The sequence below is a fragment of the Hoplias malabaricus genome, chromosome Y, assembly GCF_029633855.1.
Source record: "Hoplias malabaricus isolate fHopMal1 chromosome Y, fHopMal1.hap1, whole genome shotgun sequence".
NCBI lineage: Eukaryota > Metazoa > Chordata > Actinopteri > Characiformes > Erythrinidae > Hoplias > Hoplias malabaricus.
In genome coordinates this window covers 84,558,455-84,687,074 of record NC_089820.1, presented here as the reverse complement: position 1 = coordinate 84,687,074, position 128,620 = coordinate 84,558,455, and the positions used below count along the sequence as shown (strand labels likewise).

General features: G+C 42.4%; 6 protein-coding genes across 6 annotated transcripts in view; 3 read left to right on the top strand and 3 right to left on the bottom strand.

Moving 5' to 3' along the window:
- Window positions 1-7,223: 7,223 nt before the first annotated feature.
- LOC136678574 (uncharacterized) lies at window positions 7,224-22,562 on the bottom strand. The gene is made up of 3 exons (XM_066656616.1): window positions 22,192-22,562; window positions 9,102-14,605; window positions 7,224-7,376 (listed from the first exon to the last, which is right to left on the bottom strand). The coding sequence occupies exons 1-3, from the start codon at window positions 22,560-22,562 to the stop codon at window positions 7,342-7,344; spliced, it is 5,910 nt and encodes a 1,969-aa protein (XP_066512713.1). The 3' UTR covers window positions 7,224-7,341.
- A 15,441-nt stretch (window positions 22,563-38,003) lies between these two features.
- LOC136678023 (G protein-activated inward rectifier potassium channel 3-like) lies at window positions 38,004-67,055 on the bottom strand. Its single transcript, XM_066655778.1, has 8 exons — window positions 66,478-67,055; window positions 56,624-57,077; window positions 55,401-55,614; window positions 52,626-52,827; window positions 48,247-48,439; window positions 46,815-47,012; window positions 45,875-46,005; window positions 38,004-44,728 (listed from the first exon to the last, which is right to left on the bottom strand). Exons 2-8 carry the CDS (start codon window positions 56,916-56,918, stop codon window positions 44,447-44,449), a joined length of 1,515 nt encoding a protein of 504 aa, XP_066511875.1. The 5' UTR covers window positions 56,919-57,077; window positions 66,478-67,055; the 3' UTR covers window positions 38,004-44,446.
- Window positions 67,056-70,976: 3,921 nt separating this feature from the next.
- Window positions 70,977-84,489, top strand: LOC136678195 (mitochondrial adenyl nucleotide antiporter SLC25A24-like). Its single transcript, XM_066656143.1, has 11 exons — window positions 70,977-71,151; window positions 72,018-72,144; window positions 73,215-73,302; window positions 75,139-75,250; window positions 75,565-75,723; window positions 77,289-77,441; window positions 77,803-77,910; window positions 78,243-78,410; window positions 79,727-79,877; window positions 80,559-80,715; window positions 80,957-84,489. The coding sequence occupies exons 1-11, from the start codon at window positions 70,990-70,992 to the stop codon at window positions 81,066-81,068; spliced, it is 1,497 nt and encodes a 498-aa protein (XP_066512240.1). The 5' UTR covers window positions 70,977-70,989; the 3' UTR covers window positions 81,069-84,489.
- A 2,095-nt stretch (window positions 84,490-86,584) lies between these two features.
- On the bottom strand, window positions 86,585-96,035 carry LOC136679270 (ubiquitin-conjugating enzyme E2 R2-like). The gene is made up of 5 exons (XM_066657705.1): window positions 95,237-96,035; window positions 92,638-92,724; window positions 90,488-90,585; window positions 89,664-89,798; window positions 86,585-88,756 (listed from the first exon to the last, which is right to left on the bottom strand). The coding sequence occupies exons 1-5, from the start codon at window positions 95,420-95,422 to the stop codon at window positions 88,543-88,545; spliced, it is 720 nt and encodes a 239-aa protein (XP_066513802.1). The 5' UTR covers window positions 95,423-96,035; the 3' UTR covers window positions 86,585-88,542.
- A 3,194-nt stretch (window positions 96,036-99,229) lies between these two features.
- On the top strand, window positions 99,230-108,553 carry LOC136679744 (alpha/beta hydrolase domain-containing protein 17A-like). The gene is made up of 5 exons (XM_066658411.1): window positions 99,230-99,402; window positions 102,010-102,406; window positions 102,789-102,983; window positions 103,371-103,550; window positions 105,901-108,553. The coding sequence occupies exons 2-5, from the start codon at window positions 102,045-102,047 to the stop codon at window positions 106,124-106,126; spliced, it is 963 nt and encodes a 320-aa protein (XP_066514508.1). The 5' UTR covers window positions 99,230-99,402; window positions 102,010-102,044; the 3' UTR covers window positions 106,127-108,553.
- Window positions 108,554-121,015: 12,462 nt separating this feature from the next.
- The window catches only part of sema6ba (sema domain, transmembrane domain (TM), and cytoplasmic domain, (semaphorin) 6Ba), a 240,161-nt gene continuing 232,556 nt past the window's right edge, over window positions 121,016-128,620 (top strand). The window contains exon 1 of the mRNA XM_066656615.1: window positions 121,016-121,106. The gene's annotated coding sequence lies outside the window, so the exon portion shown is untranslated. The remainder of the gene's footprint in view (window positions 121,107-128,620) is intronic.

Genomic DNA, 128,620 nt, shown 5'->3' with positions numbered 1-128,620 from the left:
GAGGAGTGTAGTGTGTTCTCTCTGTGTCTGTGTGGGTTTCCTCCGGGTGACTGTCTGTGAGGAGTGTGGTGTGTTCTCTCTGTGTCTGCGTGGGTTTCCTCCGGGTGACTGTCTGTGAGGAGTGTGGTGTGTTCTCCCTGTGTCTGCGTGGGTTTCCTCCGAGTGACTGTCTGTGAGGAGTGTGGTGTGTTCTCCCTGTGTCTGCGTGGGTTTCCGCTGGGTCCTTCGGTTTCCTCCCACGCTCCAAAAGTACACGTTGGTAGGTGGATTGGCGACTCAAAAGTGTCCGTAGGTGTGTGTGTGAGTGAATGTGTGTGTTGGGACTGTGCCCCCCCCCCCCCCCCAGGGTGTGTTCCCGCCTTGCGCCCAATGATTCCAGGTAGGCTCTGGACCCACCGCAACCCTGAACTGGATAAGAGGTTACAGACAATGAATGAATTCAGAGAATGTTTCCTAACCATTTGCTTACTCTCCAGTCTGTTGTGTAGTGGAAAAAGTTCCGATGTTAGTCTGCAGCACTGACTCTGTAAATAGGAAGTTTGTTGGTTCAGACTGGCTCAGGGGCTTCCTCCTGCTTGACACCGGTGAGACCTATGAACGCTCTATTTCTGCTCCTTAGGTGAATAACTTATTTTTGCTGTTACATTACTTAAGGAGGGACTGACCCAGTTTCACAATAGCTGTGTAAAAGTAAGCCTATGCAGAAAGTGCTAAAACCAAAAAACACTAAACAGCACAAGTTACAGTTTCTGTGGTAATTCAAATAGCAAATAAAACCTTACAGATTTGGCACAATGCCATCAAATACTGACAGAAATGTTTCAACATCTAGTCCAAAGCCTTCCCAGAGCATAGTGGGCAGACTCCATGTTAATACCACTGATTTCAGAGAATTGTTGTTTGATTTGGGTATCCACAATTTTTTGTACATATAAGACATACATGTTTGTTGTCTGTAAAAGAGCACTGTGACAACTGGGAGAAATTGTGATGTGCCCTTTCCATCCAGAGTCACACTAGTGACCAATATCTGGATGAAATGTAAAATATAGACTGTGTTTAACTTTAGTTCAACAAAGGTTTAATTAGCAGATAATGGTCTGAGTATGTCTTTGTTTCCATGGCTGTGTGGAAGAGAGAGAGAGAGAGAGAGAGAGAGAGAGAGAGAGAGAAAGAAAGAAAGAGAGAGAGAGAGAGAGAGAGAGATTGAGAGAGAATATTTGCTTGTGATTTTGACACTTTTCTTTCGCCAGACTGCCATACGGAGTTCAGCCATTTGGACTTGAATGTTGGCAGAATTCTTTATCAATGGATTACAGCATTGGCACAATGTTTCATGAATGAATCAGAGGAGCGAAGTGTTTTCTGAATGAAGGCTAACATCCTCCCAGCATGCTCTGAGAAATTTGGAGGGCATCCATCCATCCAACCTGCTAAAAACTAGCTATGCCAAATCTCTCGCCACTAGTGCTAGCAAGCACACAAACACACACAAACACACACACACACTGTATTTTAACAACACATGATAGTAGTTACAAACTAGTACTTTCCAGAATTTACAGTTTTAAAGTTTTTATGTGTAAAATATTCCTATAGAATAAAGGAAAAACAAGGAGGCACTGAAATTAATGTTTATATATTAATGGAAAGTCGAGAGAGAAACTGGGACTCCAATAAATCGTGCAGTACAATAAAGACCACCAACACACTTTAACTGAGAGATGAGAGAAAACCATGCTTTACTTCAGCTCTGAAAAAATCACTCTGTCCACTCTGATCACTTTCAAGTTCTTTCTTGAGTTGTATATATATATATATATATATTTTTTTTTTTTTTTTTTCTCAAAGAAATTAAACTAAAGACCTTCTAAACTATTGAGGTGTGGAAAAATGTCTGTCAGAAAAACCAATAAATCATTTTGAAGCTGCATTAATGGCTACATCAGTTTTAAAAAAATCTGATTTTGTCTTTTGTTGTTGATACTTTCCCTGGAGCAGAAAAACAAAGAATGTTTTCGAAGCCTGCTTTAACTGAAAATGTAATAAAAGTTCAAATGTCCAAATAATTTGTTTTATAGTTTAATTAGAAATCATTCTCAAGATGCATATCGCCCTAAAACTGTTCTAAAATATCAAATGACTTAGAAATTCAAATGAACAAAAAAAATAAGACAATATATTTGCATAAATGTATAAAAATCAGTCACAAAAGCAATGCTCAGTCAAACTCAACCCTTTAAATATCAGTAATACATTTTCAACAGTTTCAGAATTAAAAATTCAAACATTTAACCACAGAGTTAAATTGTAGAAAATGTTTATTAAATTTGACTTTTTTTTTTTTACTTATTTAACATATTTACATTTCAATGCCTAACCATTTACAAACATGAAACCAAAAGTCAGTAATGTTTGCTAAATGAATAATGGTCCAGGTATCTCAAAGATATGGAAAATTAGCATCAAAATGTAAATCATGTCACTCTTGGCACCCCTTTAGCATGTAGCAAAATGTAAAGAGCAGTTTATGCTTTAAAGGTATACACTGCATTACTGTTATGAATTCCATAAAGTCACAACTTCCAAAAAAAGAATGATGAATTTCATCTACTGTTTTTTTTTTCTTTTCTACAATGAGCGTCCTCCGAATGCTACAATGGCAAAAAATGCTACATCGTTCATGAATACAGGTCAAAATAATAACAGTTATGGGCCTGCTGAATGAGGGGGGAGAACAGTTCCAGTCCATGTGCTACAAATGTTCCTTTCAGTTCAGATTTAGCTTATCGTACTTGCAAATTAACAATAAATATTTGGCTGCATGAATGAAAGAATAAAAAAAAGTTGGTATGAATGAATGAAAAACATCACGAGATTCAGTTCAATGACATACAAAAACGCTCAAATAAAAATAAGGCCACATTTAGCTTTTATAAAACAAAGGAAAGTCAAAGAAATGAATTACTAATGCTGCAGTTGTTTGCTTGATCATATACATTTTAGGCTACTGTATGAACTTTGGCCAGGTTTTCAGGTTCGGCTCAGGTTTCTCGAGGGAATAATGGGTTAAGTCTTGCTTTAGATCAAATCCAAGCTTAAAGGAAGATTCCACCGATTCATTTAAATGTTAAAGTATAAGAGTTTCACTGAGTTTTAATGAGAAATGCATCATTTCACAGAAGTAGGGTCAGGATTACCTCATAGAAAGTTAATCAATGGCATGGTTTCAAATACTTTGGCTAATTTTGGAGCTGTTTTATCACTAATTGGGGCCTAATTTTTAATCCCATCTTGGTGGAGAGGTAGGAAGCTACATTGCAAGACACTTTTAAACCGTCAGCAAGATGTGTAGGTTCACTGGTCATTTTGAATGGTGGTTTTTTAATACACCCTCACACTGTAGTTTGGCATCAAAATGCTCTGAATGCAGTGGTTTTCATCTCCAAGAGTTCTACACATATTCTGAAATCTCTGTGGAATTCCCCTTTTGGCTTTAGCCTTGACATGATCTAAAACGTCAATTGGGATTCTTGGTTTCGTAGACCATTACTTTGATCACTCAGGTTCAGTCCTTGCCTGGAAAAAGCTGGCCCCTGATAAGTGTGTGTAAGCCGGCTGTAGACGACTGGACGGCCAACTCACTAAACGTTAATGTAATGTGGACTCGTTTCGACAGAGTGCCAAATATCGACTGAGGTTCTCAGATGAATGACTGCAGCGGCGCGATACATACTCCAAGCACAAGCCGAAATCCACATCCTATCGAGTTACACGACGACGACCGTTATCGTTCACAAATTTCAGAGCAAGAGCAAGGCATACCGCAGGTGTCTGAACAGAGAGATTCGTAGCTCAGCTAAACCGACCTATTCTCTTACGTTAAAGCACTAGAAAATTATATACTCTTCCTCCCACGCGATACAGCACATAAGATACTGCCAACTGGACCCAAGAGCGAAGAAATAAAATATCATGGTAAATACAAAATATTTCTTAAAATAGTTAAAATATACTTTTTTTATTTTGTACATTATGCGGACTGGTTAACAATTTCAATGATAACAAAAATAAATATTCGGTGAAATGCAGGTTTCTTTTGTAAATACACATGGATGGCATGGAGGGCGATGATGGGGCGGTGGGGGAAAGCAAGCCGACACTCATGCACACGCACACACATGAAATCTGAAACACGTTCTCGCTGAGAGACATTTAGACAGATGACACTTTTACACATGAGTCTATCCTGGTTCTCACATATTCTACAGCCACTGAGCTTCATGTTGGACGATATTGCTCTAGCTATCATACACTATCATAATATCATACCATACCTTAACGTACCATACACTATCGTGCCGTATGCTATCAAACTTTAAACATTTGCTGTCTCTGGGACTACTATTAGCAAAATGGTATGAACTGTAATGTCATCACATTATGTTATCATGTTTTGTATCTTTTCAAATTATGTCCTATCGACTTTTTTTCCCCTACGTAAAATGCTAAAAATCTGTACACGTTTATCTGTTTCATCGCAAACACTTGTTAGCATTTATTGCTCTTGGGAGGTACCGAAAGGGGAACGGAGACACCATGTTGAAATAGGGAATTAATAGATGTGTTCATATCTGGACCCTGTTTTTAAAATCTTTGCCTGAAAAAAATTCCCCAAACCTGGGTCAATCAATGGCATTTAAGATATTTGACATATCGTATAAACATTCATAAACACTTTGATATTGGACATATCAAACATTGTGTTGGTGGCTCCACTTAGGCTTATCATTACTGGTGTGTTTCAAAAAAAGGCCACTCTGAGCTCTAATTATCTTTGATTTTAGCAAAATAAAATTTATAATACAACCTCCCATTCACAAGGTGCTTCTCGAAGTGGATTCATCAAATACGAAAATGCTCATCCTACCCAGGCCTCTATTTAATCTATAATACATTAACACTTTAATCACCACAGCATGTACTGCAGCTCTCTATGTTCATGGACGTATGTTACAATGTGCTGAAAAGGTCTGGAGTTAGGGCACTGTGGATTAAATAAAAAAACAAAACAAAACAAAAAAAAGCAATGACGTTTAATCGGTAAAGACAAAAACAGTTCTTGAGCCACTGATCTTCACTTGCTACTATAGTTCCAGCTGCCCATCTGAGATGGAGCTCTTGTTTTGGAGTTAAACAGCTCAGGCAATGTTTTAAAAAAAAATGCAAACAGTCCTGTAAAGTCTGCAAATACGTCTTTAGAAAAATAAAATAAATAAATAAAAGATAAAAAAATGAACATGTAAAAGTGCAGACAGAACATTCATGTCCAGACAGACGAACTGAATCACACTGGACTACGAAGAGGACCACGGGTTCCGACAACTGACAAAGGTTCCAAGTGAGCAGAAGAGAAGCATATGGGACGGAGAGAAAACAGGCGCCGCTACAACACACTCCCAATTTAACCTGGAGGGGCGGGTAAGGGAGGCTTCGCCTTGTGGATGGGACCAAAGACGTTTTAGAAGAACGTTGTGGAGATTGTTAAGAGACACAGGAGTCTAGGACGGTTTGGACACAGTAGACGTGACGAGGTTAGATGCTCGAGGTAAAGGTACAGTTTACAGGGTATAGGTTCAGTTTGTGGGAAGGCCATGGGTTGTTTTGTGTAGACAATGTGTTTTGGTTGTTAGTATCCAATTTGATTTAAAGGGATAAATCAAGTAAAGAGGGCTAATGTGGCAAAAAGAAAAGGCATAAAAGCTAAGCTTGTTTTCATTAAAGGTAAAAGTCTATTACTTTTCAATATTTCTGAATAATTTAAGGTTTAAGATGTAAACAGCCATTGAGAGTGGTTTGATATGAAATGCACTGGTAGAATTGAGTTAGAATACTTCAGAATAAGTGTCTTAACTACATCCCAAAAAGGTAATGCAAATGGGTATAAGGACATTCCAGACGGTTACAAAGCCATTAGCCTGGTAACGTTTCTTTTACCACTGCTAAACCATGAGCAAGACGTGCATGCCGTCTCTTAATAATGTGAGTTATCATGCTAAACACACGGGGACCAATGGTTGCTTAGGATTGTTTTTCTTACTTCTTTTCTGTGTGCAAAGTAACACTGACAATGCTAGGGCTAGGGTTAGGGTTAGCAAAAAGACGGTGGCAAGAACATGGGGCTAATCTGCGAACCCTTGCAAGTCATGTGGCCAGCAGGAGGATTTGGATCGTCAAAGAATGTTACAGCTACTAACACTTCATATAATACACAATTTCAGAAAGCAGTAAAAGGCTTTAGGAGCCAATCAGCGGATCCCTATGTCATTTAAGCCCTTCTAGAGAACAGTTCTGTGGCCCTGAGTATGATTAGCTAAGTACTTTGTAAGCTTTCGTGGGCCGAACCATGTCTGTGTGGAAAATCCACTGGAACGGTTTTTCCCCCTCCCACATTTAACACTATTTTACCATCAACACTAGTTTTATAAACTCAGAGTACACATGTAAAACTCACTGGTGGCTTTGGATAGTATATGAAATTGTTATGATTGTATGGTTCCTGTCACCACACCTCTACTGAAACCCTGTATTTTTTTTACTACAATGCACCAGTTCACATCAAACAACTCGTAATGACGTTGTTTCCATCAAAATATAAATGATTCAAAATGTTTTGAAAATTCCATTTAAAAGATCTGCCCCATATGAACATGGAATATATAGCTCTATGGTGCACATTACAAAATCAGAATTGATAATATTGTAATGTACTAGCAATAAATTACATTTCATATAGAGGACACTGATCAGAGCATTGGGAACGCGTGACTCTAACATGCCGAGGGATTGAAAGAAAAACAACTGTGTGCGGGAGGATGTAGAAGGTAGGAACGGTCGGGATTTGCCTCCTTCTGGCAGTGGAGCAGCAACATTAAGAAATCCAGTAGCGCTGGATCAGAGCGGAGGTGGGGTGGATTTGATACACAATGCTCTTGTCGGAGAAGGCCATTTCATATGTGTGTGTGTTTGTATTTGGATGCTCATGTAAGAATGTGCATACATGATGATGAATTCATGTATATGTGTGTGTGTGTGTGTGTGTGTGTGTGTGCGCGTAGGTGTGTGTGAGAGACTTTGTTTACATTTTAACGTGTCTGCATATGTAATCTTTCAGTGCATGAACTGTGTCTGTCAGTGTATGTGTCTGTCTTTGTATTCTTAAGTGAGCGGCATATGAAAAATGAAGGCATTTAACAGACAGCCAGGTCACAGTGTTGGAAGCTGGCCCTTAGTGGCAATGGATGACCCCTGACCCAGTGACCCTTGACTTCTGGGGTTCGGCTATGACTTCTCCACGTCGGTGGGCTCCTGCGACTCTGAAATGCAACAGTAAAGTTATTACCATAGGCCTTTGAGGGACGTCCTGAAGTGTAAATCTGCTTTAAACCTAATAATACGATGTCTGTCTGGGAACTGTCTGACATCAAAACATCAGGAAACTATAGCAAATCCCTTACAAAATATCAATGTATAAAATTCTGCTCCCTCTAGTGGTCTCAGACACAATTTTAGAGCCATTTAATACTAAACACACACCATTCTAGAGAAACTGCAAAGCCAGGCATTGTTCTGAGGCATTGTTAAAACATAAAACACATCACAGATTTAATTTATTTTTATTTATTATCTTATTTGAACAGTGGTTTTGGCTTAAAACTTTTTTAAATACAAAACAGTTTTTAGATTTACTCATTAACCTTTGGATTTATGAACATTATAAAGCTCTGTAAAGACCTCAGAAATGGTAGGTTTTCCTACAGTGCTCCATCACACATCAAATACGTCAGAATGGCTTTGTTTAAATCACAAAAACTATGTATTTCATGGAGATAAATTCCTGGAAGTCCCATTTCCTGATACTAAGCAATATATTGACATTAAATTGGAGGTATCTTAACCATTACAATCAAAATGTTATTGTTCTTTAATAGTTAAACATTTGTTTTTTCATGTTGTACTTTAAAACATCTCTTTACAATAAATATTTCAGACTAAAGTCATTAAAGTAGTGGCAACTGTATTGAAAAGCCATGTAAAACAACTCATTTTTAATCTAATTTAATGATTAATGCACATTGTTTGTACTTTTTTAGTAAACACTGAATGGTGTCACGAGGAAGACGTGGTGAAAAATAGCTTGTCATGAGAAATAAGATTAAAATATGAATACCAAAAGAAGGGTGTTGTGCATGAATTAACCCAGCAGCCTCAACACTTAGTGACTCAAGTGTGTAAATATTTTAGCATTCAAGATGTTTGAAAAATCTTTCATAGGGGTTGTATCATCAAAAACATTGTTTAAATCCGTCAATGGAATGAGAAATGTAGCATCTATAGCAGAGTTAGACCAATTAGAAGCAACCGAACACTTCAGTGTGTGTCACAACAAATAAATGACATTGTGGCACACTATTAAACCAAGATGGTCTTAGTTATAAATACAGGCCTGGACCATTAATTTATAGAAAGTGACATGTTAAAATGACATTAAAATTCAATAGTTAGAATTTGTACAAATTTGTAAAAGTCACAAGAAGAAAAACTGTTAAACAAAAAGTGTAAAAAATGTGTAATTTGAAAGTATTAGATTCACAAGTTTGTCTTAAAGTGTTTTTGTTTTGTTTTGTTTTATTTGGGTAATTTTTGTGTGTGAAAAACTGTAATTCAAATTTCAAACATTCTTCTGCTCTTTTGTCATTTGCATAGTATTAATAATGGCATTTGTCATTGTATTCAACAAAATTAACCTATAATTTAAAAGTTGGAAAATGGCAATGAAAAAGAAGTTATTCATTACTGCACTCGTGTTGGGCTCCAACAAAGCAGTGCAAATGCATGTGCATCAATTTGCTCTATTCTTGGGGATAATATTGTATCCAAAGTGTTATTTTTAATACCACACAAGTTACCACACAGTGACAAAAGACCAGAAGAATGTAATTAATGTGGTTTTACAATCACACAAAAACTCTTTAAAATATATACACTTTTAGCATCCCCTCAATTTAGAAATTGGGCAAAATAAAAATAAAAAGATGTACCTGTTGGGATTGGCTGGTTATCCTGTGTTTCACCAGGCTCACTGCTGTCTGTACAGGACGCACTGCTTTCTCTCTCCACTATCTCTGCTGTGTTTGGAAGCTCCAGGGAGGAAGGAAGGGAATGTTCAACCCTGTCCACCTCTTCAGCTCTAGTCACAAAGCTCACCCCGTATAGTCCGTCCCACGAGTCTGTGCTACGGAGGCTAAGACGTCTCATGCGAGAGACAGTGTCCACCTCCCTCATACGGGCGAGTCTCTCCTCTGACCCATGTCCAGGCGGGGCCATAAAACGATCATGCAGAGCTTCAATTCGCTGAGAAATTCCACGGCCCCGTCTCCCTAAACTCGACACCTGCACCACCTCTCTGACACCTGAAAGGAATTCAGCACCTCGAATCTGTCCCTTATCTGGAGCAGTATGTTTGTCCCCTTCTAATTGTTTCTTAGATGGAGCGCTAGTTTTATCTTCACTTTGCTCCTGTGTTTCCTTAACATTCTCTTGCTTCTCCTCCACATCCAACCCTTGATCACTTATGTCCTTCAGTTGCTTTTCAGCATCTAAATCCCAGGCTGAATCATCAGCACCCTGCCTGTCAATGTCACACCCTCTCCAACCCCCTAGACCCCGCTTTTCACCACTAGGTTGCTGTCTGTCCCCATCTAAACCCCATCTGTCCCCATCTAAATCCTCCCTTTCTGCATCAAGGGATCGCCTCTCTCTTGCCCAACCACCCCCATTGCTCCAACTTTCTCCATCCCAGCTTGCTCTTTCACAATCCAACCCTAAAGATAACCTACGATTTGAATACGCTAGCACAGACAAGGGTAAGTGATCAGGAGGAAACTCTGGCAGTTGCCCTGGGTCCACTCCTGTATGTGTCCACATCACAGCCTTATTTGATCTTGTAAGACTGGGTTCTATCTTGGGCTCATGAGTTTCCTCACCCTCCTGGATTTGCTCACCCACATCTGTCCTTGTCATGGAGTCATCTTGCTCGCTCTTTTCTGAATCTAACTGGATCTTCTCTTCTGTATTAGCGCTATCAGACTCTACTTCTACAGGCAGCTGACTTTCAGCACCTTGTGTCGGTTCATTATCTTGCAGCTCTATTTGTGTATCCTTTTCTTTACAAGCGGCATTATCCTCATCTTTCCCTGTCTTGTGTGTTTCGTCTTCTTTTTCCTCGCTGGCAGGAAAACCTTCTGCGTCCTCAACCTTACTCGTTTCATCCAAGTTTTCAGCTGAACCATGTTTGGACCCTTCCCCTGTGATGAGAGTAGCAATATGCTTCTCAGCTAAAGACAGCTGCATCTGCCAATCCGCTGGTACTTCAAGGTTCGCTTCTAAGCCTGCTTTGTCTCCTGTTGGCTTGCCAGTTGCCATACTACAGAGTACACCCCTGTTACCAAGGAATTTGGTACTCTGGCTCATTACCCGTCTAAAGCCTGAGCTTCTCTCTTCCCTGAATAAAGAGATGGGCTCCTGTCTCGCCTGTTTTTCATTATCTAATGCTAAGGAGCAGCAAGGCTGCTCGGAATCTACTGCAGATCCACCAGGCATGGCCACGTGGTGTGGGGTGTCGACGCTCATGGCGCTACCCGGTTTGGATTTTACAGAAGCCCCTCGGCTGATGGCCCCAGAATCCCGGGCCATTTGGAGCGTTTGACAAATGTGCTCGTAGTCAGGGGGGCTGGTTAGAGTGGAGGCATCCTGCATGGGCTGCCTGTCTGCCCAAGGGATCTCAGCTCCCATGGACGACGAGGAGGCAGTTAGTGCAGCCAAGGTTTCATCTTTGAATGAAGTGTCCCTAGAAAGCAGGAGGTCCAGCTTCACTGATCTACAGGCTTTGCGGTGAGTTATCTGGGACATTACTGTTTTGTAATCTCGGAAACCTGTTTCTGGAGGAGGAGGCGCAGGGCAAATTTCCTCCCTTAGCTGTTTGCTGAAGCTAACACTCTTCCCAGTTGATGGTCGGGAAAAGGCACTCTTAACCTCCCTGTATTCTGGGTCGCTCCCTGGGACCAGGCTGGGTCGAAGTGTAGTTGCAGGCATTCCCAGGGGATCAGCAGACAGTCTAGCTTTGATGCGGTCAGGGATTTGCATGGAGGAGCGGCTGGAGAGGTTATTGCTGGCAGTGCTGAGCTCCAGGATGTCTTTGTAGGCCTCGTTAAGATCTTCAATGCATTGGTCCACCGTAGGACGCTTACTCGCTTGCTCCTGCAGTTCTTTCTGAATAGATTCCAGCTCCTCTACGGCATCCCAGGACCTTCGGCTCACTGGCTTCATTAGGCATTGACCAGGGCCAGCATCTTCAGCCTGGTCCAAAGGGGGTGACTTGGGGGGCTGTGTTGGGGGCGGTGGTGGAGGCTGGGATGGAGGCTGGGTTGGAGGTGGGGGTGGAGGGTGTGGAGGAGGGTGTAGTGGAGGTCTGTGGGAACCTGTGCTCTTGAAAGTACCTGTCCTTGAAAAGGCGCTGTTGCTGGATGGTTTCAAGCTCTTCTGACCTTTCATGGGATAGCCATAGGGAGTACTTGGGTCTGAAACCCCAGGGGCACCTGTAGCCCCTGTGGTCCCTGTAGTCCCCGTAGGCCCAGTAGGCCCTGGTGCCCCTGAACCACCTGGAGGTCCTGTGCCCCCTGTCGACCCTGTAGCTCCAGCAGCACTTGGAGCTCCTGCTCCAGTTTCCGCAGGTACCTCGGCTTCTGGGACAGCAGGCAAGGGTTGTGCTTCCATTCTATCAGGACCCGGATGTTGAGCACTCTTGGCGAGTTCAGGGCTAGTCTGGGTTTCCTGGTCACGATACTGGTCTCCAGGCCAAGCCCCAGAATATCGTCTCAACTCATCATGTGGATTTGGTTTAATGATCCTAGTGCGAGAGTTCCTCCTGCGATGAGCTCTTCTCGTGATAATGCTACTGGACGCGCTGCCGAGTGTGAGTGCTTGTAGTTCCAAGTCGGTGGAGGTGGTTGATGTGCTTTTGAGGCTTTGGTTTGGCAGGGAGCCAAGGGTGTTGCTGTTCTCACTGGAGGAGCTTGGTGGAGGTGGAGGAGGAATTGGAGGGGATTCCGGTTCTTTTTCTTCATTGTTGTTTTGATCTCTGGACTTTCCACTAGACTGGGAAAGGGGGACAGACACCAAACAGAAAATGGTCTCACTTAATTTCTTCTTCACGCTCTTTTTCTCTGGCTCCTGGGCTGGTTCCGTCTTTACTGTGGAAACACTCTCTGAAGAACCTTTGTCAATGGACTTGTCCGCTTTTGTCTGTTTGTCAGCGACTTTATCGCTTTTTATTTGGTCCATATTTAGATCTGATTTTGTCTGCTTCTCTGATTTAATCAGCTTTTCTGTTAATTTATCTGTTTTACTTTGTTTTTCTGCCATTTTGTCAGATTTGGATTTTTCTGGAATTCTGTCTGCTTTGAGTTGCTTTTCTGGAACTCTCTCCACTTTACTTGGCTTGTCTAAAATTCTGTCAACTTTAAGTGGTTTGTCTGGAATTCTTTCTATTTTAACATCCACTTTAATTTGTTTTTCAGAGTATCTATCAGTTTTAACCTGGTCAGGAATTCTGTCTATCTTAGTCTGTTCTGGCATTCTCTCTGGTTTAATCTGCTTGTCTGTAAATCTGTCTGGCTTGACTTCTGCAACTCTTTCAACTTTGACTTGTTCTGCAACTCTGTCCGGCTTTGCTTGCTCTGTGACTTTGTCTGCTTTTCCCTGTTCTGCAGCTCTGTCCACTTTAACCTGTTCTGTTACCCTCTCTGCCTTGACTTGAGCCTGGTCTGGAAGCCTGTCTACCCTCACCTGCTGGTCTGCAGCTCTATCAACTTTGACGACCGATGGTGCGGGCCTGGCCTGAAAGGATGTGTGAATCTTCGAAAAGCTCTGCTCTGGTCCTACACTTTCACTGCCTTTGTTCAACCCCCTGTGCCATCGACTCGCATTCTCATGTTCACTGAGAGCTGGTTTGTGAGTGTCCGTGCTCGGCCCTTGGGCAGGGAGGAAGGCACTATCATGTGTGGATTGTCCTAAAGCTGCAGCGCAGGGAAGCTCTTTGTTGACGTGACGGATCTTGTCCGCGTCTGTGAGCGAGTTTCCACCTGGCCCCCCTGAGATGTGCCTGACGCGCGGGTCATCAAATGGGACATACTGCACGTGCCCTGGCCGATTTGGTACAACAGGTCCTGGATGCGTTGGCCTTCTGGGGACTACCGCCATGCTCCTGTCTTCCCGACGTTCTGACCATGACATTCCTGCTGTTCTAGAAAACCACTCACCCATCTCGGCACTTACTGGTTCTCGCTTCCATCGGACGAGGGCAGAGTCTGCACGAAAAATCTGTCCACCCCTGGGAGGCATAAATCTCCTGTAAGATGGGGGTGGGATGTATCCAGGTGGCTCCATACCAGTCAATTCCTGATAAAGCAGGTCTGCCCTGTATGCCTCTGGTCTCAGTAGCTCTGCACTCTGTGAGTAACATATGGACCTGTCTCTGAGTAGTTCTGAGCTCTGAGAATAACAAAGTGATCTGTCCCTTAACAGGTCAGCACTGTGAGAATGGGTTATAAAGCGATCTCTTAACAAGTCTGCACTTTGTGAGTGACTAATGAATCGATCTCGTAGTGGTTCCGCACTCTGGGAGTGGCTCACTATACGATCCCTTAGAGGTTCTGCACTCTGTGAAAAGCAAATGGATCGATCTCTTAAGGGTTCTGCACTCTGAGAATAACATCCAGACCTGTCTCTTAATGGTTCAAAGCTCTGAGAATAGCAAAGGGACCGGTCTCTCGGTTTGGACACTGGTTCAGAGGAGAGTGTTTCCCAGCTGCCCCGGTTTTGCTGGTGAGTCTCATAAGAAGGGGGCTTTACAGGGCGACTGAACCGTGGCTTTGGCACAAGTGCAACAGGACCTTGACCATGAGTCTGACCACTCCACCGCTCTCCCATTTGCCATTCACTTTGATAACGACCATACGGCACAGAGCTGGTATTCCTTTGTACGATGGCCTGGCTTGGGGCACCTGTTTGGGGATGTTCTCTGTATTGTGGATCTTCTGGAGAGAGAACACGAGGCAGTGACTGAGATTTCATCCTGACCGTGGCAGGCACACTGCCCTCTGCAGGCCGCAGACGATGCTGCTGTTCCTGAGACCAGCGTTCAGCCTCCCCATCAGACAGCTGTCGACCAAGACCCACTGCAGGGCGCCACTCCTCTGTACCTAGGCTCTGGCATTTCCTCTCCCCAGTCACTCGCAAAGTCTCTGGGCCTGAGTCTATGGGCTCTCGGATCCATGACCCATCCTCCCATCGTGCCAATGGCCTTTCTGCCCTCAGTTCCTCAGCCGCCAGCAATGGACCTCTCCATAGCCCTCCAGACACTCGCAACTCTCTCGGATCACCATAATCCAACAGGGCGCTGAAATCCTGTCCTCTCCTTCTCCAGTAGGCGACATCTCGTTCTTCTGTATGCTCAGAAAATGTCAAGCTGGGGGCATCATAAAACCTGCATAGGAAAAAAAAGGTAAAATTATTTTTAGGGTACATCAAAAAATTTGAAATTTTCCAGTTTCAATTACCACCTTGAACGTCATCTTTGAGAAGTTTGCAAACCTAGTCCTGGAACAGCCGTGTCTTGCCTATTTAAGAGTTTTCTCCAAACCTCAGCTCAATCCAGTAAGGGCTTGTTCACCAGCTCTCTAATCATTTATGGTGGAGCATGAAAAACAACAAAATTATGCAGGACTTTTTTCAGGAATAAGACAGAAATCTACCCTAGCTTTGGAAGCTTGATATTTTTCTTAGTTGAATACACATTAATACTCTGGCAAACTGAGATACACTTGAGTTCAATGGAGATGGTTGCATATGTGCAAAAAAGCAATAAACATTAACACTGGTACACAGTAAAACTGAACATATGCTAGGGGCGTGCGATATGGCCCTAAAATAATATCACAATATTTCAGGGTATTTTGGCAATAACAATATTGTTGGTGATATGACAAAACACTGAAAAATTATTTGATTTATTTCAAGAACACACTATTGCAACAAAATCAATGTTATATAAATATTAATTATATTCAATTAAACATGTTCAATATAGTTTGGTAATAGTAAAGACTTCTTTCAATTCTAACAAAATAACAATATTTATTGTGCATCCGCGTCCACACGACTGTCACTCCCTTTTTTTGGAGCAAATTCCTCCACCTCTGAGCCACTTTCCACCATACTTCACGATGTCTAAATGACTCATGTAAAGAACATATACTGTATTAAATCAGAATATCACTATTACCACAATATAAATATTTTATATTTATAAGAACACACTATTGCAACAAAATAAATGTTATTTTAATATTCATTTTATTAAATGTATTACATTTTATTTTACTACAAATGTAAGTTTCTAAAATTTAGAAGAAGCAACAAAACCATCTGTAAACTTTGGCTTATATTGTAAACAACAGTGACTTCCCAAGATTCTGATTTTGTAAATAATTATAGTAAATAATGGAGCATATAAATCTACCACACAACCAAAATGCAGAAAATGTTGAGTGTTGCGTATGAACAGCAGTCTTCTTTCATCTTACAATACAGTGGTTTGTTGTACATCTGATATTTTGTAACCAAATGAACTCCAAACGACTGAAATCACTGCACTTTTGAGGCAAATACCTCCACCGCAGAGTAACATTCCACCATTCGCCACGTAATGAACATACGCCACTATTATTTAACCCTTCATTATGTAAACAAGTCAGAATATCTCTACTACCACGATATATGTTTTTTTTTTTATTGTTTTCAAAATGATATCAATATTATTGCAAACAATATGGTACAACCCTCATAGAGAATGTATTTACAGGTTAAAAAAACTCAGACATAACCAAACAAACTAAGATACTTTAATTCTGTTACAGGCTACACATTACATTCAGAGTTTCTGTACATTCAAATGATTGCTTTGCAATGGACATCAGTAAAACACATGGTCCTGAGATGGACTGGCGTCCCGTACAGGGTGTGTTCCTGCCCTGCACTCAGTGACTGCGTGTAGGCTCTGGACCCACCGCGACCCTGAACTAAATAAGGTGTTACAAACAATGAATGAATGAATGAATGAATGAAAACATTGACAACAAACAGGCAAAATGACTACATCCAGATATTGTCAAATATTTATTACCTCGAGTGCGCAATCTTTTTCACAGTGATGTGACTCCATCAAATTCAGAAATGTTATAGTGACTGTCTTTTAAAAGCCTAAGGTAAAGCAGGAACTCCAGATACAATTTGATGACTATTAAATATGTGTTTTTTAGTTAATTGTTAGTTTTGGGAGTGTTCAAGTATTTTTTCACGCACACCTGAAGACCTATCCCATTTACTCTTTACAGTGCACTTTTATGTAGATACTAATATCTTCCCACTTCAGTTTATTTAGGAATATTTATCCACTGTAAGTTATTTGAACTAATGACTAACAGCTCCATTCTGTTTTAACTAGCCATTATTATGTAGTAAATGCTGTGAGGGGTGTTCCCTTAACACAACCCTCTTTTTGTTGTCTCACAGTAAAGGAATGCCCACATATAAAGCTTCTGTCTACAGTATATGTTGATTTGATATAGCTGATATATGAGCCAGCTTGGTTGGGTACACGAGCCTCCCCTGGTGCGATTAAAACTCGGTTTGTGGGCGGCCCCAGTGTAAATGAATCTTGCTCCAGGAGCAACCCGAATGTTATTAAAACTCAGCATTCAAGCCACTCCTGTTTGATAAATATTCACCCTGTGATCCGCCCTGGTGCAATTAAATATCAACTGAACACCTCATAAACGCAAAGGATTGTTCTAGTTAAAGCATTTTATTGGGACTAGTCATTAAAACATTAAAACAGTGATCCGGTTTTCATATTTTGAATTAAGATAATTCATTTAGGAATTAGAAACCATTAGAAACTATGTTAGAACAGATGCTTCTCTGAAGCCAAAGGCCAGTCATTTCATCTAAGACAGAAAGTAGCAACACCACCTGTCACATATCTTAGAGTCACTGTCCCAAAGAGGACGTAATATGAACAAATCACTTGTACAGTGCATGTGCACATTAATGTGAATATCTGGAGCCAGTCGGCTAAAATGTGTGGAATAAAACAACCCACTGACTAAGGGGTACCTTTGCCTTACTCAGAAGTCTGTGAGATAACACCACCACCGGTTCTGATTTTGTGCTGCATCTTATTTAAAAAGCAGACACTTTAAGTTTTGTCCCACCTCCTTGTCTGAGCCTCTCCAATCACAGCACTGCATCTAACTTTATGCAGAGCGCAAAGACAAAGTTAAACAGAGAGTAAAAAAATAAATAAATAGAACAATAAGGGGAGAAATAAATGTACTAGTTAAATATGGCAAAAAAAATCAGAATAAAGAAGAAAGAGAAAGAAGCAAAAATGACTTAAAGACCGGGGCTTTTTCTCCGTGTTCCTCACTACTGGACACTCACTCTGAATTCAGCTGTGGCTCATTACTATTTAAAGGAACAGGAGCTGAAATCAGCCTTTCTGAAGATGGCTGCTTAAACAGCGGGAGAACTGTGCTGTGTTGTTTGATCCTTTTGATATTTTGACCAAAGCACATCACAGACATTTTAGTAATGTGTGTTAACTTGTGGAAATGTGTTTTTTTTTTTTTTTGAGGGAAAACATGTATTTATAAATTATGATTTTATTTATATAACTACTGTAGTCGGGTGGCCCAGTGGCGCAGCAGGTTAGTGTCGCAGTCACACAGCTTCAGGGGCCTGGAGGTTATGGGTACGATTCCCGCTCCAGGTGACTGTCTGTGAGGAGTGTGGTGTCTTCTCCCTGTGTCTGCGTGGGTTTCCTCCGGGTGACTGTCTGTGAGGAGTGTGGTGTGTTCTCTCTGTGTCTGCGTGGGTTTCCTCCGGGTGACTGTCTGTGAGGAGTATGGTGTGTTCTCCCTGTGTCTGTGTGGGTTTCCTCCGGGTGACTGTCTGTGAGGAGTGTGGTGTGTTTTCCCTGTGTCTGCGTGGGTTTCCTCTGGGTGACTGTCTGTGAGGAGTGTGGTGTCTTTTCCCTGTGTCTGCGTGGGTTTCCTCCGGGTGACTGTCTGTGAGGAGTGTGGTGTGTTCTCTCTGTGTCTGCGTGGGTTTCCTCCGGGTGACTGTCTGTGAGGAGTGTGGTGTGTTTTCCCTGTGTCTGCGTGGGTTTCCTCTGGGTGACTGTCTGTGAGGAGTGTGGTGTCTTCTCCCTGTGTCTGCGTGGGTTTCCTCCGGGTGACTGTCTGTGAGGAGTGTGGTGTCTTCTCACTGTGTCTGCGTGGGTTTCCTCCGGGTGACTGTCTGTGAGGAGTGTGGTGTGTTCTCTCTGTGTTTGCGTGGGTTTCCTCCGGGGGACTGTCTGTGAGGAGTGTGGTGTCTTCTCACTGTGTCTGCGTGGGTTTCCTCCGGGGGACTGTCTGTGAGGAGTGTGGTGTGTTCTCCCTGAACTGGATAAGCGGTTACAGATAATGAATGTATGAATGAATGAACTACTGTAGTTGTACTGGTTTCAATTGATTTTATTTTGACCCCGCCCACCACACAATATGTAGTATCTTGGTAGATATAGCCAAGCTAGCTCTCCCATTATTTAGACATTGAGGTGCTGGTCAGAAAGCCTAATATATTTCATTTAACGACAAACATAATTAGAAACTAAGAGTGGAATGAACAAATTATATGTTACATTATAATATGTGGGGCCAAATTAGTAAAAAAAGACACACTAGGCCTTCTGAAAAGTCTGGATATATCACTGACTGTGTGTATGTCATAGTCATAATGTTTAGCTGTTAGAATCGGAAAAATCAAGCTTTAAATATCAATGTTTAATCGAGGATAGCCAAAAACCTTCATGTGCCATAGACAAGCTTAATGTACGCATAGTCCCTGTTCTTCCTTATCTTTTGGCTCTTCCCGTTAGGGGTCGACACAAGAGGTCATTATGATTCACATATTCCACTTGGCAGAGGTTTCACATGGGGTGCCCTTCCTGACATAACTCCCATTCATCCGAGCTTGGGACTGGCACTACGACTACCCTGGCATGTGTGTCCCAAATGACTGGGACACTCACACTCACACTAGAGGGCAATTTGTGGTGGAATGTGGTTAGAAAATCACAGTTTGGCTCCTACCTTCCAGCTGCATGACAGCCATCACATAGATGTGTTCAATTCTGTCAGCAGCATGTGATTTAATTTAATATCAGACTGGTTCTCTGTAGACACTCATACGTCAAACTGCACTTCATTGTTTATGTGGAATTTACTTCATTATTTTTATTGTTAAACTAATGCTTACCATTCTTTACATAAACATTTGCCCAGCACTGCACATGTTCAGAGTTTTGAAGATAAAGAAAAAGCTAAGGGTTCTTGTTTGGCTGTTACTTATAAAAATAGGTGGCAAATTCACGTCCAGATTTAGTTTAAAATGCTCTGACATTTCTAAAGCTATTTTAAGTTCATTAGAGAAGCCAGGAAGGTGGAATTAAATTCATTTTTACTTTGGCCACCACTGCTTATAAATGTCTTTCTCTTAAAGTGCTTTGGTGGAGTTTACACTGCACTACAACGTCAGAAAATGTGTCTCTGTGGTGGTACCCTTAAGGGTACATATTTGTAGCTTTAATTAGGGAACATAATTGTACCTTATTCTATTATAATTGTAGATATTTCATATTTCATACGCCCCGTTTCATCTCCAACTTATCTCTTGTACCTTTAAAGATACACTACACTGTTTTCTATCTTTAAAGATACACTACACTGTCTGTACCTTTAAAGATACACTACACTGCCGTACCTTTAAAGATACACTACACTGCCGTACCTTTAAAGATACACTACACTGTCTGTGCCTTTAAAGATACACTACACTGTTTGTACCTTTAAAGATACACTACACTGTCTGTACCTTTAAAGATACACTACACTGTCTGTAACTTTAAAGATACACTACACTGCCGTACCTTTAAAGATACACTACACTGTCTGTGCCTTTAAAGATACACTACACTGTCTGTACCTTTAAAGATACACTACACTGCCGTACCTTTAAAGATACACTACACTGTCTGTACCTTTAAAGATACACTACACTGCCGTACCTTTAAAGATACACTACACTGTCTGTACCTTTAAAGATACACTACACTGTCTGTACCTTTAAAGATACACTACACTGCCGTACCTTTAAAGATACACTACACTGCTGTACCTTTAAAGATACACTACACTGTCTGTACCTTTAAAGATACACTACACTGCTGTACCTTTAAAGATACACTAAACTGTCTGTACCTTTAAAGATACACTACACTGTCTGTACCTTTAAAGATACACTACACTGTCTGTACCTTTAAAGATACACTACACTGTCTGTACCTTTAAAGATACACTACACTGTCTGTGCCTTTAAAGATACACTACACTGTCTGTACCTTTAAAGATACACTACACTGTCTGTACCTTTAAAGATACACTACACTGTCTGTGCCTTTAAAGATACACTACACTGTCTGTGCCTTTAAAGATACACTACACTGCTGTACCTTTAAAGATACACTACACTGTCTGTACCTTTAAAGATACACTACACTGTCTGTACCTTTAAAGATACACTACACTGCCGTACCTTTAAAGATACACTACACTGTCTGTGCCTTTAAAGATACACTACACTCCCGTACCTTTAAAGATACACTACACTGTCGTGCCTTTAAAGATACACTACACTGTTTGTACCTTTAAAGATACACTACACTGTCTGTACCTTTAAAGATACACTACACTGTCTGTAACTTTAAAGATACACTACACTGTCTGTACTTTTAAAGATACACTACACTGTCTGTACCTTTAAAGATACACTACACTGTCTGTACCTTTAAAGATACACTACACTGTCTGTACCTTTAAAGATACACTACACTGCTGTACCTTTAAAGATACACTACACTGTCTGTACCTTTAAAGATACACTACACTGTCTGTACCTTTAAAGATACACTACACTGTCTGTACTTTTAAAGATACACTACACTGTCTGTACCTTTAAAGATACACTACACTGTCTGTACCTTTAAAGATACACTACACTGTCTGTACCTTTAAAGATACACTACACTGTCTGTACCTTTAAAGATACACTACACTGCCGTACCTTTAAAGATACACTACACTGCCGTACCTTTAAAGATACACTACACTGTCTGTACCTTTAAAGATACACTACACTGTCTGTACCTTTAAAGATACACTACACTGCTGTACCTTTAAAGATACACTACACTGTCTGTACCTTTAAAGATACACTACACTGTCTGTACCTTTAAAGATACACTACACTGTCTGTACCTTTAAAGATACACTACACTGTCTGTGCCTTTAAAGATACACTACACTGTCTGTACCTTTAAAGATACACTACACTGCTGTACCTTTAAAGATACACTACACTGTCTGTACCTTTAAAGATACACTACACTGTCTGTACCTTTAAAGATACACTACACTGTCTGTACCTTTAAAGATACACTACACTGTCTGTACCTTTAAAGATACACTACACTGTCTGTACCTTTAAAGATACACTACACTGTCTGTGCCTTTAAAGATACACTACACTGTCTGTGCCTTTAAAGATACACTACCCTGTCTGTACCTTTAAAGATACACTACACTGTCTGTGCCTTTAAAGATACACTACACTGCTGTACCTTTAAAGATACACTACACTGTCTGTACCTTTAAAGATACACTACACTGTTTTCTACCTTTAAAGATACACTACACTGTTTTCTACCTTTAAAGATACACTACACTGTCTGTACTTTTAAAGATACACTACACTGTTTGTACCTTTAAAGATACACTACACTGTTTGTAGCTTTAGTGACAGTAACGTTCCTCTACCGTACCTTTTTTTTTCTGAGAGTGTACAGGTCCGGAAATGGAATGACCAGTGATATTGTAACCATTATTACAGACAAATGCATGACCCACTCACCCACTGTCAGTAGCAAGAGAGTCTCCCAGAGGCTGCAGGTCCCCAAGGAAACCAACAGGAACTTCCAGCCTCCTCTGGATTCGTTCATGTCCCTCGTTAATGTTATTGTTGTTTTCGGGGTACGCTTTTACAGTCTGAGCCGGTCTGTACGCTCCCGTCCCTGTTTCTGTCCTTCCGTCCGCTCCCCCCTCCGCCGTCCCAAAACCATTCAGGGCCCCACCCCCTCCACCAGCAGCGGGACGGTTCTCCACGTTGTCACGGCGACACTCGTTGTTGCGATTGTCGTAAGGCGCCGATGAGGAGGAGGAGGCGGGGCCACTCCTGGGCAGTTTGTATCCATGAGAGATCAGCAGGTCCTCCACACTGTACATCGTGCGTGCTCGCGTCTGGGTGTGTGTGAAGGCGTACCTGAAGGGGTGTGTTACAGGAGTGCGCGTCCGTACGTGTGTGTGTGTGTGTGTGTTTTTAAGTGTGTGTGTGTGTGTGTGTGTGTGTGTCTGGCCTAGGAGTGGTGCTGGTGAAGGCAGGAAAGCAGCTGCTCAGCAGAGGCCATCACTGAAAACAGAAAGAGAGAGAAAAGGAAAAACAATTTTACAATTTTAAAACAATTTTAATTTTTAAAAATGTTAATACTCAACTACAACAGAATGATATATATATAATATATAATAGATACAGCCACATGCTACATGTCATAGGACCCTAATGTTAGGTTACAGATTCCCCAAGTGTCTTTTCTAAAAGCATGCAGCTAGCGTCTACACCATTTAACCCCTTAACATTCATAACACAACATAATTAACATACACATCAACATACGTATATACATATCAAATATATTAACATAAAACTACACTTACAAAGGTCTTTAATATCTTAATTAAATGTAATTTATTAGGTTGTAAATACCTTAAAAGCAATTAATAATCATTTGTAACACAGAGACAGAAAGAGCGACAGTGACCTCTTTTTTGTCTAAAAGTAAAAATGTCAGATAACTTACCGAAAATGTCGAGGTAAAGAATAAGCTGAGACTTTAAAATGTGAATTTAGTCATTTCACATGTTTCAGTACACAACACGTTACTGTTAATGTCTAACAAAATCAGTGGTGAAATCGATAACCTGGGAGTTAAATGGTTAAAGTAATTAACAAATATGTGCTGAAGCTGATAGGGTTAATGTCGACTGATGGAGAAGGAAAGTAGGGTCGGTATCTGGCGAGATCTGAGGTTTGACAGTGTGGATGGATGGGAGCTCACTATTTGGCAAACAACAGGTCACTGTTACACTTTCTATCTGTGTTTTAAATGGTAATTAATTACTTTTAATGTGTTTACAACCTAATTAACGTTAACACAAGATAAATACATGGTGCAAAGGCACGGACAGCCACAGGTGGCATGAGAGAATGTATAGGAAGCAGAAGATGTCCATGTCAGACGCCAAGAGACCAGTGTTTCTTTGCTTATCTCATTATAAACAGTGAATACGCCACAGCAGATCAAGGCCAGTTCTGTTATATTTTGTGACCGGACTGAATCATCCCTGATTCTAGCTTTCAGCTAAAAAAGCTCACATTAACATGCTATTATCAAGCTAACATGAATGAATGAATGAATGAATGAATGAATGAATAATGTGTTTCGCACTGTATGAATATTGCAACATGCAATTATTGCTAGCATAAGTTTTAAACGTATGACATAATTTTTAAACATTCACAGGTTTAATGGACGAATCATTAACACCCACCACCAACTGGGACACTTTTCAACCAACAGCAGTCGTCTCTCAGTGTTACTTTCTTCATCAAATCAAAGAAAACCTCAGCTTTATTGTCTACCCCCACTTTTACCTCCCAATTTTCAAGACAAACTTAACTGGACAGTTTAGTGCATCAGGTGAGAAGGCAAACTGTGCAGATCTGTCACATAAGCTGAATTCAGACCTGTGATCTCCTTGTTGTTGCTTGTTTAGGACCAACACTTTGACCTCCCTTTCATGCTGGAGACTATTACATTTTCTTTTTAAACACAGATATAGGCTGTCCCCATGCTAATATGATAGTAATGCTAACATGCTTTTCTATTGGCTTATTTAATGGGCGTATGTGATGGCAGAAGAATAAAAAAAACCTCTTAGTCAATGGCCCATATTTATCCAACTTTTCAGATTTATTTATTGCAGTCTTGAAGAAGGCTCTATGCTGATCTCAGATCAGTTGTCTTACTTGCTGCATTACATGAGCTTTTCTTTGTACTTTGATGAACTATGCTTTCAAGAATAAAGCAGGACCGACCCTGTCAGACCTAGCCCTGCCTTTTGATGTATGGTTTATGATATATGAAACTTGATGATGAACCAATGGGTACAAAACATTATAACATTCGTCATTTCTTACGAGCAGTAATATGTAATGTGCTGAAAAGGCATAAATGCAGTTGGGGGTGGGGGGTCTTGGCAGCTGCTGAAAACTGGGCGTCAGATTCAGAGCTGCATTGCCTGCCGCTGCTGCGTTGAACTGCAGGAGTTTTGCTCTAGCTGAGTTTCCATGGTTACCTTCAATAACACAACAACACCCTAATCCCGTGTCTGTTCCAGTGGTAACCTCCGAGCCTGGCAATGACCTTAACGTGACCTTGAACTTGGCCGAGAGGGCGTTAATGACAATGACCTTGCCTCGCACCTCACAAACACTTTGCATCCGACTGCGTGTTTACACGTGTCCTTCCTTTCCTCGCTGAATTTATTCCCTTTCTTTTTTTCCACAGCTATTCTCCTGGATGATTTGATGACTGCTATGCAGTGAGGCTGAAATTGCAGCGTAGGGTGAAATACCGGAAGCTATGCTGGGGGCTTCAGCTGGGACTTACATTAACTAAGCAGGAACCAGCATAATGCCTCTGCACATTGCAGTCCACCGACAGACACACACTCTCACACAAGCATACACACACAACCTCTGTGTGACCTCTGCACAGACTCTCATTCTGTTTGTGATTTCTTCTCAAAGCCAGATGTTCGTCTCTGAAAATAGTGTACAGTTCATAGTCCGGAATGCTGCAGCCCGGCTGATGCCCGAGCAGAGACTGAAACCCACACGCACCGCATCGTTTATAAACGGTGTCTCTTTTGTTGAAAGGCTATTTAAATGAATACATATTTAAAGAGGCTTTAAGTTGCTGTAAAAACAACACCATGTCAGATTCAGCTAGAATTAAAGTAGCATTAAAATCACAAAAAAACACACAACTACACACACCAGAGTGATGTAAAATGAGAAATTCTTAAAACTGATTCACATCCTCCCACTTAATCTGGTCTGCCCTGGCTTCATGCAAAAAGCTGCAAATTGGTTTGCTTATATTAGACATGTAACACTATTCAGCAACACCCCCCTGTTCTGCCTAGCAACACTGATGTATGGACAGAGGGAGGCCTATACTGTGATATCGGCTCACAGCATTTACACTACGGATAATACCACCAGCACATCTTTTAGGTCACAGGCCCATTTGCAGTTTCATTTGTTTATGTACACTGCCAAAAGTTTGTGGACACTGTCATCAAGGGTGTTAAGAAGCGGTTTTGCTGCAGTGACAGCCGTTACTTTTCTGAGTGGGCTTTGGACGAGACGTACAACCATTTATTACTGAAATGTACAGAAGCATAAAGCCACAAATGATGTCAGGATGTTGGATGATTGATTTCAGACCACGGACATCGCACCAGCCTATTCCAAACGTACTGGATGAAGTTAGATCACACGCTTAAAGGGCTTTCTGCTCTGGACATTGAGCATGGGGAACTTAGCCTGTGTTTCCATGGGATTATACAAGCTGTGTCCACACATGGTGCACGTTTACGGAGTGAAATTCACTCGTTTTAAAGGGTATTTACAAACTTTTGAATGTACAGTGTAACAGATTTAATAAATACAGAGAGGGAGACCTTTATCTGATGTTATAATGTGGATTTAATTTGGTAACGTTAACAGTATCAGTGCTATGATTTCCGTAATTCTGTTCAGAGCCGAAAATGCATCACCACAAATGCATTAATGCAATTTAAAATGCTCAGACCCCTACATGTGCAGGTAATGTATTACACACAGTGTTTACGCTGTCCTCATACAACACAGTAAAGCCCTAAACTGTTGTTATTATGGATTTTTCTGTTGGTACATGCCCAGGATATAAACAATAATATGCCAAAGTAGATAAAGAAAACAATGTTTTTATAAAAATACACGTTAAAAATAGCTAGAATTATTAACAACTAACAAAAGGTGAACAACACGAATGCCACATCACGTAAATAAATGTTTTGTTTATTATTTTAAATTAAAGAATTAGTTGCTGTATGAAAAATGTTTGACAGCACACCATTCACTCCTCAGACTTTTTATTTAAAAAAATGAAAATGCAACTCATTTTTAAATCACATTTAAACGTCATGTTCCCTGGTGCACTAATTCACCCTACACAAGTTCAGCCCTGGCTTTTCATGGTGTAGTTACAGCTTTCGGAGAGGAGAGTTCATTTAAATACATCAGTTCTAATGGAACAGGCGCAAAACAGAGAGATAAAGAGATGCTGGAAATGGCCCATAAATACAGTATGGAACTTACAAAATACCAAAATCATGAATGGACATGAGCGCTCACAATTAAACAGATAAAAGCTAGGCTACAGGCCCTGCATGGTTTGCTTATGCAGCACATTTTGGGTATGATTAACGTTAACCTAATTTATACTAAACATATTATCAGACTATTTCAGCTGCTTCTTTAACAACAACAAAGAAAAAGAATATTCAGAGCACATTTCACCTTAAACCATCATTCATTTAAAACCCATTTACACTAACCTATGAAAAGAAGCTCTCACCTAGAAGACAGAGTTGATATTATGGGCAAAACGTGTCCCACTTTACCGGAAGTCACCTAATAAATCATGATGTGACTGTGTTAGTGATAAATATAGCATACGTGCCAGGCATGGTCAGAAAGACCAGGGAACGTATGAGCTCCTATGACGTTAGGCCAAGCCTCATTCAGATGCTTGTGAAGCAATGTTTGAACACTCTGATTGGCTACAAGGTGAGGCGCTGTAGCCGGTCGACGGACCCTCGGCCCGACCGTCAGAGGCGTCCGCGTTTAACGGTAACAGTAAAAAGGCAGAGACGAGCACGGTCCGAGTATGATACGGCCATGACAGCTGCTGTCAATGATATCACGTCGGTGTTGCTAGGTAGAAAAAGGGGGTGTTGCTGCCTCATCTTGATGGAATATGAGAGTGCAGAAGCATCACTGCAGAAACAAACGTTACGGTATCGAGCGAGCGGACACAGGACACGGCGCAGAGGGCTCTTCCCCCACCCGCCCCCCGCCGAAACGACTTCACTCCCACAGGCCGTTAATGGCTCACTATTGTGCCGGTCCGTAACAAGCTGCATAAGTGGTCTCTGACATGTGGGACGTGCGCTGCTAGATTGTATGCTTGTCTCTTGTCTAAAAAACTTCAGCGCTGATTGCAACCTCTCACTGCAATAACTTGGAAGGTGTGGCAGTGAATAAATGAGTATGAATGATTATGAAGTGAAACATCGCTGCTTATGACTGAACCTTTGGCACGCTGAGCTTCATTATGAAAAACTGTACAGGACGAGCTAGGAACACGGCAACGGCAGCAATCACTTCACCACAAACACACGCGGAGAGACAGAGAGACATGCGCTTTAATGCAGATCACAGTCGCCCTGCTGTTACCTAAACATCTGGCTGCAGTTTTAACATTGGTTTGACATAAGGTCAAACATCTGCAAATAAATATCAAATAAAATATCATCTAAACAATGCTTTTTGGATTCCCCTCCGCTGCCCGCAACAGCTCTGAAGGTGCGAGGAGGAATGAATCATTTGAACTGAAACATCACAACAACACTCCAACCTGTGGCATCTGATGCATTATTAACTAAAGGGAGCTGGCAACGTTGCCTCATCAGACATTTATTTTAAGACATGCACAATCAGCCTTGGAGGAGATGGATGATGTCTGATATTCCCTATGTCCATATCTGCTGGTCCTCATAGGGATGAATGGGGATACATGTTTATAACTGATGGAAATTGGCAACAATCAGCCCAGCAGCCCTTCACTGCTAAACAATGTTTTCTGAAACACATATAAATACACGTACAACTATCAGCCAGAACACATCTAACGCTGGTGTATTAACTTTAAAAACTAGCCATTCATCACAGTAACTTCTGAAAGAGCGGCAGTGAATAAACGGAACATGAATGGGTTTGAACTTCAAATGAAACACTGCTTACGCTGACGTATAGCTTTCAGAACGGTAGAAGACCTATGACCAGGTGTGGTGTGATTGGGCCGCCTCTCCGTGGAGCAACTTTTAAAGGTGTGGTGATTAAGACATGGATGGAACAAGAGGAACATACTGTGGACCATCTGCAAGTTTCATGCTAAAGACTGCATTATATTTATATTTACATCATTTAAATACTACAGACTGGCGCCCCCTCCAGGGTGTGTTCCCTCCTTGCGCCCAATGATTCCAGGTAGGCTCTGGACCCACCGCAACAAATCAATTGAATGAATCATTTAAATACTGTTATACGTGAATCATTATAAAATTTTAATTGTTTGTTGATTGACCAGAGGAGGATGGGTCCTCTTTTGTGAGTCTTGGTTCCTTCCTTCCTCAAGATTCGAGGGAATGTTTCCTTTACACTGTCACCTGGGGTTATTTATATACATCTTGTTTGTGTCAGAATTGGGAGTCTAGTCCAGGGTGTAGTGTAGTGCGTATCCACAGGCAGGGCATTGGACTCTACAATGTTACACCAATCAACATAATTCATGTTTAATTAAGTATGGTATATTATGAGAATGTCTACCGGTATCGTGATACGATATTTCTGCCATATCGCACACCCCTAGGAATGATGATGACAAACTTTATCTGCAACACTCCTCCGATGACTGCACTTCTTCAAGCTGCTGAACGATGCTTTAGCTCCCAGTTTGCAAAACTGCATAGCTTATGGTTAGCTGGAAGCATGACAACAGCTGCCCAGGCGTTCGTTTAAAGACAAACAGCTTCTAAGGAGAAGGCCCAGATGCAGGGAGCAGGTAGCTTTCTTCTTGTCAGAAAGAGCAGGTGAGTGAAAGCAAATAAGAGAGGGGTATACATCTATAACCCCACAACAACACCCCTGCTAAACAACACCAGCTTTCTTCACTGACCCATCACACACACACACACACACACACCTCTTCGAAACCTGCACTGTGTCCAAGTTAAATGTCCACCTCTCACTTCTTCTCGTTTTATCGCGCACACAAGCCCCTCCACTGCGCCACACACGAATACACGCGCGCTTGTATTACTATCTTCGTGGGGACTTCTAAACGACTCGTGGGGGCTGCTGTTGCTGAAAAAAACATGAGCTGACGTTAACGTTAAGGTTGTTTCCGTGTTTAAAAAAAAAAAACAAGTTTCACTCGTGACGAGAGCGAAAAGGTGTTGTTTACTAGTGAGGAGCAAATTCAGCAAAAATTCAGAATTGGCTTTGCTTATACGCCTGGTCCCCGTACAGCGCTAAATACAAGGGCTACACAGACACACACACGGCTTGCGGAGGGAAAAAAGGTGCGTACGGAGAGCATGCTATGACCTACGCCGCTCTGCTGCAGTGGGCTACGGTGCACCTACATTAAAATAGGCCGCATACACACACACACACACACACATGTAACGGGGCTTGGGCGAAGTGAGCGATGCGCTTTGCACGTACCGTAACGCCACGCCGCAGGTGCAGCAGGGGCCAAGAAAGCAAGCAAAGCCAGCAAGGTGGTGGGATTGGCTGGTGGGGCTGGATAGGGAGGGGGCTAACCATGCTGCTATTTCAGCTTTTTTTTCCCCTCCTCTCTCCTCCTCCCCCCCCCCCCCAATATTGCCCACGTCGAGCGCGAACATAAACACGTACTTGGCCTAGACGCCTCAATGTACGAACTCCAACTACATTAGCGCTTATTTTCTAATCCCCCCCCTCCCTTTTCTTCGTCCATACCCCCCCTAACAACCGACCCCTCCTCTGCTCACAAGTTGAAGCCCCCCACGAAAAAAAAAAAAAAATCTGCAGATGCAGATGCCTCGCTCGCGCGTGCGGTGTGTCGAGCAGCACGCACACACACACACACGCGAGCTGGTTTCGCGAGACTTGTGGGGACTTGAATATTTACCACCTCTTCTGCATCACTGTAAACAAGTCATATTTAACCCTTCACGTAAATCTACACCGTTAAGTGTTTGAAGCTAATTCAATTTTAAGTGGGTCCTTTATCGACCACAAAAACAAGAAAAGTCGTTTCTGAGGTGAAATCCGTAGATTAATAAATGTCCTCACTGAGGCGAAAATAGCACGCTGTTTTGAGGAGGTTTGGTCCTCAAAGAGGTGGTTAGACTAGTACACACACACACACACACACACACACACACACACGCGCTAACACCACCAGCAGCACCGCTCCCTAGTAAGCGAAAAAAAAAAAAACTGGCTTCTTATTCGAATTTCCCATTCCACCTTAAAAGCTGCAGCAGTTCCGTTCTAGCGCCAGCGACAACAGAATGGAAAAGCTGCACCGTTTAAGGTGGACCGCAGGATTGGAATAAGAAGCTTGACGAATGAGAAGACAACTTCGCCTCAGTATCCAGTCTTACCTGCTGCCTCGGTGTGCGCGGCCAGTGGCGCTCGGTGTCCGCCGCGGCATCGTCGCTGCTGCTGCGGGCGAGCAGGCGGCTGCCACTGCAACACACAGGCGCGGAGCATGCCTCCAACGGGGCCGGTAACGGCGAACCAACGGGAGAACGAGCGAACGAGGGCTCTGCTAAGCACGCGCTGCGCTCGTCATTCCGGTGGGGTGGGAATGGAGGGAGGGTGGAAGGGAAGGGGTGGGTGGGGGGGTGAGGAGGGAGGGGGGGTGGGAGGGTTGAGTTCAGGTAAAATGGGACATATTCATGCGGTCCACCACTACACTCACCTCAGTCAAACAATACTAGTGTCTGTTTAATGCATATCTGTTTCTATGGAGTCCCGATGTGTGCCTCTTCACCTGAAACCCACCCTTTAGAAGAATGGTGTATTCCAGTTCAGGTTACAGAAGTGGACTTGGAAATATTCCTAGTTTTTTCTACTTGACTGAAATATAATGTGGGTTTAGTAAAGGAACAGCACTTTCTCCTCCTTCAACATCCATGCCTGAACTGCACTTGACCAAGTCATCTTACACACACCTGCTCCGCTGCCCACAGCTCTGTGTGTGTGTGTGTGTTAAATGTCACTAACCACTTGTGTGTTTACGTGTTTACTCCCCATGCTGAAATAAATGCAGAATACAAATGGTGTTGTAATCTTATTCGTTATTGTGCACAAGATATATTCCACTTCACTAACCTTTAGGTTACGGGGCCGCAATGGCCTTAAGTTTAGAAAAACTGACTTGGAACCAGAAGGTTGGTCCTTGCAGAATGACAGAAAATTGAGGGCAGGTGAGTAAAGGAAGAGCTCTGTCTGCTCCCTCAGCATCCGCCCTTCACACTGTGGTACGACTTCATGATGAATGGACCAATTAAAATACTCCAAAATGACTTGGATTAAAAATCCTTTTACAATGACTTTCTTTGAAATTTGGGAAGGGTTTCCCTCTTCTCCTGTAAACTTACTGGTTTGGGAGATACATGTTTTTAAGCGGGTGGCACGGTGGTGCAGCAGGTAGTGTCGCAGTCACACAGCTCCAGGGACCTGTGCAGTGTGGTGTGTTCTCCCTGTGTCTGCGTGGGTTTCCTCCGGGTGACTGTCTGTGAGGAGTGTGGTGTGTTCTCCCTGTGTCTGCGTGGGTTTCCTCCGGGTGACTGTCTGTGAGGAGTGTGGTGTGTTCTCCCTGTGTCTGCGTGGGTTTCCTCCGGGTGACTGTCTGTGAGGAGTGTGGTGTGTTCTCCCTGTGTCTGCGTGGGTTTCCTCCGGGTGACTGTCTGTGAGGAGTGTGGTGTGTTCTCCCTGTGTCTGCGTGGGTTTCCTCCGGGTGACTGTCTGTGAGGAGTGTGGTGTGTTCTCCCTGTGTCTGCGTGGGTTTCCTCCGGGTGACTGTCTGTGAGGAGTGTGGTGTGTTCTCCCTGTGTCTGCGTGGGTTTCCTCCGGGTGACTGTCTGTGAGGAGTGTGGTGTGTTCTCCCTGTGTCTGCGTGGGTTTCCTCCGGGTGACTGTCTGTGAGGAGTGTGGTGTGTTCTCCCTGTGTCTGCGTGGGTTTCCTCCGGGTGACTGTCTGTGAGGAGTGTGGTGTGTTCTCCCTGTGTCTGCGTGGGTTTCCTCCGGGTGACTGTCTGTGAGGAGTGTGGTGTGTTCTCCCTGTGTCTGCGTGGGTTTCCTCCGGGTGACTGTCTGTGAGGAGTGTGGTGTGTTCTCCCTGTGTCTGCGTGGGTTTCCTCCGGGTGACTGTCTGTGAGGAGTGTGGTGTGTTCTCCCTGTGTCTGCGTGGGTTTCCTCCGGGTGACTGTCTGTGAGGAGTGTGGTGTGTTCTCCCTGTGTCTGCGTGGGTTTCCTCCGGGTGACTGTCTGTGAGGAGTGTGGTGTGTTCTCCCTGTGTCTGCGTGGGTTTCCTCCGGGTGACTGTCTGTGAGGAGTGTGGTGTGTTCTCCCTGTGTCTGCGTGGGTTTCCTCCGGGTGACTGTCTGTGAGGAGTGTGGTGTGTTCTCCCTGTGTCTGCGTGGGTTTCCTCCGGGTGATTGTCTGTGAGGAGTGTGGTGCGTTCTCCCTGTGTCCGCGTGGGTTTCCTCCGGGTGACTGTCTGTGAGGAGTGTGGTGTGTTCTCTCTGTGTCTGCGTGGGTTTCCTCCGGGTGACTGTCTGTGAGGAGTGTGGTGCGTTCTCTCTCTGTCTGCGTGGGTTTCCTCCGGGTGACTGTCTGTGAGGAGTGTGGTGTGTTCTCCCTGTGTCTGAGTGGGTTTCCTCCGGGTGATTGTCTGTGAGGAGTGTGGTGTGTTCTCCCTGTGTCTGAGTGGGTTTCCTCCGGGTGACTGTCTGTGAGGAGTGTGGTGTGTTCTCCCTGTGTCTGAGTGGGTTTCCTCCGGGTGACTGTCTGTGAGGAGTGTGGTGTGTTCTCCCTGTGTCTGAGTGGGTTTCCTCCGGGTGATTGTCTGTGAGGAGTGTGGTGTGTTCTCCCTGTGTCTGCGTGGGTTTCCTCCGGGTGCTCCGGTAGGTGGACTGGCGTAGGGTAGGTGTGTTTCTGCCTTGCATCTAGTGATTCCGGGTAGGCTCCGGACACACCATGACCCTGAATTAGATAAGCGCTTACAGAAAATCAATGAATGTTTTTAATTGGATAGTGATGAATGTAAGTGCAGTGTATTGTCACTAAATGTACAAAGATTGTAAATATACCTTTAAAAATATAACAGTGGTTTTAAAGTCAGTTCAATTCCCTAAAAGTTCATTACACCCTCTTCTCCAGAATTTTGAAAAGCTTTCGTTCTTGAACTGAGTGAAATAATATAAAACCATAAAAGTCCTGGAGGTAAAACGGGGCGTGTGAAATCAGCACAACTTCAAAACATACAATTAATAGAGAACATGGTACATTTATGTTCCTCAACTAAAAGAACTGTGTTCTCTGTAGAAGACTCATTAACTTACACTCACTCAGGACATTCTTTTAAAATAGATGCAGGGTGGTCTCTGAATTTTGCACAGCACTGTACCTCTCTAAGGCATAACACATACACACATATATACCTCAGCAGCATGGAACACTGACCCAGAATTCCTGGTGCTCCCAGTCGGATCAGAATGGCATGAGCGTTATCTGCTGTGACATTCCTTACAGATACGCTAGAGGTGGCACGGATGAGAGAGAGAGAGAGAGAGAGAGAGAGAGAGAGGCAGCTGCAGTGAAGTTTCTGCCTTAAAATCAGAGTCAGTCCTCCCTCATGCAGCTGTATGTATTCACACCGTGTGGGGATTAGTTTTGTTTATGAGCAATGTGTTGGTTTAAATGTAAAATCCCTAAACTAAGACACAGTCTGAAGCGTTATATAACACACATATATCTACCTTATCTCTGTGTTTATCCACATCCCTGTAAACGAAATAAGAAGATTATATTCTTATGTGTTTACACTATACTGGTTTAGCGCATAGGTCACTGCATTGTAGGTCATTTCTCTCATCTCTAAGAAGAAGAAGAGATATTTAACATTGTCTGAGCTTGACATTACACTCCACATCAGGTTCTATATCACATTTCCATTCCCCACAGAATGGACCTGCCCATGGTTGCTCTAAGGGAGAGCGGAAACAGAGAGAAAGAAAAACAACAGCCTTCTCCAAGTCCACAGAACATAATTCACTGCAATTCCGTCTCCCATTTATCACTGCACACCTTCTAAGTGATGTCATTTCTCTAAATATTTCATCAGGCCGTAGTGGGAAGCACGTGTTATTGTTCCTTTAAGTTGAGAGATGCTCAGTTGGTGAGTGGACCTGTAGAGACCTATGACCTGTATCTGTTACTAGGTAAAACAGCCGAGTGGAGGCAGAGCCGCCGAAACACTGCCCTCTAGCAGCGCTCTGCGGGATTACACATCACCTACAGCATGCTCTGCTGCTGCTCATAAAGCTGTAGCTCAGAGAAAATGCTGAATTGGAGTCTTCTTCGTTCTCATATATACACTATATATCAGAGGATTTGGGGGACACTCCTTGTAAGGAGTCCATTCAGCAACTTTAACGTGGCCCCTGTGCTGACGCTGTACAACTGGACACACAGCGTTTATAATGTCCACAGATGTGTATTGACCTATGGAACTGCATGGCATTTAGAGCCTAAGGACACCCAATGCCAAGCGTGAGTTAGATGGGTTTAAACCGCCTCAGCATTGTCATGTTCTCAGCTGTGGTTTCAGGAACGATGGAGCTCCATCAAATACCAGTGGGCGGAGTTGGAGTGGTCACTGTGATCAAGAACTAATCGTCCACCTCCATTTTTTTTCAACACTAATTGTCCATTGTCTCAGCTCCACTTACCATAGAGATGTACATCTCACCTTGTTCTTCTATAGTCAGGACAGCCACAGGACCACCACAGGGCATATACTGACGTGGTGGTGGTGTGTTAGTGTGTGTTGTGCTGGTGTAGAGTGGATCAGACACAGCAGTGCTGCTGGAGTTTTTAAACCCCTCAGTGTCTGGACTGAGAACAGTCCACCGACCAAAAACATCCAGCCGACAGCGTCCTGTGTCACTGATGAAGGACTAGAGGAGGGGCGACACACACTGTGCAGCGACAGATGAGCTACTGTTTCTGACTCTACATCTACAAGGTGGACCAACGAGGGAGGAGTGTCTCACAGAGTGGACAGAGAGTGGACACAGGGTTTAAAAACTCCAGCAGCACTGCTGTGTCTGATCCACTCTACACCAGCACAACACACACTAACACACCACCACCACGTCAGTGTCACTGCAGCGCTACAATCGTTCCATCACTCAAATAGTAAGGTGGTATTTTAAGGTGTGTTGGTTTACTATGAAAGCAGTAGGAATATTTATGTGTAAATCTTCCATGACTTTTGACACATAGCATCTTTTTATAGGTCTTTAAGGATTCTGACCAATATAAAGTCCACAGTAGTGTTTTGTACTTTGAGCTACAATGAAACACACACACACACACACACACACACACACACATGCATTAGATGGCTTCAAGAATATATAGCAGAAGAAATGTATATAATTATAAAGAGGGAGTTTAAGATTTTCCTATATTTTAATTTTCCAAATAATTAACAAACAAGGTACAAACAAGGTACACACTACAAATCACCCTGCTTTGAATGACCATATTGGTTTTAGACGGTCTTCTAAATGTATTTCAGAAATCATACTTATATAAGATGATAATGGCGCCATCTAGAGTCCATTTCAAGGAACTGCTTTTCCCCTTTTTTGCACCATTTTGAATGGGACGTTTTAAAGTTTTGCCTTTCACATTTTCTTTTGATAATGTCTTATTTATTCATGCCTCTTCTGTTTGTGGTGGGTCTGGAGTCACAGCTCAAACAGGGCTCCAGTCCTTCACTGGGCACTGACACAACACACATGAGTTAGAAACATGACAGTGGTTTTAATGTGATGTCCGAGTGTACAGTGGATGCAGTTATGAAATATTAACACGTGTATTACTGATAAAATGTTCTGTAAAATGGTGCATTGTACGACTTTGAAGCCCTTTGTTTACATCTCAATTATTGAATTATTCAGGAATTTTGAAAAATCAGTGGACTTCCCCTTCAAGGCTTTTTACATAGTAACTAGTATAAATTATTCAGTGTCTACACTCTTTGACTTTAATGTTAGATTGTGTGGTGGTGGAAGTGTGGGCCGACAGAGAATAGCAGGATACACTCTTAGGGAAAAAAATGAGGCCTACAAAGAAGGGAGAGAAATGAACGTCATGTGGACGACTGCTCATAGGGAGACTGCCCCGCTGTGCTGCAGTAACAACCTCTACTGTCCTTGGAAGGCTTCACGCTACAACATTGTTTGGATCACTTGATGGCACTCAGCCACATTAATATTACTAATCAGTTATTGATGTTGCTCCACTGTCCCAGAGGAATTGTATGGTGCTCAAACACTCTCGATAAAAGGCCTCACATTCCAACGCTGCAGGGGTTTTATACCCATTTATATGACCTATGGCTCATATGCAGCTGCTCCAGTTTATTCCATTTCATTACAGGTTATAAAAAGACAAGCGTATGATGGGAGAAAAGGGTGGGTAGAGAAAAAAATGGAGAGAAATCAGTGGTGGAAAAAGGGACAGGGGAGTCAGAAGGTCAGAGAGCAGTCGATAACTTAACATTTACCCATAACACCCCCACAGACAGAGTGGGAAACGGTGATGCATGCAAAGTACACAGGATCTCCCTTCGGCATCACAGGAAGAGACGATGAATGTGAACTCTGTCCGACGCGTCGAGATGTGGATTTCAGTGACCAAGGCTCATGGTTGTGTCCTGTCTGATGGAGCTTCATGCTTCGGTTAGAAAAGTACAGAACACAATAGAACTGAACACAGTAGGCCCAGAGACGGTCGCGAGTCCAGTGTCTCAGCATCAGAGGAGAGTGTCCCACAACACTCAGAACCATAAAAGCCCATTGCTGCCATGTTTCATGGCATTAAGGATCCCACTGTGTTGCAAATGAGGAGAAAAGGACTGTTATCCTCTGTTAGCCTTATTAGCATTTTTAGAATAGGATCTAAAGGAAAATGGTTAGAATCCAATGCATTTCTCTGCTCATGTGTATTTGTGATTCATTCATTCATTCATTGGGCGCAAGGCGGGAACACACCCTGGAGGGGGCGCCAGTCCTTCACAGGGTGACACACACTCACTCACACACTCACACCTACGGACACTTTTGAGTCGCCAATCCACCTAACAACGTGTGTTTTTGGAGCGTGGGAGGAAACGGTCCAAAAACAGGAAAGTCTCCCTGTTGAATTAGTACCTAATTACTGTCTGAGTGTAGTATTTTCAGTTTAATTATCAGTGACATTCACGATGCAGGGAGTATGGTGTTATTTGGGACACATTTAAGCAATGACAAATTACCCAATATACTAACCACCAGCAGGGAACAGATAACAGATATATATTTTACTGTGTATTTCACAATATTCCTGTTTGCATCCATAGAAAACATTCCAGATGTTAAGGTTCAATAGTTTTATTGTCATTTCTAACACAGGTCGTCGTACAGAATAAAAACACTGATTTTAAAAATGCCTAGAGCAGCAAAAGCAAGAGGAAAAAAGTCCCAGGGACCAGTGTAGGGTTTGTGCTTTTCATACTTTATCTGCAAGAGAGATCTGCATGTGCTACACACCGCATACAAGACAACACACACCACGATTTCAAAGAGAGAGAGAGAGAGAGAGAGAGAGAGCAAACCCTGAGCCTTTTCTCATCGATAAAGGCCTTCTCTCCGCAGGGTGTGTTCAAAGAGGGCGACGTCTCTGAATTCCAATCAGCACATGGACATGACGTAGAGGGCGGTATAGAAAGACTTCGTTAATAAGAGACACGTATTGCAACTTTTTAAACGGTAAATGGTTTGCAGAATACCAAAGCAAACGTACAAATTCCTAAACACCAAAATGGTGCATAAAGACAACAACATTCCTTCTATATAAAGGAATACGGTTTTGTGTGACGACGCTGACTGGAGAATTGTCTAAAAACTAAGACTAGTACTGTACCCTGCTGTGCATGGAAATGTGCAGCAAATGATTTTAAGCTAAGTCTTGCATAACGTCCAGTGTGTGTGTGTGTGTGTGTGTGTGTGTGTGCAGTCCACTCTTTCTGTGGTAAAGTTATAGCTGTCACAATAAATTACGTCCAGCTTTTCTGGGCATCGTCAGAACTGTTATCAACTGCACGTTGAATAAAGAAACCTGAAGTGCCACGACTGTAAATCGCAGTGTGTATCATGTGCTGCAAAAATGTCTTCATCGAAATATGTAAATAAACAAATAAATGAATATTTAATAGTTATATAAAAACATATCATTCATGTGTTCTAATAAATTCAGCAGGACTTCTGTGTGGCTTCGCTTCAACTGAGAATTAAAGAGTAACTACACCTCTGCAGCATCCCTCAGGTCCAACACTGCTATAGGGGCAGAAGAAGTGTCTCATTAGGGAACCAGTGTTCCTACCCTCCGATGATGCCCTTCTCGTGCTGTAAGATCCACGTTCAACCACAGAGCACAGGTGTCATGGGCATGTGTCTGTATTTACATAAATGAAACAAACAACTGAGCAGAGACCTGTGGATTACATGTGGCAAAATATAATGCCATGGCACTTGAAGACATTTTCACAACGCACAATACGTATCTCAATATGAGACCTGTAAACAAGCTGCAGCAGAAATGTACTAATCAATGCACATTATAAAAGGAACACCATCAACACAGTCAGCTGTTACTAGGCAGTTTGTGTCATTATTATAAACTGCTTGTCGTTGTTGTTTACAGGCTCTGTGTGATTGGTCTTTTCAGATTTGAAGAACCCCATAGACTTGTGACTCACTCACTCACTGATTCACTCTTCACCACACGTTTAAATCAGCACTCACCAAGGGGCTCATACTATACTCAGAAAAGCATAATGTGACGTCAGTTATCGTGGCAGCTACACAATATTCCCTTACTATCCTCAACTCCATCCCACCCGGAGTCATGGAGGGGATGGAAGTCTATGGGAACTACACAGACCCAGTATCTGGATATTGCACTATATCCGTCTTCTAAAGTAATGGATTTAAGCAGTGGTTTGGTGTTATTTTACACTGGTGATTCAGTCCTACCTTAAGGTTAGCTTTAATTCCTCAAAAGTCATTTTTCAACATGAGCGCGACACACTGGCATGGAATTCGATGTATGTGGCTTTAAGCAATCAACATTCATTAAAGTCTGTTACCTGAAGGGACACTAGCATTTGGCACAAAAAATTCCAAGGTTGTTTCTGTCGAAAGAAACACAATTTACCACCTGCAGCAAGTTAATTAAGCAAATGTATCCCATTATATCATGCCATATCACTTAAGTATAACTAAGTTAGCATTCCTAATTAAAGGGAAAACAAATACAGTAATACTCAGCTCACTTCTGGCTAAATGTGGAGGTCAGGGGTCTCTACAGATCTCTATAAGAACAACTCAATGGCTCTAGACCTAGCATACAACCTTATCCTGAGTATGTATCTGAATACAGCTGCCTCAGGTCCTAATATCTAAGTTGATCAAAAAAGGCAAATAAATAAAGTAAATCTACAAATTATAACATTTTGGTGGATCTTCAAGATTTGTGGATTCATTCATTATCTGTAAGCGCGTATCCAGTTCTGGGTCACTGTGGGTCCAGCGCCTACACAAGGCGGGAATACACCCTGGAGGGGGTGCCAGTCCTTCACGGGTCAACACCTACGGACAATCTTGGGTCTTCAATCCACCTACCAATGTGTTTTTTTTTGGAGCGTAGGAGGAAACTAGAGCACCCGGAGGAAACCCACGCAAAAATAGAGAGAACACACCACACTCCTCACAGACAGTCACCCGGAGGAAACCCATGCAGACACAGAGAGAACACACCACACTCCTAACAGACAGTCACCCGGAGGAAACCCACGCAGACACAGGGAGAACACACCACACTCCTCACAGACAGTCACCCGGAGGAAACCCACACAGACACAGAGAGAACACACCACACTCCTCACAGACAGTCACCCGGAGGAAACCCACGCAGACACAGGGAGAACACACCACACTCCTCACAGACAGTCACCCGGAGGAAACCCACACAGACACAGAGAGAAGACACCACACTCCTCACAGACAGTCACCCGGAGGAAACCCACGCAGACACAGGGAGAACACACCACACTTCTCACAGACAGTCGCCCGGAGGAAACCCACACAGACACAGGGAGAACACACCACACTCCTCACAGACAGTCACCTGGAGGAAACCCACGCAGACACAGGGAGAACACACCACACTCCTCACAGACAGTCACCCGGAGCAGGAACCCACAACCCTGGTCCCTGGAGTTGTGTGGCAGAGACACTACCTGCTGCACCACCGTGCCGCCCCGATTTGTGGATACTGGTCCTAAATACTAAAATGCTGTAAAAAGTGTATGGTGCTCCAGACTACATTTTAATCACCATGCCTTAATGCTTTATCTAAGCAACCTCAAGGAACATATTTTTACTGTCACCTGATGGTCTGGCAGTGCATGAATAATGTTTCCAGACAAGACCTAGTGGGTGGGCAGGAGCAATATATAGCCAGCTAATTATAGCACTGTCTGGTTTCCAAGTTAGAGATCTATAAACGGTGAATCGGAACGTGGTGTTAAAAACCAGAACGCAATGTCGCCATAGTAACACGCTAACAAGTACTTTGTTTTGTACATCAAGTTGCTTTTTGTGTTTTCAGCTTCAGTTTCAGCACTGAATCCCATCAGCAGCTAAACAAAAACGGTCCGATATTGCAACAGGCGTCCTTAATGGAATCTACCTTAAAAGCATATTTCATAATAAACCAAGAGGAATCTTGGGACATAAGTGTTCATACATCAGCCTTGTTATTATTAGAATATAGATAAATCAACAAGCATTGCACTGAATTTACTTGATTCAACAAGAACATCGTTTCCACCTAAATCCATCACATGAATTATAAGAGTGATATAATACAATAAAGTAAAGTCTGCTGACGTAATATATTCATATGTGGATCTGATGTATGGACTTGAATCAAGTGATCTGGATGCATAACGTTTGCTGTGTTTACCGCTCAGCCTCTAAATCAGGGTCTCATTAGCACAAACCGGTTATGCTCCGCCTCTCCAATCCTGCGAATGAGCTTTCGTTGTTATTTCATGGTTAGTACACATTATGGCTCTAGAATCATATCTAACCCAAAGGGGTTAAGTCCCTCTGAGTCCAAGAAATTCTAAAAAGGCACCAGCAACACCACACAACAATAAGGCTCTATTTATAGCCCGCTATATTTGAGAGCAAATGTCCGTTCCGCAGGATGCTGCGGGAACAATTAAGCTGTGCAATAGTTCCTTTGGCAGGTCCCTTGATTGCAAAATATCAAAGTTTGACACCTGTAGTGTGGCCCATGGCAGTAGGGCTTCCTCGCTCATAGACGCAGGAGCCTCCCAACATCAGTACTGTGCAAAAGTCAGAGACCACCCTTTCGTTTCTATCAAAAAAAAGCAACTAAGGACAGGTTTGCATTTTTTTATCAGCACCAAAAATGAGCTAAAAACAGAAGATTACAGATAAGCCTCAACAATGAATTATAACATCACAATGTTCAGCGTTTACTTTGTCCCCCACTTGGTCTCGACAACAGCGTCCATCTCTTGTTCTTCTCAGAAATGTGTTTTGGTTGTAGCAGCGCACACAGTATATGTTTAAATTAGGGGTGGGACTTTAACGCGTTAATTTTGATTAATTAATTACGAGGAAAATAACGAAATAAAAAATTTAACGCATTTTAACTGCACTTTGCACCATGGAAAGTTTCTCAGTGCATGAGTTCCAGGCGTACAGATTATAACGACACACAGTGTGATGAACATGATGGAGATGACGGAAGAGACTACGCTGGTGGAAGGGAAATTTAAATACAAGAAACTTCCAGATGGAAGTACAAACAAAAATGTTGTTATTTGCACTTTCAGCAGGAAGGAGTTTGTTTATCACAGGAGCACTTCCACCGTTCGTTACCAACTCAACGCAAAACATGTTGGGGCTAGTGCGCGGGTCAGTGATGTTAACAGTACAGTGATCCCTCGCTTTTGGCGGGGGATGCGTTCCAAGACCACCCGCAATTAACGAATTTCCGCAAAGTAGAGGAAAGATACTTTTTATGTATTTAACGAGTATTTGGACTTTTAAACCCCTCCCTGTTACTGTTAACACCCCACCCTTTCCATTAAACAGTCGTTCTATAATGTTTTTCAGCTGGAACTACATGTGATATCCTACCAGTTTCTATAATAGAGTCATTCCTAAGCTGTGATTCAGCGTCAGTAAATTTCACTCGGATGTGGACGTGAACAACACGTGTACTGTACGTAAGAAACACTTGTAAATGATATATTGTGTCACCCACAGGCCCAGTCTAATAAAAAAAAACGCGAAGTAGCGAGGGATGACTGTAACGTAAACAGTGTCGCCACTCAACACTCGACCACATGTCGGGGCTCACATTCAGAAACAAAATGTCAAAGTCCACGTCAGACAAACTGACCAAGTCACTGGGAGTAGACTGGTGGGAAAATAAACAAGATTTAGAATTTAAGCTTATGTTCGTTGATTCATTCATCAACCAAACTTCAATCAATAATTCTCATGCTGAATATTGAAATGTGATTAAAATGTGATTAATTTCGATTTATTAATTACAAAGCTTCTAATTAATTAGATTCATTATTTTAATCAAGTCCCACCCGTAGTTTAAATGCGCTCATACTTGTCTTCAAACAACTCCTGCTGCTGTTATTCATTCCCAAATCTGCACTGACCCTAACCCATGTTCATCTAATCCTCGTTGACATGTTTCAAAAAGAGTCTTTAATTTCGCTGACGGGGTCCGTTCACATATGTTCTAATGAAAGCGAAGAGTGTACAAATACAGAAAGACATAGTATACGAAGTGTTGGAGGCATTGGTGTAGTATCTATAAATAATTACATACATTAAGACACTGAAAAATGATTAATGACCAAACCGACCGACAACCAATCAAATTAAAGGGTGGTGGTCTCCGCTCGGGACAGTGATGCATAATTCTATTTGGTCAAACAATGCTTTCAGACATGAAACTCAAACGTTTATCCCGTATCAGCCCTCACTTTAAAAGGTTTTTTACCGTCCCTGGTGTGTGTACACACAATTAAACCGTTTCTGCTGAAAGTTAAGTCATAAAACACTTTAACATTGGAAAAAGTCAACGTTGTGTAAGGCTGACTTATGCTGACACAGAGACAATTACAGTACAGTTCATACTACTGAACAAGGGTGCTTTTACATACGCCTGTTTGATCCATTTCCATATGAGACCCTGTACTGAGAAATGCGTGGCTTTAACAAACAAACCCCAAAAAAATGCTGGTAAAAGCCAGTGGCACTGATTTAGACATGCACCAGTGAACCAAGGTTTATGAAGCTGCAGTAACTGAAGATGCATGGAACTTCCCACTTCTAGAAAAGAAAAAGAAATGCAAACCTTATGGATAACGGAAACACAATGTACCGTGTGTATTCTCTGTGTATAATGAGTGTAGTGAACGGCACCAGGGAAGTGAAACTTCATATGTGAAAACACCCTACCAGAATTTGAAGGCAGTATCATTGCAGATGTCTGTTATCAAATTCAATAAACAAAAAGAGCAATAAGAGACTAAAATTTCCCCGTTGGGGAAAAGTAATCTATGCTATACATTAGCGTCTAAACGACTAAACTTGAAGAAGAAGGCATGGATTGTTTCACAATCGAATCTAAATGTAATATATTATTATAATCCCTTTGTAACCCTAAAAAAAAAGCAATTCCATTCTCACTTTCTTTCCTTTTAAGCCTCAGACTCAGACTGGTCTGTGGTGACACTCCCATTCTGTTCCCCTACAACTGACTGGTCCTGGGTATCTGTGACTCCACCCACAATAAACGTCGGCCCACCTCCTTCTTTCCCACTAACGGATTCAGAATCTGTCGGCTTTTTTGATTGCTCTGTAAGGTTAGGCCCCTCCCACTTCTCTTCGTCTAGTCGACTGGAGATTGACCAGTAGAGGTGAGCTTCCAGGCGAGCGGCAGCCAAAGCCAGTTCTCGTGCTGAGCAGGAAGGTGTGTCCACCTGAGAGAGAGAGAGAGAGAGAGAGAATGAGAAGGCACTTGATTTTTGCCCTTTAATCACAGGGCCTAAAATACACTACACATTTTTTATATTTTTGCAAGAAACATGCACTGTGATGTTTTCTTATTTTTCATCACTTTTTCATAGTTTTTTCCTTCATTACACTTTTTACTGCATGGACAATTTGGCTTTAGGTGCAAAAACTAAGGGCAGCTGTGAAGGAGTTTTCAGAAACAGCTGAAAGGTCTAGTCCGTGGTTGTGCATAAAGACAACACAGATTACTTGGGGAAATGCACTGTAGAGGTAGCACTTAAAGCACATAAAGTTCACATGGAACTGGTGGCACTGAGCATGCATTAACGGTGCCAGTGGGGCTTAGTACAGCCTTAGTCACCAGGGAGGCCAATGTGGATTTACGGTTGTTGATGCATAAGGGTGGACTGTAAAGCTTGGATGTGGTGGGACTGGGACACTAGACTTCACTGTTGAGCCTTCTGGAGGTGTTGTGGGTTTAATTCAGCAAAACACTGATGCCTACCTGATGACCCCTGTGAATAGCTAATGATGCAGTGGGTGGACTGGGTGCTCATGGGCTGGACTCAATGACTATCCATGAGTGGTAAGGACAGCTAGCGGCTGATCGAATCATTAACAGCCACAGCAACATGAGAGGTTAGGTGTAGGATTTAAACAACAGAAATTTTGTGTATGTCATGAGTATTTTCTTTTCAATGGAATTGACTTCAAGAATCACAACAAACCAAGAATAAATGTATTAAAAAGTTATAGAGAGATAGGGACAATGAATGTATTTTAACTCAGTTTTTAAGTCACACAAATACAATTTCAGGATGAATTTTATGTGAATTATTGCATTAGTTCATATCATCACTGTCCAAAACATGTATCTCCATTTTTGCAGATTTTTAGTTTACTGCATCATCCAGCACCTGTCCTTAACATCAAAATCAAAATGCTCCAAAATAATATATATATAATTTTTTTACATTAACTTTAATACATTGATAAGTTCTGAAGGTTTATTCCTTCTTCTATAAAGTTGCTATTTTGGGAGATACATGTGATTTTGGGAGATACATGTGATGACAGTGATGATGCGTACAGTGAAATATCTGTTTTTTTACCTCAAAGGTGTGATGGAAGGCTCCATAGTCTACATCAAAGAACCCCTCAGCCAAGGACATCATTGGGCTGAACCTGTGACCCCACATCACTTCTTCTGCCAAGTAAGAGCTTCGTGCTTGGCATGTCATACCTGTTTATTAGACAAAAAAACAGACAAAAAATAGATGGGGAGACAAAACTGATCAGTGTTTTTCTTTAATTCATCTGAAGCTTTAATATGTGAGACACCTTTCAAAATACTGTCATTTGATTAAAAGTAGATTAACTGCTGGCAAAGTCAAACTTAAGAGAATACATTCATTCATTCATTCATTATCTGTAACCCTTGTCCAGTTCAGGGTCGCGGTGGGTCCGGAGTCTACCTGGAATCATTGGGGGCAAGGTGAGGACACACCCTGTAGGGGGCGCTAGTCCTTCACAGGGCAACACACACACACACACACATTCACTCACACACTCACACCTACGGACACTTTTGAGTCTCCAATCCACCTACCAACGTGTGTTTTTGGACAGTGGGAGGAAACCGGAGCACCCGGAGGAAACCCACGCAGACACAAGGAAAACACACCATACTCCTCACGGACAGTCACCTGGAGTGAGGCGCTAAGAGAATACAGTACTGTGCAAAAGTCTTAGGCACTTAAGATTATTGTTATTACTTAAAGTCGTTTATCTTCTCAATAAATGTGGTGCTTGTATAAAATTATAAATGATTACAGTAAGAAAAAAACAAATATATTAAAAGTAAACGGATATTTTTTTCTAAAATATAGTAGATATGTGGTGAGCGAGAGTAAAGAACAAAGTTTGTTTCCAGATAGTTTGTTTGACCAAATGGAGTTTGAAATCAGCTAAAATTCAGATAAAATAACTCTTTAAATCTCTTTTTCAGAGGTGTCTAAAACCTTCACACAGTACTGAATGTGTTTGTCTCACCTGTAGCTTCCACCATGCCCTCCAGAATAACAACTATCTCAAAGTCTTCTTTCTCCAACTGCGACTGAGACATGTCCCAGAACGGGGAGCGAGAATCAATCTCGTGAGAGATGACCAGCGGCGAGACCAGAAACAGACGATCATCCCCCGTCTCAAAGCCCACACTGATATCTGTCTGATCCAGAGGAATAAACTCACCTAAGGAGAAATAAAGAGAGGAAACAACAGAACATTTAATAAGGACCTAGTAGGACAAGATGTCCTATCATTCTTTCAAAAAGGTATAAGAATGGCAGAAAATGTGAGGAGTGTGGTGTGTTAACCCTGTGTCTGCGTGGGTTTCCTCCGGGTGACTGTCTGTGAGGAGTGTGGTGTGTTCTCCCTGTGTCTGCGTGGGTTTCCTCCGGGTGACTGTCTGTGAGGAGTGTGGTGTGTTCTCCCTGTGTCTGCGTGGGTTTCCTCTGGGTGACTGTCTGTGAGGAGTGTGGTGTGTTCTCTCTGTGTCTGCGTAGGTTTCCTCCGGGTGACTGTCTGTGAGGAGTGTGGTGTGTTCTCCCTGTGTCTGCGTGGGTTTCCTCCGGGTGACTGTCTGTGAGGAGTGTGGTGTGTTCTCCCTGTGTCTGTGTGGGTTTCCTCCGGGTGACTTTCTGTGAGGAGTGTGGTGTGTTCTCCCTGTGTCTGTGTGTGTTTCCTCCGGGTGACTGTCTGTGAGGAGTGTGGTGTGTTCTCTCTGTGTCTGCGTGGGTTTCCTCCGGGTGACTGTCTGTGAGGAGTGTGGTGTGTTCTCCCTGTGTCTGTGTGTGTTTCCTCCGGGTGACTGTCTGTGAGGAGTGTGGTGTGTTCTCTCTGTGTCTGCGTGGGTTTCCTCCGGGTGACTGTCTGTGAGGAGTGTGGTGTGTTCTCCCTGTGTCTGTGTGGGTTTCCTCCGGGTGACTGTCTGTGAGGAGTGTGGTGTGTTCTCCCTGTGTCTGTGTGGGTTTCCTCCGGGTGACTGTCTGTGAGGAGTGTGGTGTGTTCTCCCTGTGTCTGCGTGGGTTTCCTCCGGGTGAGAACACAGTGAGAACACACCACACTCCTCACAGACAGTCACCCAGAGCGGGAATCAAATCCATAATGTCCAGGTCCCTGGAGCTGTGTGACTAACGTGCTGCGCCACCGTTAAATATTTACATTATAATAAATTATAATGAATTCTAATATTTCAAAATCAAAGCAAGTATCCTGTCACTGTCAGATCAAGTATCACTACAGATATTCACACCCATCTGACTTACACTACTATTTGAGTTAAAAACAAAGAGTAGATAACAGAATACTCCAGCAGGTGGCTCCATTGTATTCTGAACTTTTTGCTCGTGAGCCATTGCAGTTGATGCCTTTGATTTGATGTTAATGTTTTGTAGTCTAGATGATGTTATAGCTGATTTCTCACCCTCTTGGGTCTGTTTGGATTTGATGAGTTTGGCTCTCATGTTTGCTCCTACAATGTGTGAAGATCTTAAATCCCCGACTCTGAACATCAGACACAGCTTATCGTCCCGCAGAGAGATGACCGCGTTCCGGGAAAACACAAGTGTCTCTGCCCGCTTGTTTGGCTGAGAGATCTTCACAAACATGCATCCCACCTGAGAGAGAGAGAGAGAGAGAGGGGGAGAGAGAGAGAGAGAGAGAGAGAGAGAGGGACAGATTACAACAAAGAGATACATACAGAGATGTTCACTTAGATGTCTGTCTAGTCAGGTGCAACATTACAACAATGAAAATGCCAAAAAAAGCAGGCTTCTGAACTGAAATTCATTCATAAGCAGCGTGAATGGCTGTTCAAAACGTAAACAGCTTTTATATATCGTCGCTGCCAAAAGAGAATACAGCACCTCAAAAAAAATAACATTTAAATAAATAAAATTAGAAAAAAAAAACCACACAATTTTCAGTGGAAGTCACTGTAAAAACCTGAATTCCAATTCATTCTGGAGCATTCCTATTGATCAAATCTGCTGCCATTTAGATGCATGTTTTTCCTCGGACAGCATCTATATCATCTTTGAGGCTTTTATAAACTTGTTATATGTTTTCAGTTAAAAAAGTTAAAGGTGATGTTCATGATGTTAATGAAAAACACTTTTTTATATAAATCTCAAGGATGTTTCCTCACCATTCTCCAGCTCTGCAGTCTGTCTCCGAGTTCAAAACTGGTCTAATGTGGATACAAATCCCCATTGTCAGTAAACTGCTAAAAACATCCTGCCTGTGTCTGGTTTGCGAGGCTTTCTCTGTCTGCTGTCCGTCAGAAAGGAGGAATCTGGACAACGAATACATCTCCAAACTTTGAAAAGCGTGAACCAAGACGAAGATACGGCTCTATTCCTGCTCCACGGGTGGGTGATACTGATTTATTTCTGCAGTTTGGAAATGTTTTCGAATTTGGAATCACTCAGCTAACTGAGTTACAGGAGGTGACAAAACAAAACAAATGAGTTTCCGTGGTAACTCAAAGAGTGAATAAAAATAAAAACTTACAGATAAATTAAACATCAGCCATGAAAACACAACAGTCATATTTCCCTCAAACACACTGCTCCACATTAAAAGACGCAGAGCTTCTGAACTTAAACAAACCACAGAGAGCAGCATTTCCTCACAACCCCCTTTTAATCAGCTCATAGACAGTCACCCGGAGGAAACACACACAGACACAGAGAGAACACACCACACTCCTCACAGACAGTCACCCGGAGGAAACCCACGCAGACACAGGGAGAACACACCACACTCCTCACAGACAGTCACCCGGAGGAAACCCACACAGACACAGAGAGAACACACCACACTCCTCACAGACAGTCACCCGGAGCGGGAATCGAACCCACAACCTCCAGGTCCCTGGAGCTGTGTGACTGCGACACCTACCTGCTGTGCCACCATGCCGCCCAAATTATTATTATTATTTTATATTTTATTTTGTGCTGTTTGTTGCAATGATGGAATCCACAGTTGTAGCTTTTATTCAAATATAGTCTTTAAATTTAATGCAGTCTTCAAACACATTTCTGTCAGCAGAAAAGACAGGGATGTCATGCAAATGGAAAGATACGTTTACCCTTGAGAGCCCAGTACAAACAGACCCAGGATCCATACGCTGTGTGAACAAAAAGAGGCTGAGAGTGATATGATTATATTCAGTTGTGTGCAAATAGTGCAACTCCCATGGTCTTTTTTCATTACCAGCAGAGTTCTTCACATGGAAATCAGGTTATTTTTAGGTTGAGGGTCTGTGAATGCTGTGTTCGCGATTAATTTTATTTAATAACTGAGTGTAATACACACATTCTGATGAAATGTTTTGGTCTATTTTTATAAATCAATAACAAAACATGCTGCTTTTAAATGGAAATCATTCTTTTGATTTATTTAAGCAAAGTAAACAATTAAAGTTAAATATAATAACCTTTATTTTTAACTTTAATTCTTTGAAAACTCCAACACTGTCCTTTAATGGAAAATGCATGCCTCTTTCAATCAAGTGATTTCAAAGCATTACTTATTTCTGTGTTTCTGAAGTGTGTGTGTGTGTCTGAAGTGTGTGTGGGTGTGTGTTCTAGATTACATGGGTGAAATACAGCCTCAGGAAAAGACATTAAACCAGGACAAGACAAATTAACTAAATTCACACACACACACACACAAACACACACACACACACACACCTTTGGTCACAAACTCATTATAACCTCAGATCAGGTACAGAGACTGAATGATGTTGTAAAATATTAAATTAAGTTTAGAGAAAAAAATGAAGGACAGAGATAATGGGATAGAGATTATAAGAAAAGAAGAGGTATAAACAAGAGGAGAGGCAGAATGAGAAATCCCCTCGTTTTAAAATGTATGACTCATTTGGCTCGTCTGAAATAACTCTCTCGCTCTCTCTCTCTCACACACACACACACACACACACAATTTGTTGCCACTTTGGAGAATCTGAAGATGAAAGAGAATCGAGTGAGATGAAAAACAGAACCTATTCTCTCACCCACAGCGCAGAAAATTAATCCAATATGAAAAATTATACAGCCGTATTTACAGAACGAGAGGGAGAGAGGTGGAGAAAACAGAGAGAAATAGAAGTGCATCTGGTGCAGGGATATGGTGTGAAGTTGAAGTGTTAACTGTCAAATTAATATTAATGCTTTCACCCTGAATACTACGCAACTCCACTCCAATATGTTAATCACTGCGCTGATGAGTATTTATGAGGCGTCCCTGTAGATTCATGCAGCAGGTGAATTCCAATATGGAAAATACTGCATTTTGCCACAATTTACAATTTAAATACACAGTCGTCTGTCAGAGGTTTTGTGGCAGGCTTCACGAGCGCAGAGTGTGTGTGAGACAAGGCCATACAAATAATTTATGAAGTGGAAAAAAAAGGGCTAGTCTCCATCAGCCTTTGGCCCAGCAACTTTCCTTGGGATCAATAAACCCTTGGATTTGTTTTATTTAAATCCATTCATTATCTGTAACCCTTATCCAGTTCAGGGCTGTGGTGGGTCCAGAGCCTAGCTGGAATCATTGGGCGCAAGGTGGGAACACACCCTGGAGGGGGCGCCAGTCCTTCACAGGGCAAAACAGACACACACACACATTCGCTCACACACTCACACCTACGGTCACTTTTGAGTCGCCAACCAACCTACTGACGTGTGTTTTTGGACTGTGGGAGGAAACCGGAGCACACGGAGGAAACCCACGCAGACACAGAGAGAACACACCACACTCCTCATAGACAGTCACCCGGAGGAAACCCACGCAGACACAGAGAGAACACACCACACTCCTCACAGACAGACACCCGGAGCAAACCCATGCAGACACAGCGAGAACACACCACACTCCTCACAGACAGACACCCGGAGGAAACCCACGCAGACACAGAGAGAACACACCACACTCCTCATAGACAGTCACCCGGAGGAAACCCACGCAGACACAGAGAGAACACACCACACTCCTCACAGACAGACACCCGGAGCAAACCCATGCAGACACAGGGAGAACACACCACACTCCTCACAGACAGACACCCGGAGGAAACCCACGCAGACACAGAGAGAACACACCACACTCCTCACAGACAGTCACCCGGAGGAAACCCACACAGACACAGGGAGAACACACCACACTCCTCACAGACAGTCACCCGGAGGAAACCCACGCAGACACAGAGAGAACACACCACACTCCTCACAGACAGTCACCCGGAGCGGGAACCAGCCCACAACCTCCAGGCCCCTGGAGCTGTGTGACTGCGACACCTACCTGCTGCACCAGTCTTACTTAAATGTAAAATTGTATTTTCCTGTAAATTTTACAGCCCAATTTCCATTTAGTGAAGTTATATTTAAGGTTTTCTTATCCACTTTTGCAAGTGCAACACACACTAATGCCCAACCACACAGATGAGGATTCAAACACTCATTTTAAAACAATCTAAAAGCCTGTAAAAAGCAGTTTGGGACAGCTCTAATATGAACCAATCAAGCTTCATGAGTCCCTCATCCCCAGTGTTGGGTCGTGACTCTGTTTGTAACCACTTCTTTTTCATTGCATTTATCTGTGTAAATGATTACATTCATTTTATAAGAATGTGTGCACTAAAAACTAAAGTTATACATAATATACATCATTTCCACATGAAGAAGTGGGATCATTTTGAGAGACAAGTTTGTGTCAATGTTTAATATTCTTGTGGAATTATGTACATCTTTCATTTAATGCGTTTTCAGTGTATGAGTGTCTGTGTCTTCTTACCATAAAGGCATTGACCATAGAGCCGAGTATGGCTTGCAGTAACAGAAGCATGGTGCCCACTGGACACTGGTCAGTGATGACGCGATGGCCATAGCCAATGGTGGTCTCGGTCTCGATGGAGAAGAGGAAAGCAGAGATGAAGCCGTTAACATTATTCACACATGGGGTCCATGTCTCATCTTCCAAATGATCCAGATCCCCCCTTGAGAGAGAGAGAGAGAGAGAGAGAGAGAGAGAGAAAGGACAGGGAGAGAGAGAGAGAGAAAGGAGAAAGAGATAGAGAGGGAGAGAGAGAGAGAAAGGAGAGAGAGAAAGAGAGAGAGGGGGGAGAGAGAGAGAGAGAGAGAGAGAGAGGACAGGGAGAGAGGGAGAGAGAAAGGAGAAAGAGATAGAGAGGGAGAGAGAGAGAGAAAGGAGAGAGAGAAAGAGAGAGAGGGGGGAGAGAGAGAGAGAGAGAGAGAGAGAGAGAGATAAAGGGGGAGAGAGAGAGAGAAAGGGGGAGAGAAAGATAGAGAGGGGGAGAGAGAGAAAGGACAGGGAGAGAGAGAGAGAGAAAGGAGAAAGAGATAGAGAGGGAGAGAGAGAGAGAAAAAAGAGAGAGAAAGAGAGAGAGGGGGGAGAGAGAGAGAGAGAGAGAGAGGACAGGGAGAGAGGGAGAGAGAAAGGAGAAAGAGATAGAGAGGGAGAGAGAGAGAGAAAGGAGAGAGAGAAAGAGAGAGAGGGGGGAGAGAGAGAGAGAGAGAGAGAGAGAGAGAGAGAGAAAGGGGGAGAGAAAGATAGAGAGGGGGAGAGAGAGGGGGGAGAGAGAGAGAGAGAGAGAGAGAGAGAGAGAGAGAAAGGACAGGGAGAGAGAGAGAGAGAGAAAGGAGAAAGAGAAAGAGAGAGAGAGAGAGAGAGAGAGAGAGAGAGAGAGAGAGAGAGATATTTCGGTTTGTGAATATGTGATAGAACCAAAATATCATAGTCAAGGTTAAGGATATAAAATACGGCAGAAATATGTGAAAATACACAATAGCACCCCCATAAGGAGCAGTGACTAAATGTGAGTATTTGACAAATTGTGCCCCTTGTGGTCCAATTCCTAACCATGATTGAGTATGTGTGTACATGGGCGAGCGAGTGAGTGAGTTACAGTCCAGTTCCATGTTGTGCTTCACACTTAAAAAACAGCTATAACTACACATGCAAATATTTTTTATAGCGAGTAGCCTATTTTATATCATGTACGACACGTTCAAATTTACTTTAATTCTACGGTTGGACCCGGTTTCTAATGTACAATCTATCAACAATATGTCACTCAGGAGCCCTAGATCCAGTCTCTGGCCTTGACCAGTTGATCCATAAACACTGAATTAATGCTAATACCCTTCCAGTGTAAGAGATCAGTGCATCACTAATACACTCAGAATAACAGATAACTCCGGTTATATGTTATTTATTCAGCAGCCAATCAGCACTGTTTATACTAGGGTTCTCTTGGCTGTGGAACACAGAAAACGGGACTGAAATCCTCTGACATTATGTTTTATATATTCTGCTGAACAGTAAGTTAATAATACAATAAAGAGTTTGTTTTAATGGGGCTTTTAAAGAGGAGATAACAGAGAGAGAGAGAGAGAGAGAGAGCAAAAGTAGGAGTGTGTTGTGTTGCTGTTCTCTGGATCTCACCCACTCAGATGACTGCAGGTTAATCTCAGGTGGTTAGGCGCATGTGTGTATGCTTTACGTGTTTGTGCATGATATTAGCTCTGTGTCCATGTGCACGTGTAATTGTTTGTTTGTGTCCTCCATACCTGAGGAAAACCCTGAGGAATACACTGACTCAAATCCAACTATGATACACTCACAGCTACACATATGTTAGTGTCCATCTGCTGTGCCTGAGATATATACTGCTCTGTCTGCATGTAAACTAAGCAGCGGAGTTAGGCAGGAGGCCTGGGAAATGTTTAAAAACAACAACCGCTATATTATCTTCTTACAGAAAAACATTATAAATTACACTGGCCACCCGTAGGCACCCTCCCACATGTGAGACCTACTTTCTATTCTATCTTTAGCTTCTATGATTTTCACCTGATACAATGCGCTAAAGCATGGAATAATACGGTAAATATTTAATGACAAATATGTAGTAAATAATGTACAATGGAGTAAGCGAACACCTTTTTGTAATAAACTATTCCATCCAGTTTTAAAGTGTTGACCATAAACAGGCCACGTTTTATTTCTTAATTCTTCCCATCTGTTAAAAAACACCAGATAAGATTTGATCTTTTTGCTCCTGAGCTCCCCCTACAGTTTAACAGTGCAATGCACTGTCCTGAAATCAAAGGGAAAGGGGGGGGGGGTGTTCCCTGTTACATAGTGGAGTTTCTGCAGTTCTGAGCCAAGGGGAACAAAGACAGAGGCTCTATTCTTCCTTTTACAGGTCAATGAAGCATCACAACAATTTTAAAACTGCCTTTAAATCATGCAAAGGCAATTCTGCACACAAAGTCCATATCTGAGACTTTTTGTTTTTAAGTGGCACCCCCTCTAGGGGGAGTACCTGCCTTGCACCCAGTGATTCCGGGTAGGATTCGGACCCACCATGTCCGGGATAAGCAGTTCCAGACAGTGAATGAATGAATGAATGAATACATAATTAGAAACTTAAAAGCTAATGTAGTTTAGTCATCGTTATCCAAAGTAATTTATAAAATACAGACAATAGGCTATAAACTAAGTGTCCTCTCTGTGAGCATGTACGCTCTGGGCCCATTTACACACCTGCAGTATGCGATAAGGTACCAGATCGCTCCAAAGAAGAGCCAGGTGACAGCGTACGCCATGACAAACACAAAGAGTGAGCATCGCCAGTTCAGGTCCACCAGCGTGGTGAAGATGTCTGTCAGGTAGCGGTACGTTTCCCGCATGTTCCCATGCTGCACGTTACAGCGGCCATTCTTCTCCACATAGCGCTGCCGCTTACGCTTACTGCGACCTACAAAAGAGAGAGAGGGGAGGGATGTAAATACAGAGAAAAGGAGAGAGCCAGAGCCAAAAAGAGAAAAATAGAAGCGGTCAGAAAGAGAAATCATAATGGATGTCAAGCGTAAGAGAAGAGAGTCAGTGGGAGAAAACAGAGCGAATGGTAGAGAATGTGGATGAAGAAAGACATAAAGCACAGTTACATCACACTGATTTTTCGTCACATTACATACACATGGTGACAGAGCAGCAGAAAAGGCCCCAAGTCCACGTCCTAAATGATCTGATTCTGCAGTGGGGAGGAAGCAGCAGCTGCAATTTTTGAAAATATGGTGCAGGTTTAATTCTGGTTATGCATCATATCGCTGTCATGAGCTCATCTCTGAATAATAATAACTTTATACAAGAAGGAGGAGGCTGATTCTTCATGAGAATAACTACGTCTGTACAAATCTGTTTTGTAGGGAACATAGGGGTTTGCAAAATAAACAGAGATGCATTGGACAGTGTATTATACCATTTGTACAATAAAGTTATGATAAAACAAAAATTCATGGTATGACATAATTATAAAAACATTTCATTCATTCATTCATTATCTGTAACCCTTATCCAGTTCAGGGTCGCGGTGGGTCCAGAGCCTACCTGGAATCATTGGGCGCAAGGCGGGAATACACCCTGGAGGGGGCGCCAGTCCTTCACAGGGCGACACACACTCACACATTCACTCACACCTACGGACACTTTTTAAGTCGCCAATCCACCTCCCAACGTGTGTTTTTGGAGCTGTGTGACTGCGACACTACCTGCTGCGCCCTTATAAAAATTATTTTTTTATAAATTATTACATTAATAATAAAAACAATATAAAGTAATAAAAACTAACACACATCGTAGAAGTGTTTTCTTTAGACTTGAATACAAAATTAAGTTCACTCCTCCAGCTGTTACGTGTATTTTACCTTTACATGGAGAACACACCACAAAATTGTGTACAAAATCAGGAGGTTCAAATCTCTTACCCCAGCCAAACCTTCCCCGTTCCTGCACCACCACCTGAATCTTTTTCCGCGGCTGATTGGCTTGTGCCTCTCTTGCAGCCATTTTGTCTTGGAAGGACATGTTGTTATTTGTGGACGGCTGTGGTGGTGGGGACGTCTCCGTGGTAACCACATGTCCGAGCTCCTCCGATACGTTAAAGACGCCGGTGGTGGGGGCATCTTCTTTGGCCTCCTGTGCAGGCTCCTCCCCCTTCTCTGGGACCGGCAGAGAAAGGGACTCTGGGCGGGAAGCGAAGGTGGAGTCTTCTAGTGCCATCTGTATGTGTGTGTGTGTATCTGCACGTGTGTATATGTGAGGCTGGGTGTTGGCGCGTGTGTGTGTTGGTGGGCGGACAGCTATGCGTGTGTCCCAACGTGTTAATGATCTCTCTCGGTTATTCTCAGTTGCAGAGGCTCGTCCGCGCCAATTTGCCTCCTGCATAGAAACAGAATGGAAAAGAAACACATCAAAGAAAACTGATTAGTCAGATAGGAGAGTTTCCACAAAGCACTGAGCACAGTGTTTCCTTGAGCAGCTTGTCGTTGTTCAGAACATATTTATAGCAGGCCATTAAAATGAGCCACGGTGTCATCGGCCCTAAAAAGAGCCTTGCTCCAAAGCCGTAGATGGTAATGGTTGCTGTGATCGTGTAGAAGGTGAGTGGAAAGCATTGCAAAGAATGATCGGCGCTGACAAAACATGATCTTATCTTTTCTTCCTGCAGTGGAGCTGGATGTTTGGTTTAACTAAATGTTGTGGATAATGGTAGGTAAATGTAGTTGATCTCATTTCTGCCAAAGAGCAGCTGTATACCACTGCTGACAGAGCTGTAAATTATCACCACAGGGCTCGGTCATATGTCGAAACATTCTCTCTCGTTTTCATTACTTAGTTTCTTTATTTATTTACATTTGTCTAAGGTTTTTGAAGTTGGAACTGAAAGAAATACAATGTTTATCTTAAACTGCAATAACATTGTATCTGTTCACTGAGTCACTGTGAATAATTAAGTGAAACAGCTCATTCTACAACTGCCACAACAACCCTTTAATGTTTTCTTTTCCTGTACTCGTAAAACTTTGAAAATTAGCCAATAATGAACTAGGCATCAACGAACTACTAAGCTGTTTTTAATTAAAGATTAAGAGGAGCATACTACCAAGCTCAAGCTATTCAAACACTCAACTGCACTTAATAAATACAGAGCGAAACATATGGCACCACACAAGGTGTGAATGGGCTATTTCAGGATTGATTTGTTACAGGATTCTTCTTTTAAGATACGATCCGGCATTTACTGTAGGGGGAGTCACGGCGGAACAGCAGGTCGTGTCTCTGTCACAGCTCCAGGGACTGTCTGTGAGGGGTGTGGTGTGTTCTCCCTGTGTCTGCGTGGGTTTCCTCCGGGTGACTGTCTGTGAGGAGTGTGGTGTGTTCTCTCTGTGTCTGCGTGGGTTTCCTCCGGGTGACTGTCTGTGAGGAGTGTGGTGTGTTCTCCCTGTGTCTGCGTGGGTTTCTTCCGGGTGACTGTCTGTGAGGAGTGTGGTGTGTTCTCTCTGTGTCTGCGTGGGTTTCCTCCAGGTGACTGTCTGTGAGGAGTGTGGTGTGTTCTCTCTGTGTCTGCGTGGGTTTCCTCCGGGTGACTGTCTGTGAGGAGTGTGGTGTGTTCTCTCTGTGTCTGCGTGGGTTTCCTCCGGGTGACTGTCTGTGAGGAGTGTGGTGTGTTCTCCCTGTGTCTGCGTGGGTTTCCTCCGGGTGACTGTCCGTGAGGAGTGTGGTGTGTTCTCCCTGTGTCTGCGTGGGTTTCCTCTGGGTGACTGTGTCGCACTGTGAAGGATGTATTCCTGCCTTGCGCCCAATGATTCCAGGTAGGCTCTGGACCCACCACGACCCTGAACTGGATAAAGGTCACAGACAATGAATGAATTGTTGAACAGCTGTCAATACCACAATGGCGTTTCTAAAAATAATTAAGGAAGCTTTGGGAATATCTGTCACTGAAATATTTTTGTGTTTCTTTGCTCACTACAGATATTTTCTAACAATTTGATCAGCAGCAGACTCCACTAACTTATTTACAATTTCTACATTATATTAGATGAACAATTTCTGATAGCATTTCATGTTAAGTATCAAGGGAGGTGGGGGCGAGGGGGTGGGGTGAAAAACCCAAGACCTCAATTGCAGGTGTGATACATCGATCGAAAAGGCAATATCCAATAATAATAATAATACAAAGAACAGAAAAAAAAGCAGAAGCGGAAAGAAAATCTCTGCTAGAGACTTTTAAAGAAACTTTTAAAAATGACATCACAACAATAGAAGATAAATCTAAAAGATGTAATTTACTGACTTCGCTGAACAAACATTCTCTGTTTTTGTGGGTTTTGGGTTTCTACACTATTTCATAGTTGTACTTTTATTTTATTTACAACGTTTTGTTTACTGACAGTTTGTTGTTTGTTTGTTTTTCAGAACATTGCCAGTGCCCTGAATTTCATTATCAGTGAGCTCTCTCATTTTGGTGCATCACATTCTCTTTGTAATACGTGTAGATGGTGTGTGTTCTGTGTGCTCTATGATAACTAGAGATTTTGCAGGATTTTGACCAATTTCTGGAGCGTCCAGTACAGTGCACCTGTCTCCATGTGTGTGCTTTATGGTCTATTCATGATACAGAACAAACATATTCATGTGAATAACGCAGGCTGGTCTTTAACTCACATTACAGATCTACCAGTGTGTTTTCATTATATCGCAATTAGTCTCACCATCACATGTATAATATCGGTGCTAATATTTGTCCATATTTTATGGCATGTGTACAACTGAGGATGAGGAAATGAAACGGACATTTCGCAGTCTCTCTTTAAAATGCTCCCTCTGTTTATCTCTCTCTCTGTGATAAATCGGCTCTGTTTATCTCTCTGTGTCCACCTCTTTGTGTCTGAGACCTTTATCATCATAAGAGGAAGTTAGAGCGGCCAGAGGCTGTGTCTCTCTCTCTCTTCGTCTCTTTTCATGAGCTCCCACACACCAGTTACTCCCCGAGATGCTCTTATTATATCAATATTGATTATTCTATAATCTGCACCATGGAACACTATGGCACTGTAGCTTTCTGTCTGCGTATTTCACTCTATATCTATGTGCGATCATGCTCCTCACTGTGTGTGTGTGTGTGTGTGTGTGTGTGAGCGTGTTTATTTTAGGGACAAAACAATGTGATGTCCAGCTTGCTTCTATATATAGCACAGATGTTTTAGCTGGCGTAATTGCGCCTACTCATGCATCGACCACAGTCCCGATGCCAGTGTGCTCATGTGTGTGTGCTTGTGCATCTGTGTACACACTAGTCTAAGGTCAATAGCAAACATTACTGAATATTAGCTTCATTTAATTTCTGACATTTTGAGAATTGTGATGTGTGTGTGTTAGATTCTGTTAATTATTTTTTTCTCACCTTCTATTGCTTTGCGTTCCTATAAAGGGGACATTCATTCATTCATTTATTCATTTATTCATTTATTCATTGTCTGTAACCCTTATCCAGTTCAGGGTTGCGGTGGGTCCAGAGCCTACCTGGAATCATTGGGCGCAAGGCGGAAATACACCCTGGAGGGGGCGCCAGTCCTTCACAGGGCAACACAGAGAAACACACATATTCACTCACACACTCACACCTACGGACACTTTTGAGTCTCCAATCCACCGACCAACGTGTGTTTTTGGACTGTGAGCACCCAGAGGAAGCACACCCGGAGGAAACCCACGCAGACACAGAGAAAACACACCACACTCCTCACAGACAGTCACCCGGAGGAAACCCACACAGACACAGAGAGAACACACCACACTCCTCACAGACAGTCACCCGGAGGAAACCCACACAGACACAGGGAGAACACACCACACTCCTCACAGACAGTCACCCGGAGGAAACCCACACAGACACAGAGAGAACACACCACACTCCTCACAGACAGTCACCCGGAGGAAACCCATGCAGACACAGGGATAAAGGGGACATAATAATAATAATAATAATAATAATTCTGTACATTAGCACATTGATGTGGGGCTCTGGTGCTTTGAAGTAAAACCATTTCCATTTATTGTGGTCGGTCTACTTCTGAAAACATGAAATAAAATCAGTCATTGATTATGTCTGACTGTTACACAGAGTGTTGAGGCTTTAGAGTTTCCCCACCTCCTTGTCTGAGTCTGTCCAATCACGGCGCTGGATGTGCTTTTTCATGTTAGAGCACGAAGATTAGAATAAACTGAGCCAAATATTAAATATTGTGAAAAAAGAGAACAAAGAGAACCGAGCAAAACTGTATAAAAAGCAGAGCTCCTGCACAAAACAATGCCCAAGACATTTAATTAAGAACCTTGAAAAACTGGAAAAGGGGTTACATACGTCCTTAATTCTTACATACAGCTTAATTCTGTGCACGACACTAATACCACTTTAACTCCTCCATCAATCCAATCTTAAACCAACAGGTCACAGCTGTGTCCTCCAACAAACGCTGCTCCCAAAGGAGCCACTGACATTATGTTCCCATGCTTTCACACAAACAACTAGCACTTTAGCTGTCTCTGTAATTAATTTTCAACCGTCCACTCCACTAAGGAAGGTATATTCAGAGGAACGCAACTGAGAAAGACTTGTTCTTTAACTGAAATTCCAAGAAATATATAAATAAATAAAAATACGACTAGATATCAATAAACTACAACAATAAAATACAACTAGACTTAATAAAAATCAGTCGACGTCTGGTAGAGAACCTTCAAATAAAGGTCTTTGACAAAGAAGAGAAAATACAGCCCTTTTCTTGCGTCAGATCTGAAAAAAATAACGTGCTTATGTTCATCCGTCCACTGTGAGAAGATACCTCCACAGTATGGGTCTGAAAGGCTGAAGAGCTGTGAAGACGCTGTTATTAAGGAAATAAAACAGGGCTGTCGCAATAACCGCTACACGCTAACATGTTATTGACCAATCAGCTGCAAGGAACCGCAAGACACTGTCACCTTCACGATGTATACGTGTTTTTCTTTTTTTCCCAGCTTCCAGTTTCCCAACTGCTGGCATCTGAACTACCGTGGACCAGTCTTTGTTTTATAAACGGACGCAAACTTAGTTGCAAAACCAAATTCAGCTTGGCTAGTTACGTATCGTCCAGCTATCGAAGCCCAACTGCCTCCAGCACAGAGTCATGGAGCCGGCCGAATACAGGAGATTCCTTCACTGAGACCGCCCTAAAATAAAATACAAACAATTCTTCCAAACCCCCAACGCCGGAGCTGAGAATGTGTCAAATGCATTTGGTGTTATATGGATAGCCAGGAGATAAAAATGCCACACTCTATGAATCTATCCTTGCATTGTTTTCTTTTTTAAACATTGTGCAAGACTCTTGGAAAGAAAGGAAGCTGTAATAAAGGTAAAGAAAGAATAATGTAAGGGCTTGTTTAAATCTGCGACACTGAAAAATGAGGAACTGAATGGCCATTTTGAGCAGAAATAGAATAAATGAAACATCACCTTCAAGATCACAACTAAATTATTGATTTTGTTATAAATTAGTTAGTAAAAGCCTATTAGAAATCATCACACAAGCTTTGTACAGCGATGCTGAGTTAATGTCCAGCTCGGAAAACGCAGGCAGACGTTGAGATGAGCTGAAATCTCTTCCCGTTGTCCCTTCTGGAGGTTCTAAATTTGGGTTGTCAACTGATGAACACATGTGCCCTTGCACACACACCCACAACAACACACACACTCGCACAGAGATGCACACACACACACACACGGCCATAAGGGCAAACCAACACTGAGGGACTCTGAATATGAAACTTACCCAATGGGCTTAATCAGACTTGCCCCAATTATAGTATTAAATTTAGACAATTCCAATAATGGTGTGTGTGTGTGTGTGTCTGTGTGTGAGAGAGTGTCTGTTTAGGGGATGTAGCAATGTGCAGTGTCCTGAAAGCATTTTAAATAAAAAAAAAAAATAATTAAATGTCAGAATGTAAGAAAAGACCCTAATAATGTGTAAAAACTCTCCTGGAAGGTGAAGGGGAAGGAGAAAGAGAAAGAGAAGTTATTGCCTGTGGCAGTGTTCAAGGCAGCAATTATAAAAATTTTGACTTCTTGTCCTGAAAGTAGCTCCGAAAATCATCTTGAACCAATGTCTCAGAATACTGACTCAATGTTTCAGATTACTGACTCAATGTCTCAGATTACTGACTCAATGTCTCAGATTACTGACACAATGTCTCAGATTAATGACCCAATGTTTCAGAATACTGACTCAATGTCTCAGATTACGGACTCAATGTCTCAGATTACGGACTCAATGTCTCAGATTACTGACTCAATGTCTCAGATTACTGACTCAATGTCTCAGATTACTGACCCAATGTTTCAGAATACTGACTCAATGTCTCAGATTACGGACTCAATGTCTCAGATTACTGACTCAATGTCTCAGATTACTGACTCAATGTCTCAGATTACTGACCCAATGTTTCAGAATACTGACTCTGTCTCAGATTACTGACTCAATGTCTCAGATTACTGACTCAATGTCTCAGATTACTGACCCAATGTCTCAGATTACTGACCCAATGTTTCAGAATACTGACTCAATGTCTCAGATTACGGACTCAATGTCTCAGATTACTGACTCAATGTCTCAGATTACTGACTCAATGTCTCAGATTACTGACCCAATGTTTCAGAATACTGACTCTGTCTCAGATTACTGACTCAATGTCTCAGATTACTGACCCAATGTCTCAGATTACTGACCCAATGTTTCAGAATACTGACTCAATGTCTCAGATTACGGACTCAATGTCTCAGATTACGGACTCAATGTTTCAGATTACTGACTCAATGTCTCAGATTACTGACCCAATGTCTCAGATTACTGACCCAATGTTTCAGAATACTGACTCAATGTCTCAGATTACGGACTCAATGTCTCAGATTACTGACTCAATGTCTCAGATTACTGACTCAATGTCTCAGATTACTGACCCAATGTTTCAGAATACTGACTCTGTCTCAGATTACTGACTCAATGTCTCAGATTACTGACCCAATGTCTCAGATTACTGACCCAATGTCTCAGATTACTGACCCAATGTTTCAGAATACTGACTCAATGTCTCAGATTACGGACTCAATGTCTCAGATTACGGACTCAATGTTTCAGATTACTGACTCAATGTCTCAGATTACTGACTCAATGTCTCAGATTACTGACCCAATGTTTCAGAATACTGACTCAATGTCTCAGATTACGGACTCAATGTCTCAGATTACTGACTCAATGTCTCAGATTACTGACTCAATGTCTCAGATTACTGACCCAATGTTTCAGAATACTGACTCTGTCTCAGATTACTGACTCAATGTCTCAGATTACTGACTCAATGTCTCAGAATACTGACCCAATGTTTCAGATTACTGACCCAATGTCTCAGATTACTGACTCAATGTCTTAGATTACTGACTCAATGTTTCAGAATACTGACTCAATGTTTCAGAATACTGACTCAATGTCTCAGAATACTGACTCAATGTCTCAGATTACTGACTCAATGTCTCAGATTACTGACCCAATGTCTCAGATTACTGACTCAATGTCTCAGAATACTGACTCAATGTCTCAGAATACTGACCCAATGTCTCAGATTACTGACTCAATGTCTCAGATTACTGACTCAATGTCTCAGAATACTGACCCAATGTCTCAGAATACTGACCCAATGTCTCAGAATACTGACTCAATGTCTCAGAATACTGACCCAATGTCTCAGAATACTGACTCAATGTCTCAGAATACTGACCCAATGTCTCAGAATACTGACTCAATGTCTCAGAATACTGACCCAATGTCTCAGATTACTGACCCAATGTCTCAGATTACTGACCCAATGTCTCAGATTACTGACTCAATGTCTTAGATTACTGACTCAATGTTTCAGAATACTGACTCAATGTTTCAGAATACTGACTCAATGTCTCAGAATACTGACTCAATGTCTCAGAATACTGACTCAATGTCTCAGATTACTGACCCAATGTCTCAGATTACTGACTCAATGTCTCAGAATACTGACTCAATGTCTCAGAATACTGACCCAATGTCTCAGAATACTGACTCAATGTCTCAGAATACTGACCCAATGTCTCAGAATACTGACTCAATGTCTCAGAATACTGACTCAATGTCTCAGATTACTGACTCAATGTCTCAGAATACTGACCCAATGTCTCAGAATACTGACCCAATGTCTCAGAATACTGACTCAATGTCTCAGAATACTGACCCAATGTCTCAGATTACTGACTCAATGTCTCAGAATACTGACTCAATGTCTCAGAATACTGACCCAATGTCTCAGATTACTGACTCAGTGTCTCAGATTACTGACTCAATGTCTCAGAATACTGACCCAATGTCTCAGAATACTGACCCAATGTCTCAGAATACTGACTCAATGTCTCAGAATACTGACCCAATGTCTCAGAATACTGACTCAATGTCTCAGAATACTGACTCAATGTCTCAGATTACTGACTCAATGTCTCAGAATACTGACTCAATGTCTCAGAATACTGACCCAATGTCTCAGATTACTGACTCAATGTCTCAGATTACTGACTCAATGTCTCAGAATACTGACCCAATGTCTCAGAATACTGACCCAATGTCTCAGAATACTGACTCAATGTCTCAGAATACTGACCCAATGTCTCAGAATACTGACTCAATGTCTCAGAATACTGACCCAATGTCTCAGAATACTGACTCAATGTCTCAGAATACTGACCCAATGTCTCAGAATACTGACTCAATGTCTCAGAATACTGACCCAATGTCTCAGATAGCACATGAATATGCAGAATGTTAGTTCTCTTCCATCTTTTGTTGGTTCTTTCATTTTAAGAGTGTATATATATTTTTCTTGAGCTAGTAATAATATATTCTGAGAATAAGGCGATGTGTCGAGCTACTTGTTTTAAATGTCAGTGAATCTGTCAGGTTAATAACCAATATTCTGAGAATATGTGTCATTTCAGCGTGCATACTCCAGCATTCTAAACACAGAGGAATAAAAAACAAGAACCCAGTGGTAAACAACATGATTTATTACGATGTTACACACAACAAATAGTCTGAGGAATGTGTAGGTGTGTGTTTACGTGTGTGTGTGACTGAGAGAGAGAGAGAGAGAGAGAGAGAGAGAGAGAGAGAGAGAGCATTTACTTAGCCTAATTTGTTTATTTGGTTTCTATGTGTAATTATTTTCCAGCCTCATTCATAAAAGATTAATGCAGCAGTTCGGCTGTAAATGGAAGCAGAACGCATTGCTTAAAGCTGAGAGAAGATTGTGCACACCTTCGGGAAGCTGGAACCCAAGAGGAAGCTGATACACCTGCAAACACACACGTTGGTTTATCGTGCATTGAGGCCATTTCCATCCATTTGGTGGAGTTACTTTTACTAATATCAGCTACTAACCTGATCTCCACCATAACCTTAACTTAAATATGCCTTCACCTTAACATGTAATCATTATGTTGTGGGGACCTGTCCCCACAAAGTGTGTGTGTAAATAGGTTTAGACCCTATAAAGTGAGATATATTCAAGGTATACACACATATATGCACTGTACACACACACACACACACACACAGAGCACAAAAGAGCAGAGGGGCCGGTCACACAGCTGCACCATCATCTCCTACTGAACCTGTCCTCACACCACAACAATAACCAAAACAACGAGGGCCTTCCTCACCTCTGTGTTCCTCAGACCGTTATAATCCAGTTCTGAACGCCTTTTCCTCTGTTTTCAGCCGCGTTTAACCCTGGCCTTCCCCGGTTCACGTCGTACTGACGGACCCCGTCATGTCGCCGCTGTCCGCGGAGACCGAGCCTTCGCCGTGAACAGAACCCCGCTGCCGCCGCCTCCTCCTCCTCCTTCTTTTCTCCGAGAGCCGGCGCCGAGCTGAAACTTGTCGAGTGCCGCGGCTCCGAATCCGAGCGCTGTTTAAAATGGAGGCGCTGCGCCGCTGCCTCACACCGGAGTGAAGTGAAGGAGCTCGAGCTGATTCACCGGCGCGAGAGCTGTGTGCGCGCGCGCAGGTGGCGGCGTGTGTGTGTGTGTGTGTTTCGCTTTTTGTGCGGATCAGATGTCCTCATGATGATGGGAAAAATACTGACGTCGTGGCAACGTTTTGACATTCTAGGGACTGTTCGCTACCATTTACAACCGCTGTCTGAAACGTAAACAACAAAAATATTTTTAGGTCGATGTTAAACTACAAAATCCTCTGTAAACACAAGCAACCTAGTTTACGTTTACATTAATGGAAGAGGTCCTTGTACAGCGTTTTTAGGCTACGCTCTTAAAGCAGTGTTGGGAGTCTTGCCCATGGAACCGGTCACGTGATATACTTACCCAAGAATTACACCTAGCCCAGTAAACAATTAGCCGTTGATTCAACGTTGAAATAATTAAAGACTGCCGTCTAATCAACGTTTTCTTAAGGTTGAAAATGAAAGTTGAAAAGACGTCCAAACACAGACATTAAAAAAAGACGACTATTAGACGTCTTTTGGACATTCACTGACGTTATTAATTGGTCCCGAAATAAATTACTTGTATAAAACGCGTTTTGGACGTCCACTGACGTTATCGATTGGTCACCACTTGATAACTAACTTATTAAGATGGATTTTGGACGTCCATTGACGTTTAAAATATGTCATTGACGGACAGACTACTTTAGACCTATTTTGAACGTCCAGGGACGTTCCTTGTTTATTTACTGGGAGTCTACTTCTGTCTAGAAAGCAGCAGTATTATCCACTATAACACAATATTAGTAAATATAAATTAATAAGATGATATTATGTGAATAGTGATGAGATTTGTTGTTTATTTTATACATGTGTATTTTTAAAGCCCAGAGGGTGTGGTGGCGCTACACAAACACACCTTGAACCTTCTCTGCCACACAGCTGCAGGACCTCGGGGTCCATTATGTACTCTGTTGTGTTTAGTGTCCTCTCCCAGTGTCTGCATGGGTTTCCTTCAGGTGCTCTGTGTTTGTCCAACAATTCATTAACACATGCTGTTAGGAGGTCTGGCTATGTGAAATTCCCCACAGGTCGGGGTGTTTGTGTGTGTGTGTGTGTGTGTGTGATGCCCTGTCCAGGGTGTGTAGGCCCCAGATCCATTGCAGCCCAGATCAGGATGAAATGGCTGCAGTAGATCAATGAATAAAAAATGAATGTGTAAAGCCCATTACCAACAATGAAAGAAAATGACTTCTACTGTGGATGTGGTGAGGATGGAGTTATTAATTATTAAAGGGCAAAGGACTATTAATAGTGTTACCCTTAAGAAAAATGTACTGGTGAAATGCACTGAGCAATTTATGAACATTCACAACAAGTTCTTACCTTCCTTAAGGAGAATCAGAACGATCAGTGCATGTATACAGTACAGTGTGTAAGTCCTTAAAAGCATTGCCTCTAATGCTGTGTGTTAGTGTTTAGAAAGTAAATGGGTATAGAATAGCGTTTGTAGCAATGTTTGCATAGACTATTGTTCTTATTTATTGTCTTTGTTATCTATTTGCACCACTGTCTGCTCTCATGAGTTCATGTAACACCGATGTAAATAAAAAGCATTGACGTGCAACATGTCTTCACTCAATACTCAATACCTCTCAATACAATGGTAATACATCATCACAGCGTTCGGTCCTGCCCTGAGATCAGGGGAGCGCACAGGCTTTAGCCAATGATTACTATCATTTTCACACTGACCTGTCCATTTAGAGATCTCTTGGCCCCTCTTCTCTTGGTATATGTCACACACACACACACACACACACACACACACTTATTTGAGTACATTTATGGTGGTAGATGCCTTCTATGTCCATGTCATTTTTTTCCACATCTCTGTAGATCAGTGCCTATTTTTAGCCAGCAACATTTATCATTTAACATTTGCTGATATTTATCCTGTAGCTCTAAATGACCATCACAAAGACCTTTCATTGTTATTTATTATAGAAAGAACAGGTTAGTGTCGCAGTCACACAGCTCCAGGGACCTGGAGGTTGTGGGTTCGAGTCCCGCTCCGGGTGACTGTCTGTGAGGAGTGTGGTGTGTTCTCTCTGTGTCTGCATGGGTTTCCTCCGGGTGACTGTCTGTGAGGAGTGTGGTGTGTTCTCCCTGTGTCTGCGTGGGTTTCCTCCGGGTGACTGTCTGTGAGGAGTGTGGTGTGTTCTCTCTGTGTCTGCGTGGGTTTCCTCCGGGTGCTCCGGTTTCCTTCCACACTCCAAAAACACACGTTGGTAGGTTGATTGGTGACTCAAAAGTGTCCGTAGGTGTGAGAGTGTGTGTTTCCCTGTGAAGGACTGTGAATGCCCCTGCCTTGCACCCAGTGATTCTAGGTTGGCTCTGGACCCACCGCGACCCTGAACTGGATAAGGGATACAGATAATGAATGAATATATATATATATATATATATATTTTTTTTTTTCTCGAATAAACAGCCTGTTTAACTCTTGACCAACACTGAAGATCAAGCGTGTGAGGGTTTAGTCCATGATCTTGTATCTCAAACTGAGCATTCGTGTTATGTTTGGTCATCATTCAGTGTGCCTCTCTTTCCAGACTCTCACTTGAAAGCTTTCTTCAACTGTTCCTTCAACACGAACCCTGTGCTTCCCCCTGCTGGCACAAATAGGACACAGTTTATTCTTTTATAGCATAATATTGTTGCTGTCCAAAGAAAAACATGTATCTCCAAAACAGTAACTTTATAGAAGAAGGAAGAACCTTAATTCACAGAATCTGACGGATAGCTATTGTGTTCAAATGAGTAGTAAACTAAATATAAACAAAAATGGAGGTACATGATTTTCTGGAATGCAGAGGACAAATCAATCATGAATAAATAAATGTAAATGAATGTGTACATTTATAAACAAGTGCAGCGTCTTTCAGGCTGATGTTCTGATAATGTAAACACCAATACGTTTATATATTTGCCTTAATATTTTTAAGTTTATAAACTCAGATGTCAGGAGTATGTATATACATTCATTTTAGTGTTTGCTACTTTAAATAATGCTGCCCTGTGAAGGACTGGCGCCCCCTCCAGGGAGTATTCCCACTTTGCGCTCAATGATTCCGGGAATGCTCCGGACCCACCGCGACCCTGAACTGGATAAGGGTCACAGACAATGAATGAATGAATGTATTTAATCAAAATAATGAATGTTGTCTAAACGTATTCGGTAAGTGGTCATTCCTGGACGTCCATGATCTGTGACTAATATGAAGAGGAGTTTCAGTTGACTTTAAATTTGAATCCAAATAGAGGAAAATACCTGGCTCTAGTGGCTCTCATGGCTTCAATCACAAAGACAGCTCCACTGGCTAATGTTTTCACAGAAATGCTGTCTAAACTGGCCTCTATATTTAAATCTTTTTTTTTTTATCTATTTTTGCTGTGCATAAACCCCTCATTACGATGATGAATTAATATTTGAGACAGAAACAGAAAACACAGGCCATTGTCTACATTGTCCCTAAGTGAGTGAATATATTTCACACAGCCTTGGCATTTACGACTAGAAACTTCAGTGTCTGAAACGGGCAGATTCAGACAGCAAGGGTTTCTTGTGTCATAAACCTAAGGAACCAACCCTGTACATTTATAGGGCGGGGCATTTAAGCTGCAGGCGGGTGGGGATTAATTGCATATTCATAGATCTGCACCTAATGAATGAGGGAAGAATGGAGAGTTGCAGCTAAACCATTTTTAATGAATTGGGGAAATGACTTCCCTGGAAATACTTTATAAATATGTCGTTTTCATGAACATGGGTTAGTTTTAGTGTTTTAAACTAAGGCCGGAGTGAGATTTATCGGAATTCACCGTAGAAAACCCTTGTATTTACAGTTTTCCGTGGACCATAACCCTTTATATAGCATTCCAGCGTATCCCCGAGTTGTGAAGATGCTCTGCTATTGGTCCGTTCCGTCTTAATTACCCTGCGCAGTGGGCGGTGTCAGTGATAAGCCCCGCCCTTTAGATGGTCGTTGGTGCTCTGGGTGCTACAGTTCCCTCAGAGTGTGGGGGTCTCTCTGCGGTGTTTTACACGACCCCTCGACCACTGCGCTTCAGACCGAGCGTCATAGTGACTCGTGAATTCATTTAGAGCTGCTCAGGGTCCCTCGTTTTGAAAGCAGCAGCCGTTCGGGCGAGTCTCCGGCTCAGGATGGGTTCCTCCGAGCGGGACAGCTTGGATGCGGAGAGCCAGAGGAGCTACGAGGAGTTGTTCCAGAAACTGGACACAAACAGGGACGGGAAGGTGGATGTGGCGGAGCTGAGAGCAGGCCTCATCGCTATGGGCATCTCTCTGAGGACAGGAGCGGCACAGGTGACTGTACACACACACACACACCTCCACCCGGCCGCTCCACACACCTCAGAGAATAATTAACAGTGGGGGAAATAGAACAACAAAACGAACACTGAAATAACAAGGGCTTTCTGTTTGTGTCGTTAATTTAGTCCTAAAACGAACCGCGTGCCCTGTTTCTCTGCTAGGGCTGTATCCCAAATGCCTCCGCACTCCCTGTGTAGTGCACTATATTGTTTGTATTGTATCAGCTTCTAGACCCAAATACTAAAACCTATCAAATATAGAGCCCTCCACTTACTGCTGAAGAGGCTGTGTGTGTATCATATTGACTCCTGTGTAGAGGCAGGGGTCGGTCGGCTAATTCGTATCCTACAGAGTGCACACTATGTAGGTAGTAGGGAGTACATTGAGACTCAGCCTCGTTTTATTCAATGTTAGAAGATGCGGGTTAATTCTCCTCGGTCACGTGACCAAATGACGTAGCGCGCGTTACTGTTCAACACCGACCGTTATTTCTGATAAATTGTAAACCTGAAAATATTGTTATCTTTAATTTATTTGTAATAATTCCTAGCTTTGTGGTCAGTATTCATCCCACACACCCCTAGGAGATCTTTATTAATTTATTGAATAAAACGGAAGTTGGTTAAATGTAGATGTCAAACATGAAAGTACAAAACCTCAAAAGTCTCCGAAAATATTTTTAAACAGTGTCTTAGTGAAATCAAAAAGGACCTCAGCTCATATTTCATCGTCTGTCAAACTAAACCAAAGTCTAAATAATCAAATGTTGTGTCTGTAAATATTGAGATGTGAATACTGTCAGACATTGCTGGGCTTTGTGTAGAATCAGCTATTGTTTTATTGTTTTTGTGTAACAGACAATAGTCACGACCGGGGACAAAAACAGTGACGGGGTCCTTGACTTCAGCGAGTTTACCAGATACCTGAAAGAACACGAGAAGAAACTGTGGCTCACTTTTAAGAGCTTGGACAGGAATGATGATGGTAGTATGCTTCGCGCTGTTTGTTTCCCTTTCAGTTTTCCATAGCTTCAGTGAACCAAAGAAACAGGAGGGGAGGAGATTCTTAACCTTAAAGTGTGTCTAAATTCATTCATTCATTCATTCATTATCTGTAACCCTTATCCAGTTCAGGGTCGCGGTGGGTCCAGAGCCTACCTGGAATCATTGGGCGCAAGGCGGGAATACACCCTGGAGGGGGCGCCAGTCCTTCACAGGGCAACACACTCACACATTCACTCACACTCACACCTACGGACACTTTTGAGTCGCCAATCCACCTACCAACGTGTGTTTTTGGACTGTGGGAGGAAACCCACGCAGACACAGAGAGAACACACCACACTCCTCACAGAAAATCACCTGGAGGAAACCCACGCAGACACAGAGAGAACACACCACACTCCTCACAGACAGTCACCCGGAGGAAACCCACGCAGACACAGAGAGAACACACCACACTCCTCACAGACAGTCACCCGGAGGAAACCCACGCAGACACAGAGAGAACACACCACACTCTTCACAGACAGTCACCCGGAGGAAACCCACGCAGACACAGAGAGAACACACCACACTCCTCACAGAAAGTCACCTGGAGGAAACCCACGGAGATACAGAGAGAACACGGGAATCGAACCCACAACCTCCAGGTCCCTGGACCTGTGTGACTGCGGCACTACCTGCTGCACCACTGTGCCGCCCTGTGTCTACATTTTTTCTAATTAATTTAGCATCATTTCTATAGAACGTCTCAGGGCTAATAGTGTAAATATAAACAAAAGAAGGTGTAATCACTTTCAGAATTTGGTTTGAAACAGCACTTTTCTGTGTGCATTCCAGCCTCGTACCCAATGGTCCTGTGAAGGCTCTGAATGTTAAAGTCTCCATTTTCAGTTTAGTAAGGCAAAGTAACTCAGGTTAACTTTATTCTGCGCATCCACACACTCCTAAACAGTGTTTTTTTGTTGATTTGATTGCATTACACCCTGTGTCTTTTAATTAAGCGTGTAACGAAGTGTTTGGGGCTGCTGTGTCTCTCCTGTCTGATGTCAGGTCGTCTGGATTCCTACGAGATCAAACAGTCCCTGGCTGAACTGGGAATGGACATATCTCAAGAAGCTGCACTGAAAATCCTACAGAGGTTGGTGGTCTGGACACTGCTGTGTAACTAGAGGGAAAATATATCTAGGATATGATCCCCCCCCTCTCCCTCTCCACTTAGTATTTTCGCTAAGTTTAACCATTTATGCACAAGTTTAATTAATTATCTACCAACAGATGGTCCTTTAGACATTAAAGGTCATGTGGTTCACCTTCGCATATGAAATGACTACATTCACATTCTCATTCTCAGCACATTCTTGACTTTAACAGTTTTAGTGAGGGGCCTGACACTTTCAGACACTTTCAGCAAACATCAGGTCACGGGTGCCCTTTCTATTTGTGTGTTACGAATAATTATTAATGACCGTTATGGTGTTTAAAACCTAATAAATAACCAGTATATTATTCATTCATTCATTGTCTGTAACCCTTATCCAGTTCATGGTCGCGGTGGGTCCAGAGCCTACCTGGAATCATTGGGCGCAAGGTGGGAATACACCCTGGAGGGGGCGCCAGTCCTTCACAGGGCGACACACACTTACACCTACAGACAGTTTTCAGTTGCCAATCCACCTACCAACAAGTGTTTTTGGACTGTGGGAGGAAACCGGAGCACCCGGAGGAAACCCACGCGGACACAGGGAGAACACACCACACTCCTCACAGACAGTCACCTGGAGGAAACCCACGTGGACACAGGGAGAACACACCACACTCCTCACAGACAGTCACCCGGAGGAAACCCACGCGGAAACAGGGAGAACACACCACACTCCTCACAGACATTCACCCGGAGGAAACCCACGCGGACACAGGGAGAACACACCACACTCCTCAGAGACAGTCACCCGGAGGAAACCCACGCGGACACAGGGAGAACACACCACACTCCTCACAGACAGTCACCCGGAGCGGGAATTGAACCCACAACCTCCAGGCCCCTGGAGTTGTGCGACTGCGACACCTACCTGCTGCACCACCGTGCTGCCCCCAGTATATTATCTTCTTTTAAAGTGGTACAGTCTTTAGACTTAATACACAGTAAGGACTATTATTATTATTATTATTGTAGGGAATTATATCATATTCAATAATCTATGGCTATTTAATTGCCACTTGTGATTTTATTATAATTGTGTTTACACATCGTCACCCTGTAACGCAAAGCTTAGATGTATGTCCCCTATCTTCACACCTAACCTCGTCCTAACAGATGTCTGAAAAGAAACAGTAGTTACAGTAGTACTGTGAACAAAAGTTTCATTTTTACCTGAGAGTACTTAGTAATATCTGCATAAGTAGATTATTAATTACATCATGATTATACTTAGGTGTTGACATGATGTCTACAAATTAACAATGCATTTAATAAAGGAAATATAACTCAATGTATTAATATATAACTATAAAGATATTAAAGACATCATCTGGTAACGCCTTACAATAAGTGTACATTAATTAAAGGTACTTAATTAGTAATAAGACAGTAAAAACATTACTAAACGATTAAGTAAAGCCACAATAAATCAGTGTGTAATGATAGAAATAAGAACAAACCTTATTTTAGGGCTTTGTAAAATTCCAAACAAATGCTAGTTAATGTTTCTTGTCGTTACGTGATGAATGTGACATTAACTAACCATTTATTAAGTCATTACTGTCTTATATAGCGTGGATTATGTGCCCGTACTGTAAAGTGTTAACCGTAATCTAAATGAAGTTCAAACCTTACCGGTTTTATTCCAGATCAGTGTCGTCAAGAGCTAGGTCTGTGTTCGTTTCTCTAATCCATGTGAGATGAGTCTGAATTTATGAACATCTCCCTGTCTGTAGTGTAAAACATGTTTATTTACATCATCGCTGCGTTCTTCAGCATTGACAGTGATGGCACCATGACTGTGGACTGGAATGAGTGGAGAGAGCACTTCCTTTTTAACCCTGCCACAGACCTTGAGGAAATTATTCGATATTGGAGACACTCCTCGGTCAGTTACTCAGTCTATACATGTGCTTTTTCTGTGTTTGTGTTGTTGTGATATTTATATTAAAATGTGTTGTTGGGCATGTATGAATACGTAACTCGTTTTAGTTATGTGTGATCAATCAATTTGCTTCTATTTACCATCATTTGTGAAAGTAAAACGTGTTTATTGATGGTGACACATTTTCAGTTGCAATTTCTGTGTAATAACGATGTAATTTGAAATTATACTGGAGTATTTAAACATTTAGAAAGTAATATTGTATCTCCACACATTTTCCTATTATTAACATTATAGTTTATGGCTCTCCAAGTTAGCAGCTGGACATTGGTGACAATCTGGCTGTTCCTGATGAGTTAACCAAAGAGGAGAAAATCTCCGGGGGCTGGTGGAAACAGCTGGTTGCTGGGGCGACAGCAGGGGCGGTCTCCCGGACAGGCACGGCCCCTCTGGACAGAATTAAAGTATTTATGCAGGTACACACACTTGAATATCCAAAGTCAAGTGACCTCCTGTGGAGATTACATTCAGGTTTATGGTGCGGAAGGTCAAAGGGGAACTGATTCAGGGTTTGACATTGTAAAGGACAATGGCTGAACTCCCAGAAATGATGTAAGGGTATGTGTACTTTAAAGCAACACTATGTAGTATTTCATTCATTCATTCATTATCTGTAACCACTCATCCAGTTCAGGGTCGCGGTGTGTCCGGAGCTTAGCACAGTTAAATCACTGGGCACAAGGCAGGAACACACCCTGGAGAGGGCACCAGTCCTTCAAAGGGCGACACACACTCGCACTTTCACTCACACCTACAAACACTTTTGAGTCACCAAACCACCTACCAACGTGTGTTTTTGGAGTGTGGGAGGAGACCGGAGCACCTGGAGGAAACCCACACAGATACAGAGAGGACACATCACACTCCTCACAGACAGTCACCCGGAGGAAACCCACGCAGACACAGGGTGAACACACCACACTCCTCACAGACATTCACCCGGAGGAAACCCACCCAGACACAGGGAGAACACACCACACTCCTCACAGACAGTCACCTGGAGGAAACCCGCCCAGACACAGGGAGAACACACCACACTTTTCACAGACAGTCACCCGGAGGAAACCCAAGCAGACACAGGGAGAACACACCACACTCCTCACAGACATTCACCCGGAGGAACCCACGCAGACACAGAGAGAACACACCACACTCCTCACAGACAGTCACCCGGAGGAAACCCACGCAGACACAGGGAGAACACACCACACTCCTCACAGACAGTCACCCGGAGGAAACCCACGCAGACACAGGGAGAACACACCACACTCCTCACAGGCAGTCACCCGGAGGAAACCCACGCAGACACAGGGAGAACACACCACACTCCTCACAGGCAGTCACCCGGAGGAAACCCACGCAGACACAGGGAGAACACACCACACTCCTCACAGGCAGTCACCCGGAGGAAACCCACGCAGACACAGGGAGAACACACCACACTCCTCACAGGCAGTCACTTGGAGGAAACCCACGCAGAGACAGAGAGAACACACCACACTCCTCACAGACAGTCACCTGGAGGAAACCCACGCAGACACAGGGACAACACACCACACTCCTCACAGACAGTCACCCGGAGCGGGACTCAAACCCACAACATCCAGGTCCCTCGAGCTGTGACAGAGACACTACCTGCTGCTCCACCGTGCCGCCTATGTAGTATTTTATACCTTACAATTCCAGCTACAACACTTGTCATTGCTACTGTGTTCTCAGAACTGCAAAAAATGCAGAAAAATGTAAATTTGGAGGAGGATAGGAAACCACCACTCCCTCCCGTGATTTCAGGAGAATGCTGTAAAAGTGAATCACACCCTGCAACTGTAGGGGGAGCCCAGGAGCAAATTACCAAATTTTACCTAGTGTTGCTTTAATATTTCCGTTTTTACCTTAAAATTTTTTCCCCAATGTATTTCTCTGAATCCTGTTTTAATTTTGTGTGTGTTACAAATCTGCCCTTAATCCTGTTTTACTGTAGGTTCATGCTTCCAAGTCAAACCGAATCAGTCTGTTAGGGGGCTTCAGACAGATGCTTAAAGAAGGAGGAACGACATCTCTGTGGAGGGGGAATGGCCTAAATGTGTTAAAAATGGCTCCTGAGACTGCCATCAAGTTTATGGCTTATGAACAGGTAAGATGTAATGGATCATTCATCCAGTGTTTCCCATCCCTCGCGTGTGATATGGTGTGTAAGAAGATTAAATAGTCATCACAATGTATTTTTTATAATTGCTTTCTCATAAGAGAAATACTACTAATGCTACTAATTACAAAAACGTGAAGTTAAAAACACTGGAGCGTTCCCTTCACTCACTGAGTGTTGAAGGTCATTCTCACTTTCTCCTCTTGCATTGACCTCAGTGGAATATCTCCCTATGGCTCAGAATATTAACTCCCATTTTCTGAACGAGCCGATAACTTGGATTTAACCATTACCTGACCCAGCACTGATCATGTTCAGGAAGCACTGTCTTCTTTGCTTTTCTCTTCAGTACAAGAAGCTTCTGTCATCAGAGAGAGATAAAATAGAGACAGCACAGAGATTCATGGCTGGGTCTTTGGCTGGAGCCACGGCACAGACCGCCATTTACCCCATGGAGGTGAGAGGAGTGTATGTTTACATTAAAGATGACTATCAATATACAGAACAAAACCCAACACGAGCCAATTAGAATTTAAGGACAATTAGGTATTTGTGTGTGTGTGTGTGTGTGTGTGTGTGTGTGTGTAGAATTTGAAACCATTTGTACTGCTGGGAATTCTGGGATAGTTATATTTTTAAAGGACATTATTGTACACTAATAAACACAGATTCCAAATGATAAATCACCTGTTGTAATTTGAGAAGTCATTGTGCTCTTATAAATATTGTAGTGTCATTTACAGTAAAATCTAGAGTGGTTTACCATGTGTGTAAATCTTGCTGCTGTAGGTAATGAAGACAAGACTGACTCTGAGAAGTACTGGCCAGTATTCTGGAATGTGGGACTGTGCCGTGTCCATTCTGAAAAAAGAGGGCATCAAAGCTTTTTATAAAGGCTACATCCCCAACATCCTCGGCATCATCCCTTACGCTGGCATTGATCTCGCCGTTTATGAGGTACGTGCAGAAATAGCCTCACACTGGCACCCAGAATGTATAGTCCATTATTTTGGAATGGACACGGCGTGTTATTTCATCCTCTAAAACTTTTATCCGTAATCGATTCCAGAACATTTCTGTGCCCTGTAGGTTTACTGTTTGCCGTTTTCTTTTTCAGCTCATCAATACATCAGTGTAGAAAGGTGTCTCAGCAGCGTACAGAGTCTAAACCCCAGAATCAGCACTTTAACAATAAATAAATATAGATGCAACATTTAGTCATGTAAATATTTAGGTGAGCATTCAGGGCGGCACAGTGGATCAGCAGGTAGTGTCTCTGTCACAGCTCCAGGGTCCTGTGTTCTCCCTGGGTCTGCGTGGGTTTCCTCCAGGTGACTGACTGTGAGGAGTGTGGTGTGTTCTTTCTGTGTCTGCGTGGGTGTCCTCCGGGTGACTGTCTGTGAGGAGTGTGGTGTGTTCTTTCTGTGTCTGCGTGGGTTTCCTCCGGGTGACTGTGAGGAGTGTGGTGTGCTCTCCCTCTGTCTGCGTGGGTTTCCGCCGAGTGACTGTCTGTGAGGAGTGTGGTGTGTTCTCTCTGTGTCTGCGTGGGTTTCCTCCGGGTGCTCCGGTTTCCTCCCACACTCCAAAAACACACGTTGGTAGGTGGATTAGTGACTCAAAAGTGTCCGTTGGTGTGAGTGTGTGTCGCCCAGTGAAGGACTGGCGCCCCCTCCAGGGTGAGTTCCTGCCTTGCACCCTGTGATTCTGGGTAGACTCCGGACCCACCGCGAATATGAACTGGATAAGGGCTTCAGACAATGAATGAATTTGAGCATTTAACCAAAGTGGAGGCAAAGTTAAGTGTTCTGTGGGAGTGGTTGTATATTTAGATGGCTCCACAATCCCAAAATTGCCATGTAGAAGCATTTAGTCACTCTAAGGGTCTGTCAGTGGGTCCTAAGATTCCTACTCTTTCCTTGTGCAATAAGACGATTTACTTTTCCCTACAAAATCCTGCACTTTCACTATATCCATAAGCATCAGCAATAGAATGGGACACTGTTGTGCCTCCAGACTAGGCACAGGTCATCTTACCTACCTGTGGAATACAGTCAGATCTCAGAGCCATGTCCCAATATCTTGTGTAAAGACTTCTTAGATGTTTATAAGCAGTTAAAGCTGCTTTTTTTTTAAAAATGTTAAGAAACAGTTATCAGTTAGAATCAGCTTTTTCCTGAGGATAAATCTATCAATCTCTCACTGCTCTCGTTAATTCGTTCTCTCTTTGCCTTACTGACCCTGACGCCTCTCTGTTTTGCTTGCGGCCGTTCCAGAGCCTGAAGAATGCTTGGCTGTCAAACTATGCCCGAGACTCAGCTAACCCTGGCGTGCTGGTGCTTCTGGGCTGTGGGACTGTGTCCAGCACGTGCGGCCAGCTGGCCAGTTACCCTCTGGCCTTGGTGAGAACTCGCATGCAAGCACAAGGTAAGCCCTGTGCCCCTTTAAAAGCCCTGAGGGGCGCTAAGAGACGCACTCGAATGCTTAATGAAGAACAAATCTGCCACCATGCTGTGTGTGTGTGAGAGAGAGAGAGAGAGAGAGAGCTGGCAAGAACGCAGAGACGTGTGGCATTTAACAAGGCATTTAGAGAATTGGTGCTTGGCACTAAAGGATGGGGCACTAACAAATAAGGTCACTAAGTGCCCCAGGGCTGGGTTTTTTCAAACACAGATTAAACCTAGTCTTAGACTGTGTCATTGTGAATGGACATTAATTACCGTAAACCCTTTAAGTAAAGAACCTTTTGAAGTCTGACTAAATGAATGTCAATTTGCAGTTTATTTTTCTTAGTTTTGTAAAAAATGGTAAATTGCAAAAAATTAAGGGAACGTATTACCTGCAAATTAACACATATTTAGTGCTTTGGTCAAAATACTACAAGGACTAAGCATTACAGTACCATCCTTCCCCGTCGAAACGGTGCTGTAAAGATCGGTGGGTTTGAGCACTTGCTCTTTAAATGATAATCAGCCAGCGACAACTTTCTCTCTTCTCTATTCCAGTGTTTATTTAGTCGCTATTGTTTCCAGTGTGTACTTCTTTCCTTGTCATATTTTCTCATTTTGAAGCTCAAGTATTAATGTTATTTTTGTTTTTTGCTGTTAGCATCTCTCAGCAACTCGGAGCAGCAGTCCATGACCTCGCTGATTAACAGCATAGTGGCAAAGGAAGGCTTCTTCGGCCTCTACCGGGGCATTCTACCCAACTTCATGAAGGTCATCCCGGCTGTCAGCATTAGCTACGTGGTGTATGAATACACAAGGTCAGCACTGGGTATTTCGAAAGGAGTGCCGTAGGGCTGTGTTCACAGATTCTAGTGGAAGATTTTACCCCACACACATAAGTTTCCCACAAACCATATGCCTCAGTGTTATTCTCAGTGCAGTGCCGTTGTTTGGGGCCAGCACATAGGAGCAACAGGCACTGTCCTGGGGGTGCAGGTTCAACCCCCATCTCGGGTCACTGTCTGTGAGAAATTTAGTGTGTTTTCCCTGTGTCTGCAGGGGTTTCCTGGCACATTGTCCGGGATATGTTCCTGCCTTGTGTCCTGTGATTCCAAGTAGGCTCCAGACCCACCAAGAACAACATAAAATATCAAATCCACCTGAGATTTGAGGCAAGGAATGATTTTGAATTTGAACAATGCTATAAAATGGGGTACAAGCTTTCAGTTCTTTCACACATTTTTTTATTTGGCCAAACACTCTTTATACTTTATACTGCACCCAGTCTGGACAAATCTTGCCTAGAAACTAAAAGGAAGTGAGTGCTCTGCAGCAGCTAAAACTAAGCTCATGGTCAGTGCTAAGTGTAGGTAAAAGGGTTTAAATTGACTGAACTGTAGAGCAGTAGAACTGCATTTTGTTTAATGAAGGAGCTCCGTGCAGTACCTTTGGAAAACTGCTGGAGTAGACTTGAGTTATTTAGAGCTAACCCCTTGTGGCTGAGTTCCACTAGGTTCCACTTGGTCTAGGAAAGGTCTTCCCTGGGGAGAAAAGGCTCTTACAGCAGCAAAGAGAGAAAAAATGTACATTAACATTTTAGTTGTATTGTGAAATGATTAAAAAACATAGCTTTACGAAGTTAACTACTTCAAGTGAAGAGGAAACAACCTGTACATTTCTTGCCAAACTGTTTCTTTAAGGCTCTGTTTTACCTTTTTAAAACTTGAAGTTCTGTGAAGAACGCGAGAAGACTGATCCTACTTCAGCACTCCGGTTCTCAGAGGCCTTGTGAGTGCAGGCTACTGACTGTATTGTTGTTTGGAAGCACTTTGAATTAACACACTCTTATAATGAGCCTGATCTAGACTCAACTACTGAAGTTGGATAGGTTAGGTTCGTACAAAGCATTTGTCTTTAGTTTCAGGAAGTGACTGCTGTATGTTGTGTGAGAGTAACAGCTCTGGACTCTCACAAGTTTACGCACATTTTTTGTCAGGCATTTCTGTTGTGATTGATATTTCGTGTTTGTATTTGTAGCAATAGGAAAACAGGCCACAGCTCTGAACATGTTTAGACTGTGCCTTATGGCCTGCGTAGCATCGTGTCTTCTTTCTGTGCGTCTATGCATGTGAACTCTCGCCTCAGACGTTTCATTCTGGTCAGCTCTTTGTTTATACTACGACAGAGTTGAAAAATATAAATCTACACCTTTTAAAATGTTGCCTCACGATTCCTGCAAACACGGAAAATCTGTATTTTTTTCATTCTCATTCTCTCGTTATCCTCACACACCAAGTACAAACCTTGGCTGCTCTGTGCCTGGGTTTTGACAGTTTGATGGACTCCTGCATCAGTGACAGTCTGTTGGAATGAATCTGGATTGAATTTACAGTCCTGGTTTTATGACTGACCTCTCAACATTACCCAGAAGACAAAGAAGGTACACAAAGAGGAATGTAGCCCGTTGAGCTTGTTTTTAAAAGGATATTTGGGTTTAGCTAACTTTAAATAGTAATTTAATAGCAGTGCCACTCAACCAGGAGCCCATCAGTTAATAGCAATCCCTGACAGACAGCCATGAGCCCATCCACAGACTGTAAAACAAAACACTACCCCATGTCAAAATACAAGCACAGAACAGCCATTTTGTACCCTGCATGCAAGAACAACTATCAAAACAAGAAAGGAAAAAAATTATCATGTGTGTTATTTGAATAAATAACATTTGATTATTTTATACTTGTGAAATATTAAGGTTTCAGGTTTATATTTTTCACCTTGTGTTTTTCCACAACATAGTTTTAATACTGTTGAGTCGCCATATTATAGAGATCCCAACATTAACCACTACAATCCTTTGAGCGTGGCACTTAAAGGGACTTTCTGTGTATCTCAAACAATAAATGGAAACAAATTCAGAGTTTCAGGACACCGGAGAAATTCAGGACACTGGAGAAACTTGCCGTGTCCCGATTGTTCACTCACTCTGCGATGTAGCAATACCCAAAAAAAGGTAAAAAATAAAAATAAAAAACATCTAAAAAAGACCTGATATGGTATCTGTTGTTATAAGTAAATTTGATCTAATGTTTGAGTTTAAAACATCTATTTTTACTGCACTAATATTTTGAATGTAACACTATTACCCCATTAATCAACATTAAACATGTGCATTTGGACTGTAATTAAAAATAAAATTAAATAAATAAAGATGTTACCAAGTTTCACTAAAGTGCACCATTAGCCTTCTCTCTGAGTAAATGTATTATATCGCAGCACAATTTTGAAAAATAAACAAATTCCAAGTGACAGTGATAGTGCAGCTAATTTTGTTAGCATTGAGTGGGTCAGTGGTAGTGATGGTTAGCATGATGTGGTAACCAATAATGTGATTATTGTGATTATGTTATTAATTCATGTACATGTTAGCATGCGGTTGAGCTAGTTTTTTTTAACCTCAAGTACAATGTCTCAGCGATATGAAGCCAAGTGAGCATGATTAGCTGTGTCTGTTGTTAGCATGACCCTCCCTCTGCCCTCATCAATGGCTTCAGTTAGCTACACTAGCAGATTTAGAGGTTCAGTGGCATTAAATAGAAGGTACGCATGTGATGTCATAACTGCCAGGGTCGGTTTTCAGTGTGAATGCAGCAATAAATTGCTATTTACAAATTCAGAACTCTTTTTACAGATGACATGGCAGTGAAGTATGTTTCCTCCCTCCAGACATAACTGCAAACAAAGTTAAGGAGTGGCAGTGTGGTGCCTCAGTTTTGCTGTTTGTCTTTAAAAAGATGATCCAATTATTTTTTCAGTAATGATGGTGGTTGTATATAGAACCATGAACATTCAACAAAAATGTACATTTGCATCCTGTAAATCCTGTAAAGTTTTAAGTCAAAATATTTTTAAAAATCGTTCTAAATAGCACAAAAAAAGGGCTTTTTCTGCTATTACAAACTTGACACATTAACAGCAGCTGAGTTCCTTTAGGTGCTGCATAGAACAATTATCAAAAAGGTGCTAAATAGAAAAATACATTTCATCAACCCGAGGAACACTTCACAGCACAAAGAAGCATGTGAATGGATTTTGAGTGTTCATAATTCTATATAGAGCCACTATCCTGAGTGAAGTACCCTAATATAGGCTAGTAAATACAGGAAAACCTTTTTTGCCCCACATTCATACAGATGAGGCGTGTTCTGATAGAAATGTGATGTTAATGCACACCTTCTATTGATTATATTATACCTCTGAGACAATCAGAAAATACTTGTTAACTTTAGATGTATCACTGTAGCATGAAATCATGAATATATGGTGTTTTTACATGACGTTTCACATTGCTAACAAAGAGATGTTTGCTAAGTCTTTGTTTGCCCGTGTATGCTAATGCTACTAAAAAAGATGTATATATACACACACACACACACTAAGCATTACTAAAATCAACAGCAGAGTTTGAATGAAAAAGTTGCTGTTATGTAAATATGTGCCTGAAAAGTTCCATATGTAACAGTTGATTTAGCTTCAGGTGCTAGCAGAATGTCAGAGTTGTCATGGTAACAGAGCTCATGACTGTGAACCGAAAAAGCTGCATTGTACTTTTTTAGTTTCTATATTTTTCTCATTTTTAAAGTAAAACACTGTATATAAATGCTCTTGTGGTGTCTTTTTGTGTTGGAATTCCACATGCGTATTACGTCCTATTCAGGTAAAAACTACTGGATATTTAAGACCTACTATTCATTTTACATTTTGGAGTTCTTCACTTCTAAAACGCTGCCCTTGTTTCTACACACACAGTGCACCATTTTATCAGTTCTACTAAATGCAGGTACACTTTGTAGGTCTACAATTACAGAATCTGATGCTCTGCATACTTTGTTCACCTTGGTCTTCAATGATCAAGACCCCCAAAGGCAGGTGTTATCTGGGTGTTGGATCATTCTCAGTACTTCAGTGACTATGTGGTGCTGTGTTAGTGTGTGTTGAGCTGATACAAGTGGATCAGTCACAGCAGAACAACTTTATAAACAATGCTTACATTTTGTCCACTATTAGACACACATACCTTGTTGCTCCATCTTGTAGACAGTAGCTCATTCCTTAACTGCAGTTTGTGTTAGACATCCTTCATCAGTGACAACAGGGCGCTGCCCACAGGACACTGTTTAACGTATATTTGTTGTTGTTGGATAATCCTCGTTCCAGCAGCGACACTAAGAGGTTTAAAAACTCCAACATGGTACTGCTGTGTCTGATCCACTAAACCATCACCAAGGCAAAGAACGCTTTTCAAGAAAGTCGCTAGCTACTATCCACCAGCATATTTTGAAGTCACCAAAGAACTCGATCACTTCATATTTAGATGTATTTAGATGGCGGCGCAGGAACAACAAAAAATGCCAAACTGAGAAGTGCAGGCTGTAAATCCCACTTCATTTGACTGTCAGGTTGGGAACACTTCTCCAAAGAAAATGCAAACCACCCACAGCTCTTACAGGAGTTCACATCGAGGCTGAGAACTATATGTTGAAGCAATGGCTGGATGTGTTACATACGGACAATTATCAACCGCACACACTGAACATTTTTATTTGCTGTTAACCGTCTTCCAAATACATTGAGCATCACAGAGAGCTAATGACTTTTATTGTCTTTAATTGTAATTATATTCATTAGCAGGCTAACTCCTATTGTCTTACAATAAAAATAACGATATATAGTTAAATTTGAAGTGACATTTAACATTCAGATTGTTCTGGACAGTTTTGTCCATTTCGATACTAAAAGATAGATCAATCAATTTAAATAGTATACAGGAGGTCCTCGGGTTACGTCAGTCCTGAGTTATGATGTTTCGTGGTTACGACACATCTCCCATTTACTGTATAAAGCCTTGTTTCGACTTAAGTGGTTTTGCGTCGTAAACGTCGTAACGTGAACTTCGTGTTTGGTGTGCACGGCGGAAGAATACACGGTTACGCGGCTCGGGGCCGAGGAGGATAGGTGTTAGGAGGCGGATAAGTGCTTACAGTATGTTATTTACGTACAGTATGTACGTATGTTGCGACTTACACCGAAAATCGGTTTACGACGTGACGTAGGAACGGATCAACGTCGTAAGTCGAGAGCCACCTGTATTACCTTAGAATTCTTGAGTAGAATAAAAATCTGTTATTAATTCTTCAAGTGCCATTTGGTGTGTGTAGTTATTTCATTGATGAGGGCCAAGTGGGCCACAAAAGGACCTTCTGGTGCTCCTCATCTGTAGTGGGCCACCAATTGGTTATAGGCACTAAAAATGCAAATAAATGTGTTCCAGTTAAATATAAATGTACTTTTAAAGGGTAAAGTGTTAATAAAAGCACTGCAACACTAGCAGCGTTGCACACAGTGGTGTTGAGCCAAACACGGCCTGCGCTCTGGTGATAAATACGAGGCCCTGCAGTCTAAAGCTGAGCCAAAATGGATTAAAGTCTGGCACAGACTATGATTTTACAAAAGGAACCGTTGATTAAAAGTGAAGTAATGCAAGAACATATCACAATGCTTGTGAAAAACAATGGAAAGATAATTCACTTGACACCAGCGCTTATTTAAATCTGTAACGTGGGTGATGTTATCGACACGTACTGCATTTAGGAAGTCTGAGAGTACCAGAACTATTCTAATAAAGATTTTTATTTTTATTTCAGTTTTAAATAGGCCAACAAACCATAAAAATACATACAGGTCAGTAAAATGATCAGCCACATACCCACAGGTGCATATCAGCATCGAGGTTTGATTGTAAACAGTCTTTGAAAACAATTGAAAGACTGGTTAAATTGCTGTTCACATGAAGAAGAAAAAACAAACAAAAAAAAAGAAAAAGTGGTTCCGTTGATGTTGCTGTGGGACCGGTTCCTTCCCGTCTTGTTTGGTTTGTCCTGAGAGTAAAGTTAAAATGAGCTCACGCAGAACTAATTCAAAACGGTTGATGCCAATGTTTTTAAAAGTCCTCTCCAGTTCTTCAAACGCTCAACAGGCATCAAATAAACTGCAGGGTTTTGTCATCGTTTTACTGAGCGAAAAAAATCAAAACTAAACTCACGACCGTTGGCAAGTCCAGGAGAATCACCCTGATCAACCCAAACCAGGACATTTACCTTTAGAGGGGGTGGGGGGAGGGGGACAACCACCCCCCAATACATTCTCTATTAAAAATCTAGGAGCAGATGAAACTGAAACTCATGAGACAATGATACACTATTGGCATTGCAACAAAACTCTCTCTCCGCTGAAAAGGAACACACAAACAACCTTGTGTTTTCATAATTCCCGACCTGTGATGAAGAGCGCTACTTGTCTCTCAGGACGTGAAGAAATAATGTGATAATAACGTGTACTGTATACACTACTGACTTTGACATAATGATGGTTCGGGGCTCTGCAGGAAAAACATCAGCACAACTCTGCTTCCACACAAGGGCACTGCCCCTGCCCTTAAAAGACCTAAGCACAAACACCAACGGAAGAATGAGCGTCCCTTCAACATCCACAACGTATTTAACGTGCGTGCCTGCTACACCACCGATCAGGCAGCGTTTTCCAGTCTACGTCTGAGCGTGGTGCATCTCCGGCGCCAACTCCAAGCCTTGATAAATAGTTAATGATCTCGATCAAGGGTGTTTGAGCAAGAAAAACGCATTTTAAAAGCACTCCCAGAGCAGGGCTTGAGAAACACTGCTGTAGACCGTTCAAATCTCTCGTTTCTGGAGCATAAAAATAGGTAGAAAGGTTTTCTCTTTATTGCTGAACCTGTCAGGCCTGCGAATGCTTTTTTAAATCAGACCCATCTAGGCTCTGTTCAGACACATGTTCATAGCAAATATTGCTAGTTTAAAAGCCTTACAGAACACTGGCAAAAAGCTTATCGAACCCAATGTGAACCTGCAGCAGCCAAACGCCTAAAAACATTGTTCATTTTCTAAGCACGGTTAAGTTAATGCTGATTATATACATTTAGTCGTGACGAGTCGGGTTTTAAACGTGACTCAGTAGTGATTCAGAGCCGATTCAAATACGGAAGAGTAGCGCACCACCGTTTCTCATGATGGGACTTTTGCTAACTTTCTGTAAAATCTGTCCAACCTTGCAACGGTTGCTATGAAAGACCACGTGGCTGGAGGATAGACAGGGGCAGCTAGAAAAGTCTCTCAGGCAGAAACGGGACTAAGGGACTAGAACTGTGCGACTCAGACGCCACAGATCGTGAAGGCCAATCCACCTTTGTTCACTCCAGCACTAAAGTCACTCCATTCATTCGTGTGTCAAAAAAAAAGCAAAGGTGTTTGGATATCGATAGCACAAAGAATATTTTGATGAGGGAAGGTGAAAGGGGAAGAAACCCTCTGTGAAATTAAAAGCGTACGCGAAACTGAAACAGCCGAGACCAGAGTGAGAAGAGAATGCTTTCATTTTTCAGCTAAAAGTAAAATCAAAACAAAACAATAATGGAACCTAAAAATCATCCTTTACAGTTCTTTTAAAGAAAAAGAATACAGCTATCCGAGTGAGAGTGAATACATGCGACAACTCGTCAACTTTTCAGGGTGAAGATGATGGTGATGAGGAAGAGGACGACGGTAGCGGTGTCATGACTCCTCGTTTCCTGAGTCATCCTCATCGTAGCAACAGTCCTCGTCGTTATTGTCCTCCAAGTCCTCGTCGTCATAGTAATCGTCGTAAAACAAATCGGAGCCTTCGTCGGCCGCTGGGGCGCGTGTGCGCACACAGTACTCCGCCAGCGTGGTGGGAACTTTAACGCCGTCCCGTTCTGCTTCTGCTTTAGTGGCCAGAACCTGCTTCCTGTAACAAACAAACACATGCGCTTGTGCTTTTTTTTTCTTCTTTCCTTCTGCATTATCGTCACACGGCTCCTCAGTCACACAGAGCACAAACATGAAAAACGGTGTTGAAACCAAATGAAGCAAAGCTTCCCTGTTTACTTCCAACTTCAGTTTCACGGACTGTTTGTCTGCCTCTGGGCGATGTACTGTAGTCTGTGAGGTTTATGAGCAAAGCTGCTAACCACAAGGGGGCAGCACACATTAAACATTCCTTCGCCAGTCAAACTTCACCAGAACTTTATCTGAATTCGCTGATTGTTTCTGTGGAATCACACCAGCGCTCTTCAACACAATCTGGAATCAAAGGTGAATTCTTTTGCCTTTTAAGGCGACTGATTTCTTCCTGTTTGAATGATTACACCACTACATCATTCAGTAGAAAACAACCTTTTGACCCCATACTGAAAGCTGCAGCTACACTTTGTAAGATTCTACCGACTGTAAACTTAAACATATTTACCATCAAAGTGACAGTAAATGGCTGCTTATTTCTGGAACTGAAAGTATTTCTGTGTCGTGGCTGAGTTATTTAAATGTGGCTGTGTGTGTTGACTATTTAGAAAATATATATTTGATGCTCTGTCAAGAATTCTCACTTTCCACAACATCTAGACACAACCAGGTCACTGTTTACTGAATCATTGAACCATTTACGAAAAAAAACATTCAATATTACGGCAGCCATGGCTTTGAACACAAACTGTTACATTTCTGAGATTCCAACAGATCAAAGCTCAAAGAAGAGCGAGATATATATCAATTTGTAGAAGAATTCTCAACATCTATTCCACAAAATGAAAAACAACTACTGTTTCATTTGAAGAAAACAAACTTCTATAAAGGGAAAGTAAAAGTGGTAATCTCACCTTATGATCTCTGCATACTCTCTGTCCTTTCCCTTGCTGTCCCTCCATTTGCGATACATGACTGAGGCGTCCACGTTCGCAGGGGAGAATGTGTTTGGCTCGTTCAACAAGGATATTACACTCAGCAGGATAGTCCTGGAAAACACACACAGCACAGGGTACAGTAAAAGCTGTGAACGTTTAATAATAAAAGAGAGTTAAGGAAAAATGTCAGGATATTTTACCTGGTACAGCTATGTATTTTCACTGTTATAATTAATGGTGCAAAATAATAATAAAGAAAAACAGACATCCTCCTAAATTCACATGGAGCTAAATCTCTTACAAAAGCTATTTTTGGACAGCAACTGTAAAGCAAGCAGAATAGAGGAGAATCAGAATAAACATGTCCTTCACTGCTTAATGACAGGTGCCACACACACACACACGCGCACACACACACACACACACACGCGACAGCAACTTCCAGGAAGGTAACAGATTTTCCTCTCACATGAGACAGATCAGTAAAACCTAATATCAGGGGCCTGAAGTGAACACAAAAAAAATAAAAATTAAGAGAGGAAAGACCTGTTAGAGACCTCATACCACACGACTAAACCTGCCAAACAGTTCTGCACTTACAACCCATCTTAACTGAGCACTTCTAAGGAAATAATCAGCCGAACTGATGTATCAGCCAAACCACAGCATGATGTCAGACATCTCACTAAACCAAATTAAAAGTTAAGAGACTACTGGTCTGACAGGGGGCAGTGAACAGGCAAAACAAATACATGCAGAAAAACAAGGTACGACACGGGTTAGGCGTCCGAACCCCTTACCTGACGTTCTGTGTGGGGTTCCACCGCTCAGAGGGCAGCTCTCCACTCTGTGGGTCATCTACTGGAGGATGAAGGATAGAGATGCACACATCGCCGTTCTGTGAGACAAAAACAATTAGATGGATTCATTAGCCGGTATACAAGTCGAACTAAGACTTTATAACCTTCCTCTGTAACAGCTACAGCTGTTTAACTAGTTTCAGTTACAATTATACGATTTTCAATATTTTAATATCCATTATTTACCACCGCTGTCACTCACTGCTGTTCATTACAGGACTCTGCCGTCAGTTCGTGGCACGTTAGTTTAAAGATGTTAATATTGACAAAGCCAAGAGGTAAACGTTAGATGTTAATGACAGGTTCCTTGTTTGTTCTCCACAGTTTTTCTGTGGATTTTCTGTTCAGGGCTCAGCAGTCGGTATTGGGATTAAATCTTATTAAGAAATACATTGTGATATAAATTATGACCATTATCGTACAGCTCTACAAACAGCAAGTAATTGATCAATTCAGACTCGGGGCATTATTTAACACTAGTTTCAGGGCCAAAGACACTGCTACATTCTTTCATTCACATAGTTTCAATGTATTTTAATCTTAATTATTTTGTTTTAACATTTTAGTTCATGATTACAGTACATTTGTGGAAGTTGGGCGGAAAATAGGTCCAATGCCGTTTGCCATACTTCACTGAGGATGTGTGTGTGTTGTGATATACGTAATTAAATATTATTTGTGTTGTTTGTATAACGTGGTGTGTATGGTATTGTATTTGTAATAGAGACGTTGTGGGACGCAAGACCATTTTCAGAGATCTCTGACAAATAAAAGTGTATTTTATTGTATTGTTTAAGCTCATTCTCATTTAGAAAAGAAACTGGTGTTCAAACTTCTGCAGGAATATATTAAAGCCACCTCCTCATAGAGCTGCATTTTGTAATTCCACTATTACAGACAGTAACGCATCTGCTGCTCTTCATTAGCTCCCTTTCTCCCTGATCTCCAATCATCAGGAACCTCACCAGATCACCACCGAGACCTTATTATTTAGATGTTGAGTTGTGGTCATATGACTGGATCCACCATCCTGCTGGTCCACTTTGTAGATGCCAAGTCAGAGGCCATCAGTCACAGGACCACAAACCACAGCCAGAAGTAGTGATGATGAAATGGTGAGTGAGGAAACGAGGTGTCTTTAATGTTATGGTGTACACCAATACCATCGTATCTTTCAGTTATACAAGGATATACATTTTTTGGTCATGCTGTACACTTTTATTACAACTAGTCCCTTCAGAAATGACAATGATAATCAGGACATTTCACTACAACGTATAGATCTGAAGACAGAAAAAAACAAAGTAAAAACACACAGAACTTCTCAAACAACTTAATATTTAAGAAAGTTTTTTCCCCCAAAGCCTACATTCGCCTCGTTGATGTGGTGAACAGTGGGATCCAGTTATATGACAGCTTTTGTGACTACTCCGTCTGCTTTTATTGTGAACAACCGGACCCCGATATAGCTTTCTTTAGAACTGCCAGGGAGTGCGTTACACGGTGTTTGATTGACTGTTTTAGCCTTGGGCTTTCTTTGGCCGTTTGCTTTATGTTTGGGAAGGACACCCTGGATAAACCCTTTCTCAGAAGTGAAGGATTGGTTTAGCAGGAATAAACAACAACATTTCTTCTGTGGAAGGCTCTTGGAATGCCATACATTCGTAATATTCAGCAAGCTTAGAAATGCTGCAAAGTCAGGTCACTTGTCTTGTTTATCCACTTTGAAACACCACTCTGTTATCCTCTTACACTGTACATTCCAACTGTTGTTTGCAATAAAGGAGAACACTGTAAATTATATATTATTAATATCTATTCTGGCAATCAATCATGTAGTATTCGTAAAAACAATCAGTTTATTTATGAAAATGAAGAAAATAATGAAATCCAACATCAATGGTGAATGAAGCAACTGGGTTTTTGTCTTACCACACACACACACAGACACGTTATTGTAGAAGTGAGCTATTAATAGACTATAAAAACATATGAGAACTTTTTAAAGCTAGGTCAATATCCAACACCTGCCATGGAGTAAAATCACATCAGTCACAGAACAGTGCAACGTGACAAAGACTAACTCTTACCTCATAGATATTAGGGTGCCACATCTTAGTGAGGAATCTGAAGGCCGGTGGGGAGTAGGGGTAGTCGATAGGGAACTTGATACGTGCCTGGAGTGAAGAGAAATAGTCCACGTTAACCAAGAGGACTAGAACAAACATCGTAACATGGAGGATTAAGTAAATAAGCATGCCTCTCTCTCTGGGCCATCGTGCGCCACAGCCCCAGACCCAATCAAGACCGATTTTATGCCTCACACTGACAGACAAGCCAACCCAACGGTGCTGTGAAGTTCAAGACCATTTCAAATCCATTAATGTCCCAACGGAGCAAAGTGATCGGACATGGCCTGCCTCTCTATTAAAGAGACACCGGCTGGAGACAGCCGCTCCCTCCTTAAGAAATGCGATCGGGAGACGCCGGGACAGCCGCTGATAATTGGATTGGAGATGCATTACAACTCAGGGAAACAATGCAGATGGGGTGCGGGCAAAATAACAACAAAAACAAGTCAACAACTGGGCCTTGAAACGAGGAAACGGGGACAAATCAATGATGGCACATTTCTAGGCAATAACACAACTAGGTTAATCTGACATTACGTAAGAGTACTGCACTCTGCTGAACTTGATCCAAGTCCAATGCTTTTACAACAATACAGCAACTATAACTCAAATAACTCTCACAGAGACACAAAAACAGATTCGTGTAAAAGGCCTTATGCGGAGTTTCCAAAACACAAACCTAAATATTGTTCTTCAAAGGCTTGAATCTCGAGGCATTGGACTCATTTTTCTAAGATGTGATTTTACAAAACTGTATTTTGGCTTTTGAAGTGTGCAGTCTATCGGGGTGTGAAATGTGGTTTATACTTAGATGCACATTTCTCAAGTTTAAACCAATCCAACAGTAAAGGAAAAAAACAAAAACAGTGGGGAGGACTCGCACGCGCTCTCTGTGCAGACTTTAATCAAAAAAATAAATAAACAAACAAACAAAAACTAAGATTAAAGCTTACTGTACCAACTAATAAACAAGAGTTAATATTATGACACGCTGCACAGATCATAAAGTTAACGTGTATTAAGGAATGTTTCGTAATCTCACTGTAGAGCTATAAATTAAATGAAAACATGAGCCTACAAAGTCCCACCCCCTTGATCTACATCACTACATTTCCCTACTGTTGAATTACCATTGTTCAATTGAAAATGTAGTCGGCACAGTGCACTTATTACATATTTCAACATCAGATCAATTCAAACAAATACTACACGTAGGTTAAATATGCCCTGTTGAGATCCTCTGGTTTATGGGTCGGTTACTTTTTCCCACCCTTATTCTCCCAGTCAAAACCCAGCCGTTATTGCCTCCTGCTTTGTTCAAGTTTGTAACAAAGCCCAGCTTATCCTGGGGAGCTGTGTGAACAGTTGCAGGCAGCTCTACTGGTTGTGAAGCTTCACCCCAGGGGGGCAGCAGGTTGGTCCACACTCAGTGAGCAGCTCACACTACCAGATCAGTCAGTGTGTTCAAGTCTGAACACAGCCCTGTATCCAACCCCAGCAGAAGGCAATGACGACACTGGATCTAGCCAAGCCCACGGTGCTCTACCAGGGAAAACAAAGGCAAAGACTGAACTTATCAGCCTGACCTAGTTTTATTCTCTTTTTAAAAAGAAATTCCTTCATAACAACTCATTCGGTTCTGTCATAATAATCCTGGGCCCGCTTGGAACTGATTAAATAATTCACAGTAGAATCGAAGCAGATGTAGATCTAGTAATTATCTCTCCACTTGAAAAATGTTGGTGAGACAATGAGCCCATTCTTTAGCTTCCAGGTCCTCACTGCTTGTGCTGAGGAACTGAAACGGGTTGTTTTCTCTTGAATTTTAAATGTTACGGAACCAACAAAACATTAAATAAGACTTTAAAAATCAATTCAAATAAAATAAAAAATTAAAAAACACTGCACAGAGATCCAGGCTGAGTATGAAATGGTAAAACACCTACCCTTTACAAGTCAAATGACAGAACGTTAAATCGACGTTAAGTGATTTGATGTCATTGTGACGTATATTTATGATAATGACCTGAAACGTATGTTATTATATGGAGCAGAAACGTCACATCAGCTGTTACAGACGTTTAGAAGTTAAACACTGGGACACAAAAAGGGACCGGACGTTGTATTTCAACTAAAACCTTGTGCTTTTTCAACAAATCATGAGAAAGTCGGCACAAAAACCTAACGTTTACAGCTCGAGGTTTAATCCCACACTAGTGTTCAGTGCTAGCTGACGGTGGCATTGTTGACAGAGAGAGAGAGACCTGGAACAAAGAAGAAAAAATAGTGCCAGGTGAGGAAGCACCAATCTAGTCCTCCTCCACAAGTATTAATTAATTCTAAAAGCCCTTCAGCAGTATTTAGTGCAGAGGTCTTCACAGCCCTATATAACCACAGTCTGAATTTGATATTAATGTTGAAAGACCCATGAAGCTAGCCTCGATGAGGGCTTCTCGCTGTGTGAGCGGCCGGGCAGCTATATCAGGCTAAATATAGCCCGCTATAAATACAGTAAACGGCTGTGCGAATAACACTATATTCATAAAATGAGACCCACCTTGAAATAGCCCCCTTCGTAAAGTGTGTTTGGAGGTCCGAAAATGGCTACTTCCCAGTTGTAGAGATCTGCCTCGTCCACCAGTGTTATTTTGAAGCCTTCGACGGGCTCGTCCTGAAGACTCTTCATTTCCAGCATTAACGCTTTCTGCGAACTGGCGACGTGAGAACTACTGTGCTGAGCCATGTCCGAGATATTTCCCTTATTGTGTGAAAGCTAATATATATATATTTCTAAAAGCCTGTGCTGTGCCAGTGAACGTCAACCCCGAACTAAGCGAGGCGCACTCGGGCTCGCTGGCTTTTGTGCGGCGGATAGCTCGCCAGCTAACTGCACACACACGTCTTTTGTTTGTTTGGACTTCCCTGAGCCTAGACTAGCCACCGAGCTAAACCCGACGCTGAAAAACAAGCTCCACGGAAAACGTCCCACTTTTCGCACAATTAACAGAGCAGCGTTTCAACTATATCTCATTATACACCAGCTACATGGAATCACCAAGGTCAGAGTTCTTGAAGAAGGAGAACCGCGAACTGGAACCAGTCAAACGGAGCAGATTTGTTTTCGTAGCAAAGCCAGAAAAACCACAAAGCCTTCACTCTTCCCTCCGCGACGATTCCCCCCTCACAGCCCTTTTTTTAAGGGGCAAATAACCAGAGCCACTTCTGCTTTCACTACACACTAGTCACGAAGCCCAGAAACCTAGCTACCGTTTCCGAGCGACTTTTTAAAAGCAGAAATCCGAGTAAACAAGTTCATTTGGGACTGCTCGCAGTTGCTCGTTTCGCAGACTGGTATTTTTTTCCTCTGTTCCACTCGTCAATAGGTGCGCGTTGTACTCTGGGTAATGGAGTCCTTAGCGCGCTAACTCCGCCTCCGGGTTCTGAACGTTCCAAAACACTGAGCTCTAAAACAAAGCTATCTGTTGAACGGCTGTTCTAGATAACACCATAACAATAACTTCGCCCTTTGTTCTTTAGAGAACGAACGACGTGGAGCTGCGACGTCAAATCTAACGTTAAATCCCATCACTAGTGAATCACACTTTAACAGGAAACGCCGCAGGCCTCTGCTAGACTGGGCATGTTGAAATGAATGGGAAAGGGTTTATAAAGCACAGTGAGACTCGACTCAGCTTTACGTCAGGGTGGTTTTATTATGTAGTCTTATGTAGTTAGACTCTTTACATTTATATAGACAGGTACATTCATTTTCAGCCTGTATCACATGCCCTAGTGTGGTAACCATACAAGGTTTTCATTTTTGCTACGAGTTTTCTTGCTGTTCCGGTGTATTTCCTCTAACTAGGTGGTGGTGAATTGTCAAACTTTACTCAAAGGATATTTGTCAATCCAAGAGTGTAAAGAAATGAGTTTTCATCTGAGCATTTTGAAAAGATTCATGATATTTAGAGGAGTCTCAGGGTGAGTGTGTGTGAGAATGTGTGTGGCCTTTGAGCCCTCAGACAGCAATGAATGAGATTCCTTATGCTACAGGTTTAAATAAAGCCTAGTGGGCTCAGGAAATCTATGAAAACTTGGTGTCACTTAACGTAGCTTGCTATTGTGTGAAGTTATGACACACTGAAGAACTATAAAGTAATTAATAATGGAAATGTGTGTGGTTTTCACTGTGTGTTGAATTATTAGGCTTCATTTTGGGGAAAAGGGATGTTGAATCTGCTCTAAAATTATATTTAAAAAGGGTAAATGTTAAAAATGAATAGGACCACCCAGAATAAATAGGCCATAGATAGACAGATAGATAGATAGATAGATAGATAGATAGATAGATAGATAGATAGATAGATAGACAATATTGTTAGCAAAAGGTCCAAACACAAACATGTTTTTGTTTTTCTGTTTTGTTTTTTGATGACGTTGAGGCAGCATTATTTACTGCGTAAGGAAAAGGCCACATCCTGCAGGGTGCTGCTGTGAGTGTCTGACTGTCTGCTCGTCTGCAGCCTGGTTATGTCACCTATAGTGAACCTTTAAGGCAATGGCAACCACAAGCTTTAAAGCAGCTGAAGTCTTGTAACAGAGAGAAATGCAGGGTTTTTAAGGTGAATTAGACACACTTTTTTATTTTCTGAGATATTAATCTGCGATTTAGAGCCTAGACCATGTTTAATTGTGCTCTGTGCTTTAATATAATTGTCTGAGAACGTTCTTTATTTACCATGCTCAGTGTCATTTGTTGGCTGAAGTGTTGTGAAGCCTCCCAGCACTGGGTTAGAAGGCAGTGGAACTGTGTGAATGATGGAACACCACCCAGCACATTTGGGATGAGTTACAGTGATTTCCCAAATGAGACGGACTATTACAGCAGAAATGGGGCAAAGTTTCCATTAATACACTTGATTTTAGGAGTGCACTGGATGAGCATGGGGCGGCACGGTGGCGCAGCAGGTAGTGTCGCAGTCACACAGCTCCGGGAACCTGGAGGTTGTGGGTTCGATTCCCGCTCCGGGTGACTGTCTGTGAGGAGTTGGTGTGTTCTCCCTGTGTCTGCGTGGGTTTCCTCCGGGTGCTCTGGTTTCCTCCCACAGTCCAAAAACACACGTTGCAGGTGGATTGGCGACTCGAAAGTGTCCGTAGGTGTGAATGTGTCTGTGTTACCCTGTGAAGGACTGGTGTATTCCCGCCTTGCGCCCGATGATTCCAGGTAGGCTCTGGACCCCCCGTGACCCTAAATTGGATAAGCGGTTACAGATAATGGATGGATGGATGGTTACAGATAATGGATGGATGAGCATGTGTTTACAAGCTTTAACAAATACAGTGTGCCACCAGTGTACTGACTAACTGGAACACTGGCCGTGAAGACTGATTAAACACTCCCTCACTGTGTTACAGTGAGACACTGTGCCATTTCTCTGTAAAGAAGCTTACATTTTTTAGGGAATAAATGAGATGGAAAATTACTCATGAACACACTGTCATTTTGTTTAGATTTTACGGTGATTGGTGGATCTAGATGTCACACTTGAATTTGTTTACGTATGAGGTTTATCGTCCCAGAGGAGGAGGACATCACAAGGGATTGTTTTTGGAGTACAGGATGTGCCTGGTCCAGAGAAACAGACACACAGTCCATGGCTGTCCCTCTAAGAAGAGCAGTGTCTACCATCCTTGGTTTACCATCCTGTTGCTTTGAAAACTCACATATCAAAGCATAAACATGTTTTGTGATTCAATCTAATATGACTCTATGACTCAATTTCAGATCAACACACTTCATATTGTACTCAACCTCTTTGTTGGCTTAAGAGGCCAATCAAGGCCATTTTTAAAGACAGTCTCAAATGAGCAAATTCAGACAGCCAGGTTTTCTGATATCATAAACCTAAGCAACCCATCCTCTGGTTGGTGGAGTTTTTGAGGTGTGAGTGGGTGGAGATATATATGAGGAGTAGGTACATATACGTACTGAAGGCTAAGGTGTAGATTTACATCTAAACTTCTTCTACAGCAGTGTAGGCACCTGGAGGCACCTGCACAGTTTATACATATATATATATATATATATATATATATATATATATATATATATATATATATATATATATATATTTGTTTCTCCCAACACACCGGATTCACTTACTTATCAATTCCTTTCAGATTTACAGAGGGTGTGTTAAACAGGGAAACCTCTAAAATGTGCTGGGGCAGGGTAGCTTTAGCACCAGGGTTGAGAAACATCATTCTCTTCTTGCAAATAACTATTAAGTATGTCATTCCGATGCATTTTATGGGCTCAATCCTTGACTGAATTGGGCTTTGACCTTTTAGAAAAAAAAACTAAATAAAACTTGTATGATTTTATTTTTAAAATGTTTTTTTTTTTCAGTTTTTTAACTGCAGCTAATGGTAGGACGTGTATATTATGTTTAGAAATATGTTCTCTGTGAAACAAGTGTTGAACGCTCACTTTCCCGGCTTTTATTTTGAAAAATAGGCGACTTTTGGTACAGAACTGCGGGGACGGTGTGTGTGGTGTCAGACTTCACTCTCGGGCTTGGCTAGCAAAACAGCTGAAGAGCGGCGAGGGTCTCATGATTTTCAGGATGGTTTTCTGGACCCCACTACAGCGCTGTGTCGAGAGTTTAGTGTTTTCTAATGTGTAGGAGTCTACAGAGTGTCCACGGCTCCAGCTGATTTCTGGTGAGCGGTGAAGGTTTGTTTTATTCACACCGTTCATTTGAAGCCGTGTTAGTGAGTGCATCGCCTTTTTTTAGCCGCCGCTGTGTTTTCGGCTAAAGCCTGGAGGATTGATTTTTAAAATGTTCATTAATCACCCAACGTTCCCCCAGGACACTGTGGTGTTAGGATGAAATATAAAGTGACGATTTTCCGTGACAGCAAAACATGTAATCAATAGCGGCGGTGCTTAGGAAGTTTATTACTGTTATTTGCGTAAATTAACGTTAGCTAGCGGCTCTACTGCTGTCACTGAGCGTTAACAGGATCCTGGTCGATTCTATAAAAACACATAGGGATTAGTTTCCATAGTAATATACATATAACTAATGACCTACATCATCTCAGAGCTGTACTCAGCCCTTATCAATGCTACAGACTGAAGACCAACCTGTGATATAAAATATAGAGTGAAATTTTACACCAAGTGATTTTATCCTCCGTTGGAACACACCATAAACAAAAGCTTAATGTGGTTCAGCGTATCGCGATATAAACAAGCTCTTAGCCGTTTTTAATAACAGTTTTAAAGGACAAAGAAAATTATTGAGGGGCCAGTGTCCTCCATTTTCTACATAGGCCTTCATTTAATTTCCCCTAGAGCTCGACTTGTGTGTGTGGGTTAGTTTATTTATTTATTTATTTAAAAAAAATGTAAATATATATTAATTAATTTTACAACATTTCCAAGCTCTATTTATTTCTTAGAACAGTCTCTTGTGGTTTTAAAATCTGAGTTCTTTCTGTGTTGTGCTTCAGGAAGCGGTTCACACTGAAACACTGCTTATAACTTCAGCACAAATGGGTGGGGCTTTGCACCATAGGCGGAGTTATGTAAATTTTTTTGTCCTTGGTGATGAAAATGCAGCCCCAATGCCCATATATGGACTACATCGAATGCAGCAGGAACCTTGTAAATCTTTAGTGTTTACACACTACACTAGATTTCTCCTGTAATTTTGCAAAAAAGAAAATCTCTCCCTCACTTCGATACAAACGCTGCCGCACTTCCAGCATGTTCAGCCCCTGAAGCCCCATCGGTACGAGGGAGGTTTGCCAGGGGATGTTTATATTGAAATATTTTACATGTTTCCTCAGTGATAAAACTCCTGCATCTGGAGGGCATTAAAATGGCTACAGGATGAGTGCGCTTTGCGATCTTTACACCACTCGTTCCAGCAGTGACACGCTGGCTATTCCGCTGCCCACCGCTGACGTGTTTCTTTTTTCAGTAACAACACTTTTTCAGGCCTTTATTTTGTTCACTGTGGCAGCGTCACATACGTGTCAGAGGTGCACTGACTACCGCTTTATCACTCACTGCCTCTTAGCTCTCATCCACTGCCGGAGCATCCAGACCCAGGGGTGTGTTTTTTTTACAGAGGTTCTCGTTAGCGCTGTAGCACCTTCACTCACTCAGGCGGATTCTCAATATCTGTTCTTGTGTGTTCTTACGTTTTTTGGCGTCATCTTCATTGGCTAAATGTACGTAACAGTACTCAAGGACGTAAATGCCAAGAATGGTTGAAGTCCCCAGATGTTGTTCTCGTGCCACTCAAAATAAAGAAGATGCATTGGTTCATGACTTGCCAATGAAAACAACCTGGAAAACAAATCACTGCTGCATCACGAATTGGAGACCGATCTTCTGGAGGACACAAGTCCGTTCTTTGTGTTCTTGGTATTGATTAAGAACCACTGTCAATTATCCTATGACTTTTACACCCCCTTGCAGATCTAAGAAAGCAACAATGGGAATAATTATTTAGCTTTAACACTATTAAAAATGTGGTAATGTGGTTTAAGGTAAACCTATATTTATAATACTTAAAATCAAGTGGGTAATGGCTTTAAAGCTGGAATGGGTTTCTCCTGGGCCTGTCTAAGCCACGCCCCAAAAAGACATGAATGCTCACTGCCTGAGTACAGCTGGAGGAGTCCACAGTGGAAGCATCATAGCAGAGAAAAGCACAGTGTCTCAGTTTCATGTTTTTGGCGATGGTCTCTTCTACTTTGTAACAAAAAATGCTTCCAAATGAAATGACATCCTTGGGTATTAAACATTTGTAGTATTGTGATGTCTAGCAGGCAGCAGGAAGTGGCAGTCATTGGCAGCTGCTACCAGCACTGACTTCTGACTGCCAGCTGTCACTGACTGGTTCCACTGGCCACAGGCTTTAGTACAGCTGTCCTCATGGTCAGCAGCAGCTGTCACAGACTGGTCAGTAGTAGTAGCTTCTCTGCCCTAACATGTTATAAAAAATCAATTTGCTATTCCCCTGTATCATTCTCTGAAGCCTTTTTTTGTCTGTGATCATGTTCCCTTTAGACTGTTTTACAGGGAGGTCTTGTATATTGTGTTGTATTGATTTTTATTATTGTATTTTTTGCCTATAACTCAGTGACTACATTCAGACCAAAGAACAGTAAAGTTATCAGAAGTTGACAAGATGACATTGTTTTTCTAAGTAAAAATATCAGGACGTAAACTGTACTTTAAGCTGAAATTTGTTTTCTTATTAATGCTACTATTATTGCTTTGTGAAAACCTCCAGTTGTTTGTCTCCTCAGTTTCCTCCAGCTTTTCTCCAGCGCGTCAGCAGAAGATGAACGGCTTGTCCGTCAGTGAATTGTGCGGCTTGTTTTGCTGCCCTCCATGCCCGAGCCGGATTGCGGCGAAACTGGCCTTCCTGCCTCCAGAGCCCACTTACAGCTTGCTGCCGGACCTGGACTCCACCCCCACAGTGGCCTCCAGCCTGGGGGCTCCAGGGCTGCGGTCCCGGCTAGGAGGTGGAGGTGGAGGAGGAGGGTTCGGGGACAGAGAAGGCAGGTGGAAGCTCCATCTGTCTGAGAGAGCAGAGTTCCAGTATTCCCAACGGGAGCTGGATGGGACTGAGGTGTTCCTCACACGCTCCAGTCGAGGAAACAAAGTGGGATGCATGTACATCCGCTGTGCCCCCTCAGCTAGGTATAAGCTTGTGTGTGTGTGTATATGCTTCTGCTCTTAGTTGATTGACCTGCTGCTAACTTGTGTCTATATGTAATTTTTTCCCTATTTCAAAACATTGCTACACTCTGATGAAATATATATAAACCCTCAGATTAAATGAGGCTCAAAAGGTAGAGAGCAAGGTCGTGTGTGTGTGTGTGTGTGTGTGTGTGTGTGTGTGTGTGTGTGTGTGTGTGTGTGTGTGTGTGTGTGTGTGTGTGTGTGTGTGTGTGTGTGTGTGTGTGTGTGTGTGTGTGTGTGTGTGTGTGTGTGTGTGGGCTTGATTGCACCTTCTTCAGCTGCACCTAACATTACAGGAGTTCAAGGCCTCTCACTGTGCTTGTGTTTTATGCCCTTGGAGGTTCACCGTGCTGTTCTCCCATGGCAATGCTGTGGATCTAGGTCAGATGAGCAGCTTCTACATTGGGCTTGGCACACGCATCAATTGCAATATCTTCTCCTATGACTATTCTGGGTACGGAGCCAGCACAGGGAAACCGTCGGAGAAGAACCTCTACGCGGACATAGATGCTGCATGGCATGCACTGCGCACAAGGTGGGTCAAGGGTGGCACACAGCTTGCATTTTCATTTGAGCTGCGTTATTGTCAAAGCCAGCCTTTTTATTTCCTGTGATGATTGTATAAGATCATAACCTTTTCAAACACTAACAAGTCAGTGGCTATTTTAGTAGGCGATCACATGCTTGTGGTTTGGGACTGTCATTTAGATTCAGACTGGAATATATGTCCCATGGAGTACATATAAATATCTAGTGGCGTGTACCGTCCCTGAAACAGGATGTGAAGGGCAGGCAGATTTGAGATGAACCCTAATTCCACCCCAGAATCCAAAATGCATTGATATTGAACACAAATAAACAAAGACCTTTTTTATTTTCAAAATAGTAATCTCATTAATGTATTCCTTTAATTAATCTCCAGATATGGCATCAGTCCTGAGAACATAATCCTCTACGGTCAGAGCATTGGCACGGTGCCCACAGTGGACTTAGCATCGCGGTATGAGTGTGCTGCCGTCGTGCTCCACTCCCCTCTCACATCTGGCATGAGGGTGGCCTTCCCCGACACCAAGAAGACCTACTTCTTTGATGCCTTTCCAAAGTGAGTGTAATCCTGCTACAGATTCTCTGTACTATATTATCATTCCTTTACCTGCTGTATCTGGCAGTTTGATGCTGGGGAAGGGACATTTAAAAAAAGTAAGGCTGGACTATTGGTGATCATTTAAAAAGGTTATTCACAGCTGCGGGATGGAAAAATGTCTATGAAGTATACACAGATCAGCCGTAATATTATGACCACCTCCTTGTTTCTACTCTCAGTTCATTCTCTCAGCTCTGACCCTAGAGGAGCACTTTGTTGTTCTACAATTACAAACTGAAGTCCATATGATGGTCTGCGTACTTTATTCGCCCCCGTTCGCCCTTGTTTGTCAACGGACGAGACCCCCAGAGGACCCGCTGCAGTGATTGATGTGGTGTTGGTGTGTGGTGCTGCTGCTACAAGTGGAGTTTTTTAAAAACCTAAATATCACCGCCAGACTGAGAACAGTCCACCGACCAAAAACATCCAGCCGACAGCGTCCTGTGTCACTGATGAAGGACTAGAGGACGAGCGACACACACTGTGCAGCGACAGATGAGCTACTGTCTCTGACTCTACATCTACAAGGTGGACCAACGAGGGAAGAGTGTCTCACAGAGTGGACAGAGAGTGGACACAGGGTTTAAAAACTCCAGCAGCACTGCTGTGTCTGATCCACTCTACACCAGCACAACACACACTAACTGGCTCTGTGGTGGTCCTGTGGGGTTCCTGACCATTGACGGACGGTGAAAGGGGGGGGAAACAATGTATGCAGAGTAACAGATGGACCACGAAGGCGTGCTGTAGAGTCAGTGGAGCAGGGAATGGACAGTGAGTGTAGAAACAAGGAGATGGTCGTAATGTTACGGTTGATCTGTGTGTAAAATCCTATATGAGCGTTTTGTGGCATGGTGGCGCAGACGGGACTGTCTCTGTGACACTGCTTCACGGTGTCAGGGTCGTTGCCTGGGGTCATCGTCTGTGAAGAGTTGGGTGTGTTCTCCTCATGTTTGTGTGAGTTTCCTCTGGGTGCTTGGTTTCCTTCCACAATCCAAAAACACAAACTGGAATGTGGATTGGCTGCGTGATCTAGTCCTCAGATAAGTGAGAGTGACTGTGTGTGTAAGCTCTTGAGCAAGTCGTTATAGGTGTGTGTGTGTGTGTGTGATGCCCCACGATGGACCTGTACAAGGTGTGTTTCAGCCTGGCATCCAAAGGTTTCACAAAGGCTGTGGACCCGCTGCACCCTTGATGAGGGCAAAGCAGTTACTAATGATACAGTAATGAATCAGTGAAAGTATTAATCTTTGTAAATGTGGGGGAAAGCTACCAAGATCTAAAAGAGAAGAAATGTAATTACACCACACCATTTACAGTTAAAACATACATTATCAACGAGCTGGCTTCGCTGCAGATAATTGGTTGTATAACTAGACCTTTCACAATAATTACTTTATCAACTTCTCACACTATGTATAAGGGACACTTCCTAATACATTTTTCTCATTGTGTTTGAGTGTGTAGTTATTTACATAAGAATAAATGCCACCAATATTTTTAGCCGTTCCTGTTCTGTTTTCTTTTGTTTGTTCCATTCTGGAGCTGTTATGTTCGTTTGTTTAAAATCTGTTTATTTAAATTTAATTATTGAAGTTATTTAAACATTTATATTCTAATTCCAATGTCTGATTATTCTTAATTAAGTTGTACTATAAGTTTATTGCTCTTTAAAGGCGTTTAATAGCATTAACAGCACCTGAAACTACGGATACTGGAAGCCTGTGCTAGCATTTCTCCTGTGGTGTTTCTAAGAGTGTGTAGAGTGGGAGGAGAGGGTTGCATTGACAATCCAACACAATGGGCAGCACTTTGAACACAATTTATAAGTGGACAACTTGTACATAACTCATGAAAGAATAAAGTTACGTTAAAACCAAGCACACCATTGTTTTTCTTGTGAAATTCCCAATGAGTTTGATGTGTCACATGACTCTCTTCCCAAAAAACAAAAGTTGGATTCAAAATGGCCGACTTCAAAATGGCCGCCATGGTCACCACCATCTTGAAAAGCCCCCCCTCCCATATACTAATGTGCCACAAACAAGTTAATATCACCAACCATTCCCATTGTATTAAGGTGTATCCATATAAATGAACCACCCTGTGTTATCAATAGAAATGTCTTAAAATGACAATAGCATAATTTATCTCAATTATGTGTGTAGATATTTGACACTGCCATCTGTCATTTCAGTAGTTATTGTAAGTAAAAGGTAGATCGATTGTTGGTTACTATTTTAAAGCTGTATAACTTGAGTTTAACCCTCTGTGTCCCACGTTCACTCCGTCTCTCTCTCTCTCCTAGCATTGAGAAGGTGTCTAAAATCACGTCTCCGGTGTTGATCATCCATGGGACGGAGGACGAGGTGATCGATTTCTCTCACGGCCTGGCTCTGTTTGAGCGCTGCCCCAAGGCCGTGGAGCCGCTGTGGGTGGAGGGAGCCGGCCACAACGACATCGAGCTCTACAGCCAGTACTTGGAGCGTCTGCGCCGCTTCATCAGCCAGGAAGTGGCAGCCCAGTACACCTGAAGATCCGAACGAGCGGCGGGACACAGGCTTTTGAACCCGACTTCCGTGACCTGTGGGGTCAGTACGAAATTATGACAAATAGCCATCAATGCCTGAGTCCGTTTGTAATGACAACAGCTTTGTGAATGGAGAATACCTGTGTTTACCTGCGTTCAGTCTGAAGGGTGAGGAGAAGCTGGAGACCTGGATGGATTTATAGAGCTTTAGGACACATGCAGAAATATCAACACCAGTTTTGGAGTGGGACGTTAGAGCTGTAGTAGAAGACGCCTCACCGCGAGACTGTGGTTGCATTGACTTGTTTCTTCTTGGTGAGACATCTGCAAGAAGACTGCCATAGGTTCTTTGTGGGGTTTTTCAAAAGTTCTTTAATTGTTTTTTAGGACTTGTGTTATTTTGGGTCAGAAGAACATTTCTGTTGACCCACAGGACCAGTGAGACGCTTTCCTCCCCTCCTCTCCCCTCTTTTTTTTGTGTGTACAAGCTCTCTCTGCTGGACAGATTGAGCGTCTTAGCGTGTGGTCGCCTGTCTCCATACAGTGTTCGTGTGTTCATTTAAGGACATGTGGAAATGCTTCTGTTCTCGTGCACTTAGTTTTCCCCTGGTCACCTTTTCATCACCGCCCTTTCATGTGTTTGTGGACAGCGTTCAGAGCTGTTGTTTGACGTGTGCCCTGCAAATATTTGTAGATTTTCACACCAGCTTACTACAGCTAGCATTTAGCCAGCAAGTGATAGAGCTATGATTACTGTGAAAATGACAATAACGAGTCCTGGGATTGGAAAATTTGATTTGGTTCCATTTACAAATGGAAGTCATCCTGTGAGTCTGCGGATGGATACGGGGCACACACGCTGCTCTCATTGGATATAAACTGAACTAAATAGAGCTAGGAACTGGACTTTAAACAGCAATTTTAAACAAATCCATATGATGATGTCTTTTTTACAGAATAATGATCAACCATTGTGTTTTCCTTCAGTGATTTTTCTGTTACGGGCTTTTGGTCATTTTCTCTCTCTCTCTCTCTCTCTTTCTCTTTCTTTCTTTCTTTCTCTCTCTCTCTCTCTGTGTTTTATGAAAACTGCAGTCCTGTCTTTCCAGTCTTTTCTATTCTGTATATATTTCATTTTATGAAATGCTCTTGTTTTCCTCTGACTTTGTCTCACTGTGACATCCTTTCAGAGATTCCACAAATAACCCGGGCACGATATAAAGCACCATACTCAGTACACACACACACACCACTGAATACACCACCTTTCCTATTCATACCTGTTTTCACACTCTTCCCTCTCTCTCTCTCACCTCAGTTCTCTCTCATTATTCTCATATCGCATATATACGATTTTTCTCTATGTATTGTTTATTTAAAACCTTCTCTTATTTCCCCTCAATCCCCATTTTCTAACATCTTTTGTTGTTGTAGTCCCTTCTCTTCTCTCTCTTTTTCCCTGTAGTCCTCTCTTCCTCCATTTTAGTGTTTAATGTGGCTCAGCTCTCAGCACACGGCCCAATGCTTCGAAGTCCTTTCGCCATATTTCAGCCCGGCGTTCGTAACGGAGCCGCCCTCGGGTTTCCACGTTCGTGTCTGTGGACGAGGGGTCGCGACGCATGCCAAATCACACACAAACGCATTGTCGGTTTGTATCATCTCTCTCTTTGGTATTTCTTATTGCGGAGACGTTTGTATATTGAGCTATTTATAATATAAACATCTGTTGCGAAACACTCTGGATGTTATAGATATGCTTTAACGTGTTCTGAGAATATTCCGAGGAACTTGCAAATCTATTTTTCTAAGAGGTTAAATAACGTTTGCTTTAACGTGAGAGCTGTCGTCCGAACCAGAGCCGTTCTTAAAGGGGGGAGGTGGTCTCGGTGTGTTTCTCGGCGCGGCTCAGACGTCTTCGGCTTCACCTGAGAACGGAGCGAGCTCGTTTGGTTCTAGCGGGTGATCGGAATAACGGCCTCTCAAATCCGAAGGAACGACACCATCCCAGTCCTTAAAGATCTCGACGTATTACTGGATTTGCAGTGAATTTAAAACGGGATAAAATTAAATAACTTACAGATGTTAGGTCTTTAATATTTAAAAGATGAGAAGTAACTAAACCACTCCTGATTCATACCTCAGAAGCAATAATAGTTAATATCCACCTGTCAGCGAACCCTCAGATGAAGATGTAAAATAAATAAATGAATAAGTAATGATTTAATTACAATAATAATATTAAAAAGAGTCCCAGAGTTAAATAATAGGTGTGTAACCCCTTTCCTAGTTGCAGTTGTGTATAAGGATGTAATCATGTTTCCTCTTATGATGTATGAAGCTTAATGGACGTTTTTGTTTTTATCTTCACTTTTCCTTTTCTTAGCCGACGGATGTAAGTGCTGTAATGTAACTGATAAATAAAGGAATGATTACATGGTAAACATTTGTCCTGGACTTTTCTCACAACTGTTTATGGCTTAGTTCAAATGAATGGTGTTCAATTAAAAGGTGTCTAACCGTTCAGTCACCACTAGAGGGCGACCAAGTCTTCCTGACTGAATGAACTTACCAGGGACCACGTGAATGGATGAACGCAGTAGGAATATGTACCAAGGCTGTAGTATCTCTTCATTTCTAAAGCTAGGATGCACGCAAATGGATTATGGGTAACTCCAATAAACTCCAATGAAACCTCAAGCACTGTGGAGGAACAACTTGGAACATGACGAGGCCTGGATTCTGAGGTCTGCTTTGTCTAGGGTGAGCATAGTTAAAACAATAGTTACACAATACGTTTGATGACAGCAGAAATGTTATCTGCTTGACATTTTAAATGCTCTGCTCTATTCCCAGCTTTACTGCATTACCCACATTTCTGAGACCATCGACTCAGGGGGTTTAAAAAAATATTTTAATTTTTACATTTATTTTTCCAGTTTTCTCCGCAGTTATCAGTAATGTCAGTCCAATCCTCCAAGTCTTGAACCTATCACATGATGCTGCTAGGAAGGGTGGGTGAAGTCTAGGGAAAGGTTTCACCAAGAAACACCAAGCACCTCAACACACTAATTCTGCATTGCTGCACTGCATTGTGGGTGGTGCAGCAGGTAGGTGTTGCAGTCCCACAGCTCCAGAAACCTGGAGGGTTGTGGGTTCGATTCCCGCTCCGGGTGACTGTGAGGAGTGTGGTGTGTTCTCCCTGTGTCTGCGTGGGTTTCCTCCGGGTGACTGTCTGTGAGGAGTGTGGTGTGTTCTCCCTGTGTCTGCGTGGGTTTCCTCTGGGTGACTGTCTGTGAGGAGTGGGGTGTGTTCTCCGTGTCTGCGTGGGTTTCCTTCGGGTGACTGTCTGTGAGGAGTGTGGTGTGTTCTCCCTGTGTCTGCGTAGGTTTCCTCCGGGTGACTGTCTGTGAGGAGTGTGGTGTGTTCTCCCTGTGTCTGCGTAGGTTTCCTCCGGGTAACTGTCTGTGAGGAGTGTGGTGTGTTCTCCCTGTGTCTGTGTGGGTTTCCTCTGGGTGACTGTCTGTGAGGAGTGGGGTGTGTTCTCCCTGTGTCTGCGTGGGTTTCCTCCGGGTGACTGTCTGTGAGGAGTGTGGTGTGTTCTCTCTGTGTCTGCGTGGGTTTCCTCCGGGTGCTCCGGTTTCCTCCCACGCTCCAAAAACACACGTTGATAGGTGGATTGGTGACTTCCTCCCACGCTCCAAAAACACACGTTGATAGGTGGATTGGTGACTCAAAAGTGTCCGTATGGTGTGAATGCGTGAGTGTGTGTTGCCCTGTGAAGCACTGGCACCTCCTACAGGGTTTATTCCCGCTCTGGACTGACCGCAACCCCGAATTGGATAAGCGCTTACAGATAATGAATGAATGCATGTAACATGTCTGTTGTCATGACACTGGGATCCAGCGTTAGACGGTTGATGGTCGATTAATCTCTGCAAATCAAGTTTGCTTTTTTTCTAATTAGCATTAGCCATAATTTTATCATTATTTGTTCAACATTTGCCTTACATTTGATTAATATTAGCTATTCATGAAGTCCTACCTTTAAATGTGATTAGAGTTAGCTTGTTGGCTATACATTTAAGAGTATGGGTTTTGCCTACTCCAGCTGTGGATCAAATTTCCACCTTAAGTAAACAAACAGCAAAAATAAGTCAATAGTGCCCACCTGGAATAAGCAGGAATAGAGCAGTATCCCTATTTTAGCTCATGCTTTTCAACGTTTGGAGTTCTTTCCACTGTATATAAATATCATAATCACATTTTTGGTCTTGGATAAGACCTTAAACTGTACAAGGTTGTATTAAACAGAAATGCATTCCAGGATATTCCAGAGTTTCCAGGGCTTGTATTAAGAACCCCTGACCATATGTAGTATTTGTTGTGACTGGTTCAACTAATCACTAATTAAGTACTTGACTAATGAGCTTCTAAATGCCAGTCAATGGGATCAGATTATTCAAATACTCTACTACTGCACAGGAAGGAATCCGAAGCTAACAACACTCGACATTACACTTGACATCAAACCTAACTGTAAGCTGTTTCAGAGTAGATTTGTTACAGGAATGGATCAGATTCCTTCTTCTTTCCCCCTAATTAGACACCTAACATGACACTATTGGCATCTATAAAGAAGGTGTTTATTGTTGTGGTAGGAAACCTACAAAATGGCAACTTCATCTTTATCTTCTTCTCAGCTCAGTCCGGGTCAGGGTAGGGCAAGCAGAGACGCCCAGACATCCTTTTCTCAGCTCCCTCTCCCTCTCCCTGTCCCCAGGGAGCCCCAGGAGTTCATGTGCCAGTCAGAAGATATAATCCCTTTGGCAAGTTCTGAGGCTCTTTCATTGTCTCCTGCCGGTTGGCCAATGCCTGGTGTAGTCCCAGTGGACCTTCCTTAAGATGCCTGAACTACCTCGGCTAAATATCAGGAGACAGCACTGGTACCTTTGTGGGAAGAATGGGAAAAATGACGGTAATGTATTTATAGTATATTTACACTGTCTGGGGGCTATGCACCAGTGCACAAAGCAAGGTACATAAAGACATGGATGAGGGAGTTCGGTGTGTATTAACTTGAGTTATTAAGTTACTCTCTGTCCACTCTGTGAGACACTCCTCCCTCGTTGGTCCACCTTGTAGATGTAGAGTCAGAGACAGTAGCTCATCTGTCGCTGCACAGTGTGTGTCGCTCGTCCTCTAGTCCTTCATCAGTGACACAGGACGCTGTCGGAGGACTATTCTCAGTGCAGCAGTGGAGCTGCTTTGAGTCTGATCCACTCTACCAACACACCACCACCACCACATCAGTGTCACTGCAGCACTGAGAATGATCCACCGCCCACATCATACCTGCTCTGTGTGGGTCCTAACCATGAAAGAGCAGCGTGAAATAGGGGTGAGAAAGTATGCAGAGAAACAGGTGGACTTCAGTCTTTAATTGTACAACTACAAAGTGCTCCCGTGTGGTCAGAGGAGCTGGTAAAATGGACTGTGTAGATACAAGGTAGGTGTTCCTATTCCAGTCATGTTCCGTGTATATACAATATGTACAGATATTAAACTAGTGTACAGCTGCACAAAAGAGCGCCTTCCATAAGAATAAGTAGTTGTACACTTGTCATGCCTCTGGGTGGTTTAAAATGGCCCTTGCACCAATTTGTAGATGTCAAATGTTAGAATCTGCTACTAATTCCAGCTCTAAATCGAAACACAGTCGCTGCACCTTTGGGCTGAAAATATCAGCCGTAATCGCTTCCTGATGCCATCTCCCAGCAGCAGTCTAAAAAAATCTGCTTGACAGGAATATTACAGTATTCACAAGGGCATTCTCTCTCTCTCTCTCTCTCTCTCTCTCTCTCTCTCTCTCTCTCCCTCTCTCTCTCTCCCTCTCTCACTTCCTCTGATCAAACTTTGTCTCTGCATTTTACCACATCTGTGGTTTCAGACCTCGTAAATTCAGGCTTTGATCCTGCCGTACTCTTTTTGACCACGTTTCCTTAAAAAAAACAAAAAAAAAAAACACCTTTTTATTCTTTATCTCAAGAAATTTGAATGAAATACACTTTCTCCACTGCTTCAGTGTCTCACATCTGGAAACAAAGGTGTGATCTTACACTGTATATTAATATATTAGATATTAATCAGTTACGAGGCTTATTTACTATTTACAGTATTCAGTGTACTGCAGTAAGGCGGAGACTTTAGCTGATTGTTGGGTCTGAGCCATTGTCACGTTGAATTTAGCGTGGACCATATGAGAGGTATGTTTTATGGCAGTATGTATCAGTTTTGACTTGAAATTGTATCCTCCGCAGCATGACGTTAAAGCACGAGAGAATCCATCTGTGAAGTCTGGGTTGTATTAAGCGTGAACAAACCATGCTACATGCGGACGTTTGAGAGGCAGAAAGGGTAATGTGAAGCCATACAGGTGCCAGCTTTAAACAAAAACAAAGGACATTTCACCAACCAAAAAACATTGATTAGCATTAACTTTTCCAGCATTACTGCCTATTTTTTGATTGGCATTAGCTAGTCATTAAGTACTGCTTTATATTTAATTAGCTGTAGCTAGTCATGAGCTATTGCCTTACATTGACTAGCATTAGCTAACCATTGGTTAGGTTACATATAACTAACATTAGCTAGTCCTGTTTTGCTGCCATGTTTGATTAGCATTAGCTTGCCATGAGCTACATTTAACAAACATTAGCAGTTTGTTGTTGCCATATTTGATTAGCATTAGCTAGCTTTAGTTACATTTAATTAACATTAGCTAGTCATAGATTGCTGCCATATTGGATTAGCATTAGCTAGTCAAGAAGTTCTGCCTTAAAGGCAACATAAGATGATTCTGGGGCACTACTGTTCTCCCAGCAAAATAAACGTGTGTTTGTTTTCATTCAGAAACTCTTTAAAATATTCTTTAAAAGTGGGATGGTACATTTGAGTAGGAAACAATACTACTAACTGGCAACCCGTTTGGCTGTTTCTGTACCCGTTTGGAAGCTGTTTTGATCGCTCGGGTTTTCCTGTTTACTCGTTTCCATTGTTATTTCTATATTTATATCTGTTTTTATAACCTACTAACCATCCATAGATCTATCTTTTAGATTGTCTCCGCAGGAATATTCATTACAGAGGCACTAAAACTGCCACCGGACCCTGGAGTAACGTTCTTGGTGTAAGTTACTAAAATTCACTAAAAGCGGTAAGTACCTGCAATTCCATGGCTACTACTGGCTGTTTTGCCTGCTCAGAGTGTGGCATGTTTAGTTTAACGCCCTTTTCCACCTCTAGCGATAAATATAGTGGTTGTATTTGTAGTAAGTGTCAGCTAGTTAGCTCTCTGGTGGATAAAGTGGACCAGCTAGAAGTGCGCATCCGGAGCTTATTATTGTTGAGGGATAAACAGCGAGATTCAGTGTTAGCAACTCCGGGTGCCTTAGGGAGAGTTAGCACCCCCACGACTCCGGCGTTAGAGCCCTCACAGCGGGGTGAATGGGTGACGTCTCGGCGTCATAGCCGGAAAGCTAAGGCTGATGCTAACGCTGAGGCCAAAGCTAGCCCACCGGGACAACACGCTCCTCCGATTCGCGTGTCAAACAGGTTTGCCCTGCTCAGCGAAGCACCCGCTGAGGAGCCTGTTAAGAGTGCTCTGGTTATAGGAGACTCTATTGTTCGGCACGTGAAATTAGCTACTCCTTTAGGGGCACCGGCAGTAACAGTTAGCTGTTTATCGGGAGCCAGAGCGCCGGATATTAGTGGCAACCTTAGACTGTTAGCTAATAGGAGATATTCGAGGGTAGTCATTCATGTAGGGGCCAATGATATTCGTCTGCGGCAGTCTGAGGTAACTAAGGGTAATATTAGAGAGGTGATTAAACTGGCCCAGACGATGTCCGATGCCGTAATCTGCTCTGGCCCCATACCAATGCGGCGTGGCGACGAAGCTTACAGCAGACTTTGGGCGTTAAACTGCTGGATGTCCAAGTGGTGTTCCGAAAATCAAGTGGGCTTTATAGACAATTGGTTACGTTTTGAGGGCAAGCCTGGTCTTATAGGTAGGGATGGTATCCACCCCACGCGGGAGGGTGCTGCCTTACTTTCTTGCAGTATAGCACATAGTCTTTTAGTTAGTCAGCAGAGTAGTGTAGATAGCTGCTGACAATCCAGAGCCGGGACCAGGCCGCAGACAGACAGGCTAAACCGACCGTCTGCGAACTGTCTTGAGGCGTCACCCAGGTTCAACTGTATTGAGACTGTGTCTTTCCCCCGAACTAAATGTAAAAGTAGAAAAACAAAATCAGCCTGTTTCAGCAACCTAATCAATATTAAATCATACACAACACCTAGCAGCAACACCTCAGAACTAAAATTTGGGTTACTCAACATAAGATCACTAAACTCAAAAGCACTCATCGTAAATGATATTATAAGTGATCATAAATTCAATGTTTTCTGTCTCACGGAAACGTGGGTTAAACCAAATGAATATTTAGCACTAAATGAAGCCACCCCCCTAGGCTATAATTATGCACATAGCCCAAGAATATCAGGCAAAGGAGGTGGAGTATGTGTAATTTACCAAAATACCCTAGAAATTAGTCTTAAACAATGTGACACCTTCTCTTCTTTTGAGGTTCTCTCCACTATTATTACAAATCCGGTCACAAAAAAGGACGCATTTTTATTATGCAACATTTACAGACCACCAGGGCCTTACTTAGAATTTCTGAAAGAATTCAGCGATTTTGCTACAAACCTAGCGGTGTGCAATCATAAAGTTATAATTGTAGGAGATTTCAATATCCATTTTGAGAAGGAAAGTGACCCACTAAAAAAGGCATTTACCTCAATCTTAGACTCTATTGGTATTACTCAAAATGTAACAGGGCCTACACACTACTGCAGCCACACTTTAGACTTAGTTCTGACACTAGGTCTTAACATTGACAAAATTAATATCTTACCGCAATCCTCAGCAATCTCCGATCATTACTTAATTTCATATGAGCTACGTTTTATCCATAATATATGTAAGAACCCTCGCTATTCTACAAGGCGTATAATAAAACCATCTACCGCCCTACAATTTATAGAAAACCTACCAGAACTATCGACCCCAGTTCCAACTCCATCAGACCAAATGGACCTAGATGTACTAACTGATTACCTAGAAAATACCTGTCGATCTACTTTAGAAAAGGTAGCACCACTTAAACATAAAAGTATAAGACAGAAAAAGCTCGCACCATGGTATAACGATAAGACCCGTACTTTAAAACAAACATTACGAAAACTAGAGCGGAAATGGCGATCAACCAAGCTTGAAGTGTTCCATTCTGCCTGGAAGGACAGCCTTATAGAGTATAGAAATGCCCTCACTAAAGCTCGCTCAGCATATCTGGCCTCGCTGATCTCCCATAATAAAAATAATCCGAGAGCACTGTTTAGTGTGTTTTCTAGAATTACAAAAAATCAAGCAGGTTCTGAACAACTAATTCCAGCAACTCTCACCAGTAAAGATTTTATGGACTTTTTTAATAATAAAATTGAGAATATTAGACAACAAACTCTAGCCACAGGATCAAATCCATCCTGGCTGCCACCTGATGTGAATGAAATAAAACATAATATAACTGTAAAAGAAAGACTTGAAACCTTTTGCCCACTCCCACAATTAGAACTAGAGAAGATTATCACCTCCGCAAACTGTACAACTTGCACACTTGATGCAATTCCCACAAAGTTGCTCAAAGAAGTACTACCAGCTATTATTGATCCTCTTTTAACTATAGTAAACTCATCGCTTAGTCTGGGCCATGTACCCAAAGCTTTTAAACTAGCAGTTATTAAACCTATGATCAAGAAACCAAATCTTGATGCTAGTACACTGTCTAATTACAGGCCTATTTCTAATTTGCCATTTCTGTCTAAGATCTTAGAAAAAGCTGTGGCCCAACAACTTAGTTCATATCTACATAAGAATCATATATATGAAAAATTCCAATCTGGATTCAGGCAACATCATAGTACAGAGACAGCTCTAGTCAAGATAACAAATGATCTTCTTCTTGCCTCTGATCAAGGCCACGTATCCCTGTTGGTGCTTCTTGACCTAAGCGCAGCCTTCGATACAATAGACCACAATATTCTCATAGAAAGGTTAGAAAACATGGTTGGAATCACAGGGACAGCCCTATTATGGTTTAAATCTTACTTAACGGAACGTTATCAATTTGTAAAAGTAAACAATCTAAATTCAAATTATTCTAAAGTAAGATTTGGAATTCCACAAGGCTCTATTTTAGGACCATTATTATTTACATTATACATGTTACCGCTAGGCACAGTTATAAGAAACCATGACAGTAACTTTCACTGTTACGCAGACGACACACAATTGTATATTTCAGCCAAGCCCGATGACAAACACAGATTAAAGAAAATAGAGGACTGTGTAAAAGACGTGAAAGGCTGGATGTTGCGTAATTTCCTCCTCCTAAACAGCAACAAAACAGAGGTCCTGCTTTTGGGTCCAAAAGTGACAAGAAATAAATTATCAGACTTAATTTTAAATCTAGCTAACTTTCCAGTTAAACCTGGTTCAGCAGCAAAAAATCTTGGTGTCATAATTGACCCGGATTTATCATTTGATCAACACATAGGTAGTATCACTAGGACAGCTTTTTTACATCTTCGCAATATTGCTAAGATTAGAAATTCCTTATCCCTCCAGGACGCAGAAACATTAGTACATGCCTTTATTACTTCAAGGCTTGACTACTGTAACGCACTACTGTCAGGATGCACCAGCAGCAATTTAAGAAAACTTCAACTAGTTCAAAATGCTGCAGCTAGGGTCCTCACTAAAACTAGAAAATTTGAACATATCAGCCCAGTTTTATCATCACTTCATTGGCTGCCTGTTAAATTCCGCATTGACTACAAAATTTTGTTATTAACATATAAAGCTCTACATGGGCTTGCTCCTGAATATCTTCAAGATACAATTTCCTATTATGAGCCCCCACGTTCACTCAGATCACAGAACACTGGATTTTTAAATGTTCCCAGAATTCAGAAGGCCTCAGCTGGGGGAAGAGCCTTTTCTTATAAAGCCCCCCAACTCTGGAATGATCTTCCAGAAAATGTTCGGGACTCAGACACAGTCGCAATCTTCAAATGTAGGCTAAAAACTCATTTGTTTAGTTTATCATTTGGTAGCTAATGCTCCCCCATAGATAAAGGCGGCAGATCCGGGGGGTCCATGGACACAGGGAATTATAGTAAACTGAGACGCTGGTGCTGTCGTCCCGCCGTTTCTCGCGATCACTCAGGTTTGTTGACGGTGGAGCGGAGGGATGCCAGTGTTTCAGGATGCTCCCGTGTCTGTGTGTCCTCCTGGTTCTCTCCTTTTAGTTAATGCTGTCATAGTCAGATCTGCCGGAGTCATTAGCCACACTCTGGAAATTTTCATATTTTCTACTTTACAAACACAAAACAGTTCAAAACTAATTCCATCCCTTTACATCTTTCCGAGTAAACGACTGCCCACCTGTCTGTCTGGACACTGATGGATGACTGTCGAGATCCTCCTCCACGCTTCAGACCAGCTGCCCACGCTCCAGCAACCACCAAGTGCCTTGAAGCTGTCCCTACACTGAAGTTCTCATGGACTACTAACTATCATCACCAGTAGATTGACCAGAGGAGGATGGGTCACCCCTTGTGAGCCTTGGTTCCTCCCAAGGTTTCTTCCTCAGCTGGGGGAGTTTTTCCTTGCCACTGTCGCCCCTGGCTTGCTCACTTGAGGGTTTTACATTTGTCTTTACATTTCATGTCAAATCTTGTCTTACTGGAATTCTGTGAAGCTGCTTTGTGACAACATCAGTTGTGAAAAGCGCTATATAAATAAATTTGATTTGATTTGATTTGATACTAACTAAACAAAAAGCGTGAACGTGGCTCAAGTTTTAACTGCAAATTGACTGGAGAGCTAGCAAATGATAAGGAGACATTCTCTACATTTTTTGATTAAATATTGCCTTTAATGATTAGCATAAGCTAATTATTGCTTTACATTTGCTTAGCAATACCTAGTTATATCCATTTTTGTCTGACTTGAGGCTTGAATATACATTGCCAGGCTGATGGTTAGACAACTCAAGTAGGTGTTTGAATGTTTCTGACTGGTTTAAACCCATCTAAAGGCATTAGGTTACATTTCTCTACTCCAAATGTGAAAAGTGCAGCTCTTGCCATTTCAGAATTCAAACACATGGAACAAAATTTATAGTCAGAAAAAGTCAAAGCTGCTGTAAGGAGTGGCTTTCTCCTGACCTGTCTGATGTATTATCAGATCCCATATGCCCAAGGCCTGCTGGGCCACCCCACACCAAACCCAGATGGCACGGGGCACTGGAGCACACTATGAGCTTCATCTTCTGATTACACATAGAGTAGCAGATTAATTCCCACTGTACATAAGCATAAGGTGAGGTGCACTGAGAAAGTGTTGGTTATTGGTTAATGAACAGCAGTGGCTCTCAAACTGGTCCTAAAGGACTTCCAGATGGTCCAGATATTAGCTCCAATCCAACTCACAGTGCGTACAAGTAAAAACACTGACCATCCAGGGGTCCCTGAGGACCACTGACGAGTACACCATGGAAATATAGTGGAAATACATCAGTTTAGCTCAGTATAGAATGTAATAAATAAACTTTATTTGCATTATTGTGTATTGGTATTTTAATGGAAAGCTTTAAAGGTACAGTGTGTAATATTGTAGGGGATATAGTAACAGAACTGGAGTCCAGGACAGACAATGTAAACTCTGGCTGTAGAGATTGCCTGACACGTAGAAACGGAGGGGTGAGGGAGGGGTATTTGTTTGGCGTCAATCTACAACCTCACCACTAGATGCCACTATACCTTACAAATAGAGTAATTAGAGGAGATGTAGGGACAGCCATGGCCCCCCAGAACTTTACAGGGCCCTCAATTAAATCCTGACACAACTGTTCACCCTTGACTCACAGAAAGGTCCAGTTTCTCTGTGTCAGTCGTCACCAGTTACCTTCCATCAACACCCCACACACAGCCCTGACGCCTGCTTTATCTCCTCCCTTATTCATAATGCATCTCACCCACAGCAGCTGTTTTCAAAAGCCTCCGTCGCATCCTTCTGGACGGAATATATGTTCATTATTTAGCAATTTAACCCTTTAATGTGAACATTTAGGTGAATGTTAGATGCTATGGAGGGAGCGGCCTTGAGAACACTGTATTATTTGAGACGTGGGGATTGCTAGTAAACAAGTAAATGACATTGCTATTTTCTGATTCCTGAAAGGAAACCTGTTGTGTGTGTGTATGGGTTTATTGATGGATAGATACACGCAGGGACTGAGACATTCTCTAACACAGCTTTTCAGGAATGATATATATTTAATTTCGCATAAAGATGCCCTGTTAGAGAGAGAGAGAGACAAATTGACAGAGACTGAGACCTATAACAAACTTATAAGGCGAATAAGAGATAGACCTATAGACATATATAGTGAGATGGTAGTGAGAGAGAGAAGGGGGAGAGAGAGAGAGAGAGAGGGAGAGAGAAGGGGAGAGACGGAGACAGAGAGAGAGAGAAGGGGAGAGAGACGGAGACAGAGAGAGAGAGAGAGAGAGAAAGGGAGAGAGAGAGAGAGAGAAGGGGAGAGACGGAGAGAGAGAGAGAGAGAGAGAGAGAGAGAAAGGGAGAGAGAGAAGGGGGAGAGACGGAGACAGAGAGAGAGAGAGAGAGAGAGGAAAGGGAGAGAGAGGGGGGAGAGATGAGAGGGGGCATACTGTTCTAAGGGACAGCTCTTACACAAAAAACGAGAAAGGAGCTCCCTGTTATTTTGTATCTCTCTCTCTCTCTCTCTCTCTCTCTCCACTCTGTCTCCCCTCTCTCCCCCTTTCTCTCTCTCTCTCTCTCTCTCTCCCCCTCTTTCTCTCTCCCGTCTCTCTATCTCTCTCTCTCTCTCACTCACACACACTCTCCTCTCTCTCTCTCTCCACTCTGTCTCCCCTCTCTCCCCCTTTCTCTCTCTCTCTCTCTCTCTCTCCCCCCTCTTTCTCTCTCCCGTCTCTCCCTATCTCTCTCTCTCTCTCACTCACACACACTCTCCCTCTCTCTCTCTCTCCACTCTGTCTCCCCTCTCTCCCCCTTTCTCTCTCTCTCTCTCTCTCTCTCCCCCTCTTTCTCTCTCTCCCCCCTCTGTTTCCCCCCCCCCCCTCTCTCTTTCTCTCTCCCGTCTCTCTCTCTCTCTCTCTCTCTCTCTCTCTCTCTCTCTCACACACACACACACACACACACACACGAAGTCTGTAACGGCTTTTTCTAGAGGCGCGAGTGAGCGCTTTTCGGATCCGCGCCGTTACGCAGCCACACCTACAAACCCCTCTCTCTCTCTCTCTCTCTCATCTCTCTCTCTCTCTCTCTCACACACACACACACACACATTCTGAGGGTGTGTGTGGAGGGGCTGTTGGCCGCCGCAGTGTCCGCGGTCAGTGAGTGAAGTAGCAGAGATAAGAAATGCCCCACTGACCGGATCCGCTGAGTTAGGTTTGGATCAGCAGCGCGCGGAGCTGAACGACTCCCCCCTCCCTCCTCCACCCGGAGTCCCCCCGCCCCCCGCACAGCGAGCAGGGTGAGCGCGAGAGTGCGGTTTTGTTCTTTGGTCGTTGGCGCTGAATTGTGTTTTCTTGCTGCGTGGAGGCGATGCTGGAGACTGGCGTTTTTCTCTTCTCCTCCGCGCGGGTCTCCGGTGCTGTCCCGCAGCGCGCTCTTCAGCTCGTGCTTTGGGCGGTTTTTGCAGTTCTAACCTGCGCTAGACTTACGTAAAAAAACCCGTATCTCCAGCACCGGACGGCTGACACAGGCTTGAGGAGGATGCACTTGGTTTAACAGCCGCAGAGACGCGCAGGTGAAGGTAGGGGCCTGTTGGGTGATCGCACAAAGCTTTTATTCTTAGACGTTCTTGGATATCAATGCCATTTCCATCTATGGCTCTGCTGTGTGAAGGGACTGCTGTTGCCCCCATTCAGTTTGGGGAGCACCGAGGGAAAGAGAACAGCTGATGTAATGGTTCGGTCACAGCACAAAGGCTTGCTTTTACATGTGCAATTTCCCCCATTCCTGTTTTACTAATACCATTCTGAGTCAATGGTAACATCAAGGCAGATTCTAACCTGCAGTATGTAGTCAGCCTTTGACCAGAGTGGCATGGTCAAAGGAGTAGGTGAATGCCATTTTCATCCATAACTGGATTTAAGGATACCATTTGAGTCAGAGGTTAGGGTCAGTGTTGTAAGAGACCCGCTCCTCTATGTTTTATTCATTTGAATATACTGACTATAGCTATTGACCAGGACAAACCATATATAACTACAACAGCCATGTCACGGGTCCTAAACCTACGTCTATAAATGATAATGAAAGGTTTATATAAGGGTCATGCAGCCTTATAAACAATGACCTACAGTGCAGTGTTACCTAAGACCCTTAAGGTCAGGCAAAGACCTGCTTTCGGACGTTCAATTTTCACTTAAGATTATTCTAAAGCTACCATTCAGAGCCAATATTTAGTGTAAGAATTACAGTGCAACATATAGACGTTTATTTGCTGCAGCTGATTCTAACTTCGGTCAAATCAGATCAGATGTACTCTGACGGGATGTTCCAAATATTAGGCAAAAGTTTGCTTCCTGATTGTGTTTTTTCGGAGTACCATTTTGAACCATAAATTTGAGAATTCATTTTTTTTCATCGCATTTATCTGAATGTACGAGACTGGGTGCAACACTTGCTGAAACACTGTTAAACTCATTGGCTGAAGCTTTGCTTTCAGGTGTGCACCATACATACCATTTAAGTCTATAGTCTAATAAAGTCAATGCAAAATACATTTTACCGTGCTGCAACAGATTCTAGAAACACTGGAGGTGAATGTTAGATATTTCTGAGAGGTTCACATATTAAAGGTTTAGTTTCAGATTACCATTTCAAGTACCATTTCAAGTCATCGGTTATTGTAAGCAGCTCATTCACATTGATTTGGATTTTTAATAGTGGATTCAGCGTTTTCCTCATGTGGCAGGTTACAGAAGACTATCTTACTTCACTGTTAAGGGGTACCATTTTGAGTCATTTGTAATTGTAAGAAGCTCATAGCTATTCATTCGTTTTCCTCATGTGGCAGGTAAAGAAGCTGTATGATTTAAGCATCAGTGTTTACAGAAGACTACGTTTACTTCACTGTTAAAGGGTAACATTTTGAATCATTTGTAATTGTAAGAAGCTCATAACTATTGATTAGAATGTGCTGTTGTACATTCTGCCTTTGACTACGATTGATAAACGTGTAAAGAGCATGGTCTAAACAGAAAGTGATGATTCCTTTAAAAATGCGTTTTTTTAGTTTTGTGTTCACGACTGTAGTGGTACCATTTTAAATGACTGTTTATTGTGCTGTGTTAGTTTTTACAGCCTTCATAATGAACCAAGAAATGAGTAAACATTAGCTTTCATTCCATTTTTATTCATAATGTTAAATGTTGATTAATATTTCACTTTATTTAAAGAATGAATTCATCAAATGAACCAAATGAACCAATATACGGGTGCATGGCATCTATACAATTATTCAGTGTTTGCTCTTTGACAAAATACCATTTTCCTCTATGATTCTTGCACTGTGCCTATAATCTACATAAACCTGGGGGTGCCATTTTCATCCATGACTTAGCTTTATTTGACTTCATTGACTTAAAAGGTCTGTTCATATAGTTTTAACCCTATCAGTCTTTGACCAGGTGAAGACAGGGACACAGTGACAATCCAAGCATTAGACAGAGTACAGTTTTGTCTTTTAAGTGCTTTTTTTTTAGAATACCATTCTGAGTCATTTGTTTACGAGGCACATCACATTGATTTAACCTGCTGTAATTACTTTTCTTGTGCCCTATTTGACAGTTAGACCAACAGTTGTTGTGGATTGTTTTTCTTGATGCCATTTTGACTTTTTTGCTTTGTTGTATTTTGGAGGTGGGGCCATTTTGAGTCGTTGGTTTTTCAAATTAGTTTTACCCTGCCATTATTGATTCAGTAATTGATTCTTGCACCTGGAATGACAGCCAAAGGAAGCATATATAGTATGTAACGGCCAATCATCTGAGAGAATATTGTTTTTGGTGATGCTATTTTCATCTAAGCGCATATTTTTGAGGCTAACATTCTGAGTCACTGCTTGAAGAGGCTCGCTCATATTGATCGTAACCTGCAAAAAAATCAATTCCGTCTTTGGTTTGGGAATGACAGACAGGTGAAGATAGGGGTGTGTGTGCCCAGAGGTAAATTATATTGCTCAAAAGCTGTTTGTTGATGGCTCAGAAGAATTAACGGCGATTCTTCGTTATAGGAGGAAGAGGATCTTAGTGTTGCAAGGAGAAATGTCTAAACGGTGGGAGACTTTTAGTCTTTTGTCTTTCCATCGGACCTCAGGGTTGTGTTGGAGAAACCATAGAGATATTAAGGAGATTTACCTTTACCATGAGTAGGGGCTTATGTCATGGTCCAAACATTAGACAATGGCTGGTTTTCATATGTAAATGCCATTTAAGGCTGATGTTTTGGGGTGGCATTTTGTTTCCTTTGCTCTTGTCAGAGGCTCCTTCGTATTGATTTTAACCCTGAATTCAGGCTTTAACTGGAGCTGACATGACACTCAAGACGTGGGCCTATCTGAGCAGCATTGGAATCTTTGTTGTCAGATCGCTGTAATAAAAGGTACGCCTTTTGGGCATTTTGTGTAAGAGGCGTGTTAATGCTGATTAAACCTGCAGTACTGGGTTTAAAGCCTTTGCCAGGGTTTAAAATGAATCCATCACAGTGCTTCAGAAACAAAATGAAAGATGGAAAGTCGTGCAAATAGATTTAAGTCTAATAGTTAAATAAAACAGTTCTGAAGCAGTGAGTGTATGTTCGTTCCATTTGTCTAAACGTTCCTCGTCTCAGCTTTCAGAAAGGTGTTGTGTCAGCCCAAGCTAACGTTTTTCGGCACGTTTTTACCCTGACGCTCAGCCTTCCCTTCTCTGTTTAGCAGCACTGCCTCCCTTTGTTCTCTCTCTCTTTTTCTCTCCCTCGCGCCTTCTTCTCCGACCCATAGGATTCACGGCCATGAAGCTGCAAGTCAATGAATTTTTTTTTTTTTTTGAAAAAAGGAGGCCAAAGTGTTTCAGAAACGAGCCGAGGTCTGAGAGGGTAAGAGAATGAAAGGGTACAAAAGTGAGAAAGGAGAAAATGTGGAGATGTGAAGGAAACATGGAGCTGGGGAGAGAAAGCCTTTTTATACCGATAGAAAGGCAGTGAGCCAGTGTAAAGCAGGAAAGAAGAACGCCTCCTCTTTCTTCAACACTGTCCATCCGTTCTAGCAGCGTAGTGGAGCTGAACCTCAGCAGCAGTCTGTCAGACTTTTCTGGCTCTAGACTCTGCTCTGAACCTGCCTCGGATCCTTTCTAAAATCCTGCCTATTCACGTTCAACCTGGGATCCGCCCACACAGCCAGCTTTCAGGCAGATAAATCCAAACTTGGTGATGGTGGTTGGCTGTGATTTTAGTTTTTGGATTTTAAGCAAGTATTATGACTGTTAATTCATCTGTCTAGGCTCTGTGTTCTTTTCTGGATGAGGTTCTTCAGTTGGACACGATTTTGTTGCTAGACTGGGTGTTTTACAGCAGTGGCCAAATCAAATTTAACGTGAGCAGAAAAATGCACCATCCTTGTGACAAATCTAAACACATTAGTTTAAGGTGGTGTTCATGATTTTAATTAAATACACAGTTCAGTGTATCTCTCGGGTCGGTCTGCATGGTGCAAGGAGGTCCGGTGTGTGTACACAGCTCTGACTCGGGAAGTTGGTCTGAACTGGCTCAGTAGCTCTCTCTTGGATGGTGGAGTGACCTCTGACCATTGAAATGCATGAAAGGAAATGAGGATGTTGCCCTACTTCTGCTCCATAGCTGGATTATATTGACTTATTTGTGCTGTTAACGTTGCTTTACTTAAGGTGGAACTGACTGCAAATTCCGAAGTAAAATAAACACAGACGGAAAGTGCGACAAATGTAAACAGTTACAAATGAGCAGCTGTTGTAATTAAAGCAGTGAATAAAAAGGTACAGGCAAGTTACACTGCCACCAGGAACAAGCTACAGCCTGCTTCTTACTCAAAACCACCATTCCACCTTAAAAGAACCACCAAGTTACACTACTTAAGGTGGAACTGACCTCCAGTTTGGCGAATGCATACTGAGTGTGCTATAAAACTAAACAGCTCAAGTTATAAATGAATTTCTGTGGCAAGTCAAAGAGTGAGTAATATCTCACAGAGAAGTTTAACTACAAGCTAAAGTCAGCTTCATACTCAAACACACCATTCCACCTTAAAAAATGCAGAGCTTCTAAATGAACACTATCTGGAGGGGGAGTTTGTTTTGCTTTGAGACCAGTAGTTCTCCTTATCGTCCATGTTGCCTTTAATTAAGAAGAACGTTTAGCAGCTCTGCTGCTTTAGCACTGCTAGCTAACAATGCTAATGATACCAGGCTAGTCACTTTAGCATAAGTGACTAAGCATGATTTTCGACATTGTACTTGCCTTGCTGCCCCTGAAGCTGTGCATATGTGACACAAAGTCTGTTCACGCGCGAACCTACTGTATGCGCAGTGAGTTTTGAACAGTGTGATAGGAAACACACATTTCCCAACACTGTGGGCCACAACTGTGAAAATCGTTATAAACACAGGTACAGATCGATGTTCTGGGTCGCACAACATTGGTGAACCTTTCAGAAACACATTTTTAAAAGTAATTAATGAAGTCAGTCTTTCTGGGAAGCGCTTGTAAGACATTGGCCAATATGCACACCAGTTTGTTTTTTGTGGCTGTATTTTTGTTGTAGCTCTTCTAAGAAACTCACCTCAGTCAACCTCCCCTTTCCTGTAAAGTACATAGTTCTCGGTCATTGTAGGGTATTAAATGCACCCCTCCCTAGACCGGCAGAAGTCTTGCTTGTGAGTCTGAGCTCTTGGTGACGTAGATGGAGAAAGACTAAAGAACTAGCATTTTTTAAAAATTTCTTTATAAAACAAAATACTCCCCATGAAAAAATAACACATTTGTGGGTGGAGCTAGCATTAATCAATCGCGGAGTATTTCTCATCTGCTGGGTTTACAGTCTTTTCCCATGGACGGGTGCTTTTCGCTTTATCATACTGACTGAAAAACCTCAGGAAGGCTTTTACATTTCAAGTGCAGTGAAGTAGAATGAATCCATATCCATGTGTTAATGGATCACCGTGAATGTATGGTTACAGCTGGCTTTAAAAGAGGAATCCTTAAAGGTTAATGTGAAGAATTCAAACTGCATTGTGAAGGAACTTGCTTCTTCATGTTGTGACAGGTCAAGTATTTGAATGGAGCAATTACTAACGCTGAGGCGGTTATTTGGTAAAGGTTTTATATTTTGAATATTGTGCTCGAATGAGTAACACGATGGTTAATTGGCTGAATTTTTCAACCATTGGCCTTATGATCTTTTCCAAATAGAGGTGAAGGCCTAGTGCCTATTTTTCACTTATCGTGCTGATTCAAATGTGGGGCGGCTTTTTCTTTTTCTTTTTTGTGCATTTTCAAGTGCTGTCTGTTAGACCATCATTTTTATTAATGGATCAAAAAGAAAACACCGCTTTATTCATTCATTCATTATCTGTAAGCGCTTATCCAATTCAGGGTCGTGGTGGGTCCAGAGCCTACCTGGAATCATTGGGCGCAAGGCAGGAATACACCCTGGAGGGGGCGCCAGTCCTTCACAGGGCAACACAGACACTCACACATTCACTCACACACTCACACCTACAGACACTTTTTGAGTCGCCAATCCACCTACCAACGTGTGTTTTTGGACACACCATGCTCCTCACAGACAGTCACCTGGAGGAAACCCCCGCAGACACAGGGAGAACACACCAACTCCTCACAGACAGTCACCCGGAGGAAACCAACGCAGACACAGGGAGAACACACCACACTCCTCACAGACAGTCACCCGGAGGAAACCCACGCAGACACAGGGAGAACACACCACACTCCTCACAGACAGTCACCCGGAGGAAACCCACGCAGACACAGGGAGAACACACCAACTCCTCAGAGAGCGGGAATCGAACCCACAACCTCCAGGCCCCTGGAGCTTTGTGACTGCGACACCTACCTGCTGCACCACCGTGCCGCCCCAGCACTGCTTCAGCTAACCCTAAAAACAGTTGAATGGTATTCATAACAAAGCATTCGAATTCTTCATGGTGTAACAACTACAGCTATTGTCCATCCTCGAATACAGACAAGAGGCATTTGATTTGTAGTTCACTGGGTCTTTATGTTGTATTCTGATGTATACAACTGTGTGCCACCATTTATAATGTGTAAAACTAATTGTGTAACTACACATATATACATCATAACTATCATTCTACACAGGAAACTGATACACATTTGTAATCACTTCAGTTTTATTGTAAATCACCTGTAACAGTGAATACTGCATGCAGTTGTATGTGATGTTAATGTGTAACCACACAGTTATTGACACTTAATATAAAAAGAGGGAATATGCATTTGACACCTGTACTGGGCAGTGTTTCTGATAAAGTGGCCAAGAAGTGTAGATATAATGTCAGCGTACCTAATAAAGTGACTCACAAGCGGATGGAGATGGGTTTATTGTTTGCTGAAGCTATTCCGCAGCAGTGAGCATTGTTTAATTATCAGATGTGCTTCAGTTTTCTTTTTAAATTCAAGACCAGTGAGTCAGCTGAACATTTCACTCAGGCTGAAACACAGCTGAGCCTCTGTCTGTGTGTGTGTGTGTGTGTGTGTGTGTGTGTGTGTGTGTGTGTGTGAGAGAGAGAGAGAGAGAGAGAGAGAGAGAGAGAGAGAGAAAGAGAGAGAGAGAGAATAAGTGATTAAGGATGATAAAGAATGAAAGCTAATGTGTTTATGTGCGGTGTGTATTCACCATCAGTTCAGATGTGTGTTTCATGTCTGAAATAAACTCAGAGAGAAACTGTGCACAGACCAGCGATGCACCTAAATAATTCTTGGCTGAAGTCGAAGCCATCATTCAGGAAACCTCTCTGAAGACTGAAACTGAAAAAAAGCATAAAATAAACATGCTAAAATGATTACAGTCACGTATCAAATAAAATGAGGTGACCTTCGTTTTCCACTGATACAGTCCACCTTAAATGGTGCATCTGTTACATTCTGGAACCTAAACTCGTAAACTGTCAGAGAAACGGTCACTGTGGTGGTACGCTCAAGGGCAAATATTCAGTGCCTTTAATTAGGGTTCATAATTCTGCCTTATTTTATTAGAATTGTGTTGAT

Excerpts from the sequence above, each read along its gene's own strand:
- LOC136678195 (XM_066656143.1), top strand. The coding sequence starts at position 70,990 with ATGGGTTCCTCCGAGCGGGACAGCTTGGATGCGGAGAGCCAGAGGAGC. Across the intron at positions 71,152-72,017 it reads TGAGGACAGGAGCGGCACAG|ACAATAGTCACGACCGGGGA; the intron begins GTGACTGTACAC and ends TTTGTGTAACAG. Across the intron at positions 77,911-78,242 it reads CCGCCATTTACCCCATGGAG|GTAATGAAGACAAGACTGAC; the intron begins GTGAGAGGAGTG and ends TTGCTGCTGTAG.
- LOC136678574 (XM_066656616.1), bottom strand. The coding sequence starts at position 22,562 with ATGTACAGTGTGGAGGACCTGCTGATCTCTCATGGATACAAACTGCCC. Across the intron at positions 14,606-22,191 it reads TCTCTTGCTACTGACAGTGG|GTTTTATGATGCCCCCAGCT; the intron begins GTGAGTGGGTCA and ends TTTCCTATGCAG. Across the intron at positions 7,377-9,101 it reads TAACCAGCCAATCCCAACAG|AGTCGCAGGAGCCCACCGAC; the intron begins GTACATCTTTTT and ends GTTGCATTTCAG.
- LOC136679744 (XM_066658411.1), top strand. The coding sequence starts at position 102,045 with ATGAACGGCTTGTCCGTCAGTGAATTGTGCGGCTTGTTTTGCTGCCCT. Across the intron at positions 102,984-103,370 it reads TGGCATGCACTGCGCACAAG|ATATGGCATCAGTCCTGAGA; the intron begins GTGGGTCAAGGG and ends ATTAATCTCCAG. Across the intron at positions 103,551-105,900 it reads TTCTTTGATGCCTTTCCAAA|CATTGAGAAGGTGTCTAAAA; the intron begins GTGAGTGTAATC and ends TCTCTCTCCTAG.
- LOC136678023 (XM_066655778.1), bottom strand. The coding sequence starts at position 56,918 with ATGGCACTAGAAGACTCCACCTTCGCTTCCCGCCCAGAGTCCCTTTCT. Across the intron at positions 48,440-52,625 it reads CTATGGTCAATGCCTTTATG|GTGGGATGCATGTTTGTGAA; the intron begins GTAAGAAGACAC and ends TCTCTCTCTCAG. Across the intron at positions 47,013-48,246 it reads ATCCAAACAGACCCAAGAGG|GTGAGTTTATTCCTCTGGAT; the intron begins GTGAGAAATCAG and ends ATTTCTCCTTAG.
- LOC136679270 (XM_066657705.1), bottom strand. The coding sequence starts at position 95,422 with ATGGCTCAGCACAGTAGTTCTCACGTCGCCAGTTCGCAGAAAGCGTTA. Across the intron at positions 92,725-95,236 it reads ACGAAGGGGGCTATTTCAAG|GCACGTATCAAGTTCCCTAT; the intron begins GTGGGTCTCATT and ends TCTTCACTCCAG. Across the intron at positions 89,799-90,487 it reads AACCCCACACAGAACGTCAG|GACTATCCTGCTGAGTGTAA; the intron begins GTAAGGGGTTCG and ends TGTGTTTTCCAG.